Here is a 110,840-nt window from a genome sequence, read left to right on the forward strand (position 1 = left end):
CAAAAAGCAGGTTATTAGAGGTCATAATCTGTCTCACTTTTTTTTTCCCCTACTTTTTCTTTGTACTTTCACATTTCAGTACCTGTCCTGTGGGTGTGTTTGGTTGCTTCTTCAGCTCATTTTAATCAGTTAAGCACCACTAATGTCCATCATAGTAACAGAGATTTAGAGCTCCTGAGGATCTGGCTGTATGTATCAGCTTCTTTTTTACCCTGTGAATTAGATTGGAATCATCAGTTGGTAAACCAGTTCACCTCTGGCGAGGCCAGTTCAATTCTTTCTTCCCTGGCTGAAAACTCTCATCTCTAAAATTTTTTTTGTGTGAGATGCTCTGTCAAAGAAAGGCAAGTTGAGAGTTCCACAGTCTCTATTTATTGAACAAGTAACTATGGCCTACCATGTTGTAAAAAGATGAAATGCAGAAATATTTTATGTGGCTTCTATACATTTTGCTCCATGGATGAAGTTCTTTTTAACAATGTTTATTATGCTGCACTATGACCTAGCAATGTTAAAAAAAAAAAAAGTGTTGCCTGCATTCAGATGTATTGTGTCTCTCTTATCTGTGAAGCTAGTTATTGAAATATATGAAATTATGTTTTGCAAATATATGGTCTAGCTGGAGATTTATGTAACAAAGGTCGCAAAATAATCACGTGCCTTAAATTGTCACTCTTGGGAATGCTGTTGTTTGGAGATTTTTGTGTGTACTTTCCAAAAGGTGTCAACGTACTGCATATATTTTTAAACAAGTCAAGTTGTTCTGCTAATGTGTCTTTATAGAAACATTTTAATAGTATATCATAATGAGAAGTTTGGCAATAAATTGAATCACTTTGGTGGAATCACACTGCTTTGGCAAGTGATTTAGAGAATCATTTATTTAGTACCTTTAGAGAAGACTTTCTGTATAAGACTTCTGAGAAGTTTATATTTCTGCTCCCAAGTCAAAGTTAAAAAAGACAATAGTGTGCTGCTGATAATTCATGTAATTTATAAAATGCAAATCATTAAAAGCAGCAACAGAAGTTGTAGAAGATCTCTTTAGTCTCTCTGACAGCTATGACACTTTTTGTATACTTCTAGCCCCACTGCAGTCAATAACAGAATTCCCATTGGCTTTATAAGCCAATATTTCTATCCTTAGAACAGAAGGGTCAAAACTTTGTCAAGATATATCTGGAGATAACAACACTATAATTTAAGCTTTACATATATGATGATAAATATAATTTTTCTGATGCAAAGATTCAAGCAATCTTCTGGGGTTTTGTTTTACTGTGCAATCTTTTTGAAGATTTGGTAGTCACTAATGCCAGCCAGTTTGATTTCCTATGCACAAACCAAGGAAACTAAATCTAAGCTGTCTTGTATTGGATGAATCAATTTTCCCTAAAACCTCTGCGATACCAGTGAAAATTACCATTTCTACTGTTATCCTGCTGTTAGGACGTTTCCATACTTGACATTGCTTTCTACAATAGATAGGAGGCATGGGGTGAAAAAATATCTTCTTCTAAATTTATTTATAGTGTAATGGAATTAAATATTTAATAGAGTTAAATAAACATTATTTTCTAAGTATGGATTTGAAGAGATTTAAAAAGATAGTGCAGGTGAGTAAACCATATGCTAGCAAACAAGAAGCTGCAATGGCAAAATTAGATAGAATTGTTTTTGTGATATGCCCATGCAAGAGCTAATTAGTGAATAGGTCATTAAATCAAGCGGGGGGAGGGGAGGGAGTGTCTTCTGTTGGAAAAATTAAACTCATAAATCAGCACTGAAAGCTATGGGTAAGGATTCTTACAGGTCAGATTTAATGGCTTCTTAGTTTAATGAGCGAAGAGCTACATCACACTGAAACAGATCACAGGCTTTTGCAAAAGGATGTGCACAACGCAACTGGCACACAGAAGATGAAAGAATTCAGTGCTGTCCATTGCTTAGAAACACAAACAAATACAAAGTTGTGGTCAGCAAAGTAGACGCAAGGAAGGAAAAGAGTGAACAGTCCAAGAGGTTTTCTATAATATGCCACATGAGCTCTAATCTCTGATAAAAACAGTGATATTATAACTAAATTTCAAATCCCAGCTGTGTTTTCATTTTTTTAAAACAGTGTTGGTGGACTGAACACACAACAAAAAGCTTTTATATTCTTTCCCCTCCACATCTGCTTCAGGTTCTCCTCACGATTCTGAGGGGCATCCCAAAGCTTTGTATCTCTGAGCTTTGTAACTCACAGATCTGGGGGTAGAGAAAGGCTCAATGCTAGTTATTAGAAATTTCAGCAGAAACATTGAGTGGTATATAAGGACTGGCTTTTGGCATTGGATCTGACTCCTCAACTCGAACAGAAGAGAGTGGCTTTGGAAGTTATATTCACACTGTGACAAAGTAAAAAAAGATTGGTGTTGGGTCACACATAGTCTTGCAAATTTGCTGCGTTGCATCATTTTGTTTGATGGTATTTTCTTTTGTTTGACATTTTGTTTGATTTATAAATTGGAGTGTATTATTTTTCATGGTAATTAACATTTGTTTCAGCTTATATTTTTGGAGCATTGGAGTTCCATATTTAAAAGATGCACCTTTACTGGTATCAGTTCATACCAGCTCCTGCTACGTTACAAGGTAATGGCTATTGCAGTCATCATATGTCATCATACCTATCATAGCTAATGTCAGCAGATAGTCTTCTACCACTATCTCTGTGTGTCATGGTTTTAGCAGATAAGACTGGAAACCCCACCTTCACCCCAGACATTGTGCTTTACAGGAGGATAGAGGTTTTATTTCAGTGCTTTTACAAATTGGGTTTCATGTTCAAAGAAAGATTTAAAGAGAAGCTCAGTCAAGAATGGCCTCTTCCCTATCTAGAGTCAAAACTATTTATGTCCAGGGAGTTTTCAATATTCTAACTCACTCTGAAATCCTAAGGACACCTGAGGTTCAAGTTTCCTCACCAGTGTTACACCCTACTATTCTCAATAGTTATGTAAAGTGAAGACTGGAAAAGAGTAGTGAATCTCATTTGATACTGTTATGGACCTGAGTGGTTTCACTTCTGCCTCACAAAACTTGTCCTTCTGACTGGGTCGTTATGTGAAGTGTCACACAGAACCTGTGCTTCCATCCATTACAGGCGAGTTGGTAGGCCTGCAATGCCTCTGTCAAGAGCAGGCTGGAACACGTAACAATCCAATGTTGCTGTGTTAGAGCTACTGCATTCTGTTATTTGCAAAACCTCATTCTTCTCATTTGTGTGCATTTACCATTTAATTATTTGATGTTCTGCAATGTTGATACATTCATCTTGAATCCTGAAAGTGTCAGTATTACACCCAACATGTAAATCAAAGAAATCAAATGTGAGTCTATCTTTGTAACTGGGCTGTGACCTGTGGGGCTATGGATGAGTGAACATTTGGCTGATACTGCATAAGACAGAGAATCGGCCAATCATAGAAGAAGTTAAGTTGGAAGGGACTTCTGGAGGTCATCTAATCCAATCTCTGAGGAGCTAGCTGAGGGCTAACCAACTTAGAGCTAACCGACCAAAGTCAAACCAGATTAGAATCTGGAATGATAGGGGAATGGCAGGGATTCACCTCTTCTCATACACACACTTTCAGCTCTCAAGGCTACTTTCTTAGCTCACCAAAAGAAAATCTACTTTTCTGGCAGAGGGCCATCAGGGTATCCCAAAAAATCATTCCAAGTGCCTGCCATGCCTCATGTCTAGAGGTTTATGCAGGAATCAAGAGGCCAGACTGCAGAGAGGTATGGTTTGGTATGCTCAGGAAAGAGCAGGCTAGGATTACTTCACCAGCCAAATAAAGCCTTCTGCGTATACTAATACTCAGAATGTGTAACAGAGGGGTGTTTATTATGCTGGGGTGTGTGGCACTAAATTTGAACACATGCCCTTTTCCCTATCTCCTGGTCACTATGCTTTTCCCTACAGTCCCTTTCATCTACTCTAGTGGACACCATATTTCAGGAAAAGTCTTCTAAATTCTTCCAAAATCTTCCAAAGATAATTCTTCTGATGTCCAGCTGCATGAAGATGCATACAAGAACAGCCCTGGGAACCCTGATAGGAACAATCTCAAAAATGTCATCTCAGAATATCTGTTCATAATAAGTCAGAGACAAAAAATTAATATAAAGTTTCTGAAAGCAGCATAGTGTACCTCAACTTTGGTACGAGACCTACCAAAAGTATAGCTCAACAGACTTGTTGTGCAAGAATGATATGCAATTATCTGAGATTAATATAGGCCTTTGTGATTATAAAGGGTATATCTGGGCTTGGTTGAATCTGATACTTGCCGCTTAACAATGAAGAATTAAACACAGATAGATTTTAGGATGATGTTGTTATATTCTCTTCCCAGAACTACTGATTGGCTGAAACATCAGAAAGACAAGAGAACAGATCCAGATATGATTCTCACGTGGTATATTTATATGCCTGCTGAACAACCAGTCCTTGCCAGAGACAAGATCTAAATAAATTTCAGGCAGCACATAAGTTGTGCATTGGTACTGGGGGAAAAAAGGCATAGTCCCTTAATAGTGGCAGAATATATATGTCTCATTTACCTGTCTGAAAAGGGCAAGGGACTGATTTTATTCTAAATGAACTTCAGAGTGAGAAGTAAGTCTTAAGGCTCATTGTTCATATTATTTTAATCACTGAATCACTTGACCCTCAAACTGAGGGATAAGTTTTAAAATATTTATTTAGTCTGTTAAATAGATTGAATTAATGAAAAAAAGAACAAACGAAAAAAATTCGGTCATCCATTAAAATGTAGTGCACCTGAAATGACAGCATCTAAGTACCAGACAAATGCAGACAGGGAACGAACAACCTACTTCAGAAAATGTGAACATTTACTGTCACTGGCTTTCCCAAGCTATCTTAAACATTATCATAAAAGAATGACTGACTATAGAAGATTTAACACTAAACTCCGGGGAGCTAAAGTTAAACTGTATTGGATCACTGGGGAAAATGACCCAGAAATTTCATTTTCAGTTATGTATAACTGAAAGTATGTCTTTCTGCTACATAAAGTCATGCTAGGGAATAAACCAGAGCACTGAACACCTGATTATTACCACTGCATAATTCTTATTTTATTATAGATTCTGTGAAGAGAAATCCAGTTAGCTTTGTCTGAGACAACACCTGAGTTCAGTTTAGGAGGTTATTTGCTTCAGGGACAACTGCCATAGGCAATATGGATGACAGAGTTGTGCTGTTTCTTTGCACAGTTCTCAACAGTAGTCCAGAAGACTTTGTGCCTTCACATCTTCTTACATACCACACACACGGTGTTTGCTATACAAAACTGATTTCCAAAGGCCAATGGAGTAGACTTTTAATCACTCAGGAGTAAATTAATCATTGTGAGTGGATGGAGCTCTAAAAGTTCAAATCTCTTTCCTGCTATCAAAAGACTAGCAAAGGTGGCCGTCAAAAAAGCCTCTCGGGCCATTGTTAAACATTTAGTTCTCTGACATCTGTCTCTTGCACAACCTAGTGTTCTGCAGGAGTTCCACTTATCTGTTATGATGCAGACTGGCAGAACTCCTGCTCCCAAAGGAAGAGGCTGGCAGACCAGTCAGAGGAAGACTCAAGAGTCTGCCTGGCATGAACATGAGCAGCAAATGAGCACAGCAGGATCATTAGAAACATAAGATGTAGCACTAACAAGGTCCATTGCAGCTCAAGCTGCTGAGAACATGCTGGGTTTCAGCCCTGTTCACATTTCTGCACAGGGCTGGTATAGGCCCCTAACAATGACTTATCATGAAATGCAATGATGAACAATTTGTGAGGTAGGCTAAGTGAGGATAAAAGGTAAAAATTTTTTGCTGAACAGGTCCCCATTTTTATTCCTTTCCACTGCTGATAAGGTCCAGAGCAACATAATGACACATGCAGTGGCCAGGAGCACAAGCCAATTTCAATGCTAACCTAGTAGTAACTCCTTTGGTCTTTAGATCCAAAAAAGCAGAATACAATCCCTACAATTTTGAGATGCTGATCTTCAAAATTACTCATTCTGATTTAAAATGTGGTATTGCTCATGGAATAATGACAGATATAGTAGTAACAGTATAATCCGGTAATTACTATAAGTAATGATAGCCTAATCTGGTATTATTTTATTGATGCAGCTTACTCTCAGCATCAGTTTGAACCTAGAAGGTTGTAACCAGTGAAATTAAAATTATCAAGTAAAGCATAATTTTAAAAGGAGCTAGTGGACACAGGATCCACACAGTAGTAAGGATTCCTATTGTTGATCTTCCTTCTGGTGGCTGACAGCTGAAGTTCTGTTATTTAGGGGGACTTCAGATAGGGAAGATGTAGATGAATGAAAACATGAGGGAAGAAGTGTAGTTAGAATCTCAACAAGATGCTCTGGAGCCAGAAGAGGGACCACAGTGTGTTGCATTTGAGTATATATCCTACTTTCTAGTGAATTCTTTAATTCTAAGGTACAGACAATCAAATAGCAATGACTGTGCAGCTGGCAATACTCCAATTAGTTTACCCCTCTCTGGGTTATGACATGTTTAGAAAAACTAGATGTGACTCAAAGAACATTTTGAGTCTTTCAGATAGGGTGAGAAGATACCATGCTGAAGTCTAGGAAATCCCTAAAAACCTGCCAGCGCAAGAGCAGTCTGTAGATGTGTATGTGTTACTCTGCTTGGCACTGCAGTACAAGACAAGCTTTTCTTTACAGACACCATGATAGTGAGCCCTAAGCTGCTAAAGAACAGTAGGGCAAATAATTTAAAAATACACCATCAAAGAATGTAGAACTGGGAAAAGTCTGGAGAACGGTGAGGAAGCAGAGTAAGACTTCCCTGAATGGAAACAGGATGGCTTCCAGAAGATAATGACACAACTGTATGGAATTGTAAGTGCAGTGGTATGGATGTATAGGTAAAAAATTCATTGTTTCTTGTAGCACAAGCTCTTAGAAGTGTCAAATAAAGCTGGCAGGTGGCAGACTCAATTAAAAAAAATGTTTTCCATACAGTGTGAAATTGAGCTGTTAACCTCTTTTTCCTAGGATGTGGTGAATACTTCCTGTCAGAAAAAATTCAGGGGTAAGTGGAAAAATTCAAGGAAGGCAGGGACATTTGAACCACAAAAATATTACATCCATTTCAGAGACTCCCCTAGTGAAAATTGCTAGGAACGGTTCTAGGGGAGTATCACTATATATTTAGTCTTGTGCTCTTCAAGGACTTCTTTTGTTTGATGAGATACCAGGATGAATAGTGTTTAACATGATCCAGTATGGCTACGAGGGAGCTTCTTTCAGGCCTTTTTCCAATGTGGCACCAACTGTCAAGCCATACGATTTGGAAACACATAAATCTGGTCCATGTGCCCAGGCTGTTTTGCCACACTGTGCCAGGTGACAGGGTGAGAACTGTCTGCCAGATGAAGCAACAGGAGCTGTTTACAAGACCATAGGGTAAGTAGCACATGCTTCGGCTGAGGTGAAGCTTTGTGGCCCTTCTTATTCTAATCCAGTCAAGGGATGAGGTGTTACTGACCATAGAGAAGATCTTATAATTGTAACAAAGACCTAAAGAGTGTAGATTTTTCTGGAGCATTGTAAAATGGATTTTTTTGCTGCATTAGCAAGTGAATGGTCTGATAAGAGATGTGGTGTGCTGAATAAACAGCTGAAGTAAAATAGCTTTTATTATACAAGAGTAAGCAAAATATTGAGAATATACCTAATGGTTACTACATTAGATACCTTAAAAGAACAGTATTCTTCCTCTCAAAATAGGGAAACACTGTAGCCATCCTCTGTCTATTCTGACCACAGGAGCCCATTAGCAGAACAAACTCCTTGCCTGTGCTCTTAGTTTTTGTCAGTGTTCCTATCTGCCCTCCAGGCTTTGATCCTTGGTCTCACTGATATGTTTGCTTGACCATGCAACTTACTATATCATATATATGGGGAGAGAAGATTTCCAAAGTATGCTTCACTGACATCTGCCAAGTAATCAAAGTAAAGCTGACCTACCCTTCTTTTTATTGCCCAAACATTCATCAAAAAGCTTCTAAGCCAACAACTAACTAAAAACAACAAACTCTTAACAAACCAGCATAACCACCTTTGATGGAGGATCCTGTATTCCGGTCAGGGTTTTTACACAGGTATCTGGCAGTTTGCAATTTCTCACTCTATGTTATTCTGGAGTAATTGTCCACAATGCCCATATCTTAACTGATTGAGAGTAGATCCTAAAATTTTGGGCTGATCTTTCATATGCTTGCAGAACATATTTTTTGTTTTATAAGGTTTCTCTTTCTTAAAAGAAACAATCAAAAATTCCTTTTGTCTAGCTGCTGCAACATTTCACAATTTCTAGCAAAGTTCTGCTAGCTTGCTCAGTTTCCCTTGAAAGTGTCAATACATGACAAGGCAAGGCAGTAAACAAATGAGGTGCATAATCAACCTACTGCAGGTCTGACAGCCCCCAAGATGGGAGAGGTTAAGCAATTCTGAGTGTCTTGTACATGTCTGCCTAAGATGTTCTCTTCCCAGTACTACATATTAGTCTGTTTTTGCACATGATATGACTCCCAAAAAAAGGATTTGCCCTCCAGGTGCAGGAAACTCTTCAGCTGCAATTTTTTTTCCTGCAAGATGTAAGATTACCCAGTCAGCATTTTCTGCTTTCATTTCAGGAGCATTACAAGTATGTTGTATGCCTGGGAACACCATTCTAATTTTACAGTTTTACCTAACTTGCACTAGAATGATTGTGCAAGCCAGTATGAAGTTATTTAGCTGACATTTTTTCCCCTGCACATTCTGAATTCAGATTGCACTTAGTTAATTCTGTTTAACAGTACAGACCTAAACAAAAAAAATCATAACTGTTTGTTTAACAACAACAACAACAACAATAATAAAGATGCTGAACTAGACTAGAATTTAGTTTGGCTGTTCATTGAGTGCTCACAGGTGAGACAAATGACAAAGACATGGGCCGAAGAGAAGCTATATAACTGCTTGACCCACAGAGGAACATGTGTATTATCACACATTAATAGAGTGTCTGTAAATCTAAGATATCTTACATTCAAATGTCTAAATCAAAAGTTTAAATTATTTTGGCTTCTTGGCACATAATTAATTTCTGTTCTTTGGTAAAGCATGTATCACCTGGATTGAGGAAGTCTTCTCTTGAAAGCATAAGCACACCTTTGACTTGACAAATGGGCATGAAGAAAGAGGTAGGGAATGGGTGTTTAAATCTTGTTAAATCATGACTGGAGGAAATTGATAAAAATAACAAGGGATATCATTACAAGTGATAAAGCTGTGGGTTGAATGTACCAAACTTTTCTATACCTCTAAAGTAATCTGAACTGAAATCAAGTGCATTATAAATATATTACATATGACAACAGATGCCTAGGCCTGTTGATCCCCAGATATGTGCCAATCCCCAATGCCCCAGTTTATGGCAACACTGCTTACACTGCCACTTAATAATCAAGAATCTGTATACTACAAGAAAGGTTATCTTAGAACTCATTTTTATATTAATGTCTTTAGCTTTTGCTTGCTGCTATTTTGAGATAGTCTTGCAAAAACATAAGATTTTTATAATGATATCTTGGATTATGAATTACTCTTCATAAATTGTTCAAAATATATTTCTGGAAGAAATTCCTTGGAACAAGTTTCTTTTGTTTCATAATCCCAATTACTACTTCTGCATCTGTAGTCTCCCTGTCAGTGTTCAAGAGGCATTTGGACACCGCCCTTAATAACATGCTTTAACTTTTGGTCAGCTCTTGGTCAGGCAGTTGGACTAGATGATTGTTGTAGATCCCTTGCAACCCAACTATCCTATCCTATCCTATCCTATCCTATCCTATCCTATCCTATCCTATCCTATCCTATCCTATCCTATCCTATTCCTCTTGACACTGAAATAAGAATTGATAGAATCTGTAGCTTCTATTAAACACAAAACTATTTGTTTAATATTGCACTCTACAAGCTTTACAAGGGCTTAAATTTTGGCTTGTTTTGATTTTTCCTCTTGAATCTGAACTCCATTGGCTTCTCAGTACATCTAGACTACTACTTTGATATCTGAAAAAGTTAATAGCTTTCTGCTGACCAAAAGGTATCCGTTTTGGTGAGGTTCATGACTAGGAGGCTTCTCACAGCTGAGATGAAGTCTGTGACTGCTTTGCACAGAAGTGAGGGAGATTCAGACTGAAAGCCTGATCTTTTTAACTCCATTCTGTTTTAGAAAATGTTAAATAATGTTTTTATTCTGAAAAACTAGCTGCAGATCCTTCAAACGTGCTGCAAAGTAAAATTTTCATTCTGCAAAGAGTTCAAATTTTTCTTTGGACTTTTGTGTCTTCTGGAGTAATCTCCTTAAGGACAAGACATGTACAAGATAATGGTGGTCAATTCAGAGCTAAACCAGATAACTCCTGGATACCTCCAAGATAAGGTAAAAATGATTTCAAGTCCTTGACTCCCCTCTTGTCTCCAGGGCAGTGAGATAAACTAATTTTCTTCATTTTGTCTTATGCAAAAGATATTCAAGCATTTCCAACAAAAATGTTTGGCAGTTCTTAACAGTCACTCAAGCATTCTGAGGGCACGGGGGAAACAGGAGCAGACAGTGAGACTTCATCAGGCATAGGAAATTGCTAAGGTCTTCCCAATCTGATGACATGGGCAATGTTGCTCTTGTCCTACCTTCTTATTTTTCAGCTTTTTGTAACACACTGTTTTCCCCATATCCTTTGGCTCATGCTTGGTAAGCAGCTGCAAGGTTCTATGCCTCTTCTCAGTTTTTCTGCTTGTGACAGGAGGAAGGGTTCATCACAGGGGATGTGTTGTGGTGAGTATAAGCAGTGACTACTTAAGAACACTGATGGCTTTCAGAGCTGACCTCCAGGTGGCTTTGCCAGAGAATTTGTTGTTCGGTGAGTGCCAGAACAGGGAACCAGAAGAGGCTTTTCCTGCTGCATGACTTCTAAATTGTATCTCCCATCTACCTACCGTAGATCGACTTTTTTTCAACTATTGCAGACAGTCATGTCTCACTACTCAGTAAGTCTCTAAGCCGAGAGTGAACAGTTTATCCTGGGATCATGAGTGGCATAACACTTCTGCCCTAAAAGTGGCTAAAATATGTCCTGTCATAGGAGCAATTTCCTGAAGCTGCTTACAGGACTGTCAGTGTAAAGAATGCTTCTTGTATTTGGACTGTTATGGAAAAAGCACTTGAATTTTGGCCTTGAACCAATCTGTTCTTAACTCAAATAGGCCGTAGTATTCTCTCAAAAGCACTTGAATTTTGGCCTTGAACCAATCTGTTCTTAACTCAAATAGGCCGTGGTATTCTCTCATTAGAGAATTTCATTAGCATTAATAGTTGATATGTTCTTCTGCTAGGATAACAAAATAGGGCAGCCTTTATTGTAACTGGGAGCAATAGAGAGGTTTTCTTTGATGACGTGAGTGAGTAAAAATGCTGATGCAGGAGCTAATCATCATTTAGGTCAGATCCACTTTTAAAATAAACTTCCCTTTAATTATTCTTAGAAATTCTGGATTCAAAACAAAAAAATTATTTCTGAGTGGGAAGGCAAGTTTTTTGCTTTACCTTTTCAGATAATAAACTGTTTGCGTTTGTCTTTTGAAAGCAAACCCTACTTGCTGTATTTCATTGCTCTGGTTGTTTTATGAAAGAAAGATCTCTTTCTGTACTTTTGGATGATGTATTTGAATATTATTAGTTTAAAGGTAAGAAGATACTCATGTGTTTACCAAGATGGGGGGACAAAGGTTTCAAGCATTTTTTCATTCAGTGTTCTAAGCAGATGACAAGAGAGTTTCCCATGATCCTGCTGGACATTGGGCAAGCTCTTTCTTTTTCTCTCCCCCTCTCACTCTTTCCCCATTCTAGGGAGCTTAAGGGAGCCTTCTGTTAAGGCTTAGTATCCTTTAATTTGGGCATGATCCCTTCTTCTCTCCAGGGGAGTACTGTGCAAGGAAATGTCTATGCTTCTGTTCATGCTGCATTCAGTAGCTGAACTCCTTACAACTCCTGCAGGTTGTTAATGCTATGAGACATTAGCCCATTCTCATAGGAATTTTCTGTATGCATATATTAAATAAATTAGATCAGGTAGATAGGATGTTAGTACTGTTTTAAGACTAACAATGCTGGTTAAGAATTTGATATTATATTAGGTTTTGCTCTGGAAAAATGAAATACCTATGACTACAACTGCCTGGTTTTACAGAATGTTGGATCTGGAAGGATTGATGCCTATGGAGAGCAAAGTTCCCTGGATATGTAGTCCTTGGTTGACCTGTTAATGTCTGGCTGGATAAAACATCAGTACAGCTACAGTTTAGAAAAAACTTCCCTAAATCTATATGTAGACAATTTTTTTTTCTTCTTTTAAATGGAAAAAAAATCTAATAGTAGAAAGGAACTAATTAGTAGCAAAGCAGCAAGAACTAACAGCATCTTCTCCATTTTTTTTAGGAAGAACAGATGGGCATATATGCATTGTACAGCAAGAACAAGCCACATGGTTCTTTGCTAACCAGCCATGGAAATGCTGTCTTTAAAGTAATTACTGTCTAGTTCCTCACTTCATGTAAATTGTGCAAACATTACTTGTTGATTTTATAGTTGTTTAGGGAACATAGCTTAGCAGCACTTACCCATTTCTGCTACTTCTGCAGAATAAGCAATGGAATCTGGGTGATAAGTTGGATTTGGCCCCCTATTGGTTGAAGCCCATTCAAAGAATGAGCAAGTATGCACTTCTACTGGAGGATATGATCAAGGAGAGCACGAAAGCCCAGAAGCAGGAACTCAGTGATCTGAGGGCTGCCGAGGAAATGGTGAAATTCCAACTACACCATGGAAATGTCCTGCTCACTATGCATGTTATTCAAGGACGTGATGTAAGCATTTTCGCACTGTTACTTTGCTAGTCATTCAACTTTCCTGCCATGGTTTTTCTTCAAGATAGCATGTCACCAAAAGAGATGAAAAGGAGTGCTTTAACACCTATGATTTGTCCTGCTCTGGAATTGCACGTGAGCATGATGAACAGATACCTGAAGCTTTCAGTTATCTGACAGAACTGAAAGCTGTTCTAGCAGATTCACATAGTGCTGTTTTAATCAGCAGTGCAAAAGCAGCTGTGCACTCAGAGCAACATTTTCTCAGAATGCCATGCCACGTTTCCCTGTAGCTTAGTTTACTTTCAGCTCTGGAGTAGATATATTCTCCCCTCTTCCTTCCTTACACATGGTGAAATCATTGCAGCCTTCTCTTATCTGTCAGAACTTTGTAATTTTCTCTCAGCAGGTTAATTTGAAAGAGCAAGAGCACCTGCAACGTCAGGATGAGTTTATTGTTTGCTGTGGAAGGAAGAAGTATTTGAGGCATGTCTTCCTCTTTGAAGATTTTATCATTTAGCAAAAAAAAAAAGAAAGATTAATGGGGGATATGACATCTATATGTACAAACAGCCATTCAGGGTAAATTAAAACCTATTGGCCTGTTAGTAAAATTATATTATACATGTTTAAATAGCTGTAGACGTATCATTCAAGTCATAGACGGAGTTCGCCTTGCACCGCTAGCTGGTGTGTCTTCAACAGGTAGAAGATGAAGAGTGAATCAACTACTACATCTTGTGTTATAGACTCAGTTTAACTGAATTAATTTCAATCCTCTGATCATTAGAGGATGTATGCTATCTTCTAGCAGCAACACTGCTGTGTCCCTGCACTTTTTAGAAGGAAATCATACAAGTAAGACCCAAACTACTGACTTGTGAAAACAAGTCTCCAGCTGGAAGCACGTGCAGGTTCATAACCAAGAAATCAAGATGCAGACCTCTCTCAGTTAAGATGTATGACATTAAGAAATTAGTTTGCTCTGTTTGTAGTAAACAACAAATTGTTTTGTATCTTTCAGACAGCCGAAAGTGGCATGACAAATAATGTTGGAGATACGGGTCTGTGGTATGAAAATTGGTTTTGAAGGAGAAAATCACCCCAGGACACATACATTCTTCAAGCAAACTCAGCAGAAATTAAAATTACGTGGACTAATATCATAGGAAAGATTCTTTGGACACAGGCTCTGAGTAATCAAGATATGCAGGCCGTAAAGGTGTTTCAGTTGATCATTTCTTGTTCTGGGCAGGCAGACTGACCCCTACAGAGGGAAATATATTTTAAGCATCTGGAGCCAACAGAAATCTCCAGGTTAAGCATGACACACTTGAAAACAGCAAGTGTGTGAAGTAGAAGCTTAGTATTTCCACACCTAGGAGTGATGCCTATTAAAGAATTTAGTTGCATGTGCCTCATATGCAAGCTGCAGGACTGTAAATTGATATGCTATCTTTTATTCGGTCTATGTTATCTGATGAAGATTTATTTTGGAGAGAAAATACATGGGCTGGCAAAAGTCAGGGAAGTACCTGAAATTCAGTCACATGTGAGGGCTTGTTCTTTCCTGGTATCGATGATCTCAGATACAAAATGGAGAGGCTTCATCCTGTTACCTGAAAGACAGAGATATTAAATATCAGTTCTGAGAGTGAGATTAGACAAGATAACCATGCTGGTTTAGCACTTCCTTCTCTAGAATGGAAAAGGGAGACTCAGTTGTCTGCTATATAGCTTCTCATTCACTCTCCTGTTACCCTCCATGCTTTAGTATTGCTGCTTACCTGACCCTCAGTAAACCAGTACTTCAACACACAAATTTTTCTGCTGGCTTAGGTGTGTTGTGAGATGTCACCATGATTTTAGAAATAAACAGCCTCTTATTTTATTCATTTTCACTGTATAGCCTCGGTAATCCTGTCTGTTCTGCAGTCAGGCATACCGTCTCTTCGAAAAAAGGCAAAATCAAACTTTAAATATTCAGTCTTTCTTCTTCTCTTCCCTCAAATACAAAAGCCTTAAACATGGAAATGGGAAACAAAATGTTTCTTGAGTTTTGAGCCTTCTCTGTAAGCAATAACACAGTGTACAACTTCATTCCTTTCCAGAAATAAACCATTAATTAGCAGTTCAGTGTTTCACTTACGAAAAGAAGAATATTTAAGAAGTGATCTGAAGGTGATGAAACCTGTTGGACAAATAATTCTTGAAAATAGCCAAGGGCAATATTTAGCTGGTATTAGTTGTCTCACCTTATTTTCACAGTATCTCTTAATAAATATTACACATCAAGCAGAGTTTCATGATCCTTGTTCTCTAGGCAGATTGTTCTGTAGGGTTTTTTAATTTATGATTATTTTAAGGATGATCACTGAGAAACATCTGTAGAATCCTAGGATTCTTTGTAGAGTCTTTGTAGGATTCTTTGTAGAAGCCTTAACAGACGACTCTAAGTTCCCTGGAAAAGGGGGTGTAGAAAGGGAAAGTGTAGAATCCTACAAAGTTTTCTAAGTGATCATAAAAATTTTGCATCATACTTTAGCCGTTTAATTTTTGTTAGCCTGTGTCCTGTCGATTAAAACTGAAAGTCACTATGAATTATAACTTGCCTATGCCACATTTTTAAAATAATCACGTCTGTTTTCACCACTAGAGGTCGTCACGGCTGTAGCTGAGTGGTTTGCAACTTGTTTTCTAATCTGTCAATAAAGCAGAGCAAAGAAATTTTTTGTGCATGCTGATTGAAACCAAAGGATAACTATATACCTTTTGGTGACCTGTGTTACAGTACCCATGTACAGCGAAGGTGACCATAAAATTAATGCTGAAAAATATTTTTGAGATTCCTTAAGGTTATTTTGAATATAAGATTTATTTTTAAATTTAACCTTTTTTTTTAACTGGGCCCCACTAAAAAATGTTTGCCAAATGCTGCAAGTTCAAGAATGGAATCTCACAAATATACCATTTACTTAGATAAGAATTTTCTGTACCTTGTTTCCTTCTGAAGGGTATAACACAAAACATAAATTGAAGGAGCAGAAGGAAGAGAGAAGACAGGTGCAAGAAGATTCACTAGTCAGTACAACAACATCTAAAAATAACGAAATCATAGCAGTCTCTGTTTTATTTTTCCATTTCTCTTTGCTGTTCTGCTGGCAGCTAACTTTAAAAGTCTTTGTTCACAGGAGAAAAAATGTCAGTGACAAAACAAAAATAAACTTGAAACCAAAATGAAAGAAGTAAATATATTCAAAGAGCTATTGTAGAGATATGTTGCTAATGCTGGTGCTTTTCTTTTCTTCCCTCTGTCCTGTGAAAATTTTTAGCTACAGGACAAATCAGGTAGATCCTTCTAAGTTCTGATAATATGGGGGTACTTCCTTAGAGCCTTGTTGAATCTAGTACTGTTCTTCTCTAGGTCTCCGCCACCTAACAGTGGATTTACATGCTGAATGAATGTGCTTGGCATTTTTTCTGTCATTTTAAAAAAATGCTGTTGCTGTTGGACTTGCCAGTCCTACAGCTTTTCACTGGCCCTGCGCATTTGATTGTGCCACGTCTTAACTGGCTCTACCATCACAAGATAGTGCCTTTGTTCTTTATTTGCAGAAGGGATTTCAGGAAAGTTTGCACTTATCTTTCCAGGCGGGAAGCTGGACAAATAAACACCAGCCTCTCTTTTCTGCTTTATTGGCAGCATCAAAATATCTTTGACGTATGGTTGAGAGGTTTGTTAATGTGCATGTCCCTCAGTTTTCAACAGAAGACCACATCACTACTTCTCAGTAGCAGTTTTAGTACAAATACAAAGTGTAAGTCCCTACAGTATAAGTCTAACTCCTGGGTATTACTTTTGATCAGATGAAGGTGATGATTTCTGCGTTGGAATTCAAATTAGCTGACCAGAGGAAAGTAATGTATTGAACACTGACAACGCTATAATGGGAAAAATCATCACATTGTTTCCCTTTGAAAGAAATCTTTACCTTGCTACGAGGTGACAGAGCAAGTCTGTAGAATAACTGAAGTAATTGGGAGAGTCTCAGTTGTGATGGTGACAGTACAGGCCAAAGGAGTGCAAAGAGGGGAGAGACACACCTTGAAATCTCTTTTATATTTCTAAAGAAAATAGCAGTGAAAGCACCAAGGTTCAGAAAGAACTCACTTTTGTTATTTTGCACTTAATCATTTCTGGTAGGGAGTCAGTCAGTAATTACCTATAGGAAATATCTGCTAGTTTAAGATGTTTTATTTCTGCAGTAAACCTTCAAAGAGCTCCCTAAACTGTATTTGTGTACAATGTCCATTTTAGAACTTTGAATGCAAGAGGTGATATCAATGGGAATAGACAATAAGCCTTTAATGGATATCAAACCCAGTGAAGCAGCTATAGGCAATCAAGCTGTTGACTACATCATGAAGGGAAGAGGTATGATATATTACCCCTGCTGTACACCCTCTCTTCTTCCCTGCATCTGGGTCCAGTTGGAAGACAGCTTTCAATAAATGCTTCATACTGTTTCTTCCTTTTTCAAGAAAGTTGAGAATAGATTGTATCACTGCATTTATTTCTTTGTCAAATGAGCTTCAGATAGTCCTAGCACTGAATATATTTTATCACAATTTTCTAAAAGTGGTTTGTGCAGTAGATGATACTTAGTCAAATGTAAATTCTCAGTGTTGTTCCTGATCTTGTTTTCAATATAATGTTTCCCCTTTTATTTCCATTATGACCCCAAAGTCTTTTTCGTACAGAGTAAATATCTCAAGCTTCGATAGCAATGTCTGTCTTTGACCATTCCACACCACTAAGGAGACCGCATTTTACTATCATTAGGAGTAGCACATCTTCCTCAAGCAACCAGACATCATCATCCATTCTAAGTTCATTGAACTTTGAGTTTATTGATGTCTGCTCCAGACCACCACGTTCAGGGTTCTTAGGACTACCCTTCTTCCACTGGTCGTATAATATTAGCACCTGCACTGAGGAAATGAACCTGAGCAAGAAACAGGAGGTCAGCCTTTATTGAGTAAGTAGATTTCAGCACTGGCCGAAGAGAATATTCTTCACATGGCCAGTGGTTCAGATTGTTAAGGGACACTTTTGAATATCATGAGCTGTGATTTCTGACTTAAAGTTGTATCATTATTCAAATGAACTATATCATGTATTAGTAGCAACTCCCAATGCACTCTTAATGCATCACTGTTGCTCACATATGGGCAGAAGCTTGTGTAACTATGGAGGCACTGTGTTTCTCCTTCCTTCAAGAACCACATTCTTCCTATTTTTGGCTTTAGCAGTACATAGAATCGTCTTTCATGTTATTAACATTGTCTTTCATGTTATTAACATTCAGCTACATCATCTTTGGAGGTCTATGTTCTAGTTTGGGCTTTTGGAAACCAGGTGTTTACTGTCTTCTGTTGTGTTGTTGGAATTCATGCTGGTTTACCATGCATTTCACTTTTGTGGGTTTTTATTCCTGTTCATACTCTCAGAGAGTCTGGAGTCATCTCAGTGCACTTCAGGTGAAAGAGTGAGTAGTTTTAGTATTTCTGCCCATTCTGAGTTGTCACAGCATACTACATTTATCTTCAAATTACTTTGTTGGCCCTCTTCTACCATGCTGTGCTGCTTTTTTCTGGGAATGGTGATACACATCTTTCAGTAAGACTTCTCATGACAGAAGTCCAAGCCCAATTTGAGGATGGCAGAGTCTGGCCTTATAGGTTTAGTTTAAGTGATTGAGCTAGCATTACGGGAATAAATCATATCAACAGTGATTGTAATTCAGCAGAGCTTTTGAGATAGATAACATATCTTCTGGCTGAAATGAAATTGTTTGCTAGCAGCGTGCTCTGTTCTTTTAGACAGACTTTTCAGATGTGAAGACTTTATGAAAGAGTATCCAGATGCAAAAGACATGAACACGTAGGAGAGTATGAACACCCAGAACATGAGTTCTGATAAAAGCCCTGAATATCAAATGGACAGTCTCTTCTGAACATCTGTTACAGGCTGTCATCAGAAAGACATCACTACAGTGTTAGTTCTCTGTTACACTGGCTCCTCCTAGAAACTGGAACTTGAGACAGGGCATTTCTGTCTGTAGAGCTACTTGTGATATTCAGATCACATTTGTATGCAAATGAGAGCAAAATGGAACGCTGTCCAATGGGATATGCACCCAAAAGAGGCAGAGACTGAATATCATTTAGTTATAAAGAGATTCTTAGTTACTCAGGCACAACAAACGCTGCAAGCTCAACATTAGATAGAAGTACCAGAAATTTTAATAATATATTGCAATGCTGATGCAAACTGGAGGTCAAGGGTTGCATGCTGCTAAATGAGTGGTAGTCAGTCAGAGCAAATAGCTCTTTAAACTTAATTCCCTTATACCTGAATTCTAAAGTAAGGTGCAGGTCTATTTAAACTATAATTAAAAACCCTGTTATCTCAACGGAGCAGCGGCATCAAGATCCCCACAGTGTTCGATCCCTTGATGTTTGCAAGATTCTGTGAGGATAAATAAAGTGTATCATGTAAGGCTATTACATGACTTCTGCGTCCTGCAAGCACATGAATTACAATCAAAATTGTCATCTGACATCTAACTACAGTTGGATACAGCTGTGCATTGCCAGCACTTCTGTGTACATGTCCAGCCAGATTGAGAGAAATATAATCCTGGTAAAATCAATTTTGGAACTTCAGAATAGCTGGGTGCACTGCATTCACTGCATACGTGCATATACTTGCATGTATACAAATGTGACTGGCTGAAGTCTGCAAATTCATTCAAGGAAGTAGGCAAAGTAGAAGGAAATATTACTGCTACTAAAAGTAATAGTATTTTATAAAGTGATAGAATAAGATAGATAGGAAGGCACACTTTAAACCAGATTCTCTTTATTAGTCAAATATGCAGGTAGAATAGCACTACTATTCCCAGGTGGTATTTGTTTTTTATTAGGAACATATGTAGATCAGTTTCATATGTATGGCAGAAAAGGGACTAGAGCTCTTCATTTTGGATTAGACTAAGGCTAATATGATAGCCAATATGGAGCCAAGGCCGACATACTCTATTGAACTATTCCTCTACACAGCCCATACCCAGAGACTGCTTTACTTTATCCTTCTGCATCCCAGTCATCAGCAATGACTCTTATTATCTTCACTAGCCAGCCAGCTGGGAAACCAAGAGCACTGCCTCTGAGATACTCCAACCTAAGATTGGCATACATTATCTATGATAGTTCACAACAGCCTTGCAAGTCTGGAGTGGTGTTATTACTGAGCTTGGCTTTGACTTCTATACATACCGAGGTTAACATGTTTCCTTAAAGTGCTTCTGCTTTATGGCTGACATGTTGCTATATCTCTGCTTCTCCCACTTTGTCAAAGCGGCACTTTTGTGGAAATTGGGAAATGTCCTCATCAGGAACTTTACTCTTTACCTGACCCATCTCCCTCAGGACTGCAAACTCCACCAGACATGATCACTGCAGGCCAGGCTGCCTCCAATCTTGATTTCTACGATTAGCTCACTTGTGTTGGTGACCAACAGGTTCAGTAATGCATCCCCTCTGGTAGGGCTGTCTATTACCTGACTTAAGAAGTTATTCTCAACGCAGTCCTGGAGTCCCCTGGATTGCCAGTTTCTGTAGGAATTCTAAAACATTGTCACACCATTTTGTTCAACATAACTATCTGAATTCTACCTTCCTGAGAACCACAAAATCTTGTATGAAAGATGACTTTTTATCAGGTGAGAAATCTCTATAATTTTTCAGATGAATTTTGATTGCCATTTCTCTAACACCTCAAACAGAATACAGATTGTAATTGTAAAAAAAAAATTGCAGAAAAAGTTTATTTTCTGACAGCTTATTTTGGTCTAATTTTTGGAAAGAGAAATTCCACAAAAATAATTAGATCTGTCATGCCTTCCTTCACCTACATTCTCTGCAGAGAAATCTTCTCAGCATCTTCTGAATTTAGAATGAACTTTGTTCATTGTGTTGTTACATAGTTTTATATGCCTTTCTTTGCTTAATTTTCATTCCTTAAAAAATCAGTCAACTCTGTTCTTTTCCCAAAGATGCCAGAGCTGCATCTCTGTAAGCCTGAACCTCTGAATTCTGTTTTTACATGACTATACCAATAAATGTTGAATGTAAATGGTATAAACTGCAAGATCTGTGCAAAAGTAATGGATTACCTGTGTTGTCCCCTGCCCCATTTCATTTTGATCAGACCCAGGAGTGCTTCCAAAGCTGCTGATAGATGTATATATCCTGTAATGGATTATAAAAGTGAAATTCTTAATGGAACTTTCTTCCAAGTTGGATCCACTTCAATAAGAATTAGCTGCTTCATACATTTAGGATGACAGTTCTGAGGATCTCAGTGGTAGCCTACTTCAAGTTAATTTGACAACAAACTGTTTTGTTATTAAATACTTTTATTTTTTAAAATACACTTTTAAAAGGTTAAAACCCTATTAAAATCCATTTGATGACCATTGTTGCACTGCTCTGACTAGTCTTTTTACAGTAACTGAAAAAAAGAGTTTGCTTTATTCTGTTAATTTAATATATACTGCTATACAAGCACAAAACCAGTACTAACCCAGCTTGAATGCTAGAATATAGCGAACTATACTTTTGGTTAAAATTTAAGTGATTTGTCATGATTTCTTCTGCCATTAAATAAAACACTACATGTTTAATATAATAATTGTTTTGATAGCTCTGGATCACATGAAAATGAAGACTTTTTTCAAGCTGTGCTGACCCTGCCTTTCCAGATAATTCCACATCTGCTTTGCTGTGAAAAATTCATGCCACACTTCATGGATTCAATTTTTTTTCTAAGTAAACACATTAAGGAGTATTTTATCAAAAGCAAAAGAAAAATCCTAAATATTATTTAAATTACAGGGAAGGAACCTCTTTATCAGACTCTGTCATTCTGAGGAAGCTTCTTGTTTTTGCAGAGGTTTTTTGTTTGTATCTGCTTAATTTTTCCTTCAAACAGATGTGTGGCATCACTACTATAATTCAAAAACATGTAAGATGAAATAGATAGAACTTGTCAAGGTATTAAGTATTTTCTTCTGTTTTTCAACTCCGGTACATGTATAGCATATGATGATGATGTTATTACTATATTTTCTGCAATTCTTTAAATGTTGAAAACAGCAACATGTAACGGATCCCTGTATGACAAGGGAAACATACGAATTGCTTGAAACTTTTGTAAGTCTAGTTTTACTGCCTTTCAAAATTTAAACAGCTAGTTATTAAGCTATATATACACAAATTTTTATCTGCTTACCTAGTATATTTGGACCTCTTTATGTGCTTATGTAGTACATTCGGACCAGTGGTCCAAAAGTTCCAAGGGAAACTGCTCTGATAATGTCCTAGATTTTTATTAGAATTGAGCAACATTTATTGAGGTAAAAAACCTGAGATAAATATTTGTAACCACTTCTATATACAGAAAAAGTTATTGCTTATTTGCTGGGGAAGGCAGTTTGACTCCTTCCTTCAACTCTTCTTCATAATTGTTTTAAAAGGAACAGTAAATTTAATACTTTTTTCCATGTTATATTTAGTATTATCACCTGCAACTTTTTCAGCTCAGCATAGTACTTTGAGATCCTGATGCATTTCTCAGAAGTTTAATCTTCCATATTGACCATTTCCAACAATAAGTGGAACATGGCATGGAACTTAAGTCAATAAATCTGACAGGACCTCTTCTGGATTTGAACAAGGGCATCGCAGGACACAGTCATTTTTGCCAGGCAGGCAGATTATGTCAGAATCCTTTGTACAAATTACACTGGAGAAATGGGGGCTGCAGAACAGAGAAGGTAGAGGTCGTCTGCAGAGGGTGAAAGGTGAATGGCCTGGGGAAGAGGAGTGCAGGATGTGAGCTGGGGGTGTAGGCACTTAGAAGCTATTTAACATTATTGATTTGAAGGTTTTTCTAAATGTCAGAGGAAAAAAGATAGATGTTTACAGAATTGTCTTGCACCCAATGTTCAGTCAATAGGTAGTAGAGTAGTTATACTCTACTACCCAGAAATCCCAACGGTACAACAAAAAGCCCCACAACTCAAATGTAAAGAACCACCACCGCCCCCCCAAAAAAGCCCCCCAAAAATATAAATGTTCCAAGTAATTTATTAACTTCAAGCTATGCTCATTCTCTGTTCCACTGGTTGCCCAGCAAAAGACATGAGAGGACACTGTAAGGGAGGTACCCAACGTTGCTTCCCCTGGCAGTCAAGTGCCAGGTTCAGAGAAAGAAACATCGTCTCTGCTTTTGTGACAGCTGGATGGGAGATGTTTTTCTCCTGGCCTGAAAAGATAAAAGATTTTTAATATTTTCCCATTCTGTATCACAATGAAACCATGAGTCTTCAAATCACAGGAAAGAAGAGACCATCTGCTGCTCAAAGCGAGAGAAATAGGATGCTTGCCTGGGAAGCTGTGAGAAAATTTTAACTCTGTGCTCTGTCTTGTTCAGCTTGTCTTGTACTTAACCCTCAGTCTCCTATCACCAGGTAAGTGTCCTGGACACCAAGGCTCTAAGCTCTTCTAGATTCTTTTGCCTTTTCTACCGGAGCCACTGTATTTAACTATTCCCTGCTGATAAGAACAGCAAAATGGAGGGACATTGAGTGTAGCTCAATGCCTGTAGCACCTCGGTCACCTGTAGACTCAAAAGAGTCTACAGCTTCAGTGGTTATAGTTTTTTCCTAAGCTAGCTCTGAGAAATCTTCCCCATTGAAATCAGCATATGAACCCCCAGCATATCATCTTTTGTGGAAGAAAGTGGAATACAGCTCATGTATGTGTTTAAGTTGGATCCCTGAGTGCCTTTTTGTATGGCATAGGAAAGATACAGAACTATTCTTATGTATCTGTGCTGCCCTGATCTTACTGTTCCTGCTGGGCAGTAGTCTGTAGTTAGCGGAGTTAGCTTTATTACAAATATGAGGGTTTAAATTAATAAATGCTCTCTGACTAAAGAGCTCACAGTTAATTACTGCAGAATCACAGTATAGCTCCAAAATAGAACGCAGAGGATCAGCATGTGACTGTTCATTCTGCCTTCCCAGCAAGGCTTCTGTTAGCAGCAAACAGCAGCTGCAGATAAAAATAGAAGGTGATAAGCAACTAGGATCTTTAGTTAAATGCAGAAGTCAGTCTCCATGACGGCAAGGAGTCCAGAGGAACAATGAAGTCTCTCCGATTCATTAGCGCTGAAGCATTTGTGTCAAATGCAGAGTTTGCCAGGAAGAGTCTCGGCAGTGTTGCCCATAATCTTTTTCCTCTTCTTTTTAAAGCCAGCTATTTACTGGAGCAAGGGGAAGTGATTCATGACTTGGTAGAGAACTGGCCACTTGTTGACTTTAACATGGGAAAACTTTTGGGAGCTACTGTGGACTACCAGGAAGACCTGAGCCATAGAACATGCTCAGTGTGCTTGGAAAGCTGTCTGACGGGGCTGAGAGACTATGTGCTGAACCATCCTTCTCCTTATGCAAAAAGGTTGAAAGTGGTCGACCTGACGGGTATAAAAGATGTTGAAGTTCAGTTTTGTGAGTGTAAGAAGACAATGGGCAGGTGGGCCAGGACACAGCGGCTCTCTAAGCTTTGTTTAGAACTGCTGGTTTACCTGCAACAAACACAGTGCAATCCAGGTACCTTTGAAATCAGTATTGATGTGTTAATTGACTTGTTTGTTACAGAACGGAACTATGAGCTGGTGGTGCAGGCCCTGTTGAAGAAATGCTATTGTCCACTGAAGATCTGCTGTGTGGCATTCCGATCTGACAACCTGGCTTTGCAGAAATTCTTCTACATCATAAAGCTCACTGATCCCTCTCTGTTGCGCAAACTGGAAATAGTTCACAATGTTCGCTTGGAAATGGAACATTTGGAAATACTCTTCAACAGTGTCCACTTCCCTCTATTGATGTCCTTAACCTTGCCAGCACGAACATTTAATGTACGGAGGTTCACTGCTACAGATGAACAAATGCTTATTAACATTGGAGAAAAGATGGGTGAAATGACGCAGCTGACCGAGCTGAATATGCCATTTTCTGTACTCACAGGAAGAATACGGAAACTGCTCAGGTAATTTGGTCATCCTGCTTTCAGTCAGAGTGTAAAGAACAGACCTTTGTGCCACCAGCAGGCTGAGAATCTCTGAAAATAAGAGAAGTGAGTGTATCTCAGGGGGTTCATGAGAAGGGGCAGCAGGAAGCTAGGAAGAGAATTTGGAGAAGTTGGAAGCCAATGTATATCTAATACACTTAGAAGAACTGACTGTTCTTATTAGTCTTTCAGAGCTCATCTGACAAGTATGATGAGAATATACTTTTGGCTACCACATAAGAGAGGGGTCAACACAGACATTTTTTATTTGCCACATTCTTGAGCTTACATCTCAGTCAGCTTGGACTGGCCTTTGGTGCAAAACCTTAGTCATATTCCAAGTATTTTTCAAGGTCTCTAGTGGATTTTTGTCCTCTAAAAAAAAGGCAGTAAATATACTAAGATTCCACAGCTATTTTTAGGTGGGCAGGAGGATAGTAGACTTTGATTTGAGACTTTGATTTCAGTTGTTTGTTGTGTCTGTCACTCTCAAGGCAAGAGAGATCTGATGCTTTTCTGTACTGCAAATTAAGCTAATATTTGAATGTTCATGATGAATTCATGGGAAAAAATGGCAATTCTCAAAAAGATAACAAGCTGCCAGTGAACAGTGTTCATATTTGAACAGAGAGTAAGTTAACTATAGTTTTCAGGGCACCGAAAAAACCCCAAAGGCACACAAAAGCTTCATTGAGACAAATCACCTTGGTCTAAAATTCCTCTTGTACAAAGAAGACATTTAATTCAACAGTTGTGAATGGCACACTGCTTATATTGATAGATATATATTACAAGTTTCTAACCTTGATCCAGCAGGTCAGAGGTCTGTATAGAAGTCTCACTAAGATTTAAAATGTATGAAAGGGATCTCTTGATTTTCATCTGTCAGAACTATTTTATATTCAACTAGAATGTTTGCACATAATCCCAGATACACTTCTTCCAACCTTCTTCTTCATCAGAAAGTCTCTCAGCAACTCCAGAACAATACAACGTGTAAACCTCTTGGGCGTTTAAAAACATAGTAGAAACAAAACTAGAAACGAAAGCAGATGTCTTGTTAGAATACTGATTGGCTTTCATCTTGGAATGAATCCTTCCTTAATAGAAATGATCTAAATCTCTGGAATTATAACAGCTTTCTACAAGAAGCAGCCACCAGTGCTTTTATGGTAGTAATGATCTGCTATTAATTTAGCAACTAATATACACCTGACAACATATAACTGGTTAAAAAATAGACACATAAAATGTTACCAATTAATCCCATTAAAACAACACAGTTGTAGTCATGTAAAGTAAGAGTTCATGGAACATTGGCACATGCTTCTGTTTCTGAAAAGAAGGAAAAAATAATGAATGTGGCAGATGGCTGCACTCATAATGTGGATAGTTGTATGAAATCTTGTAAATGTAGCTTTTCAGAGTTTTATGCCATAAAACTTTTTTTCTCTTTAATTCTGCAGCCCACTAAAAACTCCACTGAAGATGCTGGATGTTTCTAACTGCTCATTGAACCATGCTGATATGGCCTATTTAGCCAATAGCTTCCATGCTAATCACTTAGAAGCCCTGGACCTGAGTGGTCACAATATACCTGATCTTTACCCAGCAGTATTCTTTAAGCTTCTCAGCCATTCCTCTTCAGTGCTCAGGAGTCTTACCTTGGAGGACTGTAACATCCAAGACACTCATGTCAACATGTTGATTTTAGGTTTAAGCCCTTGTCAGAAACTACAGGAGTTTAAGTTTCTTGGAAACCCACTGTCATCCCAAGCACTTAAACACCTTTTCACATTTCTTTGTGAGCTGCCAATGCTGAAAAATGTGGAGTTCCCAGTTCCAAGGGACTGCTACCCTGTTGGCATCACCTACCCAATTGATGATGCCAATCTCTGCAGATTTGATCAGCAAAAATATGAACGTGTAACAGCAGATCTTAACCTCATTTTACTCCAAGCAAATAGGGAGGATGTGAAGGCTTCAACTCCACTCTTTGGAAGTTATGATGCAGCTGTTCAAGAGACGAACAATGAACTGGGAGCTTACTTGATCAAGTCCTTCAAAGAGACTCTAGAAAAGTTCACTACTTCTCTTAAAATGACTTAAAGGTGTAGCATAGTGGTGATGAGATGCCCCATCAAAAAGACATTAATTTAGTCTTTTCTAGAACTGCACCTTCATTGATCAATCTTGAGTTTTCTTTATTTTTTCAGCTTAATTTAATTCTATTTGAATAGCCGCTGATCATCTGAGGTATTTTAACTATGGTATATCTAATGCATGCACCTTACATAAGCACTACCTGCTCGCTAAAGAGGGGAGGACCCTTAATAGCTTATTTTACACAAAAGCACTTTGTTTCTCAGTAAAAAAACAGGTGTCTAAGCTTTGCTGATTTCTTACAGAGTTTCCTTACAGAGAGGTTTGTAGCCCTATAGAAAAGACAGGAATGCCCTTTCCTAAGTCCAGCAAGGATGTCCCAAGTATTGTGAGCCTATCCTCACCTATGGCTCCCTAAACCAATTTTTGTTTTTGCCCTTGGCCTTCCAAATTCACCAGTCTCTGTTTTATCCAGTACTTTCCCAATAGTGGGGGATTAATAAGAGCTTCCATGTCCCTGTGCCTCTCTTTCTTCTGCAGAGGCAAGCATGATAAACCTCCTTTTGCACGGGGAATTAAAAAGTTTGTCTAATATATTGTGCTGGTGCTGGAGTAAAGTTCCATACTGAGGAGGCAGCAAACCAAGTAGTTGGCTGACAGCAGGAGATTTCCCCCACTTCCCCAACAACATAAAGCAGCCTATGAGGATTCTGCGGAAGCTCTTGCAAAATGTATTTTACAAAGGCGTACCAGGACAGTGCTGCACAGCCATGCTTGCAATGTCCGCAGGTAAGTGCCTCAGGCTGGGCCCTTTGTTGAATCAGCTTCTTGTCCGGTAGAATGTACCCTGTTTTAAAGAAAGTCTAGGACAGTGGTAATAGTGTAAAAAAGACTAGTGTCAAAAAACATAGGTAGAAAAATGAATCCCATGCCAGTTTCAAAAATGTGGAAAAGGGACAAGGCAGGTTGCTGAATAACTAGAAGTTCATCTGCGTAAAATACTGACCTCTTCTGCCAGGACTGTGTGTTGTTTCGCCAGAGAATCACAATCAGTCCCTGGAAGAATCACATTTATTTGGCAAGCTCCATTGCCAGAAATGTATTTGAGTGACAGAGCAAACAGAATCTCAGACCTCCCCACACACACACTGTATTGGAACACGGGTAAAGGGGCCAACAGTGTGTCAAGATGCAGCGGTAGGGCCACGAAACAAATCTGGGAAAAGCACTGTAATGGGGGAGGGATCCCTGGATGGTAGGCAAGTCACAGTCTACTCAGCTTCTCACTTGTAATACTGCAGAGAGACCAAAGAGAAAGTTATGTAAATCTTACCTATTGTCAGTCAATTTGAGGCCTCTACTGACAGCCTCTGTCAACTCTACCAGAGCCCAAAATGCACTGACGTAGAACTAGAGACTTGGTTAGCTTCTAGGTGATCTGAAAGGATAAAAAAAAAAAAAAGAATGCTCAGGTTAATGTCCAGCACTCTGCCATTAAATATACTTCAACAATTCATGAAAACTTGATTAAACAGCACTGAAAGTGAATGTTGTAGCAAGAGTTGAGGGATTATTGTTGTATTAAAAATTGTTATTGAGATAACAAAGACAGCTTATTTGAAATAATACTGGATCTTTTCATCTGAGGGTAAGGAAGAAAATTTTTTCATTTAGGCAGTACTAGTCTGTGAAGCTTTCTGTTTATCCACAATAAGAATATGCAAGCAGCTACTAACCTAGTTTACAGAAAACAAACAAACACACACCAAACTAAAAAACCCACACACCCAAAAACAAACAAACAACAACAAAAAATTAATGGACTGAGTACTATGCAGAACTTACAGGTTCCACAGCATGCATTTAAATGATTTTTTTATGTCGTCAGCTTATGTTCTTTCTTCTAATATATTTTATTAATTAAACACATGATGGTAAAATTGAATGTGAATGGATGTGACTTGCTTATGTTTACAGAGCCAAAAAAAAAAAAAAATAGAAGTTATCTAAGTTGCCAAGCCAAACAGCTGTGATTTAGAAAATGCCAGAATTGGGTTCCATGCTTATATTTGGACAGAGTTGCCCCTTGTCCTCACCTCTGCTCTTTACCTTTCCCTCCTTCTGAACTTGCCATTCCTTCCATCCTAGATTTGACCCATGACTTCTCAGCCAGATATAAGTGGTTTGATTTTTGCTAAGCCAAGGACCTACTCCTTTGGGATGAGTAGTGGTGCTTCCTGTTACTGGGAGAGAACATTCTGCGTACAGTAGCTGGAAACCTACACGTAGTGATTCCTCCACCCTGGCAGCAGAGCCAGCTAACGGGTTTTACCTGGACGTGAAGGTTGGCCGTTTTGGAAGCACGTTGTGCTACAGTAGCCAGCCCTGCCAGTTTCAGTACACACAAAATAGACAGCTCATTCATGGTTTGGCTCTTATTTCAGAATATTTAGATGCCTTACGAAGACTGCTGCCTATGTGTAGGGGAATAGACAGGGATCGGCGACCGGAAGATTACGGGATGTGACGGAAAGATAGACTCCTCCCCATAGGAGTGGCAGGAACAGGAACCGCAAGAGCTATATAAGCGTGTGACGCAGCTAAATAGAAGGACATTTTGTATCCATCATATTGATGTCTGTGCATCACTGTCCCCAGGGTGGGTAGAGCCCTGTGTCCCGGAGATACGCGGCCCAAGATAAGTTCTCCCGTAGAAGCGTACAGCTACACCTATGCAGCTATCTCTCTGCTTTCTCCTTGCCTAAAAAGCCAGTCCTGGTCTACCCCTGTATCTTATTTCCTCCTTCCAACAAACTCCTGCCTGTCTTCCATTTTCAGTCTTACATATATGTGGTGTATATTAATGACTCTCTGGGTCAGGAGGAGTATGTACATGCCATAGCTTTAGTTTTCGTGTCCTGTAAGGATCAGTTGGTGCACATCGATCCATGTGCAGAGAGGGTTTGGATCCTGTTCCTGGAAAGCCAACTGCTCTGCAGAAGCACACAGACATTTTCAAAGTTTTCTGATTTTCTAAAATGCATTTTGATAGGATTTAATCAAAGGTTTTATTATTTACAGTTGCATGTTAAAATTTTCTTGCATGAAATACAGTATTAGCTAAAATACATAGGTATAGCAGTACTTTGAATAGTAGTGAATTGAAAAGGCTTAACTGCAATAAAACACTGCTAGTATGTGACAACAGTATTTTACTGACACAAAATATTTACCTCAGAACTTGTTAGGAGAAAATGTCATATTTTGGGTGAGGAGGGATTTGTAGCCTTTTGGAATGGAACTGGGTATTTTTTTCTCTTTTAAGTCACAGTTTCCAACTTCGGAGCCAGCCAACTTGTTCCAGGTTCTGAAGAACTTCAGACTAACTGCATGCAATTACCTTTGCTGTGCTGACAGGTGCTCCGTTGTGTAAATCCTGTCCTTAGCTCTCGGACTGCTGGTTTTTAAATACAGGCCAAGCTGTAACATTTTGGTGTTGCCCTAGCTTACTGCAACAAGCATATATGCCATCTCTCTGAAGGATTCCTGCATCTCTTCTGCCCCAGCAGTGCTGATTATGGTTTGGGCCTGTTCTTTCTTCCTTCTTCCATGTGGGGAGGACTTGGCATTCTGCTATTAGAGAAGGACTAATGCTACAACTATCTAAGCATATAGTTACCTTTGCAAGTTCAGCCAGATATTGATTTAATCCTGCCTTGTGTTCCCTGTCTTTCTGATTTGTATCAAGCTGGAGCTATGCAGTTGATGGCTACTTAAAATCAGGGACCAGAATTCAAAATGCTGTAAGATTTTAAAGTAAATTTAACGTCATTTTATCTTTTATTTCCACTCTGCTATTTACAGTTTTATGTTGTAATAATAATTCTCAAAAATTAGGATTTCTTATTTCAGTAAAGAAAGAGGATTAATTCCTTTTGCTGCTTTTGCAAAAGCTAAAATTCTCACATTTTCAAAAGCTGAGTAATCTTAGGCAATAATGCAGAACAAAAACTGGACCTGTTGACAATACTGCCTCACTAGCATTCCAGTAGTATTTATGCTCAGTGATCCCTTTTCTAAGATGTCTGAAGTGGCAGCTCTCCATCAGTTTCAAATGCTTGTAAAAAAACACCAATAAACACTAAGAAGGGAGAGAAAAAATAGTCAAGCCTGCCTTGTGACCAGCTTCCATAGTGTGATGGAAACTTTGAATGCCTTCTAAGGTGAGCATGGTCTTCTATTAGATAGAGGACCCAGCTGGGCTGAGACTGTTGGAAAAGTGTCAGGCTGCTGCCTTTCAGAGAAAGTTTTCTTCAGTCTCACGTGGTCTGCAAGACTGTGTACTGTAGTCAGGTTGAGGACATTTTCCAGCTTGATGTCCTCTAAGGCTTGCTTCTGCCATGTATTGTCTGTTCAGACCATTTATCTTGCTGACTCCCCGTCCTAGAAGCCTCTGTGTCCTGAAGCTTCGTCTCGGACCTTGGCATAGGTACTCTTACTGCTCCCCTGGTCTTAGCATTTCTGCAAACCAGATGCAAAATTTGAGATGACAAAAAGGGTTTTAGCAGTCAAAGATTTGTCCCTTTAAACAATGTTTGAGCTATACACCCCTCTACCATCATCCTTTCATCCTTCACACTGGGGACTAACCCATTTGAAAATCTTACGCAGTTAAAGTTGCATCCAACGAGCAAATAATTATATCCACCAGGACTGCCAAAAGCAGACAACATTTCCTATGCACAGTTTCTGCTTTCAGCTCTAAACACCACAGTCAGTTCTCCTTCCTTCAGCCAGTGAGGCATTCATATTCTTTCTCCCAGATTCTCTGTATCTGGAGTTCTTCCAAGACATGTCTCACACCCCTCAGTGCAACGGTAGGCCTTTTGCTTTTCTCTTCAAGTCACTGCTGGTTGGTTGGGTTTTTTTTTTTCTGAAGTCCCTGTGCTGACTACTTTGCCTTGTCCCCCTGCCTTCCCCAGGCAGGAAGTCGCTTAGAAAAGACTCTGCAGAATGCAACTTCCTGCGTGTCAGCCAGGCTGCTGCTTCTGCTGCTGCAAATATTTGGGGGGTTGGGGAATCAGGACATCACACTCCCCTATTCCCCCCATTCCTTCTTGTTCAGTAAAAAGATCTGCATCCCAGAGCTTAGCTGCACCTGCCTTACTCTTCTTTCTGCTTCCTCACTTCAGATTCTCTGTCTCCGAAGCATCTGGCTCATTCTCTCTGAAGGGGTGGGGAGCGTTTGCAGTCCCGGTTAGAGAGAGTGCTGCTGTGCTCTGTTCAGTGTGTGCAAGTGCTTATCTACTCAGCCCTGAAAGGGTGCTATTACGGAGCAGTGATGCTGTAAATGGTCCAACCAGGCAGAGGAAAGATGCTGAGACTAAATGTACCGGATTCAAGGAGTGGCTGGAGTCTTGCAAGGCCTTCTGCAGGCACCCCTCAGAACAGAGGCTTGTACTGGTGAATAATGAACACAGGAAGGTCAGCCATAGGGGCCCAGCCTAGCCCCTGGTTTCTAACACATCATTAGATGGGTTTCTGAGCCATGCAGGAAACAGAGAATCTGAGAAATAACATTTTTGTATTTGTATAATGCTTTTGTCTCCTATGTTTGCATAGGAATTGAGAATACTGAAGTTGTGGTATTTGATCAGGTTTTGTGTTGATTCCTTCATTATGCCTCCCTAGAAATAAGACTAATTTCACTACCGTGACTTCCCTGGAAGAGGTCCTTTCCCTGCAAGTTGGAGACTTAAATAGGCAAGGCTGATCAACCTACTTTTTATATGTTTGCAAGCACAATTTGTAACATTTATGTTACCAACTACAGCCGTATTGAACTATCTGCCTATGAATAAGTGTTCAAATTGTACGTATGGCATGCATATATGACAAGCATTTACGATATAGCATGAGGTAGGAAAAACTGCTTCATAATTTGTCAAACTTGGTGTCACAAAGGTTACCTGGCCTGCAGGTGTATAAAAACTGTGACCATAAGGTCATAGGATTCCTTAATACACAAGGTCATGGAGGCTTCATCCTCTAAATTTCTTTACTTTATTGCGGATTACCACAAACACCACAGAAATCACCACTAGCAAATATATTACCATCACAATTACCGCTTGCAAGTATGTCTATGGTTAATAAAGTGAATATATATTACGTCAAGCTATTACAAATCAGTATCAACAATTGATAATATGGCATCAATAAGTAGTACAGCAAAAATCAATATTATAGCAACAACCAAGTAGGTATATACTCTTACAGGTTACTACAAACTTATCATTAATGAAGCAAACTTATTAACAATATAACAGCAGATATACTTACAATAAATTACGTGCAGCACAGAAAGTTCCCAGAGAGAGATGCTCCATTTTGGTTAAAAATTAAGTCATTTTTATATCATAGAGAAATAAGAGGGAATAGGACTCCACCAGCTCAAGCAGCCAATAAGTACTAGTGATTTCTACTTTTCACCTGGAATAGCCAATAGATGACAATGTTTTCTGTTCTTTCAGAACAATTTTTATTTTTCCAGACTGTTCTCCTGTTCTTGCAGTTAGAACATCAGTTAGTCTGATTCTTACTGTCACAGGATGTTTTCCCCTTTTTCCAGACTATTTTTCACCTTTTCAGACAATAAGCTGCCAATATGGTTCACTGTTTGTTACATTTATCAATCTCAGGCTGTCTCCAGTTTCTAGGTACACAGCTGTGCTTCAAAGATTCCAGATGCGCTATTCAAGGATGCCTCTGGTTCACAGACCTAGTTCCCAGGCAATTTCTTCTCTTAAGTAATTTTCCCTTTCTATTGAGGTCTCTTTTATAGCTGATCATATCACTTGGCTACTTCCTCTGTGAGACATTTAATGGTGAATGGAAAAGCATGTTAAGTGGTTGGTGAAGGAAGTCCAAATCAACAGATACACAAGTGAATAGCAGTGTGCCACTGTTCCTTTGATTTTCATGACCATGTACAGGAGCAGCATTACATCAGATACCAACTGCACTGCATGTTGAAAATGAAGAGGAGCTAAATAGGCTAGTTAGGTGTCTCTAGAACCGTAGATTTAGATGTGGACCTGAAAACATTAGGGTTGCAAAATTCCTTCCCCTCCCCAAAACAAAAAAAAAAAGCAGAAAAGTGTAGCTGCCCTGTGTGACTATTTAGGTAATGTATTTTTGTGTTTACCTGGGAAGATGCTTCTGAAGTACAGAATGCTCATTTTGCATATCATCACAGGAGTTAAGTAGTAGCTTCAAATGCTGGTGTTGTCAACCACTACTCATATGGGAAAAGGAAACATTTCCATAAAGTTATAACCTATTCTGAATATAAACATTCAATTTTGGTTAGCCTTAAGCAGTGCGAGTTTAGAATGGAAAAGTACAATCCAAAAGTTTGCTGATCTTCCCTAAGTTTTCTGTCCTAGCAGAATTTTCTGATATAAATTGTACCATCAATGGTTGTAATGTAGCTATGACTCCCAAGTACAGGTATCATGTCAACTGCACAGAGAAGGCTTAACCTGTGGATAAAAATGCTGGAAAAAAACACCCAGAGTGCTGTATCTGTTAGTGCCCCTGCTGCTGTTACTGCTCCATTCAAATACAAGGGTTAGTAAACATTAGAAAGATTTCATTAAAAATGAACAGAAACTTTTGTCAAAATAGCAAGATTTATCCCTGTCTTGAACATTTTATTGCCAGCCACACTGGGGACTCAAAGTGGTTGAAAAAGTAGTAATTCTGTAAGAACAATTTTCAGACAATAAGGTGCTAAAAATATCTGTGCCACATGATGCTAAAGCAGCACATGACCATTGACAAATGGACTGTTTAAGGAAGATCACAAGACCAGTGTTTAGAGAACTGCTTTGTTCTTAGGGCTAAATTGGACTCTGAAGCATTTTGGTTTTATTCTGAGGGATACAGGACTTCATTTTTGGCAGTTCGCTGTCAATTTGTATAAAAGTTAATCAACCTACTTCAGTTCTGTCACAATCACCTATTTGAAAGGTATTGCCCTAGCCAAATAAATTGCCAATAGTTTTGGCCTTCTCCACTCTGTGTCTTCTAATAGAGACAGGAGAGAAATAGCAAAAATCCTTTTAAGCTGCATGAGATAATACTTAAAAAATCTTCTTTAGATTATACTATATAGTGTACATTTTATTGTGAGGTAGTCTTACTTTTTTTTTTTAACTGTAAAGCTACAGGTCATAATGACATTTAATTTTATTAAAATAGGATTCCACCAAAGATAAGTGATATGAAACTTCAATTTGACATGATAATGAATGATCTAAAAGAGAGTTTGAAAGTTTTCTGGTAAGTTAATGTTCTTATAAACATGGAAAGTACTGGACTGGTTCATAAAAGTATTAGAAACTAACCCATGCACCCATGCTACAAGAAGAGTATAGGATTCCCTCAGTATTCCTCAAGCACCTGACTTTTGGGTGGGGAGACTTGTTTTAGCTTATATTTCAGGATGAAGTCAACAAATAAAGAAGTAATTTGTGTACCATAGGCATACCATGGGCTTGTAGGATTAAAAAAACCCCACTAAACATATTTAATTTCCTCTTTAAGGAACTTTGAAATTATATTATGAAAGCTCAGCATATCTCTGCCCATAGTACGGAATGTTATTAGAAACCATGTTTTTGTGAGTTGGAAGAAGAGATAAGATACAAAATTCAACACATCTGTTCCCTTCTGGATGTTCGCCATTAATTCAATAAACACCACCTGTCTGTCAACGTGCTTCAGCTTCTCTTCCTAAAGCAGTATTTTCCCAGAGTCTAGGGCCAGTATCAAACAAAACCTAAACACCACCAAAACCTTATATTTAATGGAAAATTCATGGACAGAACACCCACTTCTCTAAAAAATCCTAACCAATTCATACCTAAAATGCTGTATGCTACAGACAGGCCATTAGACATCAAGAAACTTGCTTTGTGAAAAGATTTCTAATATCCATCTCAATAAGCTAAGGAAAGTTATTGTGCACCAAATGTTTTCAACCAAGTAAATGAACTGCATTTTTTAAATATCCACCAAAATATAGTTTTCTTCAGGATGAAACAAAAACCCTCTCTGATTGCATGTACCAGAATCCTATTTGTACAGAACAGAGAGCCTCATGTGACCATCTTTGTAGGAAGTTGCTAGGAAATTGTAGCCTATATTGAATTATTGACAGTCCTCAAACTCCAAACATTGTCCCAACACTTCCCCTCCCTCTTGCCAGAGCCCAGCTCCAAAACTGAAAGCGCCCGAGGACTGCTCCACGCCAAAGGTGCCACCACTAAAAACTATTGCTGGTCCTCAGTGGAGCTCGGCAGCCCTTTCACAGACACACCAACACTGGGGCTCTGCGCCTGCCTAGCCTCCCAGCAGTCCCAACAGCATCTCTCACTCTCGCCAGAGCCCGGCTCTGAGATTGAAAACATGTAGTGACCGCTCCCACATGAATGGTGCCAGGACTGGAAGCTGTTGTTGATCCTCACCTTCCTTTGGCAGCATGGAAGCCTCAGGAGTCCAGCTGCGGTTGGATCCACTTCAAAAGCTATCTGGGTAAGCTGCCGTCTTACACCTTCCACCTCCGAGGTTTGCAATAGCAAAGCGGATTCTGACCTCACTTCCTCACAAATGTCACACCTGTTAAAGACAGCAATTTGCAGGTGAGTGTAGCTGCATAATTTACCTTTAGCACCGTCTCAGGAGCTCGTTAAGGGATACAACAAAGCAGCACAACAAAGAGGGGCTCAGTCCCCTTTTGCCCAGACCAATCTAGCATGTGAATTCACACATTCCACATTCGAAACGTAAGGTGTCAGAACTCAAAAGGCTTAACAAATAAACAGACAAAACCCCACTACAAGAAACAGGGATTCAATCCAGGATCGTGAATGAGGCACCAAGGAAAGGCAGCGGCCACCAACAGCTTTCAGGCCTGGTTACTTTTCTGTGTAATCACTGGGTAGCAGCACTTAATTTTTGGAACTGGGCTCTGGCAGCGGTGAGCTCAGAGGGGAAGGTTATGGCTAGAAAGTGCAGGGAGTGCAGAGCAGCGCTCTTGGTCAGCTTGTGAATGAGCAGCACAGGAAACGTGACTGCCACCCACAGGTTTCAATCCTGGCCACTTCTTTGTTTAATCACTAGCTGACAGCAGTTTGTTTTGGAATTGGGCTCAGGCTGCGGTGAGCACAGAGGCTTGAAAATGCAGTGAGTGCAGAGTGGCAGTGTTGGTGAGGATGTGAAAAAGCAGCACAGGAAACATGAGGGCCACTGACTGCTTCCAATCTCAGCTACATCTTTTTGGAACCATTAGCTGGCAGCAGTTCATTCTAAACTGGGCTTTGGCCATGGTAAGCACGGAGGTGAAGGATGTTCCTTGAAAGTGCAGCCAGTGCAGGGCGGCAGTACTGGTGGAACCGCAAATGGACATCTGACGGCCACGGAGAGTTTTTCAGTCTGGCCACATCTTCTGAGGAGCATTAGCTAGCAACAGTACAGTTTGGACCTGGGCTGGGCTCTAGCAGGGGTGAGCGGAATGACGAAGAGCAACGTTAGGCAGCTCAGCAAGCACAACGTTACATGGCAGAGCAAGCACAAAGCTCCTGTGGTGTTGGCCTGTGAAGCTGCCAAGGGGAGGGTGGTGCCACCAACATCTCTCAGTCCTGGCCAGTTCCGTGTTCAATCACTAGCTGACAGCCCTTCATTTTGGATCAGGGCTCTGGACACGGTGAGTGCAGAAGGGATGGTTACGGCAAGGAAGTTCAGGGAGTGCAGAGCAGCAGTGGTGCTTGGACTGTGAATCCAGCAGCAGCGGGAACGTGAGGGCTGTAGAGAGTTTTTTTCAGTCCTGGCCAGTTCTGTCTGGCAACAACTGGATCTAAATTTTGGAAAAATGTATTTAGCGTTTTTGAAACTACGGGATGGTAGCCTAAATATAAAAAGAGAAAGACTGCACTCCAACCAAGAACATTTTTAAAGCAACACTATGTTACCATGTCACAGGTTATAGCAATTACCCTCACATACCACATAAGAGACAGTGTTTAACTGATCATTTATAAAATAATTAGATTTTTTTGCTACTGATAAGTGTAACTCAGATTATGCCTAAGCCTTTTTGCTGTATATCATACAAGTCCATGGGGTTCTTTTTTTTTTTTAATCGCTTATTTATTTTTTTTGGCCATTTTGCAGAATTTTTTTAAGGTTCCTAAAGATGCCCTGCATTGCTACAATGTGCTGCTGTAAATCATCTTTCTTCTCATCTGCGTCACAGTAGATATCTTTTGATCTGAGCCTGCCTAACAATTTTTCAGTTAAAAAAAAAAAAGCTTTGAGAAAAATGGATAGTTTAACAAGTATAAAGAATATATTGCAAAAATAGTAGTGGACATCTAACTCCATTAGATACAAACGGACAGCAAATGTGAAATTTTGTTTTAATGATATCTAAGCAGTTTAGGAAGTGTCACTATTAAATGTATTAAATGAATATCGATAAAAAAAGATTGACATGAAACATGAATTTGAATAATGGATCCTCTGTATATTTATACAACGTATCTCAGAGGGAACATATATAGAAGGAAAAAAAAAAAAAAAAAACCCTTATGGAATTGCAACATTTCTTCTATAGAGGCAGCGGGACTCAGTGATTATTTTGCTCCTTTGAATGTGAAAAAAAAAAAATCTATAAACAATCAACCATTAAAATTCTTCTGCACTTTGGAGAACTGTCAACACCACATGGATTTCAGTCCCAGTTAGTTTGCCCATACTCCCAGCAAAGCTGATTACGACCTGACCATTAAGTCTCATTCTACTGCAGTAAAATAATGTGCACAGCAATGATGTAGTTGCCATGCACAAGTGTAAACATCATTTTAATGGTGAATTTCACTTTGTCCATTAGCTTTACCAGCAGTATTCCCAAGAGATTTACATATTTCAAGTATTACGTGGCCTTGGAAGGCGTAGGACTTACCTCCAGTTCTTGGTGAGAGGAGGACCGTCTTCGACGCGAAGCAGGGCATAGCGAGCTGCATTCAGAGACAGTCCTCGGATTCCATCACCCCATTCTTTTTCCGCTCTTCAGGGTGCAGAAAAGACTCAATTAACAGGGTCCCGTTTATTTATAAAAATTAAGCACATTTTCTGACGTGAGGGATAACTGGAATATAAAATGAACACTTTTTTTGCATGAATGAATGAAAAAATCTCATCTTCTATATTAAAATCAAGAATGAAGACTAACCAAGATGAAGTAGTATCAGGTCCTGTCAAGAGAACAATTTATTATTTATTCATATTTATTATTGTTTATTTTATTGATACTTCAAAAGCTTTTTTTATAATCATAAGAGCTACTTAAGTTGCTTTTAAGAACTAGAATGAATAAGTGAGGGCTAGTTAAAAGGAATTGCTTTAACACAGCAGAATGAATAAGTGGAATTTGACTTTACATGGATTAGCGCATTGTATCTTTCCCCTGACACCACCACTACAGCTTTCTCCACTTCCTTTCCATCCCAGCTTCTCTCCCAGGTAAGCCTAAGGCTTTAATTGCTCTCCTGGCCACTTTCAATCTCCCTAAATTTTCCACTTCTATTTCTCCAATACAAAGCTATGCTATATGGCAGGTGGCCAACCAAATAAGAACTAACTGTGAGGCTAGCACATTATTTTCCTTTGTGGGGATTCTACTACAGCAAGGTGTCCCTCTCTCTTGCCCTCCCTCCCTCTTATTTCCATTTATGAATTCTCACTGACATTTGTGAGCACAATCATGTAAGTTCTTTTAAACTTAGTTAACTAAAAGTTAAAATAAAAACAGAGGTTTCCCCCCAACAGCAGTTTTTAGAACATTTCAGGGTGCGTTTCTCCACGCCACCAAATCAGCCCCAGCTTTTGTAAAGGCAGAGAGAAGTTAAGTTTCTTCAAAAAAGAACTCTTTCTACAGGGTAGATGTGGGTTCTTCATCTTTTAACATTTCCATTTCCAGATTGATGCTTTCCTGCATTGTAACACCTCCATTACTGTGTTAATTATAAGGAAATGAATGCCTGTTTTAGCCAGGAAGTCAGATCTGATAACAGTTCTGCTTGCATGTGTGTATGTAGGTATGCACATACATAAAAATTATATGTACATCCAAATTCACATACAGACTCTACAACTGTTGGCACATAGCGAGCACAAGGTGGAGCAGTTCATACCAGCTGATCCACTTAAGACCTGTGCTTAATCACTCATCAAAACAACTGGCCTCACTTCAATTTCCTGCTCTAGTAAGCACCTACTGAGCATAGTCAAAAAGATTTTTCATTTTCACTCAGTTCTTTAAAAGGAAAATTAATAAGCAATTCTTACAGCCAAGAATCAGGCCAGTTTATCTCCTAAAGGCTTCAAGGTCTTCAAGGCATTTCAGGACAAAAATTTCTCAACAGAATTACTCTTAATTAAAGAAGTATATGTGCTTTTAATGCTCAGAGGAAAAAAAAGTTTCCCAATCTCACTTTGAAGTGTTTGAACTCTTAAGCTGTTATTTTGTGGAGGCACAAATGATACTACCAAGGGAAAACTGGACAGTATCAAAAGTAACCACAGAGCTCGGATCGGGGTGGTGGGGGCAGCAGTAGTCAAGGGCATGCGGGGGCCCAGCTGGTACTCTCAATCCTGCTGTAGAGAGTAAAGGCAACTGGAAAGCAACTAAAAGCAAGCAGAGACCTGATGTGCACTCTGGAGGTCCCTGAAATGTATCACAAAGCATGTGGAGGCAGCCAGGTTTCAGTGAAGGGCAGTTGGTGGTCTCCTGGCTAGATATAAAGCACTGGAAGTACCCCGGACAAAGCACGTGAGACAGAGGCAGCGTTGCCCAAACCTAATGCTAACTCTAACCCCAAGACACCCATAGTGGTGTACCTGTACGTTCTGCTATGCATCATGACCTTCAGAATGCCTTTTGATGTGCTTCAGGTGTATCTGGGAGCAGTCTTGTGTACCAGAAACGTATCAGGGACTTTCCGTGCTCCTCACTGCTCCAAGTGCTTCTGAGGTGAACCAGGGCTTTTGAGTGACTTTTTGTGCACACCAGGCTCTGCCGAGTGCCTTCTGGTATGCCCACAGGAGCCTCTGTCAGTCTTGCCTTGCACTTAAAAGCCCTAAGAGAGCTTTTGGTGGGTCCCAGGTGCCTATCCCTAAACTGAATCTTTACCATCATTCTTACCCTAAGCCACCCACAGTTGTCTCTGAATTCCTGCAGATGGCCCTGCACCACAGCCCTCTGAGTGCCCTTCAACGTGTCCCAGAAGCCAAGCGCCATTTGGAGTGCACCAGGGCCATCTGATTATATTTCTCTCCTCCCTAGTGGTCTGAGAACACTCTGTCACGCACTACCTGTTATGCTGTGCAAATCTAGCACCTTCAGATGCCTTCTGTGCACAGGGCCTCCATGTGTCTTCCACTGTATTTGAGGGCCCCTGGAGTGCCTTTGGTGTGCCCCCAGGGTACCTCTGAATGCCTATACATAAACTTAATCCTAACCCAAAGTCTAAACCTACACCCACACCCAGTGGTCTATGGGTGCCTTCTGGTGTGCAGCATTCCTTTCCAAGTGCCTTCTGGTGTGCCCCAGCAGTGTTTGAGAGTCATCTGAAGTTCACTGGGGCATCTAATTATCTTTCTGTGTTCCCTTTGTTCCTGTGGATCAAACTACAGGGATTGGTAATGGCTGCTTTCTGCTTTTACTGTCTGTAACTTCATTTTGCTTTCCCCGAAAGCGCTATGATAAAAGAACTACCGCAAGCCTAGCCAGGTATTTGGGCCCTGCATCACTGCTGTCCCAGCCTGAGCAGAGATGTTCACTGTATTGTAAAGGAATGTTTTATATATGTTTAAATAAAAACATTCTTTTTAGAGTAGAAAAGTCTTCTGACACCCAGCAAACGCTTCAGGTCTTAAACAACATTTGCAAAACTAAACAGAGTCTCCAAAAAGGGGTAGAATTCTGACAGAAGCGAAAAGCTTCTACCAAGCACCTAAACTAAATTGTTCAACAATTTCAAGTGAAAAAACACTTAAGAGCTTGTTCAGGTCAGAAAAGCAGATTTTATTTTAAACAGCAGCACATACATACAACATTTTCAAAATATACATATTTGAAAACAAGAGACTGCACTTCGTTAACCAACTTGCTGTGGTTTATCAATTTTTATAGTTACATTTGCATCCAGGTGGAGTTACCGCATCATAGCCTGCCTGCGGGTTGAATGCTTTTAGGTTTCACTGTTATAATTGTGCAATATACTATAACTGCTAGTAGCTCATGAAAAAACCCCACACTATTTGTCAGTTTACTAGTACTGCCACCTGGAAGCTTCAGCTACCTGACCAGGTTTTAAATAAATGTTATTTAAAACAAGTGTGGCAAATCATTAACCTCAGGGAGACATTTTATGCACATAATATACAAATTTGAGTGGTTGTATACCCTTCTGAATGAAGTTTCCTGAACCATGACTAATGCCAACAGAAGCAACATAGCAGCATTTTGGTAAGGGAGGAAACCACCTTTTCCTAAAACCTTCTTCTTTTATTTAGATACAGAACAAAGACTAAAATCATCAAAAGTTGCTTATGCCCCTATGTAAAAATACCATTGCATTATCGTGTCTTTTCTTGTGTTTCACCACAGTTGAACAAGTGTCAGAATATGCTACATATAAATATCCTAACCCATCCACCATTTAATTCACTACAGAAATTTTCTACATAGATCTATCTTCTTAAAATATAATTTAAATATAACTTTTTAATAGAAAAACCAGAACACATCATCAGAAGATTCAGCTCGCAGGTAATTTTCAATGCACTAGAACTCTCGATGAAGCTGCTCAAATTATGGCAAATAACTTTGTTTTTTCATTTGGGGAGGCAGGCATTTGAACAAAATGTACAAACAGGTTAAGAATAAATGGTGATCACTTCACGTCCGCTGCCTCGGACCAGCAGAACTCTATCCAGACCTTCTGTCAGAACTTCCAAAAACTCCATGTCTGAAGTATCAAGTCAAGGAATTTATTCAGAAAAGTAACAAAATAGCCACTAATCTCTCAAAAAGTGCGACATATAATGCAGAAGTCGAGTTCAGCAATTTCATCAAGAAGTGTTCCTGTGTCACCCTCCACTGTCCCTGTATGCAATCCACTTGCCTGCTCAAGTGGAAGTGAGGCCTAATTTGGGGAAATTTCTAGTTCTGCCCTACTCACCTACAGAAAAGCTAGAAACAGAGATTTTAAGATAAGTTCAAAATTGATCAATGCTTCACAGCAATTCAATTAAAAAAACAACAACAACAAAATCCCCAAACCCACCACTATTAACATTTCTTAAAACTTTGTGGAATCAAAAGTAATTTTCTTAAAGGCAAACTTACGCTTACCATTGTAACTAATGGTTATCCCAACAAGTAGACAATGGCACAATCACAAAAAATCAAACTCCCAATTTCAAGAAATATGGAAGTAATATAGTAGAGGATACAGTTTTCATCCCCTTTTCTGTTTTTAGGAGGTCCAGGCATATTCAGGAGAACTAGCTGAGCATGCTGTGATTTATTAAGCACTACTCCATTGAGCTTCACAGCGGTGTGCATTCTTCTCACGTTTGACTGATTCCTAGCATGCAAACAAACATTTTTAAGTATCGCCACAATGCTTATAAATTAAAATACGTAACACAATTAAAATATGTAAATTTAATCTATATGCACATGGAATAAGCTATTTTCATGGACACCAGGACTTGTACACATTCAAAATAAACTTGAGAAAATGCAACACCTAAATTTAAAAGATTTTTTTTCCCCTTTGAAAAGAACATTTACCTCTGAAATTCAAGCAATTTTAAGCAGATTGCCAAAAAAAAATGCACAAATCTTCCAATTGTCAGTTATCTTTTACAAAGGTGAAGCAAATATTTCTATTTTCAATAGAAACTAGTCAAAAACACAGAGAATCCAGTTCATTGAATTACATGAAAAAGTAACTGGATTTGTACAAGAAATTCCAAAGGAATTACAGCAATGCAATGGAAAAATGACAGTATTATGTCATATAGTACAAGATTTTGCTCATGCTCCTTTGGAAGCATTACAAGATGACTATAAGCTGGGTGAAGAAAATTCAGAAACAGCATAGAATTTTAAAAAATAACTAGTTTCTCATGTCGTAAGAGAAAGGCAGTAAGCAATCAACTGAAATTGAGCCTCTCCCCTTACATTATCAATATTAACTAATTCTTTGCTTGATGTGCCCACAAATATAATCCTTGTAAATTCGTGTATAAGAGGAAGAAACTACTAGGACTTCAAAGATTTCCTTATTTTAGGATCTGCTGTGGATGATTTAGTTGCTCTTCAGAACAAAACAAAAGAACAGTTTCCTTATAGTTCCTGAGAAACTGCCATGTCTGTAAAACTGTCCAAGACTGGAGATGAGTCAAATGCTACAGTGCAACAGAAATATCCAGACACTACCTAAGCCCATTTATCCAGAAGATCCACTTCCCAGAAGTAGATTCTTTACAAGTGAAGTGAGTCACTTCAAAGGGAACCTCAGAAACACGGGCTGACAGCACATCAAGAACTTCACCAAGATACTGATATCAGACACTTGTATTCACTCTCTCCTGTGCAATTTTGTTAGCCCTGTAACTAGTGGTCTCACAGCAAAAACACAACTGCACCCTGCTCAGCTGGGCTCACATACTGTCCTATGGCAGAGAGAGGACCGGTAGGTTAGTAGCAGCACAACATAAGACATCCTCTGAAGAGCCTGATCAAGTCTGGCATCTTTTAAATTCCACTAACAACAATCAAAATTGCCGCACAAACCCCAGCACTGTTTCAGCTCAAGAAAACAATAGGAGTTAATGAGTTCCCTTTTCCCAAAAGAAAAGCATTTAGGAGGACAAAATTTACAAAAGGAAACACACAACTTTGTTCCACTAATAGAGGTCATTTCAAGGGACTACACCAACACTTAATCCTAGTATCTTCTAGCAACATGAGGCCACCCTCAGATTATATAAACAAGTGTGGAGTTGAGAACATCAGCCAGATACAGCCTCATTCAAACACACGGGACCAAGGAAGATGGAGAATGGTGGAAGCATATGTACTTGTGTTCCCACTTTGGGGTGTTATGTCTCACACTGTATTTTCATCCTTGATTTTGCAGAGGCAATTGGGGGGGCGGGGCAAGGCATTTGGCCTGAAGTTTAGTGGCCAGTGGAGACCAGCCCCATCAATTTCAGTTAAGTCTCCCCCCTCCACTTTCCCACAAGACAATAACATCTCCAAAACGGAGTTTATCAGTCCCACCTGGGGGTATTTTCTGTCACAGCAACCATCTATCCTAAGAACCAACTGCAAAAACAGTATATGGAACAAAGGAATACTTGAAGCTCAGTTTTTCAGAAGCAGAACAGCGGCTTGGGAAGCCCAAAGAATGACTAAGAAGAAGAGAGATGCCAGAGCATATAACTGAAGAGGTATATCAATATTGAAGTAGAAACATTGTTAAATTAAAGATAAAATGCAGAAGAAATATGGAGGATGTAAATTTGTGATGGAGTGAGCAGAAATCAGCACTGAAATAAAGGCTCAAATTAAAGGTAAACTGTGTACAATGTGAACTGAGGCTGACTAACTTCATTTAGCCTTCAAGCAGTGACAGAACTGAAATCATACAGAAAGTAAGGTTTTTAAGTTTTCGTAAGAAGCTCAATTTGTTAAACAGACAAAATAAAGACAACACTGGGCTCTAAAGGAAAAAAAAACAACAAACAAACAGAGCTGTCACAAGTCAGTTCAATCCAAGAACAAATAGAGATATAATGTCACATTTTTGTATGATTTGATGAAATGTGAAAGTTCCCTTTGTGAAAAAATTAATCCTTATTGTCCAATTAGCTATACCACAATGAAGGCTATTTTTTCCAGAACAAAAATCTATTCACTTTTTAATATAGCTAATTAGAAAAGAATACTGTCAAGTTTTACATTCTTACAGAAACTAAAATATATATTCTGTGACTTACCTTGAATGAAAGGTTGATAATATTTAGAAGAAAACATTAACAAGTCACAACGAAGACTACTTTTTCAGTGATAAATGCTAAAGCACAGTATATAAAGCAAGGTACAAAAGAATACACGCACTGCAGATCATGATTTAGGAAACACACATACAATGTACAAGCCCACAAGAACCAGGAAACACAGCCTACGTTGCTTAAGTTAAATGAAATTTGGACTTACAGATTTCCCCATTCCCTACATGGAAAGGAAGCAAATGCACAGGAAAAAAAGTTTTATGCCATCAGGTACATTTTTTAATTCAACGATACAGTACAGGCATACCAAGTTTGAACTGTAATTTCCACCCCCAGCCACACAGAGTAGTTTTAAATTAATATCTGAAGCCTGCATCTTGCACAACTCTAGAGGAGTAATAGGAAATATTTCCAAGATATTAACAAAAAAACCCCTTGGAATTGGAGTATAATGCAGCCTAGAACAAAAACAGTGCTTTAGAACGTGAACAAGATCATGTTTGGAATTTGCAGAAGGCAAGCTGTTTTTAAACAGCTCAGAACAAATCCACAAAACAACTTAGGATTTTTAAGGTGCTGATCCTAAGTGTACCTTCTAACTCTACTGCCTACAAGTCCTAGATATAAGATAAATATTAAAATTTCCCTTGACGTCCACAGTTTTGCTTTGGGCATGTGCAGAAAATAATCCAGGCCATGCTCATAACTGCATTCTTCCACATCTCAGAAAGATGTGTGCATGTGCTTGAATCACAATGTGAGGAAGCAAACAAGCTGATGTCTTTGTCATTGGTTTTGTTCTACTACATCAGGCTTGGCATGGACAGTAGGTCTTATCTATTATGTGACTTCTATCTAAGAAAAAGACATTAAGGCATATTTCAACAGGAAATACTTACTGTAACAAGACACACATATGAACACAAATTTTGTATTGGCTTAATTTACAGGATGAGGGACAAATGGCTATTAAAAACAAACAAACAAACAAAAAACACAAAAAACAAATCCCAAACACTCCACCCAATCCCCAAAATATAAGCCAAATGTCTTGAATGAGTCTATCTGCTTCTTTAGTACTCCTCCCACCCCAATGAAATGCAATAAATGAGATGTGGAGATGAAATACAGCAGTGTGCTACCCACAGGAAGAGAGAAAAACAAGTTATCATTAAGCATTTTAACATATATGCTTTCTGGTACAGAAGTTTAGTTTATAGTTCAAAGTCTGTCATATTTAAGCTTCATTCACAAGATCCTTGTAAATGCCTCTTTACAGTCATTGTTGTTCCACCCAAGTCCATGCTGGTTTCATAAGGATGGCATTTAAGCGAAGTGCATGGAAAGATTCAATTTATGCTCAACTTTAAATAAACCAGAATCTCTTAAAAAACAAAACCCACAACTACCACCACCAAACCCACAATCAAATGCAAAACTCCAAACACCACGTGTATACTTACGGCTTCATGTTGAAAATATCTTTAAAGCCAGATGCATTTGAATCTTTGTTTTTGTGCTTTTCAGCTACAAACTTTTCTTTAGTCCAGGTCATCTGCACTTTTTCTGGCACAGCAGCAGCCACGCTTGCTTTGACTGCTGGAGCTGAGTGCGAGGCAGTGTTCCTGTCATGGATCAGCTGAGCCTGGCCACAAAACAAACAATCATCCCAAGACTCAGCCAAAGAGAGCATTTGTAGATTTCAAAATTTTAATAATGTGTAAAATAATTTCAAAGCAGTAGAACAAAAGAAGATACAGAAAAAACACATCTTTGTGAACAAACACTAGACTGTGTTGACTTCAGCATCAAATGAAACTGCTTGTAAAAATGTAGTTATTTGTTTATATTTGCAGGACTACATCTGGGCTAGGATGTTATTTTTATAATGAACTAAAGTGAGATTGAATCCAGCCTGAGCATACTTTATTAACACCAGGTATTTTTGCCAGTGAAAAACTTGAAAGCCAATGCTCTCAGTCTTCATCATTTACATTGTTATTTTTTCGCAGATACTATCATAAACATTGTCCATTTCACATGCCTTCAGCTGAACTACCAACAGGACTCTCATGATCCCAGTAACACAACATCAGACTAGCTGAATTTAAGGCTAGCTACATTCTATTAGATTATTTGTGCATGCAAGTGCATATTACATAAAAGCCAATCAAACTAATCATGAAGAGCCCTTCTCTTCCCTTATAATAGCAGAAACTCAAATAATGATTTTAAGAACACAATATCGTTGTTCCCACATGCATATGCACTTCTACGTTCTTCATTTCCCATTCCCCTTGCTCCTCTTGAGAAAAGAAAGAAGAAATATTGAACACATTATTTACTTAGTTACTTCCCCTCATAATATTTTGGGCCATAGACTTCTGTCTTTCCATCAAAAGCAACATAAATACAGTACCTTAGAATCTTAAAATCCTAGGAGAATTTGTATGGAGAATTGTTTTTGTGTTTTGTTTTGGGGGGATTTTGCGGGTGAGGGTTTTTTTTTGGGGTGTTGTTTTTGGGGGAAGGTTGGTTGTTTTGAGGTCATTCATTTGTTGGTTTGTTTTGGTTGTTTTTGTTTTGTTTTTTTTTTTTTTTTTTTTTTTTTAATTAAAGATCTTTAGCAGTTATGAAGCCTCTTCAGAGACTTGTTAAATCATGAGTTGAAGATCTTGTTCCATTTGGGAACCTCAGTTATTCAAACTGTAAGTGATGGTCATGCCCCTCCATATATGTGGCGATTCAGAAGAATCAATTTTGTTCAGGTCACAATCAAAAGCATGAAAAAATCAAAGCAGATGAGAAAACTACCTTCTGTGTCTGAACAGTGATTCCCCTCGTGGTTCAAACTGTAATTGCAGCAGTTTTTAAATGCTTAAGAGCTTCTGTATTTTTCCTAAATTATTTCCCTAGTCCCTATCCTTGAAGATTCCCAAATCCTAAAGCTCAGTTCTGAGGTTCACATAAATATAGTTGTATGATGGTCTTCATATCTCCCCAGAAGATTAAATTGCTAGTCAAGAGTACAAACAAGAAGTTACTGTAAATACAGTTCTATCATGAGAACGGGAAAAGCTAACAAATGCATGCAGAAACTATATGCCGTACAGCTGTGTCTGATGAATGGAAATTTCAAACTAACAACTGTAAGATGAGTTCAGTACAACTATGTGCCAATGGAAGAAAGCTCGCTGTTTCTTAGAAAGACAGTGAGGCAAAGAGAAATTCTAGGCTTACAGCACATGTTTATAAAAATGCAAAGAAAACAAAAGCATGTTTTTATTAGTTCTACTTTGATATCAAATTAGTTACGTGGACTACAACACGTGCTTCTCATACTTCATGAGGAAAGGGAAACAAAGGTATACAGCATACCTACAAACTAGGCTACACATCTTCAGCTATGAGCAACACTTCAAGTGCACACTAAGACCATTGATTAGATTACATCAGTCCATTTCCTTTCAAACTCACCATGCAGAAAGTAGTAATGACATTTATGGGTTAATAATGGCTTGTCAATAAGCATAGAAAGCACCTTAAAAAGCCCTAATATATCTATATGGTCTCTGAGAAGCTTCAGTACTTCCATACAGGAACTACTAAAGGAAGACAATGCTTTGTGAAAGCATGAAATATGTTTATTAATTAATTAACTGTTAAGACTTTTAAAGAGATAAAAGCAGAGAAATATCTTTGCTTCTGGCTCTTAAGAGAAAGAGGCTCTCAGAAAAAGTGTTTCTTATGGAAAATAAGTGTGAGAAAAATAGGATGTAATTCATGTCACAAGCATCATCTGGAGAAAAAATACAAGCTAAGATAATGACTTTAGAAAAACAGTAAAATTAAAGTTTATGAAGAGCTATTTCATAGCTATGAATGGTCAAGGTGTTCATTTGTAGTTCAGTTTGCAATAGTGGCACTTCAAGTGTCGCAATGGGAAAATACATCTAGCCAGTACTATGTCCAACTACCTCCTCCTCTCGATAATCATTAGTCAGCAGTGCCTGTGCATCTTGGCCAACAGACTGTGGACTGGAGTAGCTTTTTCTTCTGATTGAGCCTCGAGACTCATCAGTGATGCTCTGAATCTGGGACAAAAAGGTTACCAATGACAAAAAAAGCAGATGATCATATTATTCACAAGAAAGATTGTCTGCATTTAAATAGGTAAGATTTGGTATCATAGCTTGTTATAAACTTGGTTTGTTTTCACAAACATGCCATTTCTTTATATATACTACAGGTCTCTTTTTGAAATTTTTAGCAGTTAGTTATGAAGTCTCTTTACATAGATTTGTGAAAAAGAGTGAATTGAATCCTTTAGTCTACATTGCAACCCCAAATATTCACTTCTTTGTGAGGGTCATATCCCTTCATATATATGATGATTCAGATTAATTGATTTTATTCAGTAACTATCACAAGTGTCAAAAAAATGTAAGCAGATGAGAAAGCTGCTTTCCAACACTAACTGCTGATTTATTTCCCAGTGATTCACAAATTGTAATTGTGCTCCTCACCTACATGCACCCACATTTCTGCCAATCTTACCTAGCAGCAGCAATCTGCAGAACAGCACTTCCGCTGCACAACCCAGCCCAAAGTACTGGTGGGATGGATGACTGTCTTCTCACAGCTCCAACTGTATCACTGCCTGGCCCGACAGTCATTAGTCAGGACTAGGCAGAGAGGGAAGCCAACCACCACCAGGAAGGGCAGCAAGGAAGTGAACGAGGCTCTACATTTTCTTTCACCTTTGCAGTGCTATTGTCAAAATCAAATGTTTGGCATTTGCACCTGGGTCTGCAGACCTTACAATTTGCAGACATGTGTTATATTTGATTTGTTTCTATTCAAGTGTAAAGTTTCTCAAAAAAGGAAACAAAAATCCAATAAGTCCCTGTATCCCAGTTCCACAAGAAAATCCAGGAGGGCTAAGCTCAAATAAGGTTCCATTTTAAAAAGTGACAGAAGACGGGAGGGTGAGGGCGATTCCTCAGGGATAAGAGCATGCTTATGAGAGAAACAAAACAACACCACCGTACAAGAACAACTTCTCATCTTTCCGAAGGTTTGAACCTTGTTTGAAGGGGTATAAGCACAAAAGTGATGTTAAAATACTAATCTTGGTGTTAACACGAGACAAACTACAAGCACCAATTCAAAGCTGGAATCCAGGGTTATATATGAATTTCTGGAGACAGATAATGAAAACAAAAACAATGCTAATTTGAACTAATTATACTAATGAGACAAATGTTTTGGAGGTCATCATAAAACCAGAGGTGATGGCTCAGCTCATTTGAGAGAAATGATTGGATTAAGAAACGGCCAGGCTGCATATACTGCATATACTGAGTGCATATACTCAACTTGTAGCTCCAGAAGAAGCGAGGGCATAACTTCACAACATTTTCTGATTTAAATACATAACAAGGTAGATTAAGGTATCCTAATCAGAAACAACAGATGGACATAGCTTTTATTCTTGGACAAGGCAGGAAATAATTACTACATGGTCTTGGAATTTTACTTCAGGATTTTACTTCAGACCATGAAATAAATTCAATGGTATTTGGAACACCTCAGTTTTTACCCTGCCTGATATTAAGGAACAAACTCAAGCTATAAGAGTGATGGTTACATTCAGATAAAAGTGAGTAATAAAAGAAAAAAAAACCCACACCAAAAAACCCCCACAAACATGGTGGGGGAGAAGAAAGAAATTAAAACTTCAAAGCAAACAACTCTCTGAAGTACTGCAGATTCCAACCAATTCAGAGAGCTGAGAATAAATTCTTTTGTCTCTGCTACAATTTATATGCTATAGACTACAGAGCCTTACATCCTTGGGCTACTTGTAAAGCATTCATGAGGAAGTTAGATCCTTAAAAGCCTACTTTAGATTGATTAATCACTCAAACTCCACTGGAAAAATACTAGCATTCAGTAGGGAAATGAGAGAAGTTTAAAAACATTGAGTAAGGAGTATAGTGGAACTTGCTTTTTACTGGAAAGATCTAAGGCAGGCTCAGATCAAAAGAAAACTGCTGTGACGCAGATGAGAAAAAAGAGAGTTCTTGAAGCAATACAAGGCATCTTTAGGAACCTTAAAAAGTCCTTCAAAAGGAAGAAAAAAAAAGAATAAATAAGAAAAGATTTAAAAAGAAAACCAAAAACACAACTACAAAACAAAACCACACCCACAAAACCCCAGATAAACTGCACGGACTTGTAGGATTAACACCAAAAAGGCTTAGGCATAAAATGAGTTAAAGTCATCAGTAGAGAAAAAAAAAGCCACAAGAAGGTGTTAGGTTTTATTCTTTTTCTTTTTTTTTTAAAAAAAAAAACAACAAATGAACAGTTAAACACAGCAGATATCTCTTCTTTGACTTGGGAGGGAAATAACTACAAGTGATATGAAAGCCAAAGCATTTAATACTTTTTACAACACTAAAAAGTGTTGATGATAATGGGACAGTTTGCAGAATAAATGAGGGGGTACAAGCACAAGCCAAAAGAAAAAAGATAGATAGATATTTAAAAGTTACAAGTATTTACAAAAGTACAGCTGCATGAAGCTTGTCACTACAACATGCAAAATACAATGGTAAGGGCTAGGGAACAGCAAACTTAGTCTTCCCATCTGGGTATTATAGGATTATTGATTAGTCAGCCTAATTTTGGCTCCAGAAACAACAATTAGTTGAAACATCAAGCATTCAAAATAATGCAGAAACTAGAAGTCTGTGTGAATTGAACCAGACCATGTCACAAAGCTAATCAACCCAGCTGAATAATCACAAACCTTAGCTATTGATACATGTCAAATTTGGAAGTGCTGTGGATGCATTCCACACTGACACTCAAATGTTTTGCTAGTAAATACTTGCTATCTTAACAAGAACAGGAAAACTCTGAACAGATGTTCAAATAAAAAAAGGATTCCATGCCCCACCCCCCATTATTTTAACCTTGCAAGTGAAACCTGCTGTAGAGAAATTAACATAGAATGCAGTCATTAATGTTTTTTACTACTTTGAAACCAATTAGAAGCCATGGCTAAGAAATCCTGTTTTAGATTTTTCACAGAACACCTTGCCAAACCGAAGTCCCTACCTCTCTTTCCCTTTCATTCTTTGATAGCTGCATCTGTTTTAGCATCTGAGATCGCTGTTCCATCATAAGCGTCTTCTCATATGTGAATGCAGAAATATCATTTTCGAACTGCAAAAGAGATTGGCATTAGAAACATCAGAAGAAAAGTACTACTCAAAAGAACAGTATTTAGACAGTGTACCACATTCATTCCTGCATTCAGTCAGTCCCAGATGTATTTATGGCATTAGAGTAATACCAAGCGTGTAATTGATCAATCATTTCTGTCCTCTTTCTTAAAACTTCATCTTCAATCAGCAGTCATGTACAACAAACTATCCTACTATACCACTATCAAACGTGGTTTTTATCTAAATTTGAGGTACTTGGGACAGACTTTCCAATGTTCCGTTCCAACTAGGCTGCAGAAGTGAGAAAGGGTTGAAAGTGATTATTTAAACCGGGTCTGCATTGCTGCCTCCTGAGCACGTGCGCACACTTGTTTCCTTAAAAACTGTCTGGAGCCACAAAAGAGGACATTGTCCTTTCCCCATTAAAAAGTGTTCACAGATAGAAGCACTTATGAAGAAACTCCAGCATATATTCTCACATCAACTCAAAGCTAAAATACAACATAAAAATCTATAGCAGTAATCTGTGTTGTCACTGACTCGTAACGTGTCTCATCTTTTGGAAAGGTCTCAGGGTTAAATATGACCCACATAAGAAAAGAACAAATTGTGCTTCCTATAGTGTCTTCTGCTCAAAATTCAACCAAAGCTAAGCCTTTTTTATAGCACTCTGCTCACCATCTTTCACCTGCATATCCCACAGCATTTTAGTCTCTTCACTTTGTTTAGAGTACTAAATATAAAATAAAAAAATAAAATGATTTTTCTTACTTCCTAGTTCAAAACACTAACCAGATTTTTCATAAGTAATTTTTTCATAAGTAATTTAAAAGATTCTTAAAATTTGTTTTACAGCTGATTAGCATGATAAATCTTTTCAATAGGTTTTGTTCATTCCAGGAACTGGTGGCGGTAGAAGTTTTGAACCAGTTGACCCACCTTCTTCACCCCACTTCAGAATGAGTTGAAAAGTTTTTGGTTTCTTTTTTTTTTTTTTTTGTCTTACTTTGAACATGATGCTAGTTACCTTTGAGTACTGGAAATGATGTTTTAACTTAGTTGCCAAAAAAACCCCAGGTCTAGACAGACTACAGCTTTAGTCCTTTCTCTTCAGCAGTTTATAACCAGTATTTAAAAAAGGGAAAAAAGTTACAAAATTCATTTTGTCACTATTTGACTTGTGAATCTGTAGCTATACTGTCTTGCTGTTCAGTGCCAAAGAGGCTGGCAATGCCAAAACCCAATGACATACTCTCATGGGCGCCTAGGGATTCTTTATTCCAGAGAGAGGTTTATACAGCTGTTGGAGAGGCAGACATGTTCACCCTCTCTCATGCTGGATGCCATGGATTACTAGATTAAGCACATTCAGCCTTCCCTTTCACTGCCTGCTACAAATTCAAGCTTTTTGCTTCCTGAATGAACTATCTCTGTGGTCTAGTCCTCATAAATAAAGTGAGCATTAACATATCAAAATGGCTCAACTCTACTTGACAAAACCATTAAAAAGTCACTACCACACACACTAGCATTGTGACATGGTAAGACAACGTTGCTTTAAAACACTTGTTCTTGGTGGGACCACAATCTTTCCCTTTTTATAATTGGGCTAACACCCCTTAGTTTCAAAAATGTTAAATCAATTTTCCCAAGATTAGTCTCAGTTTTACCTAAAAGAAATGCTGTAACGTACCATTTCAACAACTTCTACTTCAGCGTTTAGTCTAAGATGATATAAGAACATCTGAAGATCCTTCTTCATTTGAATGCTATTATCATCCATTTGAGCGACAGTGAAGATACGCATTTTACATTTTCTCCAAACCTATCAAAAAGATAAATTACAACAATTCAGAACACAGTGATTGCTATCACAATGCATAATTCTATTGAGGTGAAAGTGTATTTCATTAGAAGCCTTTAGAACTATTCACTGATAGAAAATGAAATCCCAGCCATTTTCTGTTGTCCTTGCCTTGTGCTGTCGAAGGAGAAAAGGCAGTAACATCAGCATACCACCATCATGAACAATCCACCACACATCTATGTTTCCTTCAGTAAAACGTTCTTGATTTGTTGGAAATAAGTCAATGTTTTTAGCCACCAACAGTGCTTGCTGAGCTGCTGTTGTTTCTCGTACAGTGTCTGCAGGGGAAAACAAGACATTTGATGAAGAACTTCTAGTTTTCATTCACAGCTTTTGTTTTTGTTTTAAATTCAAAAGCTTAAATCCTCCCAGATTCTGCTGAGGCAGAAAAGGAACATCGTGGGTTTATTGACTAACCTGCTAAGGAGAAAAACAAGAGAAGCCATGGTTGAAGAGACCGAGGGCTAAGAAAACCCACTGCACATGAAATCACATGTGGGGAAATATGAAATTATCCCCTGGATGTTCAGCATCATATTTCCTCCACACAGCAAATATATTAGTTACATAGTTGTACTACAAAGGGATAGGAGAAAGTCAATAAACATACCAACAAAATTTTTCCATGAGAAACGATTTTCTGTCTCCTTCCATGACTGTGGCCATGCCATCAGGACTGTGTTGTGCTTCATCCCTCCTAGACCAGCTGACTGAATCAAATAGGATATTCCATCTCTAAAATTAGGAGACACCACAATCTGGCAAAATCCTTTAGTCTTTTCTACTCCCATTAAGGCCTTAACATTCTGCAAAAGGAAGATTACACAGGGGAAATACAGTCATCAACACTGGTGTTCAACACCATAATGAGAAACAGCACTAAATAAGAGCAAAAAAACATTAGCTAAAACATACAAAAACCAACATCAAGAAGCTGCTAATGCCAAGAGCGAACATGACTATGACAACTAAAACCCAAAACATCCCCCTCCCCAAAACACACCACACACACATTTTCTAATTACTTGAATTATTTAGCCTTTTATTTCCAAAGAAGAATGAACAAGGTATGAGTAAAACAACAACGACAGAGATGAATAAAGTAACACTGCTTCAGGTAAAGTCAAAAGTGCTGAGTGACAAAGCACCATATGTTTGGAATGGCAAGTCCTTTCTTTTGGAATGTGAAAGGTTTGGAAAGATGTGATAGGTTTGGAAAAATGTGATGCCAAGGACTTCAGAAGAGGCCGCTAAAGCTCCTTAAACAACTTTGACATTAAGAGGGCTGATTCATTATTTATTGGCTCCCAACATGGAAAAATAGATGTGCAGGAGACAATTGGAATCACTGGCTGAATAATGACAAGATAAACTGACTAGATTAAATCTCCCGCACCCCTTTAATTTCAACATGGCTCCCCTTCATTTAAACAGTAACAAACATACAGACACATAACTAAGAAATTTATAAGTGGCATTCAAAATGGTATCAAGATTGGCTAGAGAACATCAGCTTTGGTATTTACTATGTTTTGATGGCACGATTTAAAAAAATACCATCATTATCAACAACTTATGTGGGAGATCAGCATGGTTTCAGAAGGAAGAACCAGCACATTAAAATTTGGAATTTTGGAAGCACCAAAATTCCTACAAAACACCATCAGGAACAGCTTTGATCATAGAATCCTGGCACTGACTCAGTGTGACTTTACATCAGAAATGCTGTTTAGTAGAGACAAAGTCTTCAGAGAATTTGGTAGCAAAGCTAACAAGACTGCGCAAACAATATCTGCAAGGGCATATCAGTTTAAATAGATGTTTTTTCTTTTAAAGGAGACAGACAGCAGAAATCTTGATTTCCTACAAATCTTCTAGAAGCATTTTCTAGTTGAAATTTTCCAAAAACCAACAAAGCCTCCAGACGCTCAAACTTTTACAACTCCTCTTTGTTTCCATTTTAAAACCAATAGTTTCCTCGATCCTAATACCAGATCTGACTTTCTAGAGAACCCAGGGATTAGGTCTCTCTTGAATTCATTCCTGTTCCATCTCTCAGCTAACAATAAGCAACATTTCAAATCCTCATGGGTAAACAGTTTCTGTTTTCAAGGTTTTCTTTGTTTTATTTCAGAGGCCTGACTGTATTCTTGGTCTTGTTTTCTACTCACACATGTTGATAACAACAGCTTAACAACAATTACTTTCACAATAGATCATTGCTAGACTTTTTCCACCACGATTTCAAGCTAACTGCTCTCTTGGAGCCTTTTCCTGTGACACAAGCTAGGCCATCCAGCTTCATACTTTGTTATTTTAGAAACAACTAGGGACAAGTCTGAATACCAAGAGGGAGAAAAAAGAAAGCTGGGAGAAAAAGGGCAGTTAGCTTTGGTAAGTCCATTTCAACATCTCAAATGCTCTTCTGAGATACCAGGTCTGAATAAATCACAGGCATTTTTACACCGTTTTGAAGACTACTTGGATCAAAATAGTAGACATTTCAACAACACTGAAGATATTAACCATTTTTGGAAAATATAGTGGCAATCAAAGCCTTCTTTTGGAGTAGACTTTACAGTAGTTTTCTAAAGGCAATAGATTTTTCAATAGCATTCAATACATACATGAAATACTGTATTTTCTAAAAATGTTTCTCCTATATAAGAAGCTATAAAGTCAGGAGTAGGAAAATTTCAATAGGTAAGCAAATATAATTATCTATACCGAGTTACCCCAATACTGTATTAAACAAAGAAGTACACAGGTAGTTGTGAGATTGAACAAAAAGGGAAACTTGCTTTGCATTGAAAGTCCAAGCTGTATGAACACTGGATCTTCAGAAACTCAGTCTAATAAATTCCCTTTTTTCTTCAGGGGACAATTCAAAATTAAGTTTGGATATTTTCAAGGGCTTCTCACACAAATGTCTGTGTATTTCCAATCGGGTAGCAGTCAAATACTGACAAGTTGTCAGGAAAAGAAAGAAACATTCAAATTAAATTAACTTGTGTTTGTAAGCACAGATAGACGTCATCTCCAATTACAAGACAACTTGCTATTTTTTTTCTACCTCATCCTACCTTCTCTGCAGATATGGGATAAATAGGAAAGAAAAAAAATGAGAAAGAAAGTAAAAGATCAAGAAGGATGATGTTTACCATTAAGCATCAGAGTAGGATTCCGGCAAAGACTGCTCCTAACCCTAGCTCCGCTATGTATTTCTAGGACAACGCAGAAAATAATATCATGTATACATCCAGAGGATTAAATTATGCCACACACATCTGCATCTGCTAGAGAAATATTTTGGAGGGTTTTTTGGCTTTGGTTTTTTTTTTTTGTTTTGTTTGTTTGTTAAATAAATCTGTTTTCTTTATAAGGTAATTTGTTATAAAGATCTATCCGTTAGCTTTTTCAAGAACGTAATTTGGTTGTGAGCCCAGGGCTCTCAAAAATAAAGAAAATAAAAATCTAAGAAAAGCACTGTTACATCCTACATCCTTTTGGGAAATCTTATAAGACATTTTACTACACACACCAACCTACTCTTTCCATATAACCATTGATTATGCTGACAGTAAAAATTGATACTTATTCAATACTTTATACAGTCTGTTTTAATTCAAGATGGGTTATCCAGATTCAACATTTAAATACTAATGGAAGTTATGAGTATTTGTAAGCTGTCTTTTACACACCTCTTCAGCTTTCTGAGCTTCTGTACATTTATCCAAGTAGACTCCCTGAAGCACAGAGCCCACGATAGTCAGTCCTTTACCAGCCTTTAACTGCGAGGTGAAAGAAAGCAGTCTAGGATGTTTCACCAACTGCTCACTATCCAAGTTTAACAAGACCAAAAGTTGAGGTCTGCCAAAAAAAAAAATTAAACACATATACATATAGAAAAGCAAGAAAGAAACAGATAATTAAAATAAAAAATTAATAAAGTTCAGATTAAGTGCTTAATTCAATAGAAAGCATTCAACTATCAAGCAATAAAGTAATAATTTGCAATAGCAACAACACTTCAGGTACAGAGGACCTACATGAGCCACTATACCATCATTCTGAAAAGCTACCTTAAAGAATAGTTTTACCAAGGAAGTTATTGAATCAAAATTATCACCCTTCCAAGGTCAACCTGCTAGTACAACCCATGGCTTGAAGCAGTTAAACACTGAATGTACACCAGATTGTTTACAGCTCCATCCAGTTAGATTCTGAAAACCTCCAGAGGCAGAGATATTATCACCTCTTCAATGCTTTATTAGCATAATCTCATTTATTTTTTTTCCCCTGCAATTTATCATGTCCTCTCATTCTACTACCATATACTGCTGTAAGGAGTCTGACTTCATCTTCTCAGTAACCTTCTTTTAGGTACTGCATGTTTACTAGTTAGTTATATCAGCTATTAGGCTCCCCTTACCTCCTCCAAGATTAATAAGCATCGCTCCCTCAGCCTCTCCCCACAGAAGACATGCTTGCCCCAGCCATCATCTTGGTGGTCCTCTGCTGAGCTCAGTCCAGCTTATTGATATCTTCCCTATATTAGGATGCCTAAAACTGGATGAAATATTCTAGACGTATTCTAATGAGTGCTGAGCAAAGAGGAATATTATTTCCCCAATATATTTACTTCTCAATATACTAGCTATGCTCCTGTTGATTCAGTCCAGAAAGTCACTGCCAAGGCATACTGCTGGCTTAATATCTACTGGGAGCCACAGGTCCTTTTCACCAGAGCAGGTTCCCAGCCTTACAGCATTGCATTAAACTAGCATGTCCCAGGTACGGGACTTCGCACTTGTCCTTTTGGATTTTCACGATGTTCTTGTTGACCTATTCCTCTACCTGCATAGGTCCTTCCAAAAGGACAGTTATACCCTTAACCATATTGATAACACCCCAAGTTCAGTTTCAGCTACATACTTGATCAGAGTGCATTTTGTTTCCTTTAGCCAATATCCAAACTCTTTACTTTTCCAAACCAATATTTTATAGTTTTCTTGTCATTACTACAAATTCAAAAGCACAACCAAGAGTAAGAACATAGTTCCCGCCTCAAAGCCAGCACAGTTTAAGATGTAAAAAGAAGGTCCAGGTCTAGCAATTACATTGACACAACAAAAGGATAATTCATCTGGAACTGATGTCAGATATTCAACAGGAATGCTCTTAGTCAGCATTACATCTGAGATGCCAAGTTCAGACACAGTTGAAGACAGTGGCTCATGTATTCTACAGTAATGGCTTATGTGCATCCATCCCATGATAAATGGTAACATAGTGCCATACACTGAAGGGCAACAGAACATTGCACGTGTATGCAACCAGAGATACTATCACAGAGCACTGACTATAATACTATATATACTATTAAAGTGTCGCATTTAGTGACAGTTTTTTTGTGTATTCCAGTTATCAGAGTCCTTCTGAACTGCACTACATTCATCAGAACTGAAAATGTGCAAACGTTTGTTTTTAAAGGCTAAGTAATTTTGTGTTGGCTTTGAGAAAAATGGATAGTTTAACAAGTATAAAGAATATATTGCAAAAATAGTAGTGGACATCTAACTCCATTAGATACAAACGGACAGCAAATGTGAAATTTTGTTTTAATGATATCTAAGCAATTTAGGAAGTGTCACTATTAAATGTATTAAATGAATATCGATAAAAAAAGATTGACATGAAACATGAATTTGAATAATGGATCCTCTGTATATTTATACAACGTATCTCAGAGGGAACATATATAGAAGGAAAAAAAAAAAAAAAAAAAAAAACCCTTATGGAATTGCAACATTTCTTCTATAGAGGCAGTGGGACTCAGTGATTATTTTGCTCCCTTGAATGTGAAAAAAAAAATAATCTATAAACAATCAACCATTAAAATTCTTCTGCACTTTGGAGAACTGTCAACACCACATGGATTTCAGTCCCAGTTAGTTTGCCCATACTCCCAGCAAAGCTGATTACGACCTGACCATTAAGTCTCATTCTACTGCAGTAAAATAATGTGCACAGCAATGATGTAGTTGCCATGCACAAGTGTAAACATCATTTTAATGGTGAATTTCACTTTGTCCATTAGCTTTACCAGCAGTATTCCCAAGAGATTTACATATTTCAAGTATTACGTGGCCTTGGAAGGCGTAGGACTTACCTCCAGTTCTTGGTGTGAGGAGGACCGTCTTCGACGCGAAGCAGGGCATAGCGAGCTGCATTCAGAGACAGTCCTCGGATTCCATCACCCCATTCTTTTTCCGCTCTTCAGGGTGCAGAAAAGACTCAATTAACAGGGTCCCGTTTATTTATAAAAATTAAGCACATTTTCTGACGTGAGGGATAACTGGCATATAAACACTTTTTTGCATGAATAAACTCATCTTGCGCAACCTTAGTATTTTTCTTGACTAGAATCTTTCAGCATTGGTATCTTTCCTTAGAAGGGGAAAGCACACACACATTACTGATCATAATCACCTCCAGTGTTTGGATATGTTGTTTAGTCGGGGATTTTTAGTTGGGTTTTTGGGGTTTGGGTTTTTTTTTTTTTTAATTTGTTTTATGAACTCAGCATACTCTAAGCCTCCTACTTGCACAGCATTTCTTATAGGTGTGGCACTGTATGTGTCTCTTGTCAAATGCATACAATGCAAAGTATGTTGCAATTTAAGGATTATCTAAGCCTTCAAAAACAGATAGTTTTCAGTGAGTGCTTTGAAATGTTCAGCATGAGTCACTCCAAAAGGTGCTACAGTCCACACAAGTGTTGAGCTTTGGGGCTTTAGCACAAGTTAATAATAAGGCAGCAGTTTTGTAACAGTTGCTGCTTGATATGAAAAGGTGATGTTCCTGAAGTACCTCACACCACCATCTCTGCTCAAATGAAAGTTTCCCAGCCTTATTGGTTCCTATTTTGATTAGTTCTGTCTGTGGAGAAGTTTGGAACAGAGCTTCCAGAGGCATTAGAACCTGAGAACTTAACAAATCTTCACAGAGACGGATCTTACCTTGTTTCAAGGGATACACTTAATTCTATTACTTCAGTTGTATGTATTTTATACAAAAATGCTTTTTGCTGAATGTTAAAGGTATTAAATAGAGAATAAATAAGATATATGGTCTTACCCTCTATATTCTATGTATTTGTATATACATCCTGCGATTAGCATGGCAATCAAAGCATAGTACCAAGAGCAAATGAACATCAAGGCAAGACATAAACTCATCCCCAGGAATGAAAGAGTCCTAAAAGAAACCATTTTTTTCCATTTTTTTAAATAGGCATGCAAACATTCTATAAAGTCAATTTCTTATTTAAGTTAACTTCCAGAAAGGCCTTTTGTCTTCAAAGGCCATTCCATAGCTACTATACAAATCAAAATACATTCTCCCAATTCTCATTTATTTAAAAAAAAAATTACATTCTGAACCTTTGTGACACATCAATAATACAATTGAACTAGATATAACAATAGATTTACTACATCAGACAGTTCTGAAACTCTATCCGTACCTCCAAGGAGGTCAGTTTCAAGACACATTGCTATCGCTTACTTACTGTTGAGTTGAACTTAAGCTAAAAGAAAAAAATTCTCAACCAATACTAAACATTATGTTACTTCCAGCAAAAATAGTTGATCAGTTTAAATTAAGTTTGACTCATCAATTATATTCTCCACTTCCATTGTCACCTGCCTCTTAGACAAAAACACAGGAGAGTAGAAGAGAACACAGAAAAGAATCTTTCAAAACCTATAAAGAAGGAATGACCGAGCTGAAAAAGTTACAGAAGCATTTTCAGATTAAAGTTGATATGCCTGGTTTGCCCACGCTATTATTCAAGATAGATGTAAGTCAGCTCAGACCAGGACAGTTCTGTGAATACTTTTGGTCACATACAACACCCCAGGCTTCTTCTCACCTGACTTCCAAACTAGAGCTAGCTTTCACTGTATTAACAAAGAGCGTCAGCAGACCCAACTTTGGTTTGGTACCTTTAGTTTTCTGCTTTAGGACTGTATGAGACCAAATGCAACCAGTTTAAACCAAATGAAAGCTTTCTACCTTTCAGCCTAAATGCAGTTTACCTAAAAGAACAACAGCTGATCTTTCATGCTTGACTTAGTGAGCCTAAGACTCTCCTTTCACTCAGAAATTCTGGCCAAGCATTCGGATACCTGCTTTGGCTGCAAGTGATTACATAGTCACACAGTAACTCAGTTGGCTTACTGATCTCTCTTGGAAAAACATAAAAAAAAATTGCTGCCAAATGGTTACAAACTCTGCAGCTGTCATATCATAACCCTTTTCTTTTTCTTCCTCACCATGGTCCATCCTGTACCTCTTGCTACCCTGCACCTACCTTCCCTTTTGAGCTACTTTGTACCTCCACAATCAGATTTTTCAGGAGAGGTGGAACAGGAGGAAAAAAAAAAAATAATCAGAAGACATCAATCCCCCATTTCCCTTCTTGATGTTGCAAATACTAGTAGGTGTTTGCTGAGATAGACTGAGTGACAGGCACTGATATATTTGGAGGTTTAGGTGCCAAACTAGTAAGTGCCTACTGAGCATAGTCAAAAAGATTTTTCTGGGCTAAACCCGTCACATTTCGCTTCTACTCAATTCTTTAAAAGGAAATAATAACAAGCAATTCTTACAGCCTAGAATCAGGCCAGTTTATCTCCTAAAGCCTTCAAGGTCTTCAAGGCATTTCAGCACTAAAATTTCTCAGCAAAATTACTGTTAATTAAATAAGTACATATATTTAACACTCAGTACAAATTAAAAAAAAAGAAAAAAGAAAAGAAGGCTCCCCACTCTTACTTCAAAGTGTTTGAACTCTTAAGCCTTAAAAAAAAACCCCAACACACAGAAAAACCCACACCCACACTTTTCGTATAATTGACCTTTGCTACTTTGTCAAGTATCCACTTGTCTACTTCAGTTACGAAATGCAATGCCTAGAGCATGACATATTTTAAAAACAGTCGTCATATTGTTAAAAATCCAACTGATATATATTGAATGAGTTTTTTTCTGTATAAGTTCTGGTTTTGTGTATTTTTTGCATAATTAAAATGAAAATTATATCAACCTTCCTGAACATTTCCACCAGTTCTTATCTCTTTATAAAAGACAGATTATACATTCTTTTCATCTTCATTCTTACACATTCAAACAATATCTTGGCTTATGAGCAATATTAAATGTCATCCAGCAGCCCCTTCCCAAACCATCTACATTAGCCACATGTTTTCGTGGTCACCATATTTCAAACAAATGAAAACAAATGTTGCTGTTAGAATATTCAACACATGAATCATCTTACAACTCATAAGTCAGCAAGGAGATTTTGTTTTATTACTGCAAGAAAATCAACAATTTAGGGCTGCGTAACTAGCTTTAATTTTTCAAAATGAAGGAATATTCCCTACCAATGGTAATACTTGAAACGAGGTCTCCAGTTGGGAGTCCGTAAAAGCGTCTGAACTGCACAAGCCAGATTTACAAACATATAGCACATAAGGAAAAACCTGTTAAGACAAAAAAAAAGGAGGCATTTTCCAATAAGAAATTAGACAGATTTGTGTTAAAAGGCTGAACACAATCCAAAAAAAGGTAGGAACTTGCATACTGTGTTCAGTGGCCAACAGAACAGAAGACAAGATGTTGATTAAATTAATACTTTCAGAATATTAGGCCTCCAAAAATGTTATTAGCATAATATAGAGCCTCAAACAAAGATTTCAGAGAAAATGTAGCAAATAACTGTCAATCATGGTGTACTGGTTTTGGCTGGGATAGAGAAAATTTTCTTCATAGTAGCTCATATGATGCTATGTTCTGGATTTGTAATCAAAACAGTGTTGATAACACAGGGATGTTTTAGCTGTTACTAAGTAGAGCTTACACAGCATCAAGGCCTTCTCTAGTTTTCTTGCTGCCGGGCCAGCAAATAGTCTTGGGGAGGGGACACAGCTGGCACAGCTGACCACAGCTAATAAAAAGGATATTCAATAGTGTACATCATCATGCTCAGCAGTAAGATCTCAGGAAGAAAGAAGAAGGGAGGACATTTGGACTTAATGGTGTTTGTTCTCCCCAAGTACCAGTTACACATGGTGAAGCCCTGCTTTCCTGGAAACGGCTAAACAGCCTATCAATAGTGAATAAATTCCTTATTCTTCTTTGCTTGTGCACTGAGCTTCTGCCTTACTTATTAAACTGTCTTTATCTCAACCCATGAGTTTTCTCACTTTTACTCTTCTGAGTCTCTCCCCTATCACACTGAGGGGGAATGGGCAAGCAGATGTGTGGGGCTGAGCTGCCTACTGAGGTCAAACCATAACACACGGGATAAAATTCCAAGACAAAGTCAGTAAAATAAAGTTCAGTTCATACCCTAAAATATTGAATTGTTTTGTCTGTCTTTATTAGATGCACTGGAGCTAAAATAGCTGGAATTTTAATTTTAAAATCCAGGCTTTTAAAAGTTGAACATATTTTTAACTAGCATTCAAGAACTCTATCACAGGAAAAGTTTTTTGCACCTAGAAATTAGTTCCAGCCAAAACACTGTGGTTTCATATTATACTCCTATTTGATCCTGGAGATAGCTTGTTAGAAGACAAAGTCTAGCATGCATTATTTCAAAAATCATTACCTAGTGAACTTAGAAATAAAATACTATTTAACTTAGGAATACAAAACACTACATTCATACTTACATTGAAAGAATTGGTGCTACACTGTCCAATGAGGCTATCAAAATTCCTATTTCACAAATACCAGCAGTGAGAAGCAGAGCCCAAGTTGGTTCTCCATTTGCTTTTCCATGACCAAATACCTAGACGAATTCACATAAACAGTAGGATTAGGGAAAGCTGTTCATTATACAATTATGGATTATGATGCAGATTGCAAACTAACTGGAACCAATAGTAATTATTGGTTACAAAGGAAAATGAAGCAATCTATATTACAAAAAGCCACAAACAGAGCCCTGAACCCATACATTTCAAATATTAAAAATGTTTAGTAAAATAAGCAATGATTACATAACATTAAAGTACTATTGCAGTTGCTGTTGAAATAATCTTAAGTAACTTAAAAACCATGTGCATCAGAGATTTATGCTTAGTCTATAAAAAGCTAATATAGCTGAGGGCAGTATTTTTTTGTAACATAAAAAATAGGCATCAACTCAGTAATTATGAAGATAAATATTGATTTTTAAAGAGGACTTAGGTAAGCCTATGATCCTGCACAGAGCCCTACCAAGAATTATTTTGCATGTGGTAATTTCCTTTGGGGAGAATTCTATCCAGCCATACTGGTGATAGATGGCAAAATACCTCACCTGAAATTCCAGCCATATTTAGTCTCCTCCATATTCCTCCACTAAGACTAAGCCCTCAATCCCATTTTCCATAATGACGTTATTTCCAATGTCTAGGTTCTTCACCTCATTCATTCTTCATACTGTCGTCTTCCCTTAGCTTCCATTCATCCACCAATCTTCTTTCCCTTACATTGAAATGCCATTTTTTATGCTCACTTTTCAAAGTTTTTAGTTTTTTTTTAAATGTCATATTCTTGCCCCTATATTAATCTCCTTGCTTTTATTTCCTTGATTGTCATTGCAGCATCTGTCTCATTCCAAAACTCCAAGCACTTTTCAAGTCTCAAACCCCTCTTCAAACACGCTGCTTCTCCAGGATTCCCTTTCCCTCACTTTCCAAACCACGCAAGTTTTTTCCTTCCAATTCTTCACTCCTTTCAAATCTAACCCTGATAAGACTGAATCATACTGTCACCCTCTCACCAAGTACGAAATTTTTACTTCAGACAAAAGTGAAAGGTTTTGTTTGCCCCTCTCAATATAACCCAGCATTTACAATTTATTGCATTACAGCCCCTTCCCACTCACATGACACTCCATCACGATTCTGTACTCCCACCCCACCATACTCAGTCTATTTTCTTCCAGTTACAGATATAGGTCTTGCAGTTCAAACAGCATCCTACAATAGCTTGATCTATTATTGTACACAATTACAACTGAGCATTAAATCTTTTCCTTACAATTCTACACGAATAACAGAAATAATGCCTTTTTGTGTGTGGGGGTGTGTGTGTGTTAAAATAAGCCATATTTGAAGTACTGTAAAGAAAAAAAATCTCACTTGAATAAATGGTACAATGCCATCTCTTGCAATGGCCTGCAACAGACGGGGTGCACCAGTGAGACTCTGGAGACCAGCACCACATGTTGAAAAGAATGAACCAATCACAATAACCCATGGAGAAGGCCAGGCCAGTGTACCAACCACTAGATTTCCATTAACTGCTTCTCCAAACCTTAGGGAAGGGCAGGGGGGAACAAACAAAAAAACAGAAAAATAATTAAACATTAAAATCACTTTTACTATAGCTTCAACACCCACATTTCAATCTTTTTGAATAACAGCACTTTTCAATAATAAACACCATGTCACATGACACACTGTATGATTTCCCAACCAACCAATTCCTTTTTATTCTGATGTTTAAAAAAAATATTATAATTGATTCATTGTAAGTGCTGCCTCTAAGCAGATATGTACCAATTATTAGGTATCATGGCAAACTACAGAATTAACAGCAACAGCAAAATTATTTACATATGCATCCTTTAGATCCTCATGACTGCTAGGAACTAGATTGCAGAAGTCCATTCTACAAGTAATACAGATACTCTGGAGCATAAGCAAAAGATTCACAAAACAAAAGTATTAGCCTTCCCTTTTAATAGCATGACACTGACATATGGACAAGTAAATAGAGAAACTACTAGACACAACCACCACAAGGTATCTACATGCCTTCTGACCATCATGCTACCTGATGCAATTTTTAAATGACTACAGCAAACAAGGAGGTGGAAGTCAGGAGAGGTGCTTGAGTGTCTCACTGCTGCCTTTTTTTTTTTTTTTTTTTTTTAAGAATTAACTTTACGTTCATTTACGGACATCTTGGGTAAACTATGAAAACGTTCTCTCTCCAGTCCCCCCACCAACCTGATGTTTTTGTTTTAAAAACAAGTAGACTTGTAGTTCATTTTAGTTTTGTTAGTAAGCAGCCAAAAATCAATTTTAAGACTACCTATGCTGTGATAACTTTTTTTTAATGTTTTAAGCTTTTTTAGAATAAACACCAAAGAAAAGGCTACAGACAAAGAAAAATTATATGCTTAATCTCTTTTCAGACCTGCTTTTAAACAGGGTCAGGAAACATAGTAATCAGGTTAATATAATAAGCCAGTGTTCAAATTCTTGCATATGCCCAAGCTTGGATTTAGGGCTACATACTATTTTCAGCAGATGGAAAAAGGGGAAACCACACCCTTTAAAAATAGTGGAGAAAAATCATATTATGCTTCTAAAACATTTATACAGCTGCACATTCCTTCTTAATTCCAATTTTAATGCCTGTGTTTTAATTAAACATGGGGTAGGAACAACTTGAAAAGATGAAAGACAAACACTGAAAGGTGTACTACCTACCTTCTCCCATGGCAACTACAATATATAATGAAAAAAATCCAAGAAGCAGTCTTTAAACTAGACCAAAGTCTATACACTTTTACTGTGATGATGGCTTTCAGCCAAATAAGAACTGGCAGCAGTGTAAATGAAAGAACATGGATTCAATGCTCTTGCTGCTATGCACCCTGCTCTAGTGACAGATCACCTGCACCCACAGCTTACAAAATCCCTCCAGCCCCAGTAAATTTCAAATATTTACTTTCAAAAATGGGAATTTATAGATATTGGCTCTATAATTCAGAACTCATTTACTATTTCTGAAGCATCAGCTTGATTTGGTTTGTATATTTACTTTGAAGAAAAAGAAATCAATGATTTTCACTGATACAGCTATACCATTTTAAAGTAAAAGTGATCCCCTGCTGCTTCTTGTATTAGCTTTGGTTAGAAACCAGCTTTTAACTTATGGTTTCCCTTCTAGACTAAAAGATTGTGTTTTGAAGTAAGTTGTCTCAGTATCATCTCTATTCACCTTCCAAAACCACTGCTTCATCACTACCAGCAAACTTGGGCCTTAGTAGAAAAGAGAACCAGACACCAGCAAGGAAACAGAAGTGTAAAACTTTCCAACAGATTCATCTTAGTCAACTCAACTTCTCCTCAGGGGAGAAAGGTATCAAAATCTGGAGATTCTGTTCATGTTTATCTCCATTACACTTATTCCCTTCATGTTTCATGTTGTGCCTCAAATATCCTCAGGCAATTACATGGGTGAAAACTGACATGACTCCTGATCTAGAGCTGATATTTTAAAACAAAAAAATAGTCATACATCAGGTGGAAATTATAGGCCTGATATCGCATTACAGGCTCTCATGAACTCTCAAAAATATTTTTCTTTGTTCCTCAAGAGCATATTACTTCTCCCAAAGTAATACCACTCTTCTTATCCCCACCCATCAGCTCCTCAAACACTAGCTATGATTTCCTTTCTCAAGAACATTTTATTAGGGACCATTCCACTTCAAACATTTATCTTCGATTCTACTTCTACTTCTTCAAGGGACACAGCCTGATAACCTGACCAGTTTTTGCAGCTGTCTCAGTTTAACAGATAGACTTTCGCTCCAGTTTTAGCCTATGAGAAAAGATATCACACGGATATTGCCCAGAAGAGCCATTAACAAGTCCTATTAATATAACCCCGATAATACATACTCCCTGTAAAATTAGAAGTTGAATATGACTTACTTATCTCTTAATATCACACCTTCTATACAGGCACCAAACAACACTATACAGGAGAGATCTATTACTGAGACTGAAGGAAGATTACACTATAATCATATACACAGAAATAAAAACCACCATTTTTCACCTGGGGATGAAATGGAAATGTCCATGATAATGAAATGGGGGAGAGGGTTGTTTGTTTATTCTGGTTCTTTCATATTGGTTTTTGGTTGGTTGTTTTGTTTTTTAATTCTTTCCTGCTACAATTTTTAGTTCATGTTCTCTACAACAGTTGATTTATGACGTATTGGAAGTAGCCAGTTCATGATATATCATGCAACAGATATTTTATCATACAAATAAGCATCTGTGTCTTCTAGGTATTGAAGGATTAATAATTTCTACTGCTGGTAGTTTGCTTTTAAGATTTTCACTGGTTATACTGAGTATAACAAAGCAATCTGCCAACTGAAGCATGATGCCAAAAATTTCACTGAAAGTATCAGTTATCTTGCAGTTTGAAGCACAAATAGAATATGGAATATGTACAAATACTTATATATACAGATGAAGTTTGATATATTTAAAATAATATTTATAAATTATATTTATGGTTTAGACAAATACTATACTCAGGCAACTCTCATGACTTTTCAATGAAAAAACCTATACTGTTATACCTACAGAATGTACACTAGAAAAAAGAGTTAAAGCATAAAGGATACAAATAAAAGACGTAGTTGAAATAGCCAGAATTGTTCCAGTAGGAATAGATTTCTGAGCATCCTTAAGATCTCCAGATCTGTTTGAACCTGCCATAATACCTTAAAAAAGAGACCAAATTTATGTCATAAAAACAATTAATACTAAGTCCATGTAAACAACTAATAGAATAGGATCTTTTAACTTAAGCCTGATTTAACACAGCATTACCAATGGAGCAGGCTACAGAAATGTATTATAATCCTGCACAAATCCTCAATTTATATCTTCTTTTTATTCAGAAATTTGTGTTACCACCCATTGTTAACTGAACAAATTTCAAACAGCACCAAAAAGAGACAGATAAAAAGAATGAAAGAAGTATTTTCCAAATGTAACTTCAGAATTGTTTTTAAAATGGCAAAATATACAGGAATAGCAAAACATTGGAGATGGATGTCATAAACTAATGGGGATTTTGCAATTTCAGCCAGTGTGACCACATGCACTAACTTTCTACTAAACAGACCATACATAATAAGATATGCAAGCAAATCAATAAAGTAAATAATAAAAATATAGAAACAAAAGAGAAAGGAGTGGGCAGGAAGAAAAATGTGTAGGAAACAACAGGTACACATCCCTTTTGAATCTAACAAGAGAACAAAAATACCTTCTAGCACATGGGGGCGGTGGGGTTGAATTCAGAGTAACTGACTAATTTTGTGACCTTTCCTAGAATTGCCCTGACCACTGTTTGAGGCAAGCACATGGAAGCTAATGTCAAGACATTCCAGTGCAAAAGCATTGTCTAACTCCATGTAATGAAACCCTAATCACAGGCTCAGATATGATGAGACATTGATAAAAGAGCCTGAAGTAGAGAAATGGGAACAGTGCGGGACAAGAATATGAATGTACACCTCCACCTGGTATTCTACTAGCCAACACTGCTGCAACTTCATGTCAGAGTTCTGTTTTGTTACTCAATATTACAATTACTTGAGCTGGGACTTTTGAAGAAAAGTTGCTCTGGTTCAGTCAAATGTATATAATTTTCCTCAGATCACAACTAATCTAACCTTTAAGCCTGACAAAAAAAGTCTCTACTAGTTACAGTTTCAAAAAAGCACTGGACATTTAAACAAATCAAGGTGGTTCACAGCTTGAATACCTGAAACAATCATCTTAATATTCAACTGTTCTCTCACACATTTTGAGATTAAATTATTGTAAAGGCAAGCATCTTATTCTGAATTAGCATTTCATAACACATGGAGCTTTTCTTTTCTTTTCTTTCCAGACACAGAAAATCTCACTTAAACTGATTCCTTGTTTAAAGTCCTATAATCCCCTAAAATAACCAACCACCAGCTATGTGCCTCTAGCACCAGAAAGTTTTAGGTACATTAAACTTGGACACACAGATCAGCAATATCATGTCATCAATAAATATTCACACACACACACAAAATAATCTTTTTTCAGCTGTAAGTACACATCCTCACTCAAGAAAAATTATTGTATGCACCTGTCACAGATGGGAAATAAATCCCTACAAGCATTGTGAAGTAGGTCATGATGTCTGTAAAAACATAAGGGAGTTCACCCATTTTTGTCTCTTCTGATGCAGCAACTGATGACTGAGCTTTTTTCTCAACTATTGATCCTTTTTCTGAATAGGTACTCCACAGGTTATCTATGAGGAAAAAAAAAGAAACAAAAAAACCCCCAAGAGCCAATGTCATTTCTCTGTTTCAGGATATTAAGTAGTAAGAATGCAATAATTGTATGAACCAGATGATGGTTTTGCTTTAGGTTTTTTTTGAACACAAAAATCATGAGGTTTCCCAACATTCTCTTAAAGCCAAGAATGCAGCAGCAATATGATCAATACCAATTGTGACTGGTAGACATTCGCACTGTATGCCAGTAGAAATACAGTAGTGTATAGGATGTGTCTTACAAGATTTTTCTCTTCCATTAAAGAAAAGATTTAGTTCTAGAATTAAATTCTAATGTAATAGTAGAATGTCCACTTACATTGCAGAGACATGCGGATGTATTATCAAGATGCATTTAAAAAAAAAATAAGGAAACTTATCTCCAGGTTCAGGCAACCTTAGCATATCTTAATAGTTCTTATATTTTGAGAAGCAGATCAAAAAAAGAAATGCTATTCAGCAGTAACTTGAGTTCTTTCAGACCTGCTGTACACAATAACCCTGGACAACAGTTCAGGGCTCAGCTGTTCATGGTGAGAGTACTCCACACAGTGACAAAAGCAGAGTAACCAGACTCCAGAAGAGAAATAAGCAAAAACACCAAAACCAACCACAAAGCAAATAAAAACCAGCAGAATGGCTCAAATTCCCCAACAAAGTAAGGATGCTTCTTCGATGAAGACTGACAGGTCAAAGAACCAGTAGCTTTTGAGAGCTTACTTTTGTGGAAAACACTGGTTGTAACCCTTGACAAGATGGTGAGAACATGCAACATTAATTCTTATTTTAAAATGAGGTAAGTTGTCCTATCATATCAGAAAACACAAAGCAGATACTTTCCCTCCCTGTAAAGAGCCGAAGGATTTTACACCACAGAAATAAACAGTTCCCATGGATTGTCAAGATAATGGATCTGACAGCCAATTTTCAGCCATCCAGTACAACTTAAGGGAATTAAGTACAGTATTCTAAGTCTTCACAACAGCAAAAGGTTACCTTAAGCACAATAGGAGATTGACTCCAAATCTCTGTAAGTGACCAAAGATATGGTACTCATCCAGATTTGTAACAGAAACCTTACAATTGGTAAGCATATATAGAAGCACACACAATAAATGTAAGAGACAGCAGAATGAGGATTAAAAGGAAAGTATTAATTGCTACAGAATTATATGTGCATTGGTTCATTCAAATGAAGAGGAATAACAAACTGATCTAGAGAAGACCAAAGCCATAAAGAGAAGAGTTAAGGAAATAAGAGAATTGTAATTAGCAAAGATTTGAAGAGTGACATAAAACAAGACAAGATCTCCAAATTATCATCCACTCCCTAGAGAGCATAAAAAGAAAGTCCAAAAGTCAGCTTGCCATTGCCAAAAGCACTAAATACTTAATGAGGACTCAATAGCCTCTGTCTTTTATTCAGTATGACACAGACGTGACAATGGCCCGAGCACTCCAATGCATACAGCTCTAATTGTGGAAGTGTGCGTGCCAGCATGAGTGGGTAAACTAAGCTTAGAGATTTTGTAAAATATAAATCACTTTCCCCTTTCATAAGATGTTACACAGAACTTTATTACACTAATATCCTATTCTCTTTTTCTCAAAAGTGATAATCCAAGTGGACTTATCGAGTGAGGAAAAACGGTCAATTTTCAGAAGAGTCCAGACATTTGTGGGAGGTGTTTCCTTTCCAGGACCATTCATGGGTTGCTGAGGCTCCTCTAGCAACATTTAGGGACACATAAACAAGATCTGGTACAATATATCTAACCCAACAACATGCTGCGATGAAGCAGAACGATGTTGATGAAAGCTGTTTCCAGAATTATCTCATAACTGTTAAGACCACATTCACAGGCATGTTTGGTCAGCTATTTGTAGAATGACATTATTGTCATACATCTTCCATGAATATTGTCTTAAGAGGCGCATACTTACTGTATACAAGTGCCCAGTAAATGGCATGAGGACTTGTCATGCCTGGGTGTCTCAGGAAGCATGTGCTATCAAAGTATTCCCAGCCACAGCTGACGAAACTTAAATGCGCAGAGTCTGCAGCTGCAAAGTCTTCACACAAAGCAGAACACATGCCATCAGTGGAGGAAAATCCTCTCTGAGAAATCTTTGCCAGTCAAGTTCAAGCTTACATTAGGTATCAGAACATGTGCTTACACACAGCAAGCAGGACAGGTGATCCACTTAATTCAGTCTTAGCATTACGTGACACTAGGATAGTGAAATGTACTTTTTTACAGTAGTGCTAGCTCAAAGAAACATTGATCAATGAACAGAACCAGAGCACATTTTTTCCAAAAGTAGAAAAATTAGTACTCGGCCCGAAACCTCCAAGAACACTGAAAGACCTGAGGTGCTAACTACAAGTTTACCTGAAATCATATTGCTACCCAAGGACTGAAACATGACAAACATACGGCCAACTTTTTAAGAGAGTTTCAGAGAGATGAGAAGATTAAAGGCTCAAAAGTAGCATCTGCACATGAACAACTGACAGCAAGAACAGCAATGGATAAGAGAAGTAAATACATGGGTATTATCTTTGAGTTCTGACAGAATCAGCATCCATTGACAGTTGTTTCTTGAATTTTGAGGGACTGGGGAAGTCTCAGCATAGCTTTTGCAAAAGAAAGTTGTCAGAAGTATCCAAGTTCCTTGACAAAAACATAAATTAAGGCAATCCACTTAATTTAGCCCACCCGGACTCCCCATGTTTTTGAAAGATTCCTCACCCAAGGAATCTATAGTAGCCATGGGATAAGAGGAAAACTCACATGGATTAAAAAAATGGTTCAGAGATAGAAAACAGGTAAAAGAAAATGCAAATGCAGTTTTATAATGCAGGAAAGTCACCAGTAAGCTTCCACAAGGATCAACAGCAGGATGTAACCAGTGTTTTCCAGTACACTCAAACAGCCTGGAAAAAGAAGCTAATAGCAAGATGAGAAAGCTTACTGGTAATATTAATTCAAAATTGTAGAAGCAAAACCAACTGTAAAGAACTACAGGAAAACCATATCTGACTCAGTAACTGAACAGAACGCACTTACTGAAATTCACTACAGGTAAGCATCAAGCAATGAACACCCAAGATGTATCCCTCACATGGATCTTTCAGCAAACTCTCAACAGTTGTTGGAGATCTTAGCATTACGTGACAGTAGAATAGCGAAATGCACTTTTATACATTAGTGCTAGTTCAAAGAAATGTCAACCAGTGAACAGAACCAAAGCACACTTTTCCAAAAGAAGAAAAATTAGTACTCAACCTGAAACCTCCAAAAGCAGAACAGCAGTTTAAAGCTTACATTGTAGCAAAAAAAATTAGAACACAGTTGTCTTCTCAGCTCAGGCACGAAACAAACATTCAGGAAAATTTGTAGATATGCTTGTGGCAAAATATTAAATACATAGAACAAACCCTAAGTCACATTCCTTGTAACAAACATTTCAATCAAAAAGAATTTCATTTGAGGAAAGTAGGTGATTTTTTTAAACATACAAATTTAGAATCAGAGAAGCCTATGCTTCACTTAGCATCTTTTTATGTATTTGTACACTTCGTATTTGATATTTTAAACTGAATTACTATTGCAGTAGCAATTGTTTAGTGTACCTAAGGGAAGTGGCATATTTATATAAATCAAACCTTATTTTAAAGGAAAGCAGGGGAGAGGCATCAGAATATTCATTTCATCTGCAGAAACATTCTTGGTATACAACACAATCTATTAAATGACCCAAGTGCAACTGGAATCCCAAGCTACCACAACTGCACAGGAATGTAAACAGATGAAAATCTATACACTTTGTAGAACATCTGTCCAAATGCTAGACCAGAAGCTAGAAAGACTGCTTTTCTCCAGACCCACCACTAACTTGCTGTACCACACTGAACAAGCCACAGGACTTCACTCCTCAATGCACCACCTGTAAATTGGAAACAAGGTCTCTCTCAGGAGAGTTTGAGAATGTATTAACAAACAGCTTATTGAAATAAGTGTATTTGCCATACAAAAGAGCTAAACACTTTAAAAAAAATTAGCTCTGATAGTCTTTCCTACTTTTTTCTTTTTTTAATAGAACAATGGCTTTTGAAGGAGTGCCTATAAAACTCCAATGACCCCCAAATTAAAGCATTTAATGCTAAGTTTCTGAAACCAGACTGGAACTTTACAGGAGGAAGCATGCTCCAGGTAGCAACCTTTCATGCAAACAGATTAGAGCTAAATAAGTAGTGACAGGCTAGACCACTACATTACTGAACAGCTACCCGTCAAATTAACGTCCAAAAATTTGTAAAACACTGTGCTTTCCAACTTACCGCTTAGAACTCCACTCATTATTCCTGGTATCCCTTGAATTTCCGTTACATTATTGAGACTAAAGTAGTCATCACATGTAGCATTAAGCAAAGAACTATCGCAGAATAGGCTCCACAACGTTGTAGTCTTTGTTTCATTATTGCTTTCAGTAAATTTGGCACAGACATCAAAGCTGCGTTTTGACAGTGTACGGTTTCCAAGGAGACAGATACTATTAAAAAAAAAAAAACCACACACAGTGATCCTTCAATAGAGCATCATGCATTAAACCATTTTTTTGTTCGTTAGACTTCTTCGGAAACCTATTATTTATAGTACCTATCTTATGGCCTATACTACATCTACTAAAATAGTATAGAATCTCTGCACATGAAACTATAATCAATAATCTTTAAAACAGAGATAAAACATTTCTACTTTAAGGTATTAAAAGTTATTTTGCCTTCTGGTTTATTCTTTGGAAAATATGATCAACTCAAGCAGCTTGGCCACTAAATAACAGAGATAATGACTCATTCAGTCCTACAAGAAAGAAGTGAAATTAAGTAATACTTAATATAATGATAAGCCTGATCAAGAAAATGCAACAGTAAGATTAAGCAAGTATGTCATGCCCTTTTCTAGCAAATAAATATTTTAGATGGCACTCAAAATCCAAAAGATAGAAAATAAGCCAGGAGGGTTAAACAGCAGAATTTTAAACCACTGATGGGAGTACAAATTAAAGAATCATGTAGCAGGACGCAATTACTCAGAAATGAAAGAAAATTAGAAAGACAGGACAGTTTGCAAGAAGCAAATTCCTAACAGTAAAAAATATTAAGGATCTAGGAATATTTCTTTGCTAAGCTACACGAAAGATGTTTAGGAGATATCTATTCCAGGCTTGCTTAATAATGAAGTTATACAATATATCTACAAAGATGAAAGAAGGAACATCAAATAAAACCTTTGTGTTAGGAAGACAAGTCAAAGAACACACAGTACACATCTAATACTTCTGAAGGAGGTCAGTTAAGAAGCTGATAACAAATAGTAAAAACATACCACTTGGTATACCACTTAGAACAAAACATACTAAGATGAGCAGATAATTGACCTAGCGCAATATCCTGTTTCTGATAGAAATTAAGAGTAGATGCCTTGAGAAGAGTACAGGACACAGGTACCGCTTCAGGGTGTGGCATCACATGGAAGTTGAGCAGATTTAACAGAGCTCCTGCTAAGAAGATCATCTTGCCATTTGCCTTCCTCATTTTTCTTTTTAATTGCTACTGATTTGATGACCCTATAGCAGCGGGCAAGTTGATTAAACCCATGGAAACTTCTTCCAGTTTGATTCAACTACGCAATCATGAGGTAAACTATTTTACCATCTATACAATAGGCAAACCTAATGGAGCTTAATGAGACCAGCCTAACTAACCAGCTAAGTGGAAGATGGTCTTTTTAGACCAGCTCACCACAAGATCAGCTTTACCATAATATAACACCACGCCCGAGTTTCTCAATTTGAGGCAGACTGGCCAAAAATGTGAACTATTATATTTACTGGATGGTAACCTTTATTATTTTTTCCCCTCAAACAATAATATATCACAGTAGAAACCACAGATAAGGTTTCCAGGAACTTGGTAATAAGTCTTACCAATGCTACATATCCAGGTAAACCCTCCTTTACCTATATAGGTGACTAAAAGATTTAGATATCTCCCTACTGGAGGTTACAGTTTCTTAGAAATTCAAGTCTTCTTCAGAAAAACGTCAATTTTGAACACATTTTTATTTTTTCAATAGAAGACTTAATATGGTTTCACAGTACAGTCCACAAATACTGCTTTAATGCTCAATTTGTAATGCAACCGAACACTTCAAAGTACTATGGAGTCTCCAACAATCATAAAGCAAAGGATGACCTCAGTCCTGCATAACAGATGGTACTTCACAACAAAAGTTACCAAGCTGTTCTACTATCATGGTAATCTGTATCATTTTGTTAGCTCTCAAATCAGAAAAAGATGCACAGTAGTGCAACTCACGTTCTCATAACTGGACAAAGAAATAATTCTCAGTGAGCTAAGAGGTACAATCTAGAAGGGTTAAGAAGCATATATGCCATGTGTGACAACAATAAAATTTTATTTTATTAACAAGAAGATAGAAAGCCTTCATAAACACAAATGAATTTAACACTGCAATGTCTCCATTTTAAGTAGAGAGAAATGGAAGTTTCACAAGTTGCCTCATGACAAAAAGTTTGAAAGTGTCTTTCTTTTGTAACTATGCTTCATAACTACAATGTTTTCTTGAAGTTTTAACTTTATTCTATAGGATTTTAGTTTAATTCTTTAGATAAAGCACCTATATTTACTGTCAGCATAAACCACCTTCCTGTTCTTTAGGTGTGGATGGAATAATGGCCAGTAACTCTAAGTACCAAAGAACATTTTTTCCAGAGTATCATGTCTTACGATCAATGAGAGAAAGATTTGGATAGGTAATTCAGAACAACGAATGAGCACATAATTGCCTAACACACATAAAACCTTCTACTGAAGCCAATGTGCTTAACGTTTAGCTTAAAACATGCTATGGTTATGGTAGCTATTCCCTCCCCACACTTTTTTTTTTTCTTAATAACCCACACTACTTAAAGATATTGCACTTACGGAAAGTCAGGTGGGTCAAAAGCAGTCTTAATCACTCCAGCATATATGGCAATGATGGAAAGAATCACACAGGCAAGGAAGACCAGTGCAAGCTTGTTGACATACTTTACTCCCACAAAAACTACTATGGCCATTAGAATGATAATACATGTTCCATAAACTCTCATGTTGTTCAGCATAGCCTCTGCTTCATCAGCAGCACTTTCTGCTTTAAATATAGCAGCACTCGGAGAAATGTAGGTCTGCAAAAGATACAGTGAACTATCATACATCTACTAACAAACATTTTATTAATAAATCATTTACTTGAACTTCTATTACAATGTCAGTTTTATTCCTTCACAAACCAGTTCAACCAGATGACACAGGAATTTAGGAAATGTAGAGGTAAAAGGAAGGGGTAGGCAGGGATGAAGAAAAATGAGTTTTGAGAATGAGGTACTGCATTTGATCCAGTTTCTTCTCTTCCCTTTAAGAGTTTCCACTCCTCAAATTCATGTCTCTGCCAGACAGGAAAAAACATTAAGGACCCGTGACAATTTACAAAACTTAAAAGAAAAAACCCAAATGAAAAACTAGCTCACACACTGAGCTCAAACCTGATATACCCTAGATTAGTTTGAAGCATTTGCTGATTGATAATTCCATTGACTGAAACAAAATATGAAGAATCAAACAAAAGCACAGTTAAAAAAAAAACTAAAAATGTTTTCAGTACTATAGTCCCTGCATTATATTTCATGAAATTCAAAAATACTTTAAACATTATACCTTGAAAAAAATGTTTTATGCTGTGACTCTGTGTGTGGTTACCTTTATTTTTAATCTGAAACTGCAACAGCACAATTTAAGATTAGTGTGGCGAAGCTTAGTCCTGTGCTAGAACACATAATTTAAACAGACAATTTAAAGAGAATCAAACAGGATTCTCTTAAGGATCTCTATTTCATATAATTTTGTTCTGGGTTCTACCTGAAAAGAAGGTGGAAGCACAGCTTATACGACTTACACTGATAAATGTAAATTAGAAGACCAACTCTGACCTATAGTTCTGAGACATTTGTGTACATGATAAAGATATCTTTATTCCTTCTTCTAACACCTTAGGGGAGTACTGGGGCTTGAGGCAGCTCTGCTCCTTTAAAACAACTGCTATACTGGCTATCCTTAAATAATCTATCTTCTAAAAGCAGGAAGAAACTTTGAGCAGGAAGCTATCCTGGTATGTTCAGAACCAAGATCCAAAAACAGACATAAGCAAGTCTTTACTAGTATTTTCTTTAAAATTCATTTAATTAGCTTAAACTAAATTTTAATTTAAATTTAAATCTAGTAAATTATTTACTAGAGTGCTAGAAGAGATGCAAATTTTCACATCACCATGAAAGAAAACAAAAAAGGCAAAACAAAAAACTGATTACAGATAGAGTATTTACATATTTTTTTTTAAAAAAAATCCAACATTGTGATGTTGCAGAAGTATCAGGCTCTGCATGGAGGTACTCCAGAAGGTTTTCCTGTGCACGTTGTTGGCCTGCTCTTCACAGCCTTTGCTGCGGAAAGCCACAGGCAGATGACGAATTTCTACCCCTCTAAATAAACCATGTCCCAGTGAAGAGGGGAAAAACAAACAAACAAAAAAATCCAAACAAACAAAAAAAGGCACAAGTATTGTGGGTTTGTGGCTATGACACTATGACAGCCGTTTGCTCTGGTCTTCTGCCAGATATGATGTCCTGGGAGGCTTTTTACTTTTAATTCCATACCTGAAACCCATACATGTTTATTAGCAGTACGTAAAACCAGTGTAACTCAAGTAGGGAGAACAGAGCACCAAATCCAAACCACAACGTGACATGGTGCTAGCATTGTTAATATAGATCAGATCTCACAAGCTAACAGGAGTGCGTGAGGACTGTCTCTAATTTCAAATTCAGGCTTTTCTGAATTTATGACATGGGTCACAGTAAGTAACAAGGAGGAATTCTGAAGTACCTCCTGTGCATATCTGCACAGTTGTGATATGATGACCAATAACTCTCTGACCCCTCCTGGATGAGGCAAAGCCACAGTAGCTGGGCTATTGCCACACAGGCAGTCTTCCACAGAATCTTTAGAACAATATGAAATTTCCAAGCCAGTAGTCTGAAAAGGAGGAAGGGGGATAGATTCTTAATTCCTGCCTCATAGGAGACGTACCCTTCATGTCCTCCTTAACCTTTCATTGTGCAGCAGCTTTCACCAGTGCACATGGCAGTGCCAAGCACTGAGAAGCTGAAAAGTTTCTGTGAGTTATCCTGGGAACGCTTGCCTGATGCCAAGTCCAATGACTTTCATTTGGAAGAAAGATGAGTCCTCCTAGACCTTAAGAAAGCATGGCTTAAGAGGACTTATGCCATACTTACCCAGAGTAAGCAGAAATGTAGAGCCACCTAGGTGTGTTGACTGCTTACTATAAAGTAGTTGCCAGAGTTAAAAATCTTAGTCATGATCTCAAAACTACAACAGTAAAATGGAAAATTAATGCTGGTAGATACAAAGTAAGTAGAAGCTCCCCTGAAGAGCTCACTAAAGGATTCAGGGCTCAAAGGCATACAGCCTGGGAAAAATTAAACAAGATATACATTGAGAATTTACTTACAGCAAGACAACAACAACAAAAGCACCCAAAATGCAAAAACCTCAAGACATTGAAAAGACAAAGGATGAGTAATATCATGAAATCCACATGCTTGTTAAAACTTGTGTGAATGACAAGGAAAGGAACCAAACCCTTCTTGTGTTAGATTGGAGAAAGAGAGAAAGACGGACGGACAGAAAAGACGGACGGACAGAAAAGACAGAAAAAAAAGAGTAAAATTTCACTCAGTTGAAGAAAAAGGAGACCCCAAAGCAAAAAAGGTAAACTGACTCTCAAGATGAAATCTTTAGCTTTTCAATTCCAAGTCTAAGATGACCTAAAGGAAGTGCTATATGTCTCTGTGCATTTTTGTATGTTGTCCTCTCCTTTTCCAAACAACACAAAAGCACAAAAAGTTTGATCCACATATTTTGCTAAGTTTGCTGTGGTGTACCATGAACATATGCAGACAAACATTTAAAGAAGAAATTAATTCCTTCACATTTGTAAATAAACAATTTAAAAAAAAAAAAGTAGAATAACTGACTTAGCATCACTAAATCCAAATGACATTTCAGAGGCCCTGGAAATAGGCATTGTCAACTATGATTTAATCTGCAACGTAACGTGACATTTCATTAAGGACTGCGCTATTTCTTGGGGCATTTTTTGTCATTTTCGGTACAAAAGTTGTAGGTTTAAGTTGGTACAAAAATCACTGAATTAAATCTTAAAATGTCTCCAAAGTCTGCCTGTTGATCTAATGTTCTTTTCTGCAAAATCTACTGAAATATTTACTATTTCTTTTTCATCTCCAGTTTGGTCCTATACATCTAGTTTTGGAATTTTAGGTATGTCTTACTAAAATTAATAGTTTTCCTTGCAACTCTATAGGCGTACAGTAGCACAGGCATAATTTATGGGATATTTGATATTCGGGACATGTTATGAAAAGGTGGATCTGGTGCAAATTATTAAATGTCAGTTACCAAATTCTGTTTGGTTCCTACTTTAAGTAGAATGTATTTTCCTTCAATTTATTTTTGCATTGCTGATCAGAATTTTTTTAACTTTTTCAAACAGTCACGAGTAAGAATAAATATTGACATACTAGAAATATCATATCAAAACATTAAAAGCTAATGAACTAGAACGCATTTTAGGCCAAGTGCATTCCTCAGTCATCTCACAAAACTGCCGAAATACATTTACTCTTAAAAGAAACTAGTACTTACCAATAAAATTTCAATGGTACCAAGAATATACATTGCTCCTGCAAAGGTTGTACCCAAGTAGAAACAAAGTCCCACTGCTCCACCAAACTCTGGCCCTAAAGATCTTGAAATCATATAGTAAGAGCCTCCAGCTGTGAATTTAACAAGAAAAAAAACCAAAAAGAGATGACGACTCATATTAAGGACAACAGCAGAGACCAAAAATTTCAATTGTTCAATCAACATAATCAAGACAACTGCTCCGTGTGTCTCCATTGATATGTTCGTACTAAAACTGTATTCAGTGACTATACCAACTATGCAGTTAGAATATACATTTCAAAATTAATATTCCCATGTGCATTTCCTGGGGAACAGAAAAGAAACACCAAGGAAAAATGAGGAAAATATCAACAAGGTAAACAATCTAAAAGTAAAATAAGATAATGATATACAGGTAGAAAGTAAGGAATTTTTCCCATCTATTTATAACTTCAAGCTGTTCACAGTCAAACAATAATCTTCCAGAATAATTTCTTTATGACATAGGGACAAAATCGAATTTGCCTCACTAATATGCATTCTTTTTCTTTTTTGTAATGAAACCTTTACCACTTTCAAAACAGGCATTTTTTTCAGTAGCATTTAGAAGTGTTAGGTAGGGATTGCTTTTTTGTCTACTCATTTACTATTCACTTTGCCCCTGAATTTTTCAATTCCTCTCACCCAAATTTCCCATATACATGCATCATGTTTCTTTACGTCATTAGCTAGACACACACCCTCTGCCCCCCTCATTTCGACTGTATCATTTCCCTTTCCATAGGCTCTAAGATTCAAGCTCTTGCTCTCTTTATCTAGACTTCCCCCCAACCCCCTCAAGGCATGCTCCTCTCTGGTTCCCTCTCCATCTTCTCTTAAATTCATGTCTGTCCCACTCATGGCAACTGAGCAAGAAAGAGGAGACAGAATGGAAGTGCTTTATTTTAAATAAACATACACCAGCCTTGTATAAAATTAGTCTGCAAATAAGAAATATATTTCTTATCAAAAGGGCTGAGTCTAAAACTGTTTTTCAATATGAAAAAATGAGAAACTAACCAAAAAAAAATGTATGCTGCATCACCAATCCTTTTACTAAATACAATGCTGTTGTATATAATGCCAAGAGACAAGACCCTGCTGTTCAGGTCTCTTTCAATCCTAGGTTCCTATCTGTGCTTTCTGCTTCCTCCATACACTCCAGCAGAAGCAGCACTTCTCTAAGAAACTGGCACCAAGAAAAAGAAGTAAAAATTAAGAACTGTGTGGTGTAAGAACTGCCAACTTCAAAGATTTCTGTGACACTCAGATGTTAAGCAAAACCTTTACGATGAACTTTAAAAATATGAGGGGGAAAAGAGCAGAACATTTTAGTTATCTGGTCACTGATTAGAATAACTACATTTCACTATAAAATATAATTATTTTTAAAAATTTTCTACTGTATTTATATTTCATATATGGTACTGTATCCATGAAATGCAATTATTCTACACCCTGCACAAGCTGTAGTATTTACTTTTGTCCAACAACTTATGCATCACTACTGGAACCCCTTACTAAGCTGGAGAAGCTCTGCAAGTGAGGATAAAGTTAAAAATTCAGGTAAAACGTTCAGTGTTCATAACAATGTCTGAACACCAGTATTATCAATTAATGTGTTGAGAGACTGAAAAGGTTAAGAGCTTCAAAGGCTAACTGATACTGTATTTTAAAAGTCAGCTTCATAACTGAAGAGGAACAAATTCATCTATTTATCCTGAAAATTTAAGGAGATGAGCGTAACCTAGAGTGCTTTTACAGAAAAAGATTTCTGCCAGCAGATTGGCAAAGAAAAAGAAAAAGCAGCCTTATTTGTAAATTTGTAAAGAAATCTGCTTTGCATGAAGACAAGTCTCTATTAGTTCAAATTATAACATCTTGTCTTCATTCAAACAGAATCAAATGATTGATGACAAAAAGTGTGCTACAGTTCATAATTCTCAGAAGGTCCAGTTAAAAGATTGCATCTCACCGTAAGAAGACATTTATAAATCAGTTAAAAAAAAAGTATGCACTTGACACAAAAAGCATTGCTTCTGATATCTCAGACTACAGTAATTTCTTATCCCAGCTTCAAACTTCAGTTATTTGACCATTCACCATTAAAGATAAAATTCTTCATTACCTGGAACCACGCCATTTGTTGCTATTGCACTCATTGAAATTGCAGTTAGCATAGTCTGTGGAAGGATGAAATAGAGGAAATTTAAAATAATTAAAGTTTTTCGAAAGATGGGGCAAGATAAAGTTATCAAACGAAACTAGGATTTGTTTTTTAAATAAGATGTTACAGGAACCAAAAATTATCATATTTTTTGTTAGGAATATCCATGTAAATCAAGTACTAAAATTTTTCAGTAGAAGATTTGGTTAATTTAGATGTCTGAGACAGTCTTTACAGAAAGCACTGGAAGAATACAGACCACTAAATATACTTAAAGTAAAATATTTATTATTCCAATTAAATAGTAGTCACAAACTGATAGAGTATCATTGTTATGACAATATCATCTACTAGTGGTCTCACATTCCAAAATATTAATTTATGGATATAATGCTGTGGATTGATTTGTAGTTTATATTTGTTTGTTCTGAAGTTGTGAAAAGCAGAACAGTTCAGGTCTCCATGTAAGTAATGAAGTATTTGCTAAAAGTTGATTTAATAAAATCCATATAATACTTCAAAAAAACCTTACTGTGGTCAACTCAAAAGAAATTCCATACAGGCTAGAATGTCATGTGACACTCAGTGTACGCATATATGTATATATATTTACACATACATATGTATATATCCCATATCTCTCAATTGCACTGATACTTAAGCATTATGGAGAAATCTTTCTCTGTTACTCATATACTAGAAGGCAGTAGAACTCTTGTAACAGAGATTTGGTCAGTAGTAAAGAAAAAAGTTAACTTACACAAGCACAACACATGAACACGATGATGAAAGATTCAAGAACTCCAGCTGTTCCCACAATCCATGTTAAACGTAGGAAAAGGATGACTCCCAAGATGTTTTGCAAGCAGGGCAGGTACACCCCAATAAAAGTGCCCATACGTGGAACCTGGAAACAAAGTCAGAATGTTAATTCCTTTGCACTAAACAATTTAGAGTCCATAAGCACTTTCTTCTGCAAACACTTATCACAAATGCCAAGTGAAATTGAATGGTAGCTTCAGAGTGTCCAGCTTCACAAATATTCATAGGCTATTTATGCAGAAAGATTCCTGAAAAGACAGAAAATTATTTGTGATAGCCTTTTATGATCCTCCTGTTCCACAGGAATTAGGATGAACCCTTCACAGGGGTAGGATGCCCCTTTATCTGTTGATTACAAAGCTTTACAAACTTAAAGCTGTCTTCTGAAACACCAGTTAGACTACTGTTGAAGATAAGTTAACACCATAATTAAAATACCAAATATATTCTGCAAAAAGTTGATCACCATTGCCGTGCAGCTGGTCCACAAAATGGTATTCAACAATAAGTGTTTTCAACTTTAAAAAAAGACAGAAAAGATATTATGACAAGGCCAGAAGAAATGCAGAGCTGACTAAAATTTGTTTTTACAAAAGTTGTAAAACCTGCCACACCATAGTGTATTTGTTTGTACTTTTTCTTTGCATCAAAAAGGGCATCGCCAGCAGAGATAAAGAAGTCATCATCCCGCTACTCAGCGTTTGTCAGGCCACACCTGGAATACCGCATACAGTTCTGGTCCCCGCTCTTCAAAAAGGATGTGGACAGGCTGGAAGGGGTCCAGAGAAGGACCACCAAGATGATCAAAGGACTGGGAAGCCTGCCATACGAGGATAGGCTGGGAGAGCTGCGTTTGTTCAGCCTTGAGAAAACGAGGCTTAGAGGGGATCCCATCACCATGTACCAGTACTTAAGGGGTAGCTACAAAGGAGATAGAGGTTCCCTTTTTACACGGAGTCACATGGAGAGGACAAGGGGGAATGGACAGAAGTTGCTCTAGGGGAGATTCCGATTGGACACCAGAGGAAAATTTTTCACATTGAGGAGAGTCAACCATTGGAATAATCTCCCCAGGGAAGTGGTTCACTCGGCCACATTGGACACATCCAAGAGTTGTCTAGACAGGGTGCTGGGCCATCTTGTCTAGACTGTGTTCTTCCCAGAAAGGTTGGACTAGATGATCCCTGAGGTCCCTTCCAACCTGTGATTCTGTGATTCTATTTGCTGGTGATCACCAGCAAATCATCACACAAAAGCATGAAGGCTTCATCATTAAAGTTCCAACCTTCTACACTCATTAAGAAATCAGGCCTTGAAATACTCAACTTATAAGCACTAGTTATACACAGTAGGTTTCCAGATACAGAAGCTCTTCTTAAATCACAACTCAGGCTGTGAAAAAAAGGCAATTAATTTAAATAAATAAGCAGTATTGGTGCTTTATAAGTTAAAAAAAACTATTAAGAAAACACTAAGTTTCCAAGTACTTATAGGGAACCATGGAATGCCATTTAGACTACTATCTTTATTTTTGGCATCTTGGGCAATATCCATGTGCAACATCAATGCTACTGTCTCAATTACGCCATTAAAAACTCTACTCTGCCAGGCTACTACTTAACCATCACTTAATTTCAGACATTGAACTGAAAAAAGATGCACACATAGAAATCATGTTTTCAGGCCACCAGATGGTGCAAGTGAGGACGCATTCATTTGGCTAGTCAGTTCCAGGGGGACTAACACTGTGATGCATTAACAAAAACCTCTGCACAGCAGCTGGACGGAGGACAGGGATCAACCCAAGGAATGCGTGACCTGATCAGCATTGGTCTTCTCATATCTCAAGCTGTATCTTCAGATGAGAACAAGCAAATACAGAACAAGCACAATAAGACAAACTAAAAAGCCCACACAAACAAATGCAGGCTAAGCAAAAAGCTAAAACAAACAGCTGGACTTCATTCCTCACCCTTGCCCATTGTCCTGGTACCAATTTCCTATACACGTCAAGTCCTAATGCAGACAGTCCTATTGCAAATATTCAGGTACCATAACTTAGATATCTCTTCCAGTCAAATCAGCTCCAGTTCTAACCTTATTTTCAAGCACCTTTTCATATCTGTCTCTTCTGCTATGTGCTCATTTCCTCTTATTAATTCTTATGTGCTTCTCCACCTTTCTCCATAGCTCAGCACACAAACTCAGTAGCAGCAGCCCTTCTACACAAAGGTAAGTGACTCCCAGTACTCTCCTTTTTCCCAGTATCTGCCCTAAATTTATTAGTTTCAGTCACCATGCTCAACCACTTCCAGGTCACCATCCCTCCTTGCCTGGGAGTTTTTGTACTCTGTGAGATCACATGTTTTTGATCCAAGCTTGCTCCTTCTGAAACAGCTCCCTGCTCATAAAGTGATCAGTCCAACACCTCACTGCAGACTCCAACTGTTGTGTATGTTCCATTTCTACAGAGGCCCAAATAGGCACTTGGGTATCCAGTAGACAACCCTTGAAGAATTCATTTGCTGTCTTCTAGCAAGTGTGTTTAAGGATGTGTCAAGCAAAGTCTTTGCCTTTCCTTCCCCCCGCCTCCTGATAAATATAATATTTTTGAGGTATGCAACAAAATGTTTCCCTGGAATGTATCTGTTAAGTTTTAAAAATACTTATTCCAACACACAGAAACAAGAGAGCGACTCAGAAACTGCTACCATGTTAACAGGAGAAAATATGCTTATGGATTTAAAAGAGTGACCTGTGTCATCTCAAGTTTCCCTTAAATTTCACCTTTAGGTAAAAACCCAGGTAACTCAAGTGTATTAATAAGCCAGTGTCACCCCCAACCCCCACAACCATCCTGTAGCCTCACTAGAGATTGGCAAAAGGTACTGATACTCATACAAGTACAGCAGGAAGAAGAAAAGAAAGGAAGAGGAAACTGGGTGCACCACACACTTCAGGTCCTAGCTTTGTAGACATTTTATCTAGGGCTTTTACAGCAAGGTCTTGCTAAAACATGCTAACAAGAACACTGAATTAACAGAAGGCCTACAGCAAATGCTTCAATTTTAAATACAGTATTACAAATCTCACTCCTGTTTTTACGCATCTCCACATTTTCTTTTTAGGTTGAAAAATACTGAGACAAAGCTAGCCACAAAAAACAACTTATTAGAAGTTTAAATACCTTGACTTCCTTTCGCTTGCTGTCTTCATCTGCTTCATGTTCCACCACACCTTGAGTCAGATTAGTGTAATTTGCTAGTTTATTAAGAAGAGATGACACCATGGGATTACTATCCATTTCTTCCTGTTGGGATTTTAAGAGTAATGGATTTATTATATGTTATTTTAAAAGTAATGATGTTATGATACTACTTCAAACACATACTCAAAAGGTCAGCCCTGATTCACCCAAATCCAAAAATTACCATGCCAAGATACCAGTCATCTTTCAACCAACAAGAGTTCTAAATCTTTCTAGAAGCTTAACACTATCTATTGCTATCTTGCAATATTTCTTTCATGTTTTTACACTGCCTCATAATATGCAGCTTGCACAGCTGCATATTAAGGGAAATGTAGAGAAGGGCTGTTAATTATAAAAATCTGTTCCTACAACAATACAGCTTTTAGGGGATTGTACTGGCAGGGTTGAGTCATTAGGCTGTTTTTCCAGCATCTTGCTTGTGCCTAGAGAGTGACCTCAGATGATTCTCTCAAGGACCAAGATACTTAAGGATGACTCTCAGCCTACTGTTGTAGGCTTACATGTTTTATCTTAAACCACGCATACTACTTCTGAAGTATTCCTTTGTTTAAAATACAGGCACATATGCATATCATATGTAATATTACTTGACACAGAAGTAAGCCCATCTTTATTTAGCCAAATACCTGCTACAAAACAAAAACATACTGAAACAAGTAAAATCCTGGAGAAGCATATACAATAAAAGGATTCCAAGAAAAGCAGAACCAGATAATTCAATCAAGTACACAAGATTAAATATTGGAAGACGAGATCAGAATTGCAAATAGGAAGACAAGAACTAAGGCATCTCTGCCTGAGGCATTAGGTCACGATAATCATTGTTTTAATAGCCACACAAGTCAGCTGAAAACATGAGAAGAGTAAGATTGTAGGAAATATACTACGAACATATATACTATCAAAAAAGATTCACCACTACAACAGCAATGGTGATGAAGCCACTAGAAGACTTTCAATGTGATGCTAAAACAGCATGGTCTATAATCTGAGATATGTAAAAGACAGTCATCATTATAGCATCAGCTGAGGATTTCATGTCAGCAAGTATTCAAAATAACTGATGCAAGCATACAATCAAAGGAGATCAGGGACAAAAAGCAGCTATGGCCAAGTTATCAACACTGAGGAATACAATGGCTAATTTGAACAACAAGAAGTTTTGGACACTGCTTTGTGGAACACAGCTTGGAGAGAAATTCAGTGACAAAACTCCACTACCACGGTAACTGTCAAAAGATAGTAAGAAATTCCATACGCAACAGAGACACAATTAATGACCAACATTACTTCAACCCTTAGCACAATCTTCTCTAAGACTTAGTGAAAAATAATAAAAATATATTATTTGGGTCAAGCAGAAAGAGGGAACTGAAAGGTCATGTCCTCTGTGCAAAGATACTTGAAAGGAAGAAGAAAGGAGCATAAGACAATGACAAGAAAATAGTGGGTAGAATACAACAGCAAGATGGCTAAGCAAACAATGTTGGAAGGAACCTGTTTATTGTTACCAGCAAGCATCAAAGCAAGAGCAGTTGATGCTGCTAGAGCATAAGAACTTGAGTTAAACTTTACTAAAAACACTGTGTCATTGCAAAAGTGGCACTTAAGTATACCATATCAATATATTTCTCTTTCCAGTAAATGATTGCAATAATTCAGAGAATGAAACAGATATTAAGCTTGCATTATAAAGTAGATGCTTATATTACAAAGTAGAGATAACAATAGTATGCTCTACACTGTAAATGGACAATATAAGTCATGGCCTATCACTGTTTAATAGTTTTGCTGCTTTAACAGAAGTCTGTATTTCCCCTGTCCAACACAATATATTTGCTAATCCTTTTAAAACTGGATATTGCTTTGTTAAAAGCAATAAATTTAACTTTCAGCAGCTTTCTCTAACAATAATTTCTAGCTCCTAGCCCAAAAATTTTAAACGCAAAAAGGCTTATTTCATATCTTCACATCAATGCATATCAAAATTTACTGTTCTTGCCTATACAGATAAACTAAAACATGGAAGAAAGAAAACTCAGCGCTTTTTTTTTTTGTTACATAACTCAAATCCACTGAAATAGAATGGTTAGCAGAAACCGAACTACTGAAAATTTTTTATAATTTTCCACCCCCACCCCTCCAAATTTCAAGAGATAAAGAAAAACAGGGATTCGTTTGTTTTCATCTTTATACTAGAGCTTCAATCAAAGGTGAAATATATTTTTGGGGTCTTTAACTTACCTCAAAGAGAGCCATATTCTTTCCTTCATACATGTTTGCTCTGTCCATCTCTGCATTGTTAATAAATGGACTACTTTCCCTGGCAGTCCCATCCCCTGTTGGAAAAGTGCAACAGTTAGAAACAAAAGGAAAAAAAAAAAAAGAAAAAGACAAGTTATACCGTAAAAGGAATGGTCAGAACATGCTGGTTTAAGAACTGGTTCTAGATAACACTGGAGGTGGCTGCCAAACCCTGTGTCTTTGTCCCATCCACATTTAGTGGATGTAAACTTTACTTCCTTAATCTTTGTATAGTGTTCTTCCTCTTTACTATTACTTATTATTCTTTTTTTTATACACACACACACACACACACACTGATTTCTCCCTTCCACCCTGACCCATCTTTCTAGTTTACTTTAAAGCACTTGATAATAAACCTTCTGGGCAGCACCACACACCACCACAACCACCACCACCTCCCCACCTTCTCATTATTTTACTGACTGCCTAAAAAAATTCCAGTACTTGGGGCAGGAATTTATGAAAAGACAACATAAAAGTAATTATTTTTTAAAGGTGGTGGGGACTCATCCATGATGCTATATTTATTCTATTCCTTATTGAAACATCCATCTAACTAAGCTATAAGCTCCCCTGACCTCCTCTGGCACACCTCTCAAAAAATATAGCATCACTTTCACTGCTGTCCAGCCCACGCAATACAGAAGCTATTACATGCTGAAACTATCACAACATTGGCACTTCCAAGTAGTCTGAAGTCTTTGCCTGTGCCACTTTACCTGTCCTGTGCTTTTGCCTATATAGTTACAGCAATAGCACCTACAGTCTCTTCTCTAGAGAATGAAGGAACAGCTGGAGAACAAGTTGCACTCTTTTCCCTGTGTCCTCCACTCCGCCCTAAAGCAAATGAGGGACTACAGCCCTGATGGATTTCCTATCACTCTCCACAGCATCACTATACTTACTGGTATCATGACATAGAAGTGGCGTACTATCATAAGAGACTCCATTAGGGCTCTGGAATTAATTCCATGATCCAGAGAGGAACTGTTGATGAATTCATCCACAGTTACTGTTCTTCTATCCATATCCTCCAGCTTTCATTGTTCTGTTTCTCTACAGTTTACAATTAGTCCCCCATTGCTTCAATGCTGGCTAGGTCCCCTGCTCCTCCAACAACACTTAATGCAAGGCCAGCAGAAGGAGCACTGTAAACACAAAATAATCTCCCTCATGGACCAGCACCTTGAGATGTTTCACAGTGCACGGACATGCTGGTTTGGCATAAGATTGTCTGAGAAATTGGCATTTATCCTTTAATCAGCTCCATCGTACTTTGAGAAAGGTTCAGTTAGCTTTTCCACAGACAATAAAAAGCAACTGTCCCCAAGCAAACACATGCTGACTCCTCTCATCATCTTGCTAAAGCATACAAGCACTAGAACTTCTTAATTCAGACACTGCATTTTCTTCCCAAGATTTCTGGAACATTGTTCTTTTAGCTCCATTCCTTGAAATGGCCACATTACTTTAGCTGAAGTTTTTACAAAGCATTCATTACAAGGCACATTCCCAAGTTAAAATAAAAAATAAGGCTGCTTGATATTTGTCTTGCTAAGACCACGCTCTATTGACTTTCTTGCCTATTGACAGCTGGTAGCAGTACTTGTTAGCTAAATATTAGCACTCCATTCTGGGTACTTTCAACCCCTCCAGGAAGGATTACTCTTCAAAAAGCAAGCTGGGAAATTTCAAGTATTGTTTTCCATTCATAGAGTGTAATGTCACTGGAGTTACTACTTCAGTGGGTATCTAAGCATCAAAAGGGTAACCAAACAAATAATGTGAATCAATATTCACAATTCTGAGGTTAAAGAATATAGCTTTGTCTTATCAGTTCTGGAGGTAAAAATCAGCATCTCAGCACTGTATTTTAAATTTTAAGTAGGAGAATAATGAAGTCTTCCCCTATATGCCTTTATTTCTAAACATTAGTTACTTGGCTTTACTCCAAAAGCAAAAAGCTCAGAGAGAGCATGTCTCTAACAAACAAGTCTTGTCAAATGCACCTAACTTCAACTGGAAGAACACAGAACTTTTGTTTCCTATTCTTCATATCCTTTTTTGGTGTTTCCAACCAATATTCTACCTATTTTAAAGCTTTCTAATGCTAGTCTTCAAAACAGCCTGTCACTACCAGACTCTAGAAGTCTCCTGTTTCTTTCTCTCTTCTTATTTTGTGAATGTTTGGTACAGCATATTTATAGTATTTGATATGATCAGCATTATCTATTTTAGCTCCATTTGAAAGAGGGACAATACTGAAAGAGTGACCACAAAAGTGTACTGACAAGTACTCTCATCTCCAGTTTGTTGGCTAGTCCAACAATTACAAACATCTTTGAACAAGCTCCTTTGAGTTTTCAGCATTGTTGTCACCAAAAGCATATTTCCTGTGAAGTAAACAGCAACACCTTTGGGAGTATTTAATGTGCTTAGAAATACAGTGAGCCTTACAAACATGTAACAAATTGACATGTATTACAGCATCCAGTAGAAAGAACTAGGTTTGGGACCTCAACACACCATCAACAACTATGGTGAGGTTAATCAAATAAGTTACTATCCCAATTCTTAGTTTATTCCTTCTTCAAAAGAAGGCATTCATTTAAAAAAACCAAAACCCCAGAACTAAAAAAAGAGACAGGATCTACACTTCTCATAATTGCTTAAATATCACCTCTGGAACACCAAGTGGAATGGAGCAAATAGTTTTTAGTATTTCAGTTGCTTCCACTGAGGTCACACGGAATGTAGAAATAGGTACTTCATTCCACGAGTCAGTCTCAAGACATTTACAGCTTTATGTTTTTATCCTATTGCCTTGAATTCAACGAGGAAGCTTAAAGATAATCAAATCGTAGAACCAACCCTTCCGATTGAGTCCAACCGTTAACCCAACACTACCAAGTCCACCACTAAACTATGTCCCTAAGCACCACATCTACATATATCTTAAATACCTCCAGGGACAGTGACTCAACCATGTCATTCAACCATGTTTTCGGCCAGCCTGTTCCAATGCTTGACAAGCAAATCACTGTTCCCTCAGGCTTCTTTGAAATTGTGTCAACTCAAACTCTTCTCAGGTGTGGAGGAGAGTTAAACATACAATAAAAATTATAACTTCCAATGTAGCTTTACACATTCCTCTAAGCTGCACATCTTTTGGAACCCAGTTAAAACAGTGAAAATCTGTATTTACTGTTCCTTGATTTCTGAAAGTAATTCAAGTTGTAAGGGTTTACAGAAAAATCTTAAATCTGGACTAGATTAGTAGTCCACCTGAGCCACTATTTCATCTTGGACCACCACTGGTATTAGAAGATCCCTAAGAAATTCAAAATAAAACAATTTAAAAAAAAAAAAAATCTTCTATGAGCTTGATTATGGTATAGAGTTTACTCTATTTTATGACACACACAAACCCACCTGTTGATGTGACACTCCATTCCACCAAACATAAGGTGTTCAAAGCCTAAGATTAGAAATAAATCTGTTCCCACACCCTCAAATATATACTTTTAAAGATATCATTATTATTTTTGATCTGCTGTGGAATGTTCACATAACATAGCACAACTCTGTGCTTACTCATGGACCAGTAAACAAACTAAAGCTATAACTAATGTAACTTTCCTAGAAGCCCGTCTGCTATTTTCTGCATTGATGGAACATGCAAAAATACCTACTTTTGATTTCTACAGATACTCAAGCACTGTGATGGGTGTAGCTATATTTACATGGAAATTAGCTGCTAATTACATTTTCTTTTCTACATGAGATATAGAGCTGCAAGCAGAGAAGGTAGGAGACATGTCTCAAGTTTGGGACGTAATATTCAGAGTGTTCGTGCAGATCATCACGATGTGCACCCCAGCCCCCAGTTGCCAATGCAGCGTAACACACAGAAGTTATGACAAACCGCTCCAGAGTTGCACTAGCCTCAAGTTTAGAACTGCCAATGTCATCAGATGATTTCTCATAAACATTTCCACACACCAAACAAAACTTACATCAGAAATGTGTCTGCATATCACAATTCAAAGTGTTGGTCACAGAGACAAAAGATAGCACTTTGTTCAAATTCATATTCCTCTGAAGTTTCAGAGCAGTGATCCTCACTGACAGGTGTTTGAATACTTTAAGGTATGTTACCAGTTAAAATTTTCTAAGCTGATCCAAACTGGTCCATTTTATACAATGTAAGACAGAACCCAACAGTGTAGCTTAAGCAGGCAGAAGCCACTTTTGCCAACAAAGAGGTAGTCCTCTCATTCCCCTCCCACACTTACTACTCACCCATTTGTGTCCCTGTATCTCACTGTTCCTCACACAAACAGAACTATTTATTATAAATGCAATAGTAGTGTGTGCTTAACACTGAGTTAGGAGAATTGTTTTGCGTCTGTTTTTATTCTTGCTGCTACTTTTAATCCAGATGAGCTTGTGTGTTCACTACACAAATGCTTGTGCTGTCACTAGACATGCAATCAGTGTAGGAATGAGCAATCAGCATAAGCAAAACCACTTCCTTAGCACTGACATCAGTATTACTAAGTCATAGAACTATAGCAGTTGATTCCTGCTCCCCCATCAAGAGAGATAGAGTATGAAAAAAAGAGATCATTTAAGTGATCCTAAATTTCCACTAGGATGCCTGTTCAAGAGATTAAGGACAAAAATATTAGACCACCTAATCTGATTTCCTGTCCTTCCACAGGTTGCCAAATTTAATTTCTGCATTAGGCTTTATAACTTTGAAAATAAAACAAGAAAGAAAACCATAGTAAGATTTCACCATTGTATCTCAGTGTTTTCAGAATTGAAATAAGGAAAAAGCCTATCAGTTTATTTTTATAAAGATTAAGGGTTTTTAATTACTGAAAAAAATCTCTAAAAATTGTTCTTTATTGCTATTTAAATTTGGTTCTTTTCAAACTTCTAGTTGTAACATCCTAGTACAACTTCCAAATTTAAGCACTCACACTTAGTATTTTCTATCTGTGACAGTAACTACACTTACAAAATCATCTCAAGCTTCCTTTTGAAAAACATTTAAGTTCATGAAACACTTTCCTAACCTTTAATCATTTCTGCAGCAACATTCTCTCCAGCCTGTAAGTTATGCAAAAAGAAAAAATTTAAAAATTAACAATCAAATACAGCCTTCTAACACCAGTCTCAATCAGGCTATTTAGAGAAGTATAATCATCACCTCTCTACTCCAAGGATCAGGCTAGCCCTCTTTACCACAGCATTAAACCAAGCTCATGCCATTCTATTCCAGTCTGACCCCTAAATCCTTTCCAGATTCACTGCTTCCTTGCTGTCCCACACTCTGTCATTAATGATCACGTTCAAGAAGTGTTCCTATTTGCCTTTGCATTCAAACACATTTTGTCCAAAAAGCAAGCATCTGCCCCTCCTGTCATGATGTAAGAATTCAACTTCTATGTGAAAAATAAAAGCTGATTCTTTTTATATGGCAAAAGAATACAGATAGTGTTTAAAGAAGTGAGAACTATCTAGAGCTTTTGAACCACATGGCCTCCAATAAGGTAGCTTGGCTATGATAAGTTATAGCTGCTCTCTAAACAAGTACATGCGTAAAACTACAGTTTTGCTTCCCTCTAGAAACTTCTAACTTTATATACTGCTGCCTAAAGCAGTACCCAGTTGAAGAATAATACTGCACAGAGAAGTCTTAACCTTTCAGTTTCCAAATTACAACTGTTAATCACAGTCTATGTACCCTGAAGTAGGTTCTGGTTAGCCAGATACAGGTGAAAACCAACAGTTTTTAATAAAAATTATGATAACGTTTTCATTAAGTTTGTATTTGGTCATATAAAGAACAAACCACTACAAACAGAATATGAACAGAAGATCCTGTTTGCACAAGGGTAAACAAGCATTTACTGCTAATGTAAATAAACTTTTCAGGGTAAGAAATACATAAAGTTTAAAACTCACTAGAACTGATGTACAGAAGTGCCACATCCAAGAAAGCTGCCTGTGACAAAACACCTAATTCTATCTTCTCTATCATGCATATTTACTTCCTACATGTCCAAGTTTTTTATTGTCTGAGTTCTCCTTAGTTGCCTGCCAATCTTAAAATTTTTTTTTAATCACTCTTAATCCAAAAATACATAGAAGTATTCTTTAGAGCTCTAACATAAACTCAAGTTTTCAAAAGCTACTACCTTGCTTCAATTTAAATGATGAAAAGGCATTGATAACCTCATTTGAGAACATCTTGCCCCTGAATTTTTGCATCAAATAAATTTAAGAATTTAGTGCAATCTACTTCAAAGTTGCAGGTTATTGGGGGGGGGGTTAGTAAAGAAATGTCTAAATATATTTACTGTATCACCAATTTCTTGCATTATTTTTATCAATGACTAGCACAATTTATGTAAGTTATCTTGAAAAGCAGAACAAAGTATACTTAAGCTCCTTGTGAACCCCTTTACATAATATGGAGGATTCTAATACTACATCCACCACTTATCAACATCACTAAATTTTAGTTTTCCTTTACTTAGGCTACTAAGCACAGCCTACTGCTAATGAAAACACACTGCAGAAGCTCTTTATAAATTCTTTATAATATAGCTGGAAGTACAGAACCTGCTATTTCAGTAAAAGAGTCATTAGAACCACAGTATTGTCTTTTAAAGAGACTCACTTGGATTTGGTCCGCTTTCTTCATAATCTTGTTCGCGCATGATTAAGGAAAATCAAGTCATTCCCCTCTGCTGATTCTTCACATATCAAGAACTGAAACAGGAAACTGACAGTTGCTTCCTCCCAGCTTTGTGTAAGACCTCAAATCCTGTTTCTTACTAGTATTGGATTAATCCTGAAACAAGTCATTAAGGCTTCATGCAGCATGAAGCATGTACACGACACAGCCAAACTACATGACAGTCACAGAACTCTAAAGACAATTAAGCTGGAGGATTTCCGTCAGCAACAAACATCATGCTTAGTAAAATGGGCAGGATCAAGTTACTAAAACATCCCACATCTTCACCTAATAATAAATACATTTAAAGTTTTCTTTCCATCAAATAAATTTACTTTAAAATACCTCCACTAAGCAGACCAGTATACATTAGCAACAAGTAGTATTAACCTATTCCAAAGATCAGTCTACTATTTAAAAAAGCCAGTTTTATTCATCAGGTACATATTAGCAGATCTTAAGCAAACTAACCATAGGTATAGTTGCTACATGTTGATTTTCTGTAGCAAGAGCTTGCATTACTTGTAATTAAGATATAGCAGATAAAAAAAAAAACCACTTTAAAATGTAATTCTAGTAACTTTGCAAGCATTCTTTTTAAAAACAAGTATTTTGTCCTCTAAGACTGGCTGCATAATTTGTTGTCTTTCAAATATCACTGTTTTCTAGGTTATGCATTAATCTATTTCACACTTTCTATACCAGCCTTAAATAACTTCATACAAACTGTTTCAATTCTATTAAATGGATGTTATTGCTTAGAAGATAGTAGTTCCTGTGGTCAGATCTTTGAATCACATCCAAAATCTACTTGTCTGTGTGATGCTAACACCTATTACACAAGAATGGTCAGCTGTGGGAAGGTCAAAAGGGTTGAAGGCTCCTTCCAAGCCCATTGCCCAAAGTTCCTCCTTCCTAGAACCAGCTCTGGTGCTTTACTAAGCCCCTAAAAAAGCTGCTTTAGCTCACAGATGCTGCAAAAAGCCTCCCTCCTGCACCTCCCCACTTCGTTTGGGTTTGTTTCTTCCCACGCACCCCGCCCCCGAGACTGCTTCTCGTTCCTTACTAGCAAAACAGAGCTGTTGTGCAAGTCCTCAGCAGATGTTCCACAAAGGAAGAAAGGCCAGTAGAGGGACAGAGATAAGACTAATCAATGGCAGCAAGCTGTTAGGTTGTTTATGTCCTGGTAAATTTCCATCAGGACAGTTCCACAGTTAACAAAGCAAAGTTCTAACATACTTTCAAAGATGTTCTAAACTTTCCTTTCTGAAGCTAAAAGGAAAATACACAAGCTTCCCATTCAAGATTGGAATTAATCTGCTAAAAGGTTTTATTCTCTTCAAAAAGTAAGCTTGTAAAGAGATGCTTTTAATTTTAAAAAGTTTCAAATTTGTGTGCCCTTGTCAGAAGGCAAGAAACAGAATAATTTTTTCATTTCTTCTTCCAGAGAGAGAGAGAAAGAGAGGGAGGGAGGGAGTTTTTTCAGAAGATACATAAGTTTAAAAAAAAAGTTAAATCAGTTTTTGCAAAGAAGTTACCACTCAACATCTCACCTCCCAAAGGCTCACAGAATTATTTCCTAAACAGGTTGAATGCTGCTTATTTTTGGTTGCTATGAATTAGCTAAACAATACAGCTAATTAAGGTACCTAATTAAGAATGCTAGCTATAAAAATCAGAGAGCAGATAACAAATACTGTCCAGTTGACACAGACATCATTAAGCCATGCTTTCCTATAGCAGTGATTCAAGCACAAAGTTATTCAGGGACCATCTTTGAGTTTGTATACTGCTAACTGCTCATGAATCAATTTCTGGACTACCATCAGACCTTTAAAAGTAAGTAGGTAACACATTTGATGCCCTAAAACTCAAGGATGGCAATTTGGATGGTTGAGAAGCTGCTAAAGAAACAGCTATACCTCTTATAAAAGCAGGGTCAGGGTAACATAGTAAGAACTTGGTGTTGCACAACCTAGCGCATCAAAACGTCTTTCAATTTTGCAACTACTTGAAGATTTGCATATGAAATCAGACACACTGCCATTTACATAGACTTCATGTGGTGGGTTGACCTTGGCTATCCACCAGGTGCCCACCAAGCCACACTATCACTCCTCCTCAATAGGACAGGGGAGAAAATATGATTAAAAAGCTTGTGGGCTGAGAAAAGGACAGGGAGATCACTCAGCAATTACTGTCACAGGCAAAACAGACTCAGCTTGGGGAAATTAATTTATTACCAACTAAACAGAGTAGGGTAGAGAGAAATAAGGACTAATCTAAAAACACCTTCCCCCCCACCCCTCCCTTCTTCCCAGGTTCAACCTCATTCCCAACTTCTCTACTTCCTCCCCCCAAGCAGTGCCGAGGGTGGAGGAATGGGGGTTGCCGTCAGTTCACAATGTGTTGTCTCCACCACTCCTTCCTCCTCACGTTCTTCCCTTGCTCCAGCACAGAGTCCCACCCTTGGGAGACAGTCCTTCATGACCCTCTCCAATACAGGGTCCTTCCTAAGGGCTACAGTTCTTCAAGAACTGCTCCAGCATGGGCTTCCTCATGGGGTCACAGGTCCTGCCAGGAGCCTGCTCCAGCACGGGCTCTCCATGGGTCACAGCTTCCTTCAGAGCAAATCCACCTGCTCCAGTGTGGGGGTGCCCTCCAGGAGCTGCAGGGTGAACATCTGCTCCACGGGCTAAGGGGGACAGCTCACACCCATGGTCTTCACCACATGCAATGGAATCTCTGCTCTGGCACCTGGAGTGCCTCCTCACCTTCCATCTTCACTGACATTTCTCTTACATATTCTTACTTCTCTCTCCCAGCTGCTGTTGCACAGCTTTTTTTTTTTTCTTTTTAAATCCTTTCTTACCAACAGCACCAATGGGCTCAGCTTTGGCCAGTAGCGGGTCTGTCTCAGAGCTGGCTAGAACTGGCTAGAACAGCTGGCTCTGTCTGACAGAAGGGCAGCTTCTGGCATCTTCTCACAGAAGCCATCACTGCAGGCCCCTCACTACCAAAACCTTGCCATGTAAGCCCAACGCACTTCACCACATATTTTTCTTTCAGCAAGGAAGTAAAAGTGTTCACTACCACTGCCGAGAGCTATGACACCTTCTCCACGTTCCTGTCACCACTGCATCAAAGGTGCAAAGAGCCAAGGAAAACGTTCCAAACCTGAAGTACTCTTATCAGCTTGGGGCAGGGGAAGGTAAATAGAAACCTGACAGGATAAGCTACACTATTAGCAAAATTAAAATTCTGCTAGCTATTGTCTGGACAGTTCACAAAGCCATGGCATACAATTAATTGCAGTTACACAAATTATACTGCATACCAGAAACACTTCTCGTTCAACCAGTATATCAAACCAAGTAGGAAAAGAAATACTATCTGATTATGCAAAAAGTGCCACATAAGCCACAAAAGGATTGTGTGGAAAAAAAATAAAATTGGTAGGAGAAGCCATTTAAATTGGGAAAATTCCTTTACATATTTTCTTAAGGGAGGAACCCTCAAACTCGAATATTTCTACTCAGATAAGTCCCATGTGATAACTTCTATTGTTTTTTAGTCTAGAGAGCAAATAAAAATAGCACCAATTGTTTCTTTCCATGTGCTTTGCTATCTGTTTTTATGTAAAGCAGCAACATGGTTCAAAGATGCAGGAAAAACTAATCAGGCCAGTGCTGCCACAAGAGGTGGTTTTCTGTGATGGGGTAGGGGTAGAAAACACTGTTGTTCTGCAATGAGCGCATTCAAGGAAATAAAGCCTCTTAAAACAGCTTCTTTAAAACAACTATTTTTCTGTCATAGCTAGTTTCCTGCTGATTTGGCTCCCTAAAACAGTTCACAAGCAGTAGTACCGGAAAGAACAGAAATAATTTTTTTCCCAGCAGCAGCTAATAAGATCTGCTATGCAGTAACAAACTATATCCCTTACCAAAGGCAGCCTTTACAACGCTTACCTGTGAGCTTTTAACACAACAACAATCATCTTAAAATAAGATTTAAAAAATTACAAGAAAAGTTCTCTTATGAAAAAAACAGTAAGAGAGTTACAGCAGAAGACCTTTACGCACCGTATTCTGACGGCTGCAAAAGTATTATCATCAAAAGAAAGATCAGCAATAAGAGATCAAAAGTCTCAGTAATATATTTTCATTACGGGATCAGAGGAGTTGAAGTTATGAGGGTTGATATCACTACATTTGACATTAAAGTAGACTATTCCAGGAGAAAGTAAAGTTGTTTTATGACTAGAATTATTTACATTTAGCTTTTAGGCAATAAGTATAGTACCAGAATGTTAGCATTTCGTTCTCATGAAATTAACACAATGGAGTAAAAATAACAGCCTGCTGTCCATTTCAAGCATTAAGATCCTCTTCTTCACAAAAAAGGTCAAAACTGCAACAGTCTAAAAGAAGTGTTTAAACAGTTACAAAATGCTAAGTGTCCACTTACTCCACAGTGAAGTTTGGTTTATTATCCTTAACTCTGCCTCCTATATTTGGCCCCATTTCACTTGGGGCTGTCATAGCATCCTTCTCTTTAAACTGGGGAGATGTGGATTTGATGGGTGGACTGTTAGGTGGATAAGGAATTGCTTGGGTGGTCACATCCAGAGGGTGGTGCTCAATGTGTCCCTCAAGGGTCACCTGTAGACCAGTACTGTTTAATATCTTCATCAGTGACAAAGACAGAAGGATCGAGTGCACCCTTCAGCAAGTTTGCAGATGCCACCAAGCTGAATGGTGCAGTTGACACACCAGAAGGATGGGATGTCATCCAGACAGACCTGGACAAGCTGGAGAGGTGGGCCTATGAGAACCTCATGAGGCCAAGTGCAAGGTCCTGCACATAGGTCAGGGCAACCCCTGATATCAATACAGGCTGGGAGATTAAGGGATTGAGAGTGGCCCTGCGGAGGAGGACTTGGGGGTACTGGTGGATGAAAAGCTGGACATGAGCCAACAATGTGCACTTGCAGCCCAGAAGGCCAACTGTGTCCTGGGCTGCATCAAAAGAAGCGTGGCCAGAAGGTTGAGGGAGGTGATTCTGCCCCTCTACTCTGCTCAGGTGAGACCCCACCTGGAGTGTTGCATCCAGCTCTGGTGTCCCCAGCACAGGAAAGACATGGACCTGTTGGAGTGGGTCCAGAGGAAGGCCACAAAAATAATCTGAGGGCTGGAGCACGTCTCCTGTGAGGACAGGCTGAGAGAGTTGGGGTTGTTCAGCCTGGAGAAGAAAAGGCTGCAGGGAGACCTTATTTCAGCCTTCCAGTACTTAAAGGAGGACTATAGGAAGGATGGGGACAACATCTTTAGTAAGACCTGTTGCGACAGGACATGGGGTAATGGTTTTAAACTAAGGAGGGGTTGATTTAGACTGGATATAAGGAAGAAATTTTTTACACTGAGGGTAGTGAAATACTGTAACTTGTTGCCCAGAGAGGTGGTAGATGCCCCATCCCTGGAAACATTCAAGGTCAGGCTGGACAGGGCTCTGAGCAACCTGATCTAGTTGATCACTACAGGGACAGTGGGGTTGGACTAGATGACCTCTAAAGGTCCCTTCCAACCCAAAACATTCTATGATCCTATCAATAGCTCACAGAAACACCTATATTCACAGATACATGTAGCTATATTAAACCACGAAAGGATTAATTCATCTACTTTGGCAGAGCTGGGCATACATCAGCAGTTGACCTGGACAGCCAATGCCCCTTAGAGCCAAGAAAATCCCTGCGTGTAACTCCCATGCCTGTGATCAAATGTCAGATATGCATTTATCTGCAACAGGAATAATATTTTCCATTCCAACATTGTATTATACAATATGACAGGGTGGCAGGGGAGGACAACTAACTTGGCTTCTATGAAGGGAGATTCTGTCTCAGTTGCCTAAAGAGAGTTCTTTGAAAGAATCAATAAGCACACGGGTAATGGAAACCTAGTTTACATAGTCTGCCAAGATCTCCAAAAGACTTCATCAGAAGTCCTTCTCTGAACATACTTAAGGAAATAGAGCAGCCACAGAATAAAAGAGAATATATTAGATAAGCCATAGGCAAATAACTGAGTAAGAAATAGAAGGCAAATATAGTCTACTCTCAGAGAATGAGATGGTCATTGAAGTTCTGCTGGGACACATGCTGTTCCACACATTAATAAAAAAACAGCAACAAAAAAACACATGAGGTGACCAGACATGCGACAGTTTTAAACTATTTCAAGTTATTTAGGATAGTCAAGGCACAGGCCAACTGTGCAGCTCTCTAAGACTAAATGAATACTAAACCAAACAGGCAAAATTTGATGTAGAAATTTAAGACTGGATATATACATACATGAAGAAAACAATCCTAAACCAGCTGGGCTCCAACAGATTGTTATTTCTCATGAATGAGATACTTTGGTTATGCTTGTTTCACAGACACACCAGTTCAATAATCACTTTTCAAACTACAAGCTGAACATTGGGAATGAAAAGAGGAAAAAAAGACCATGTTACACAAATGCATTTAGAGAAAAAAAAAAACCAACACACTGTTCACAACTTGATTATCACATGCAATTCTGGAACTTCCCCCATTTCAAAATGAACAGAAATGGAAAAAGTTCAGAGGAAGACGGAAAATAGAACAATAAGTGTGGAACAGCTTCCATATAAAGAATGACTAAGAGTCTTCAGTTTGGAAAAAAAAGGTGATAGGATTAAGATGGGACAAGGTTTAGAAAAAATCTTGAAGTGATCTGGGGAGGGACCTGACAAGTATTAGCATGATTTGATGCCTTTAATCTGATGACTGGATCAGAAAACAAACAAGAGGTAATTTGCCTTTGAGCAGCAGATCTTAAGTGCCACAGTTTCTGAGGTGCCAAAAGCATACATTAATTCCTGACGGCATAAGAGAATGGAAGAGATATTAGCTGACTGTATTTAGAATACGAACAAATTTAGAACTTAATCTAAAAATCTAAACTCACCAAAAAATAAAAAACTTATTCAGTTTCATAGAAGGCTCATCTTTTTCTGCCCGACAAGTTGCTGCAGCCTGGACAAGCATGTGGAAAACAGTATCATATTTGCCAACCCACACTCCCATACATATCCCTAGACCCGAGTATTTAGCCAGTACTAGAAATGCTGTGCAGACTACTGGCTAAGCATATTAACAGGACAGAGAGGAATAACTGGTGGAGATTAAAAAAAGTGAAGACGTACAGAAAACTGGACAAATTGCAATGGGATGAAGGGGAAAATACAATACTGTAATTTTTTGTACAGCAAGCTCTGAACTACAGAGTAGTTCTGTGAGCAGAAGCTGACTGAAAATACACTAGACATTTTGGGGAGATTTTCCAGGAATTAGCATTTTACAAAAATTCAAAGCATCCACGCTTCATTAGTTATGTGATGACTTCTTGGTAGATGACCAGGTTTGTCATAGATATTCCTTGTATTTGAGGGTCTTCAGTTTAAGAAGAATTTGTAGGAGTTAGTTTTCATATGGGCTTCTAAATAAGACACTGCCATGGCTAGGTAAATAATACTATGATATACTAAAAATACTAGTTTTACTTTGAAACACCTGACATGCAGAGCTGATAACGAAGTAGAGTTGATCAACTTTACAAACTTTTGACAGGTCTGTCTAACAGACAGTCACCACCAATATGTGTGAAGAAAACAAACCCCCAACACAAATCAAAGCCAGAATTTCTCATTAAACTTCATCCATTACTGTCTACAACAGACTCCTGTTTGTTTCTCTTCTTCAACCAGTTACTGTCTCCTGACTATCCTTCCCCTATAGCATATTATAAACACATTAAAAGACAGAGGCACATATGCTTTCTGCTATTTTGTGAACATTTGAGCCAGCAGGCTCTGACCCTCATTTATATTGTTCAATCCAAGCATTAATTACCACTCTGCCTCCCTACTCTTCCCATGTACTACTTTGGCTAGTGCTATAATCCAGCCAAATAGCCACTCACCCAAGTCTTCCCCTCCTTCACACATGTGAGGGTGTCACATAACCAGAAAATACAAGGCTACAGAATTTCAGATGATTATGAAGGAGTGACAAGCATAGAATAAGAACATCCCATCTTACCACATTATCACATAAAGAGTATCAGATAAGTATTTGTGAAAGGGTTTTTGTTGGGTTTTTTTGACTGGTTGCGTTTGGTGGAGGGTTTTTGTTTCGTTTATTTGCTTGGGTTTTTTTGACTGGTTGCGTTTGGTGGAGGGTTTTTGTTTCGTTTATTTGCTTGGGTTTTTTTGACTGGTTGCGTTTGGTGGAGGGTTTTTGTTTCGTTTATTTGCTTGGGTTTTTTTGACTGGTTGCGTTTGGTGGAGGGTTTTTGTTTCGTTTATTTGCTTGGGTTTTTTTGACTGGTTGCGTTTGGTGGAGGGTTTTTGTTTCGTTTATTTGCTTGGGTTTTTTTGACTGGTTGCGTTTGGTGGAGGGTTTTTGTTTCGTTTATTTGCTTGGGTTTTTTTGACTGGTTGCGTTTGGTGGAGGGTTTTTGTTTCGTTTATTTGCTTGGGTTTTTTTGACTTTTTTAAACAAGATACTAGTGCAGTCGAGGAAATTCCAGAACAACCACTTGGTTTTAAAAAGCCAGACAATTCAATCAAAACTGATAAAATTCCAGATTCCTGAACAACTGGAAGAAAATTAAATGCTGAGCTGGCTAAGGGTGAGCCAAAGAGGAAGTTCCCACTCTCTTTCTCTTTTTACTTCCATCTCCACTTTCAGCTTTACCCCTGTCCCATCTTGACACGACTCTAGCCATTCTGACTTTTTGCAGCACTCACCTCAACTCCAAGACAGGGGAAGCATGTTTTTCCCCTCTGCAGCAGTTTCAGTTTTCTGCCAGTTTAGCATGTTGAACCAGCCCAGTGAAGTGTCTGATGAGCATCAAGGTCAAGTGCAGGAAAAGGAAAGGAACGCAGGGATGTGGAGGAGGGCAGGGAAGGAAATGGTTTACTCCCTAGCCTTTTTCTCAAGGCTGGAGTGGGGAGAAAGGCAAGCACTCCTTCTCTGAGCAGCAGGCTCTTAGATGGGCTTAACTGCAACAGCTTTTAGCTGTACTAAGTTTTTAGAATTCTTTAAAAAGTTTTCAGAAGAATGAGTCAAGGAGAATTATTTGATTACACAGCATTAACTTAATTTTATGCATTACAGGTTTACATACCACAAGCATCCATATAATACCCGAGGCAACATTAAGTACATTGTTCGCTTCCCAACCCTCTGTATCCAAGCACAGCATTTAATATCTTAATGAATTCAGAGCTCTCTGACTATACCTTGTTTACAAGTCAATGCCTTCTCTTTCAGTGTTTTCCTCTCTGCTCCTTGTTTTACAGGCATATTAATAGAAAAGTCAAACATAAATTCATCCACTCAAGTGACACAGATCCACAACAGTAGATTATTTAAACATTTTGCAAATGTAGTCCACACAAATTCTACTTAATTGCATGAGAATTATATATTTTTTTTAATCACAACCCTAAAGGTTAGAAATAAGGCACTACAAGAGCACCAGTTCTACTCTTCCCCTTGCCCTCCCAAGATTTCCAAATTTTCCAAGCCTTCCAGATGCTTCATATATACACATGGTCTAACAACTCCTCTCTAACTATGCCTGTAAGCACGTTCAGCATTTTGAGATGCCATCTGACCAAACGCCACACTCCATGCCTCTCTGACTAGCTCCTACTATAAGGATGGCTGCCCAAACAGATTAATGCTATACTACTGTCATCCGTCCAGTACAGGAAACAAACTGTTGCCACAGTTAATACTATGTTGGTTTTTCTATTTCATTTAGCTTGGGGGAAAAAATAGTGGCAGTTATTAGAACACCAAATATGTACAGAATATACCAAAGGAAATGCAACTACATGTATGTATCTTTTACGGGTAAGTAATAGTTTGAGGGGAGAAAGCTACCCAACTTTGACAGCTTAGTCAAAGAATTTGACATCTTCCTAAAGAATCTTTATAGAAAAAGAAATTAAAACAATCTAAATATATTAGTGTTGTCAAATATCCGTTTTCATCACTTTACAGTCACATCCACATCACGTGGTATGAGCCTTATTTATCTGTGATCTACACCACAAAAAGAAGCTACCACTAAGAACTGCCTTTTACAAAAACCCATCTTTTTACCTGTAATTATCTAAAAAAAAGAAGTATTAAGAACGAGCACTGATTGTGACACAATCCACGTGTTATACGAACACGGTGTCCAAAATAAAGTTCAAGATCCAACTAGCGATTCAAGCACCATACTTGGTATTGCCGCTGCAACACTCTTCAGAAAGAGGAAGCGTTAAGGGCTTATGAGCCAAAGCAGAAAGAGTTATTGCTTTCCTGGCAGTGCCTTATCATCCCAGTGAGAAAAGCTCTCGTTCCCCCACCGCCGCCCCAGACGAGGCCGCCCCGACCAGCCCCTCACTCCAGCTCCACCTCAGGCCGGATTCTGCTCCCCCAGGCGGGTTCGGGGGCGAGGCCTAGCAGGAGGCGAGGCTCCCAACTCCACGCCGTCAGGTAGCGAACACCCACTTAACCCAAGACGCGTTCGCTGGTGCAGAAGCACATGGCTAGACAAACACCAGGAGCAAGCCAGGTTAAGACCGTGCTCTTCTCCACATCCTGAATCCTCCCTCCTAGCTCCCCCTCTAGCGAGCCGCAGCAGCACTCGGCTTTTAAACAGAGCTTTCACGCCCGCCTGTTGAAGCGCCAGCAGCACCGGTCGCTGCCGCTGCCCCTCGCAGGCGGGAAGCGGACCGGCCGCCCCGGGCGGGCACCTCGCCTCGCCTCGCCTCGCCGGGCCCCCTCCCCGGCTGCTGCTCTTCCCGCCCGGAGCCGCCCGGCTGCACTTCCTCCTTTCGGCCAGCGGCCACGGGTCAGGGAAACAAAGGGAAACAAGCCCTCGGTCACCCCAGGGCGCCGGACCTTCGCCCTCTCCCGAGGCGCACTTCTCCACCTGGGCAGGTAGCCCCGGCGCCGCCCGCTGCGGGGAGGCGATGCGGCCTCTCCACAGGGCTACAGGGGCCCTCCGGCGGCGAACCGAGCCCAGCCCAGCCGAGCCGCCCCGCGCGGCGGACCCGCTCCCCCGCACACAAAGCGCCGGCGCTGCCCTCAGGCGCTGCTCGCCGGCGCCTCCCCGCTCCCCCCTCTCTCACCAGAGACCCGGTCCCTCTCGTCGTCTTCTTCGTCCTCCTGCCGCTGCCCATCCTGCTCCGCCGGCCCCCGCTCCTCGCCCTGCGCCTCCACCGGCACCACGGTGAAGCTGGTCGGCATGGCGCAGGCAGCCCCGGAACGCCTGGCGCCTCCTCCCGGGGCAGCGGGCAGGGTGAGCCTGGCGCTGCCGCCTCCCTCACGTGAGAGCCATTTCCTCACACAGCGGGGGGCGGTGGCCCGGCACCGGCCGGCTCCCGCCCCCGCCCCGCACCGCCTGACTGGCGGCGCCGAAGGGAAGGTGGCGGCCCGGGGGCGAGGAGGAGGGGGAGGAAGGAGAAGAAGAAGAAGAAGAAGAAGAAGAAGAAGGGGGTGCTATGACTAGGTCTGATTCACATACACGGAATCTGCCCTCTGGGAACGGGGGCAGGCCGGTGGAAGGCTTTGCTCCCCCGCGGAGAGAGGGAGGAGCGCCGGCCGTTGGCGGGGAGAAGTGTCTGCCGTGGGTCGAGCAACTGCCGTTGGGGAAACTGCCCGAGAAGGGCGTACACGCCGGTCTAAATACGTGAGCGC

General features: G+C 38.3%; 2 protein-coding genes across 4 annotated transcripts; one reads left to right on the forward strand and one right to left on the reverse strand.

Annotated features, from left to right (window-relative positions):
* The first annotated feature begins 24,303 nt into the window (after nucleotides 1–24,303).
* Nucleotides 24,304–29,508, forward strand: LRRC14B (leucine rich repeat containing 14B). Its single transcript, XM_009511097.2, has 2 exons — nucleotides 24,304–25,208; nucleotides 26,696–29,508. Exons 1-2 carry the CDS (start codon nucleotides 24,304–24,306, stop codon nucleotides 27,336–27,338), a joined length of 1,548 nt encoding a protein of 515 aa, XP_009509392.1. The 3' UTR covers nucleotides 27,339–29,508.
* A 12,951-nt stretch (nucleotides 29,509–42,459) lies between these two features.
* Nucleotides 42,460–110,512, reverse strand: SLC12A7 (solute carrier family 12 member 7). 3 transcript variants are annotated; one of them, XM_064443783.1, is made up of 25 exons: nucleotides 110,273–110,512; nucleotides 92,233–92,327; nucleotides 89,905–90,027; nucleotides 86,656–86,802; nucleotides 85,857–85,911; nucleotides 83,669–83,799; nucleotides 79,814–80,055; nucleotides 77,144–77,355; nucleotides 72,606–72,773; nucleotides 71,098–71,196; nucleotides 70,391–70,448; nucleotides 67,799–67,973; nucleotides 66,341–66,459; nucleotides 65,048–65,146; nucleotides 62,736–62,855; nucleotides 61,768–61,872; nucleotides 59,297–59,465; nucleotides 56,206–56,401; nucleotides 55,704–55,873; nucleotides 55,422–55,553; nucleotides 53,619–53,726; nucleotides 50,468–50,584; nucleotides 47,954–48,135; nucleotides 43,917–44,050; nucleotides 42,460–43,429 (listed from the first exon to the last, which is right to left on the reverse strand). In XM_064443783.1, exons 1-25 carry the CDS (start codon nucleotides 110,388–110,390, stop codon nucleotides 43,338–43,340), a joined length of 3,366 nt encoding a protein of 1,121 aa, XP_064299853.1. In that variant the 5' UTR covers nucleotides 110,391–110,512; the 3' UTR covers nucleotides 42,460–43,337. The 3 variants fall into 3 exon arrangements, with proteins under 3 accessions (XP_064299853.1, XP_064299854.1, XP_064299855.1); XM_064443784.1 differs by lacking the exon at nucleotides 110,273–110,512 and adding an exon at nucleotides 98,990–99,063; XM_064443785.1 differs by lacking the exon at nucleotides 50,468–50,584 and having other exon boundaries at nucleotides 110,273–110,510.
* Between the last annotated feature and the right edge of the window lie 328 nt (nucleotides 110,513–110,840).

The sequence above is a fragment of the Phalacrocorax carbo genome, chromosome 2 (genome assembly GCF_963921805.1).
Source record: "Phalacrocorax carbo chromosome 2, bPhaCar2.1, whole genome shotgun sequence".
Classification (NCBI taxonomy): Eukaryota; Metazoa; Chordata; class Aves; order Suliformes; family Phalacrocoracidae; genus Phalacrocorax; species Phalacrocorax carbo.

What these genes read in the sequence shown, in the direction of transcription:
- SLC12A7 (XM_064443783.1), bottom strand. Translation starts at nt 110,390, where the DNA reads ATGCCGACCAGCTTCACCGTGGTGCCGGTGGAGGCGCAGGGCGAGGAG. An exon ending in TGTTCATGTGTTGTGCTTGT is followed by an intron (nt 85,912 to 86,655) that starts GTAAGTTAACTT and finishes ATCCTTCCACAG; the next exon opens with ACTATGCTAACTGCAATTTC. An exon ending in GTAGCACCAATTCTTTCAAT is followed by an intron (nt 65,147 to 66,340) that starts GTAAGTATGAAT and finishes TTGTCTTAACAG; the next exon opens with GTTTTTCCTTATGTGCTATA.
- LRRC14B (XM_009511097.2), top strand. Translation starts at nt 24,304, where the DNA reads ATGAAGTCTCTCCGATTCATTAGCGCTGAAGCATTTGTGTCAAATGCA. An exon ending in AGAATACGGAAACTGCTCAG is followed by an intron (nt 25,209 to 26,695) that starts GTAATTTGGTCA and finishes TTAATTCTGCAG; the next exon opens with CCCACTAAAAACTCCACTGA.